General features: G+C 34.3%; 1 protein-coding gene across 5 annotated transcripts; it reads left to right on the forward strand.

Moving 5' to 3' along the window:
* Positions 1-16,852: 16,852 nt before the first annotated feature.
* PPM1B (protein phosphatase, Mg2+/Mn2+ dependent 1B) lies at positions 16,853-94,984 on the forward strand. Of its 5 annotated transcripts, none has more exons than XM_031950419.1 (6): positions 16,853-17,434; positions 67,626-68,485; positions 77,323-77,440; positions 79,069-79,180; positions 79,910-79,967; positions 91,003-92,098. In XM_031950419.1, exons 2-6 carry the CDS (start codon positions 67,640-67,642, stop codon positions 91,306-91,308), a joined length of 1,440 nt encoding a protein of 479 aa, XP_031806279.1. In that variant the 5' UTR covers positions 16,853-17,434; positions 67,626-67,639; the 3' UTR covers positions 91,309-92,098. The 5 variants fall into 5 exon arrangements, with proteins under 5 accessions (XP_031806279.1, XP_031806278.1, XP_031806277.1 ...); XM_031950418.1 differs by lacking the exon at positions 16,853-17,434 and adding an exon at positions 17,914-18,122; XM_031950417.1 differs by lacking the exon at positions 16,853-17,434 and adding an exon at positions 18,112-18,228.
* Positions 94,985-144,179: the final 49,195 nt, after the last annotated feature.

Raw genomic sequence — 144,179 nt, forward strand, 5'->3', positions numbered from 1 at the left:
TCTATCCATCTATCTTTCTTTTCTTTCTTTTTCTTTGTTTCTTTCTTTGTTTCTTTGTTGTTTCGTTGTTTCGTTGTTTCTTTGTTTCTTTGTTTCTTTCTTTCTTTCTTTCTTCCTTCCTTCCTTCCTTCCTTCCTTCCTTCCTTCCTTCCTTCCTTCCTTCCTTCCTTCCTTCTTTCCTTCCTTCCTTCCTCCCTCCCTCCCTTCCTTCCTTCCTTCCTTCCTTCCTTCCTTCTTCCTTCCTTCCTTCCTTCTTCCTTCCTCCCTTCCTTCCTTCCTTTCTTTCTTTCTTCCTTCCTCCCTCCCTCCCTCCCTCCTCCCCCCTCCTTTCCTTCCTTCCTTCCTTCCTTCCTTTCTTTCTTTCTTTCCTTTCTTCCTTTCTTCCTTTCTTCCTTTCTTCCTTTCTTCCTTTCTTCCTTTCTTCCTTTCTTCCTTTCTTCCTTTCTTCCTTTCTTCCTTTCTTCCTTTCTTCCTTTCTTCCTTTCTTCCTTTCTTCCTTTCTTCCTTTCTTCCTTTCTTCCTTTCTTCCTTTCTTCCTTTCTTCCTTTCTTCCTTTCTTCCTTTCTTCCTTTCTTCCTTTCTTCCTTTCTTCCTTTCTTCCTTTCTTCCTTTCTTCCTTTCTTCCTTTCTTCCTTTCTTCCTTTCTTCCTTTCTTCCTTTCTTCCTTTCTTCCTTTCTTCCTTTCTTCCTTTCTTCCTTTCTTCCTTTCTTCCTTTCTTCCTTTCTTCCTTTCTTCCTTTCTTCTTCTTTCTTTCTTTCTTTCTTCCTTTCTTCCTTTCTTCCTTTCTTCCTTTCTTCCTTTCTTCCTTTCTTCCTTTCTTCCTTTCTTCCTTTCTTCCTTTCTTTCTTTTTCTTTCTCCCCATCTCTCTGTCTGCCTGTCTTCTTCCTCCCCTTTGAGCTGGCCGCGGTAACTTCCTCCAGGACAGACTCATTTTTCCCTTTTTCACCTTGGTACCTGCAGCTCTTGGTGCCGGAACCCTGCACCAAGCAGTAGGTGATTAGTGAATGTCAGCTCCCTCAGTGCCCTTCAGGGCACGCTCCTTCCAAAACAGAAACCAGGAGGGATCTTAGATACTCATGATTCAGAAGTCCCGTGCTCGCCAGAAGTGGCTCTCACAAGACTTCGTCACTGTTGGGTCTCTAATGGCAGATGCGCGTGTGTAGGAGGGGAGGAGAGGTTGGCTGGAGGGGGAGGGGGAGACTGGAGACGGAATGGGAACCGGGTCACAGCCCTACCCGGGCAGTCTCTGTTTTCATTCCACTCTCCCTCCCAGGCCCCTCCCCCCCAAACTGCCCGGCCGCTCCAGTTGTCGGTCCGGCCGAAGCTCCCTGTCGGACCTCTCCCTCCAGCCTCAGGACGAGCCCCGGGGGCTCCCCAGAGCTGGGCACTGTGCCGGCACTGACTCTGAGCGTTCCCCCGGGACCACAAGAACCGTCTCTCCGTAACCGCTACCTAAGCTTTCCCGTCGCCTAGATGACAGGTCCTAGGCCGGTCCCCCGGACACATCACCAGCTCCCTGAGGCTTCTCCCAAACACCTCTGAGGAACTGCAAACGCTTGCCGCTCACCTTCCCCTTAGCAAGCGCTGGGGGAACCGTCACTCTCAGCCCCATTAAAACTTTGCCTCTCCGCACATCCCTTTTCTGACACCTGACCTCCCTCGCTTCTGAAGGTCCTGGGAAAGATGCGTGGGGCTAATATGGCATACCCTCGGCTCTTGCTGGGCCGGTGGCTCTACCCAAGAAAATGGCTTATCTGAGATTGCTTTTTAATCCAATCAGTCAACAAGTATTTTTGTTTGTTTTTCTTTACTTTTTCTTTTTTTTTTTTTAGCTTTTACTTAAAAAAATTATCTTTAATTAATTAATTAATGCATAGTTTTCAACATTCATCTTTGGAAAACTTTGTGTTCCAAATTTTTTCTTCCTCCCTTTCCCCCTCACCCCTAGAGAGCAAGTCATCCAATATATGTTAAACTTGTGCAATTCTTCTATACATATTTCCACACTTATCTGTATAAGAAAAATCAGATGAGAATGGAAAACAAAAAGAGAAAGAAAACAAAAAGCAAGCAAACAACAACAAAAGTGAAAATATTATGTTGTGATTCATACTCAGTCCCCAAAGTCTCTCCCTGGATTCAGATGGCTCTCTCCATTACAAGTCTATTGGAATGGCCTGAATCTCTTCATCGTTGAAAAGAACCAAGTCCATCAGAATTGGTCATCACATAATCTTCAACAAGTGTTTATTGAGCTCCTATTATTCAGCTAGGTAGCCAATAGACAGGGTCCCTTTGTCCTGGAATCAGTTCCAATATAGCATCAGATACTTACTAGCTGTGTGATCCTGGGTAAGTCACTTAATTCTGTTTGCCTCAGTTTCCTTATCTGTAAAATGAACTGGAGAAGAAAATGGTAAATCACTCCATGTTTTTGTCAAGAAAACCTCAAATGGGATCAAGAAGAATCAAACATCAGTCAACAACAGCAACTATACACTTCCCAATAACTGTACTAGGCCTGTGTGTGTGTGTGTGTGTGTGTGTATATGTATATATACACATATGCATTCACATATACATGTGTGACTGTACATGTGTGTATACATGTATATAAGTACATGTAGATATATATAGACTGTATATTTGGCCATTGTTTCCCCTATTAAAGAGTAAGCTCCTTGAAGACAGGTTCTGATTTTTGCCTTTCTTTTTCCTCATTATTGTGATTAGTTAATGTGAGATTTAATGAGATGATATTTGTAAAGTACTTAGCACAGTGACTGTCATATAATAGGTACTGTATTAATGCAGGTTATTATTATCATTAATTTTTATCCCCAGTATTTAACAGTTCCTGGCACAAAGTGGGCAATTAATTAATGGTCACTGACCAACTACTGGAAAGGTAATTGCATCTTTCTCTAACACAATGGGCTTATGCCTTCATCCTGGGGTACTACCTTCAGTACTAGTGTAATTTTAGCACCCCAGTTCCCTTTAACTAAGTAACATGGATCAGCTGTTAGAAAGGAGTGTTTATTTCAAAGATATAGCAAGAACAGAAGTACAAACATTTCCTTTCACCTGGGTCCCTGGGAAGAGTAGACTCAAATTAAATGGTAGTTTCTATATAACATACACTCCACCAAGTTCACTTCCAAATGAGAGGATAATCACCAAATGAGCTTCATCTGAGCTACTGCGAGGCTGAAATGAGTATTCTGCAGGGCCCCAGTGAGGGTCTGGCTATCTGCACTACCCAACATGGGAACTCTGCTCCTGGACCTCCTGATCCTGCTCTTGACCCTTAAAAACTTATAAGGTCATATCTAGCACCATTAAACAATTAGAGAATAGGCTGGATAAATTAAGATATGTTAATATATTATTGATATTATATGCAATATAATATTAATATAGAACATAAATATATAAATTATATAATATTAGTAATAATATTAAGATATGTTAATATAATGTAATGCTATAATGTTGTCAAAGACGAGAAATATGAAGCCATCCTCACATTATGCAGTGCACACTCTGCGTGCTGGAAACTCATGTGGGAGAAGGCTGATGGGACACATTCTGAAATAGTATAATGATGAATGAGGGAAGGACTCTCCTCTGTGACTCAGAGTATTCAGAATTATTCTATTTCTTTCTTCAAGTGGGAAAGAAAAGCCATTTGACTGGTGATGGACCCAGAACTAGTGTGCATACCAATATAGAGGAAGTATGCTCCAGTTTGGGGGAATGTTTTCTACTTTAGGTCTTACTATGTCTTTTCAATAAATATCCCTTTGTTAAAATGAGTTGGGACATTAACCACTGGGTCAGTTGATCATATGAGTTATTTAGTAACTGATATTTGGGAAAACACAAAGGAATGAAGGCTTAGGCTGATAGCATCATTGTTTCTCAGGATGACCCCCCAGAGTCTTGCAAGGGAGATAGAACTAGCTAGCCCACTGATAGCATTTTTGGTCCTTATGGATACCTCTACAGTCCTGGGAGAGATAGATAGATAGCCAACTTTGTGAGAACCTGACTCATCAATGCAAGTGGAAGCTGATATAGAGTCCCTCAAAGACCTATATAAGCTACACAAGGAAATATAGGGAATTTTTTACATAGTGATACAAGGTGAGATCAGCAAAACCAAAATTATATGAGCACTGAATATAACTTTTACAAAAAGAAAAAGAAAGGTACAGGTGGCAAAACTGTAGACACACACATATACACACACATCTGAACAATGAGGCTACTTCCAGATGCTCTTGTTCTATAACTAAAGTGGGGCAATCAACACTTTGCTTTAGGGTATCCAATTTAGAAGTGTGCTAAATGCCTTTGTAGCCCCACATCATGGTAGAAACAACAGTTTAAAAAGCATTAACTTTTGTTTTTTAAAAGTAGCTTAAGTAAGAAGCTACCAGATGGGTTAATTCTTCTTTCTATATTTCCTTACTATTTCCAGCCACCACTTTAATCGAGGAATCCAATTTGAGTAACTCTGCCCCAAACACAGATTGTGATACCTGAGCAAAGCAAGACTTCCTAGCTCTCCTCCTACATATCTATCAAGTATTTATACAAATATGCTTTTTCTTTTACTTTAATCTCACAATGATGAGAGGCAGAAAGAAAATCTGTAATGGGACACACCTGTGTCTTTCCTTTCCTTTAGAACTTTTCATCAGGTTCTAAACTCTTGACAATCAATCTTTGTGGAATTGAGTCTAAATGCTAACTGGTTCATAGAAATGACTAATTAATTTTATATACTCAAACCAAATTCCTTAGTTTTTAATCATTTGTCAGTATTATAATATCTATAATTAAAATTAAGCTTGTCAGTTTTTCCATATGCTCTGTAATATTTCTGATCATCAGTACAATTATCACATGAACATTTGTTGAAAGGCAAAAGTTTTATGTAATACCTCTGAATTAATAACTGATTCTGGGATTTGCCTATGCACATCCATCCTGCTTGTGCTTTTCTCTGGTTCCTTCTGCTTCTTGTCTAGGTCTTCCTAACCTATTTTTCTCCTAGGCCTGAAGCAACTAACTTTTGAGGATATGGGTTAAGTGGGCTGTGAGAGGAGTTACCTCATGATTATCATGATGTAGGAAGTGATTAAATATGGTTGCATAATGCAATAGAATTGCCTTTAGATACTCTGTAAGGAATTTCTGGCCAAAGAAGAAATAGAGAACATTATGAAATGCAAAATGGATAATTTTGATTCTATCAAGTTTAAAAAGGTTTGTACAAACAAAATCAATGCAACCAAGATTAGAAGGGAAGCCAAAAACTGGAGGAAAAAATTATATCCAAGGGCTCTGGTAAAGGGCTCATTTCTAAAATATATAGAGAATCGACTCAAATTTATAATAATAGAGGCCACTCTCCAATGGACAAATTATCAAAGGGTATAAATGATTTTCAGCTAAAGAAATTAAAACCATTTTTAGTCATGAAAAAATGCTCAAAGTCAATATTGGTTAGAGAAATACAAATTAAGAAACAGACATATCACTACATACCTCTCAATCAAAGACAACAGGAAAAGATGATGGTAAATATTGGAGGGAATGTGAGAAAGCTGAAATATTAATATCTTGTTGGTAGAATTGTGAACTGATCCAACCATTCTGGAGAGCAATTTGGAATTATGTCCAAAGGGCATACCTTTGATCCATCAGTCTCACTACTGGATCTGTATCTCAAAGAGATCATAGAAAAGGGAAAAGGACTCACATGAACAAAAATGTTTGTAGCAACCTTTTTTTATAGTGTCAAGGAACTGGAAATTGAACGGATGCCCATCAGTTGGAGAATGACTGAATAAGTTATGGTATATGAATGTTATGGAATATTATTGCTGTATAAGAAACGATCAGCAGGATGATTTCAGAAAGGCCTAGAGACACTTACCTAAACTGATGCTAAGTGAAGTGAGTAGAACCAAGAGAACATTGTACAGAGCAATAACAAGATTATAAAATGATCAATTCTGATGGATATGGCTCTTTTCAACAATGAGGTGATTCAGACCAGTTCCAATAGACTTGTGATGTGGAGAGAGCCATCTGTATCCAGAGAGAAGACTGGGGGGATTGAATGTGGATCACAACATAGTATTTTCACTTTTTTTGTTATTGTTTGTTTGCTTTTTTTCCCTCTTCTTTCTCATTTTTTCCCTTTTTAATCTGATCTGATTTTTCTTGTGCAGCATGATGAATGTGGAAATATGTGTAGAAGAATTGCAAGTTTAACCTATATTGGATTATTTACTTGCTGTCTAGGGGAGAGGGATCAGGGAAGGGAAGGAGAAAAATTTGGACACAAGGTTTCACAAAGATGAATGATGAACACTATCTTTGCATGTATTTTGAAAATAAAAAGCTGTTATTTTTTATCCTTTCCGTTCTCCATAGTTTAGCCCAACTAGCCTTTTCGCTCTTTCTCATAAGCCATACTCAATCTTCCATCTATATGCCTTTGTACTACTCACTCTTGCCTGGAATATTTTTCCTCCTCACATCTAGCTCATAGAATCTCTTACTTCCTTTGTACTAACTTTTATTTTAAAAAAAAATCCTTTCCTAATCCCTTCAACTTAACAGTTCTTCCCTAAACAATCTTGTATTTGTGTTTAGGTGGATGCACAACTCTGAAATACCTTGGGTATCCTGCCATCCACTTCTCACCTATGGCTCTAAAAAACTGTAACATGCAGTAGCAGCAACCCAGTAAAACCATCTTAGCAGACAGGTTAAAGGTAACCAGCAGGTCTGAAACCCATCTGGTCCATTACCAATCATTTTCCTTTGCCCTGCCACTAGACTTTAACGACTCTGGAAGAGAGAATGAAGATGAGTTTGTACATATTCTGCCTCACTTAAATTCAATTCATGTACAAGTCAAGAAATCACCTCTCATCTACTATTTTATCCCAATATTGTGATGTCACTAGTCCTTTTCAAAAACAAACGATGTACAATGTTTATTTTTAAGTTTGTATAACCCCCTTTCTACAGGGAACTGGGGGAGTTGGGCAGTTGTGGGGCAAACATAGGCAACAGTCAATTCTTTTATAATTATTATTATTATAGCTTTTTATTTACAAAACATATGCATGGGTAATTTTTCAACATTGACCCTTGCAAAACTTTCTGTTCTAACTTTTCTCCTCCTTCTCCCCACCCTCTCCCCTAGATGGCAGGGGATACATGTTAAATATGCTAAAGTATATGTTAAATCCGATATATGTATACATATTTATACAATTATCTTGCTGCATAACGAAAATCGGATCTAGAAAGAAAGAAAAAACCTGAGAAGGAAAACAAAAATGCAAGCAAACAACAGAAAAAGTGGAAGTGTATGTTGTGGTCCATCCTCATTTCCCATAGTTCCCTCTCTGATTCTTCTTTACTGAACAATTGGAAATGGTTTGAATCATCTCATTGTTGAAGAGAGCCACATCCATCAGAATTAATCATCATATAGTATTGTTGTTGAGGTATATAATGATCTCCTGGTTCTGCTCATTTCACTTAGCTTCAATTCATATAAGTCTCTCCAAGCCTTTCTGAAATCATCCTGAAGGTCATTTCTTATAGAACAATAATATTCCATAACATTCATATACCACAATTTATTCAGCCATTCTAAGAGTCAATTCTTTAACCATTTTTCAGGTTCCCTTGGCTTGGGGAAGGGGATGAAGCATATGGAGGAAGGAACATTACAGAAGGAAGGCTTGTTCATGAAACTACAGCAGCAGAGAATTCTTACTACTATATGGAGAGAACGGGCCAAGTTCCAACCATCTTGTAATTTTGTGGTGATAGGCAATGGGGAGCAGAAGTCAGTGGGGTTGTTTAGGACATAGCTGAGTAAGAATGGGACAGGATGTGGAGATGGTCAGTAATCTGGGACAGAGATGATGGGTCTGAGGTCAAATTTTTCCCCACCTTCATCCCCGCTTTCTGCTGCTCCCAAGAAAACAGAAAGCCAAAACTGGCCTAAATAAATCTCTGTTATTAAAGACTGTGGTTAACTGTTAAGCTTTGTGGACTAGCACTTAGGATAAAGTGTTGAGGGGGCTGATTGGGAAAGACTCACAAAGGAGAGATTTAAAATTGCTGCATCTGTCAGAGCAAGATCTCTAGCTGGGGATTTTGTAACCAAAGGGCAGAAAATAAGTCATTTATTTTAACATCTTCCCTGGGCAGAGAAAACATTGTACAGGCTTTTCTAGGCATTATAACGAGTAAAGAACATTGCTAAAGTAGTCAAGTGAGTTAGGGGGGTTATGCTTCTTTGCTGTGGCTGATTTGAAAGGAAACCAGCTCAAAAAGGGAGGTGGGAAAGGGATGGTCAAGGAGAAAGTCATGCCCCAAGGAAGGAGTGACTTTTGGGGTATATTAGTTCAAACAAAGCAGTGTTTTCTTCCTATAAGCCTCATAAACATGCTTTTTAAAAAAATCAATTTGGAGGGTATTTTTGGTTTTACATCTATATTTCTACCAGTGATTCAAATCAATTAGGTTTTTGCAACAGTCCAGATGAGAGGTCATAAAGGCCTGAAGTTGGGTGGTAGTTTTGTCAATGGAGAAGAAAGGATGTATAGAGCAATGCTTTGAAGTTCAATAGTTCATTAGTGTGCTCATCTTCCAACAACTGCTCCAATATTTACCATTTTCCTCTTTGTCAATCTTATATATATGTGATGAAATGTCAGAGTTATCATTTGTATTTCTCTCATTCCTAGTGATTTGAAGCATCTTTTATATAGATGTTGACAGTTGCATTTCTTCTCTTGTAAACTTCCTGTTCATATCCTTTGACCACTTGTCAATTGAGGAATGCTTCTTGTTCTTACATATTTGTATCAATTCCCTATACATCTTAGACATCAGATCTCTATCAGAGATATATACAGTACTATGTTCCATTACTTTATGCTGTATTCTTTCATGGTATCCCCATTTGAAAGTAATTCTTCCTTCTTCCAATTAACAGCATTTTATATCTGTCAGTACACTTCTATAATATACTTTTTTATTATTGTTTTATGTATATATATCCTATATTCTCTTCTGTAACTTGGCAAGCATTTCATTCTACTCTATATCTCTTGAAACTCCTTCTCAGCCAAAAGCAGTTCTCTCTATCCAAGTTTACTAACTCATAGAGGGGTTGTAATCTGTGTCAGTGAAGGGAATACTTAGACCCACAAAATTCTAATATTAAAGTAAGACAACAAGCCCAAATTTGAAAATAAGGAAGTGACAAAGTAGAGTTGGAAGTATGAGAAAATATCTACTTTGTGCCAATGTCCTCCCTATTTTCTTAAAATTGCTAGTGGAAAACTTTGTTAAGCACATGTGACTAGAATTAAGGGTTATAATCAAACAAAACTTTCAAGAAACTTGAGTGTTAGAGCACATTTAGAGATACAATCATTGTTAGTTGAATAATATTTAGGCATAATAGTGAGTTCATCTAAAAGTTAAAATGATCTTTTTACATTCAAACAAGTACTTACTAACTATCTATAACGTGGCAGGCATTATGCTCCATGCTAGAGATACAACTACATAGATAAAATAATCTCTCTTCTAGGAGAGTTCACATTCTTATTAAAGAAGACTATACATAGGATTTTGTGAATGCTCTGATCAGAAATAAACATGAATATACAGATTAACATAGAGAATAAATATAAATGAACATAAAATATAAGTTTGAGAAGGAGGACATCTAGTAATAAGGAAGGGATCAGGAAAGCTTCTTGTAGAAGGTAGTATGCTTAGATGCTAACAAGCAGAAGTAAGGATAAAATATATTCTAGGTTGAGGGAGGAGGGAACAGTATTCAGTAAAAACACCCCAAGACAGGAAATGGTGTTTTATATGAGTAACAGAGAAAAGACCATTTGGGTTGGACTTCAGAGGGAAGAAGGGGTACTGGAAAGATAGACTGGAGTCAGCTTGTGAGGAACTTTACAAGCTAAACCAAAGCTAAAAATTGGAAAATGGGTAGATGCCCATCAATTGGGGAATGGCTAAATAAATTGTGGCATATGAAAGTAATGGTTTGTATTATAAATATAAAAAAAGATGAACAAGCTGATTTTAGAAAGTCCTGGAAAGATTTACATGAACTGATGCTAAGTGAAACAAGCAGAACCAGGAATACATTGTACACAATAACAGCAAGATCGTGTGACGATCCACTATGAACGACTTGGCTCTTCTCAATGATTCAGTCATCTAAGGCAATTATAATAGATTTTGGATAGAAAATGCCATCTGCATCCAGAAAGGAAACTACAGAGACTGAATGTAAATCAATATGTTAGGTTCACTTCTTTTTTTCTGTTTTTTTTTTCTCTTGTGGTTTTTCCCTTTTGTTCTGATTTTTCTTTCCCAACATGATTCATAAAGAAATGCATGTTAAAAAGTTAATATACATATATAACCAGGAAAAAAACAGTAAAATTCAATTAAAATAAAAGCTAAACTGAGTTTATATTTGATGCTAGAAGAATTAAGAATCCACTAGAATTGTTTGTGACTTGGCAAAAGCATGGAAGATGAACTGAAATGGGGAGAGATTTTTAAGTAGGGGGCAGGCTCAGAAAACTAGTGCTATAATCTAGGGAAAAATGATAGGAGTCTGAGTTAAGTTGGTGGCTATGTAGGTAGAGAGAAGGGGTTGAATGTGAGAGATATTGTAGAGGTTTAAAGGTTAAGATTTGTCAATTGACTGGATAGATAGGATGAGGGAGAGAGCCAAATGGACATTTCTGAAGTGAAAGAAAGAAAAGAAGGTTGGCCATGAAGGTGCCTTTGGAGGACTCCAGAATGAATATCCCAAGGGAACGCAACCCTTTCCATTATTCTTCAAGAGGTTACTCAAAAGTTAGCTTTTCTAAGAACTGAAAAAACTAATTTCATTAATTTTTCTTCATCCGAAGGCTTGGTTTACATATAGGTCAGATGGGCTAAGGAGTATGATTTTGTTGAATGTAGTTTTTATTGCATCATGATCTGAAAAGAAAGCATTTACTATTTCTGCTTTCTTGCATTTAATTTTGAGGTCTTTATGTCCTAATATATGGTCAATTTTTGAATAGGTTCCATGAACTGCTGAGAAGAAAGTATATTCCCTTCTATCTCCATTCAATTTTCTCCAAAGATCCAACATACATAACTTTTCTAATATTCTATTTACTTCTTTAATTTCTTTCTTATTTGTTTTGGGGTTTGATTTGTCTAATTTTGAGAGTGCAAGGTTGAGATCTCCTACTATTACAGTTTTGTTGTCTATTTCTTCTTGCAACTCTCTTAACTTCTCTAAGGAGTATGATTTTAAAAAAAGCTACTGCCCAATAAAAACTTCTGTTCCCTTAAACAGACGTCTCTCTAGTAACACTTAGTACTATGTGAATACCATATAATAATTATAGAATATTACAGCTGGAGAGGATTGTAAAAATGATCGTGCCTGTGACATTTATGATCTTTATGATCTTGGACAAGCTATGTAATTGCTTTGTACCTCAATTTCCTCATCTGAAAAATGAAGGGATTAAACTAGATCACCTCTGAGGTCTTTTCTAGTTCTAGTTGTATGATCCCTTATGATGTAGCCTAATCTCTTCATATAAAAATGTCTTGACAAAGCCCTGTGAAAAAAATTATCAAAACATTTCTGAACAGTACCATTCCATCACACCCAATAAATGTGTTCCTAAAACAAAAACAAATTATTAAACAAGATCAATTAGACCTAGGGTCTAGAGTCCAAAATGGATGCAATATTTTATACTTACAGACTCCAGACAGACTCTCCAGCCCCTTCATATTATTGATAAAGAAATAGAGAAGTGACTTAGCCAGGATCACAATCTAATGAGAGATTTATGATGCAGAATCATACCGTTTCAGAACTAGAAATGACGTAGAAGTCATATAGTCTAATCTTTCCTGCCTATAACACCTCATCATCTGATTTCATTTAGAAGATCTCCAGTCCACAAAGAGTTCATTATCTCTGGGGAATTCCATTCCATTTTTGAATGGCTCTGTTAGGAAATTTTTGTATTATAGTAAGCCAAAACCCAACTCTATAACTTCGAGGGTGTTCCAACTGAACCCAAGACATTCTGACCACTCATTTAGTGATCTTTCCTTTAGACTCTGGGGAAACCCAGGGACATGATTAGAAAGGCAAAACTGAAGCACAATTAGGAATTAGGGTATGGTTATCAGGACTGAGGGAGAGAAAGGGCAAGGTTAGGACACTAAACCTAAGGCACAGTTAGAGGGAAAAAGCTCTAAGTAATGTACAAAAATGCTAGATTAGGAATCAGGAAGACCTGGGTATCAACCCTGCCTCTGATAGCTACTAACTAGGTTTGTAAATCTAAGTGGGTTACTTTGACCTTCCATGCCTTAGTTTCTCTGTAAAATGGAGATAATGACACCTACCTCATAGGACTGTGAGGATCAAATGAGGTTATCTATGTAAAGTACTTTATAAACTTTTAAGAACTCTATAAATATGAACTTATTATTAGGCTGGGGTGGGGGGGAGGAAGAGCAAGTTTACAGGTTGGTTCTTACTCTCACTTAGTTTTGCCACAGAGGATCAGTAGTTTGGAGTGAACACTTGGAATATTTGTCCAGAAAGCAGTGGGTGTCAGACAAAGGAGGTGTATTCAGAATTGTATTCTGAAAAGAGTGGGTGTTATACAGGGGAGGTATATTCAAAGCTGGTCCCTGAAGATTGTGCATGGATATTCAATGGGAGTAGTTTTGTAGATAGCTGTTCCTTGAAAGGAGTGTAATGTTAGAAAGGAAAGGTATAGGAATTTGATAAATTTTTATTGACTGTCAAATCAAATTTATTAAACACCTACCATGTGTTAGATATTGTGATAAGAGATGGGGATCCAAAGAAAGATAAAAAACCAGTCCTTACTCTCAAGGAGCTCATAGTCAAATGGCATGTTTTAAATTTTAAACATGCAAACAATTATGTGCAAGTTAGATTTATACAGGATAAATTGGTGATAATCTCAGAAAAAGCACTGATATTAAGGAGGACTGGGGAGGACTTCTTGTAGAAGATAGGAATTTAACTAGGAAAATCAGGAGGCAGCGGTGAGGAGGGAGGGTTTAGGTGTGGGTTGGGAAAATGTCTGCATGGATATATTCTGGGAGGAATGGTCTGTTAGGCAATTGAGCCATCTCTCTGAGCCTCATACTAAAGCAAACATAATTATTGTTGTAATGCTTCCTCAGAGTTTTGTTGAGAGAAAAGCACTTTGTAAACTGTAAAATACTGGACAAATGGGAACTCATTATGAATCTATTTTAATCTCAAACAATGAGGACATTGTCTCTATAGGCAAAAGTCAGGAAAATAGGCAACATTCATCTTTTTCAGCAGATAGCAGTACTCAAAGCTAGGCTTTGGGAGATTGGCAGAATAAAGAAAAGTAGTCAACATTTATATAGCACTTTAAAGTTAGCAGTGGACTTTATAAAGGTCTCATTTAATCTGGACAACAGTCCTATAGGTTTTTATAGTTATTCTTTCATTTTTAAACGAGCCATTCTTTGTGATCCCATTCGGGGTTTTCTTGGCAGAATTACTGCAATGGTTTGCCATTTTGTTCTCCTGCTCCTTTTATAATGAGGAAACTGAGGCAAACAGAGTTAAGTGACTTGCCCACTATCATACAGTATGTTAAGTTGGATCTGAACTCATTTTGCCATGACTCCAGCGGGAGATATTCTATCCACTGTGCTACTTAGCTGATTATCCCATCTCACAGATAAGGAAGCTAAGCAAGGTTAATTAAGTAACTTGCCTACAGTTGTAGCTAGTAATTGCCTAAAGTGGAATTTGAAATTAGGTCTTACGGGCTCTGGATTCAGTGTTTTATTATCTGTTTTGACAGCTAGGAATTCACATTGAGACAAGAATGACACTTGTATTTGCATTTTAAAAAGGGGTAGTATTTGTCAAAACAAATCATGGTTCTTCCACATCCCAGTTCCTCAAGTGCTTTATGCTTCCAAGTGACCTCTTTCAACTTCCTGTCATCTTACTCCTTTCCCACTCCAAACTGCCATTCCTTTATTATAGATTACACCATCCCATAGGTATCGTTCTTAGGTCACTATATATTTAAATGGTGGAGGATGTAGAGGAGATATTCTCTAAAACTAAGCCTAGGTAGCTAAACAGGAAGCACCATGCTTACCAGAATAGACCATGGGCATTCAAATTGAATTACATGCATTTCTAGAGTGAATTCCTGGTCTGATGCCTCCATATCTTGCAGATATTTCCCATTCCTAACTTCAGGCTTTCCCTAATGTGGCCCTGACTTTAGTCCCTGGCTCTTATTTGGGCAAATCTTTAGGTGTGATGAAAGTAATGAAAGCAAAGCCCTGCATCTATTGGCTGATACACACCAAGCAAGAAATTGGTCTGTTTAAACTGTGAGTCATGCATCTTTGGCCTTAGGCTGTTCTGATGGACTTGACTGGCCTTTCTCATCCCTCCTCCCACTCCCTCTTTAGTCTTCCAGGTAGTAAAAGATATGGACTTAATTTTGTACTATGTAGTATTTTACATTCATGCACTCACCGACCTCCTTTTTACATTTTCCAGTAGAATCCACTAAGGCTCAGTAAAAAATTTTTCCAACATTCCAATAGTGGAGAAGATCTTTTACAATTCAGACATATCATTTTGGGGTGGGAGGAGAGAAAAGAAGTCAACTGTGGTGATCTCTTCTTTATTCCCTTTCTAACAAACAAGATGTAAGAAAGGGGATAGGGATATATTATGTCTGGCACGGATGATTAGATTGGTGTAAGGACAGTCATTTACTTTCTAGCTTTCACAAGCAGGACCCTCACACTTTTTTTATACTATATTCAAAAACTTTTTATTGTGATTTCTGAGATACAGTGCTAATTAAGGGCTGGCAAAGTAAGTGAAAAGACAAAAAAAAAAGGGGGGGGTGGGTGGGAACGAAAGACTCTCAAGCATTTTACAGTCGGGAAGACAATATGCAAACAACCATATATACCCACAAGAAATACACAGACTAACCTGGGAGGGCATTGTACAGGGAAGGTACTAATTAGCACTGGGGTCAACTGGAAAATGTTTTTTTTTTTTCCTCCAAAGATCTTTATTTTCAAAACACATATGCATAGATAGTTTTCAACATTCACCCTTGCAAAACTTTGTGTCCAAATTTTTTCTCACCCTCTCTCACTCCTTCCCCTAGGCAGCAAGTAATCCAATATATATTACATATACAATCCTTCCAAACATATTTCCACATTTATCATGGTGCACAAGAAAAATCAGATCAAAAAGGAAAAAAAAAATTAAGCAAACGAAATATAGGCAAACAAGAAAACAAAAGTGAAACTTCAGTCCTCTCTCTGGCAGACGGCTCTCTTCACCATAAGACCGCTGGAACTGGCCTGAATCACCTCGTTGTTGCAAAGAGCTCCTAGGAAACGTTTCTTGCAGAAGGTGAAGAGTTTAGCTGGGATTTGAGGAAAGCTAGATAAGCCAGGAGGTGGAGAAGGAGAGTGAGCACTCCAACTGTGGAGGACACGGCTAGTATGTTAGTACAGGTTAGCACCTCTAACTTCAGTAAATTCTTAGAGGAAGGATGAGATTTAGTCCTAGGAAGGTGCTCCGATCGCCTTAGTTTATAGATGGAGAAGCGCACTCAGTTCTGAACGCCTTAAGCCTGGGGTGCGATGGAAAGAGCAGGAGTCTCGAGAATCTGGTGGGATGGATTCCTGTCCTTGACTCCGTCACTAACTAAAGAGCAATGTCATCTTGGGCTGATCGATTAACTTCGGGGCTTTTTTCTTCCTGGTTTCAATGCAACAACCCCTTTGAGGAGGAGTTGCCCCACGGAGGACCGGGCGACAAAGTTACTAGCTAGCTTTATCTCGCGATTCAAAGGTTAGACTTTTTCTTAAAGACCCCATCCCTCTGGCTCTCATCCCAGACCCAGTTATGATCATCCATCTATCGCACACTCTGGGGGAGGAGGGAGCTCTTTATTTGTAGGAAAGTTATAGAACAAAAACTACTAGCTTTCGAGTCTCAGCTAAAACATCCCCCACAAGACTCTCAGTCCCGCTAAATCCTACTGCCTTTCCTCCATGGGGTTTCATTGATGCTGCACACAGCTTGTTGGTGCACAGTTGTTCACTGGTTGGCTCCCCCACTACCGTTAAGGCAGTCTGTTCGTTCTCCCTGCTACACAGTAGGTACTTAATAAACGCTAGCGAATTGGCTGTTCGTACTCGATTTCTAACTTTTTAAACCCCCCACTACACAGCGAGTTCCTCGGGGGCTAAGGTCTATCTTTTCTCTTCCTTTGCATCGCCAGCCTTTGATGGAACACCCGGCACACAGTCGGTGCTTAATAAATGCTTGCTGACTGACTACTGAAACGTATGGTGCTGAATAAAGAGCTGGCATGGAAAAACAACCACAAAAGTCTCCTCTCCTAACTCAGGAGTTGCAGAGCAAAGGACCTGAGACGGTCACAGAAAGGTACTCAAACTCTCCACACTTCCCCAATTTCCCTCTCTCTTTCCCCCGCTCTCCTCCCGGCTGGGTATTCCGCTCTCTGGTTCTGATTGGCCGGCGATGATTTCATTGTCAAGGAACATCCGGGTCTCCTCTCCTCTCCCCACCCCCACCACCGTAGGTTATCCTGTCCTCCGCGCTTCCGACCCGTCCCGCGACCGCCCCACCCCGTAGGACGAAGCAAAACAACCGCCTTTCCCTTGATCTCTTCTCCGTCCCGTTCGCCTCCTCCCGACTCGCCTCCCACGCCCCAGAGGGGCGTCTTTGTCCTCCAATAAGGAACGAGGAAGACTTTCTTCACCAATCAGAATTCAACGCTTGCAATTCGGGGCGGTGTTGGGCCTCTGAAGCCCAAACCTGGGTGGTCTGTTGGTTCCTTCTTGGAGCTTCCTTGTACGCAGGGTTTAGAGGTCGGGAACAGCAGGGAAACCTCTTCATAGGGACGCACCGGAGGTAGATAGGGACTCTGCCTTTGATTGATAGGGGAGTCCTGCCAATCGCGTTTCCGAGATCTCCCCGCCTTTTGCGCTCCCATTTAAAAAAAAGCCGGTGTGACGGACTTGGAAATTGGCATAGTGATGGACAACTAGAGAAAGCCAATGACGTGAAGGTTCGAGCCACTATTTGGACCAATAGAAAAAGGGAATAGTTAGGGTCAGGCTCAGCAAGGAGGCCAAGCATATGGGCGGTGTTTGATTGACAGCTCCCTTGACTTATGATCAAGTAGGCCACCGACGCCAATGAAGAGAAGGTATTGCTGAGTCTGGTTAAGCATGAAGCAAATCGCTTTAAGAGGTTGGGTCTTATTTAGTGGGAGGTGTTTGATGGACATATATATTGTCCAATTGAGAAAGGCCGTTGATGCCCAATGGGAGATTTGGAACAGAGGCGAGGCTGTGGAGGCGGGGGAAACGAAATGCGGAGTCACAAGAGAGAGCCCAACTGGACAAAAGATCAATGACCGACAGGCCACTCAGCGAACGGGCTTCCGTGACAGGGCGCGTGGCTTTCTAATGGGCGGGGGTTAGGGGCGGGGCCCACGGAGGGGCGGAGAGGAACGCGGACTTGGGGAGGAGGGGGGCCATCATCGCAGAAGGAGCCGAGTTGCTGCTGCTACTGCTGCTGCTCAATGGCGGAGAAGCCGCCCGGGTTCTGACCGACTCGTCCCCCGTTGGCAGTTGCGGGGGAGTTTCCTGCCGGCGCGGCTGGAGTCTCTGTTTCCCAGGGGTCGGTGGTTGGAAGATGCCCCAGAGAGACGAGGCCGCGACGGAGGAGGCGGCGGCGGCGGCGGCGGCGGCGGCAGCAGCAGCGACGGCGCTGAGGTGGAGGGAAGGAGGCAGCGGCGGCGGCGGCGTGAAGGGCCCGACGGTGTAAACAGCCCTTGAGGCGGCGGCGGCCGAGGCCGAGGCCGGGGAGAGGAGGAAGCAGCGGCGGCGAGGGTCCGCGCCTCCGTTGGGATCCCGGGGTTAAGTGCGGTGGGGGTGGGGGGGAACTCTGCGCGGGGTCGGAGCGAGACCCGAGGGACCTCTCCGTCCTCCCGCCTAGGTAAGCGTCGCCCGTTGCCTTGGGCGAGGGGGGGAGAGAGGCTCCGGGGGGAGTGACGGCCGAGGTGCCCCTCCTCGGTGGCCCTTTTCGGGTGCTTAATCAACCCTTCCCTTCCCCCATCTCGCCGGGAGTCCGGGACGCCAGGCCCGACTCTTGGGTAGGCCTCTGCCCTGGCCCTTTCCTCGGCCTTGGCCCGGGGTTGAAAGCGATGGATGCGTTTCAGAGGTCAGCTCCTAGCGGCGGAGCAACCAACGTGGTTAAATAATCCGCTTCTTGCTCCTTGTTGCTCCTCGGTCTGGAAGCGGCTTCCTCTTTCTTTCCTGGGGGGGAGTGGGGTGGGGGTGGATGGGGTCCGCACCCCTGCCCTTTCCCTGGGCCTTAAACCGTCCCTTTGCTGTCTCCTTTGCACGCACCTCTCCCCCGACTCCTTCACCCCTTCCCCTTCTCTCCCCTTCGTGATTTCCTTCCCACTTCTCGGCAGACCTTTCTTTCTCATGTGGTCATTGCTCCCGACTATTACTTTAAGCCATATCCTTTATTTTCTTTAAATGGCTGCTTTTATGTTTTCTCTTTCATTCTTCTCTTCCCTTTTGTCGTCCAGATCTAATTATTTGTCTCTTGTGTCGCCATTCATCTAAGAAAAAAAAAGAAAGAAAGAAAATGAAAGCTTTAAGTGGAATCTCGTGTCTAAAAGACTGATTTTAGACCCAGTGTGGCTCTGGCTTCATCACCCAAAATATTGTCAGCGGCCCACCTTATTTGTAGCTTTTCTGTTATTGTCTCTCATTCTTCCAGTATTCACTAAGAGTTAAAGGAGATGCTATGGACACTTGGCTATGTAAAAGGGTTGGATGAGGACTAAACATAGTTGATTCTTAAGTCATGAAGTCACTCCTTTACATGTAGTTTTTAAAAAGTCCGGTCTTTGCTCTTGTGTGACAATACGTACTCTTGAAGCATCAACAACTTCTCATTGATTTAGAGCTTAGTGTCCTAAAATCGGCAGCCTCAGGAAAACTTTTACTTGGAGAAAAATGCACAATTTAGAAATTGTTTTAGAATGGCAATTATAGACTTCTTTATAATAAGCACCACGTGCTTAGATATCAAAATAAAGTTGGCAGGCTATCATCCTAAATTGGTTCTTTAGGAATTGAATCTTAGTGATACATATTTATTTTGAATTTTATTGTTAAACCAAAGTACCTTTTGTGTAGATTTGTAGAAGGATGAATAAATGTCACCTTATGTCCTAGGGAATAAAGAATTGTCACCCAAAGTAAATTTTAATAGACAGTGCCATTTCATTTATTTTTTTATGTTATACAATAGTCAAGTTTCTATAGTTGGCCCACTTTTAAATAGAACATTTCTAAATAATGAGGCAAGTTATTCTAGTTTTTTATATTTGCCTCACAGTAGTACAGGCTTCATTTTTTTTTTTTTTTTAATTATTGTAACAAGGACAGTAAAGTGTTCACAGTACAATTCTTCTAAATAGTATTTCGCAAACCTAGTGATCAGTGTTAGGAGTTTGTCTTTTAAAATATATGTATTTTTTAGTTGTAGGAATGTACAATTGTAAATGTAGGAAACTCCTAATAGTTCTGATTGGAATCTAGCCTGTAATTTATAGTTTGAGAGTTGCTCAAAGTGGCAGTTAGTATCACAGGCTAGATTTGAACCCTGATCTTTCTGATGGATTTAAGTGTGGATATGTGTTTGTATTTAGAGAGATTTATCTATAGTTATATTTATATCTTTTATTTCACATTGACACTAAATTTTCAGCTATTGATGGCTTTTTCCTTTAGGAATGTTTCAGGTTTTTTGTTTTTTTTTTTAACCCCTTGATTTAAGGACCTCCTTATTTTACAAATGAGAAAGTGTGGCTTAGAGATATTAAGTGATTTATTTGAGGTCACCTTTCTATTAGGTATAACATACATGGAAATTTAAATCTAGTTCCTCTAGCTGAAAATATATTGGTCTTTTCATTCTCTAATTTTTTTCCCCTTTCTCTTGTTTTTTTTCCCTTTTTTGTGGAGGTTTATTTTGCTATATCTTTATTCATATCACTGTTTCTGCAACAGCCATTTAGTATTGCAATACCAGTATGGTGCAATTTCAGTTTTTTTTTTCTTGCATGTTTGTTAAGATTTCCTCAATTCTTTGTGTGTCCTCTTAATTGTTTTTGTGGTGAACTCACTTAGCATTAGGTTAAAAATGATCAACAAATCACTCAACTTTTTCCTGTGTTGAATAATTAAAGTATTCATAATAATGAATGTTATACCATTTTAGGTTGTTGTAGAATAAAATACATATACTCAGTAATTATCATAATTTCCAATCCCTTGAGACTGATTTGAAGGGATAATGTGGTGGTTTATTTAAAATGGTCAAGATTTCCTAGAAGAGCAGGTTTATAACTTGACCAGGTCAGAGCCAACTATTCTTGTTGAAAAATTTAAATATTTACTATAATGGAAAAATTGAAGTTGCTTAACATCTTGAAAATGGGGTCTGTTGATCTTACCTGGAATATATAATACCTGGAAGCCTGAGATTTACCATATTCCTCAGTGCTGCTAGGGTTCTAATTAAGAACTGGTTGGATAATTAGATGAGCATAGTTGTCAAATAGTAGCATCTCTAAAAATGTTTTAAGTTAGCTTCTTATAAAATGGCATTGTTAAATATAAACATGTCTTTGGTAAATTACTTTTCTAACTGATAACTATGTTTAGCCTTTTCTCATATGAAGGCATTTATACTGAGTTTATTTAATGCATGGTTACAGATAAGGGATTACTACAATTTTAGTTGTCAGTAAGATAGAAGCCACGATTTATCCTTTGAGATGCTTAGTGTTCAAAAGTTAATTTTGTTAAGTCACCTAGCATAAATGTTAACCAAAGAATAAATTTATTAGCTTAATGTATGGTGATTAAAAATTTGAAATAAAGAATTAAAAATGTGTATTTTGTCCATGAAAAGAATTCGAATAATTGTTAGTACTAAGTATCACTTACAGGCACATACACTTTTTGATATTGTTGAACCCCCAATTTTAGTATAATAATAAGAGAAATTTGAGATACTTATTACAAATTTGTATAGCTTTTTTCCCCCCAGTATTTAAAAATAGTAGAATTGCAAACTTGTTGACTGAGGATTCCCCGGGAAGTGGTATTGTTAAACTTTTTTTCATTTATTTACATACTTGAAATATTTTCTTTATTGAAAATTTGTTTTAAAATCTGAAATCATGCTGGCCACTGTTAAGATCACTTATAGTTTTATAGGAAAATGTAATTTAAAAAAAAATTTTTAATATCAAATGAATTGGAATAAATAACTGGGCACATTTTATATAGAGAGTAATGACTAGATTGACTAGATGGAACAAGCTAATAATAGCCCTTAGAGCAGGGCTTTTTAAACTTTTTTCCACTCATATCTTTTTGCCTGAGAAATTTTTACAAAGCCCAGGTTATATAAGTATATAAAATAGGTATATAAATCAAACATTTGCTGATAAGAAACCATAATTTTATGACCCCCACATTTAGTTACATAACCCCATATGGGGTCTTGGCCCATAGTTTAAGCAGCTTTACCTTAGAGCCAGGTGGATAGCTCTTGAAGTTATTACTACCCTGGAAGTGTGAAGGCAGGGTAGGGTATGCTTTGCTTCCTGGTTGCTTCCTGTCTCTGTCCCTCCTGGGACAGGATTTCTTTATCCTTCTCTTTCTTCATCTTGAAAATTCGTGCTGGTTTGGATAATCTTGAAGGTCACTTCAATATTTTTTGACCTGAACTAATCCAAAAAAGATTGGGGGGGAGGGATAGCTGGAGAAAGAGTAGTCAATAATTCACTCTTATTTATAATGAATATTTCATTTATTATTTCATTTATTTCTCTTAAGTTGATACTTATGTCATAGAATTTATTGTTTAAAAATAAACATGGTTAGAGATTGTTGAGGTTAAATACTCTTCTGAATGGCATAATGGATTATCTATGGCAATTGATGTATAGTTTGAGTCCTTTTTTCCAAAGTTTATAATTTCATTTTAAACTTTCAATACTATTATTATTTTTATTGGAATAGGAAAAGCATTTCAGCATGTTGCTCTCCTTTCCTCTTGAAACTTCATTTGTAAGTACATGAGAATTATTTTGACTTGTTTTAGTGCTGTGATTAAATAAAAAAGCTTTTTGATAATTTTAAGATTTTAACCCATAAGCTTTATTATAATCAATAATTCTGTTTAGTATATATATATATAATATATATATATATATTTTCAAGCTATATTGAAAAGTAAATGACAGGGTTTTTTTTGTTTTGTTTTGTTTTGTTTTGTGTTTTGTTTTGTTTTGTTTTGTTTTGTTTTGTTTGCTGAGGCAATGGGGTTAAGTGACTTGCCCAGGGTAACAAAGTTAGGAATGTTAAATGTCTGAAATCATATTTGAACTCGGGTCCTCCTGACTTCAGGGCTGGTGCTCTATCCACTGCACCACCAAGCTGCCCCATGACAGGTTTTTATGTTAGTATTAATGTGATAACATTTGGAGAAGTTTCTAGCTTTTTAAAAAATAGTCAATGATTTATTCATTTTCAGTGCTTTATTTTCAAGCTTTTAAAAACCGTCTATTAAAATGTGTGTTTTAGTGCATTTTAACTTTTCTGTCCATCTCGTTGCTGTTTTTCATAAAATTTCCACGGAACAATCTTCATTAACACAGAAAGCTCCTGTAGAGTTCAATACAGCATTTAGGTCGTCCATTTCTAATTCTTCTCTTTTGCTATATGTGATGCTGCTACTTTTCTATTCCTGCTTGATCTTGGTGGTATCTTTAATGCTATTTCTTGTATATAAGTTATCATTAGTCATATCCTATAGACTACTTAAATTTACCAAATCAAGTGGAAAGAGCAGTAATTCTGGAATCAAAAGATTTGATTTCAGGCGTTACATCTAATTATTAAACCTATGTGACACTAGTCAACCCATTTTACCTCTGTGGGCCTCAGTTTTCTCATCTATAAAAAAAGGAATTAGGTTTCTTCCATCTCTAAATTTATGACCCTGTCTATAACTGTGTCAACCGAGTGCTCACTGGGGTCATCTGCAGTTTTGATCTTTTGAGATAGGGTACTTGAAGATTCACAGCCTATAACTTCACCAGGAGAATATTAGTGTTAAAAGATGGTCACCAACAAGTAGTTTGAAATTAATGAAAGCAGTGTTTGGACTGTTACTATGTTTCTGAAATCAGTTCCCTTTAAGTTAGTGGGTACTTACTTAGTCTCTGTTATGCCAGACTGTGTAAAAGAAGTGGTGGCAATACAAAGAAAGGCAGAAACAACATGTTTGGAACAACATGCAAGCAACTATACATACACACATAGGATTTTAAATTGGAAATAATCCTTCTGGGCCTTCTGAATTATTATTCCATCTTGAGTACACGAGGTATTATTAATATTGATGGATAGATCATGCTAAAGAAAGCACAGAAATATTCTCAAGAAAAATTTTCTTTGACTTTTAAAATATTCATTACTAACTTGTAGTGGTCATATCTAAAGTGTTAGAACTCTGCTTATCATTGAACACTTCTATAGCTTTTGCAACAAAAGCATTGTTAATTTTTGAAATAATAACTTCATAAATAGAATGCAAATGTGAGGACTTTTGTTAGATTTTGCAAGTCATGTTGAATTAATGTCTAAAGTATTAACTTAGCTTACATTAATACCTAATAAGATTTATTATCAGATACTGAAAATTGGTTCATTTGTTTTTAAAATGTTACCTCAAAGTTAAGTAGTTTGAATTGATTATGGAACCAAGGAGCTATGACTTTAAAAGTGATCTAGCAAAACATTCATTTTGATGTATATGTGTTAATAAGTTAGAAATTTTTCATTTCTAATTGGGAGATTTTATTATTTATAGTGGGAAGGGATGGGGAGGTTCTTTTTTTAAAAAAAATTTGGTCTTTAAATTAACTTTAAAACATGAAGGCTAGTGCTTTGAGGAAAAAGATTGATTAAAAATGATTGGTGGATGAAGACCTTTGTGAAAATTCTGAAATGGAACTTTAGAGGCCTCTGAACGGATTTAAATATTGATGATTCTGGGTTATATGTGTGATTTCAAATTAAATACAAAAGGAAGTATTTGGAAGTCCAAATTATTAATAACTATATTGGCTTCCTACCCTCTTTCTTTTTCCTCATTACAAATGATCTTTTTGACCTAGTTGTTGATTTGATTAAAACTCTAGGCACTAAGATTTAAAAGAAGAGGAGAAAAATTGCCTAAATTGGAATTGGCAACTGAAGTGGTAAGCATTGAGAAAGGAAGGCCTGTGCAGATGCAAAATCCCTAAGGGTTAGGGAGGGTGGTGAGTATATCTATTGGAAAGAGGTGATTTGCTCTACAGGTTTACTTGGTACCCACCACTAGATGGTACTTTGATCCTAGCTTGGTTGATCTATGTGTGACTTAGTTTCCCAGGTTCTGTGGGGATGTTTGTAGGATTATGTTTGATGGTAATATTCCTTATGTTTTCATATGCGAGCATGACTGAAAATATTGTGTAAACATTACATATAATATTTTTTGATTTCTGGTGATATTTGCTACTCTTTAATTGCTTCAGATTCTTTTATTGTTTGACATTCTATCTCTGCTTTGCCACATTAAGATTACTTTGTGTCACTTCTTTTTAATGTCTTTTGACTTTTTAAATTTCTTAGTTATCTCAGCTTTATCATACAATAGTTACTTAGGTATCTGGCTCTCTTAACTGTCTTCTTGAAACTTTCTTGGCAAAACAGTTGGCCACAAGTATTGCAAGTATTAAGTTGTTCATGAGATCTTCAGTTTTTAAGGTTTAAAGTCAGCTAGGTGGTATGGTGGTTTCAGGAAGACCTAAATTTAAATTTGGCCTTAGACATGACCCTACATTAGTCATTTCACTGTTATCTATCTCAGTTTTCTCATCTGTAAAATGAGAATAGTAGTGTCTAGCTCCATAGTATTTTGTGAAGATAAAATGAGATATTTTAAAGCATCTTGCAAATCGTAGTGTTCTCTAAATTCCAGCTAGCTAATGTTAACATATTTTAAATTTGGAGTGCCTTTCCAAAGTTGTACATGGAATAGCTAGAGGCCATTTCCCATTTTGTTTTCACTTGGGAATCACTGATCTACAAGATGAGAATCATATATTTAATATGGTAAACTTGATCAAAGTAGTGATTTGGGCATGCTTCTTTTACATATCAAGGCAGGCCAGCTTGGGCTATTAAAATAATTTTATAAGAATAATAATGTACAGTAGCTATATTAGTGAAATGGGAGACATGACTTATTTCCTTTAAAATGAGCAATTTAAAAAAAAATTCTTCATGGGAAAGGAAGAATCCTTAAGTTTATTTTATTGATTTTCATTGTTCATTTTGACATCATTTATCTAACATTTGTCTACATGTACCAGAACCTAAAATTTTAATACCTCTCCCCATTTTTATTTGATTTTTATAAATCTTACCATTTTAAACTTTATTCTTTTTGCATCTTGATTTTTGTTTTTATAAAACTATGGAGACATACACTAATATACAAATTCTGTTTCTTAAATATATGGTATGATAGTAGGATCATACTTTTATGATGTTTGGATTAATATGTTAAGTTTTTTTATTTTTTGCTGCCTTATGAAATTTTATGCTTTAGTCTAAAATATTGATGTAACTGAACACAACGTTTTTTGACTGAAGAATATTTGATTCACATGGAATTCTGTATTCTGAAAATGTTGGAGTTGGATTAGGGAAATAATTAGGAAAAAAGAATTATTCAGGTAGTCTTACACTAATTTTGGTGAATATTATTTCTTTAATTTATGAATTGAATCCTCTTTCAGGTAGCAGGCCTGAGTCAGTAGAAGTTATAATTTGTGTCACTATCTTTGGCCTACTGCCGTGCTTCCTTGTTTTTGTCTCCATGTCTATTTCATCATTTTTAGTTAAGCTAAGTGGGACTATGAAGGTGGATGGCAGCATTGTTTTCTTTTGATTATTGCTTTTATTTTCAAGACTGTTAAAGAGGAAGGAATGAAAAATATAGGAATCTGCAATTACTAATGGAGAAGATTGGAAATAGGTAGTTTAGAATCTTGAAGGAAGGGAAAGAATATAAAAATTGCAAAGACAATTTGAAATGAATTTTGTAAACGGCTAGATAGAAGGGATGGAGAGAATCTTGGTTTAAAAGTTTAGGGGCTGTTCAGTGCTTTCCTACTGTATTGGGAACTTTTTACAACTTGTTATACTATAGAAACATTTTTGGTTCTCAAAAGAAGAAAAAAAAAGTGACTTTATAAAGAGAGAATTTGTTTCTAAGCCTTGACAGGAGAATTAAGAAATGTGAAGTGCTTCTTGGTTGTTATATCTACCTTTATAGTTGTGTCAGAACAAATTTTGGAGGTAGATGAAAATATTTTATTTAGTAGCTTTTGCATCACATGTTCGTTATGTTTGTTTTGTTAGTGGCGATTTGAACTTTACAATAAAAATAAGCATACACATCAGTATTAGTTGCATTCATCAAAGAACTTATATACTGTTTAGAGCATATGTTCAATGATATAAAATTTTGAAGCATATTTTACTTGCAGGCATTTGAAATTATGCTCAACAAAGTTAAATAGAAAGACCTTGCACTTACGGTAAGTTATATTTTTACAAAAAGCTTTTTATGTTTTATAATTCAGTTCTACAAATGCTTGTTGGATAACTACTATGTGCAGTCAAAACAAAAATGAAAAACCTTTACTAGAGAAAATGTATGTGTGTAAGTGTGTGTATGTATGTTTTATACATATTAATTTGTGTGTCAGACTTATTCCTGGTACAGAGCATTCTCTCAAATCTGAAATATTGTCCCTTTTAACCTCTGCCTTACTGTCAAGGCACAATTCAGATGGGTCCCAGTATCAGGCTCTTTTTGATCCACTCAGTTCCAGGTCCAACACAACACATAGAACCAGACTATCAGAGAGAGAAGAGAGTTTGAAAACTTAATGAGATTGTCAGGTGAATTTTTCAAGATGAGAAAGAGAGAAATTGGGTATTTTTGCAGACAGTGGAGGAAGAGCCAGCACAAGATGAGAGAGGCTATGTTTGAGCCAATAAGTTCCTCCAGGTTGAAGTTTATTGAAGCTTTATTTGAGTTTATTGAAGTTAGCTTTGGCAAGATTGTTCACCTTTTCATCATAGAATGGGGGATGATGAGAGTTTTGAGTAGTAGAAAGGGGAAGAATTGATAGCCTATCCTAGCAAAGTGTTGGAAGTAGAGTGCTGGGCCTGAAGTCAGGAAGACTTGAGTTCAAATGTGCCTCAAATGCTTATTAGCTGTGCCTTTGGGAAAGTTCACTATTTGCCTTAGTTTCCTCATCTGCAAAATAGAGATAATAATGGCTTCTACCTCCCAGGCACTACATAAATAAGTGCTAGCTATTGTTATTATCAAAAAATAGATGACGTTCATTTTGCAGAAAGAAGATACTGCATATGAAGTTTGAGAAGAAATACTAAAGTTTGGAGATGCTTTTATGGAAAGTGAATAGGATCATTCAGGAAAGACTAAAATGACTAGTCTGAGTGTGAAGTGTTACTTGAGATTCGAACATAAATTTTCAGAGAAAGTGGTCAATATGGTTTTATGATATACTCACTTGTGTATGTGTATACACACACACACACACACAGAGATCAGAATTCTTCCTGTTTTATTTGACAAATGAAGTGAGGGGCAAAATTAACTTCTTCACAGTTGTGCAATTAAAGAAGTTTCCTAGAAATTTTGGTCGGGGATTTGGAGAACTTTAGTGACTTGATGAAATGAAATTTCTCAAGGTAATATCTAGTATATTGCCTCTTTAAAACTATATTTCTTTGTAGAAAGCTAAAGAACAAGTTGTTGGTCTTATTTTTAGAAAATTACTTCCTTGAGCTGCTGTCTCATGAGGAAGTAATAGCATCTTTCTTGCAGGAATCTCTGCTTTACAAATACGACCTCAAGCAGAGAATAGAAACAGATTACTTGTGCTGAATTTTCTGTTCTTTGCTGTTTTACCATTTGATTTCCTTACTGGGTTTAGAAATTAAATAATAGTTTCAACTTCAAGTCTTCCATATTGCCTCATGAGAATGCTCCAAACACAATCGGCACCCTCACTATCTTTTGCTTTTATCAGTCACTTAAAGTAATTGTTTTAGTTATACTTAGTTATATACTATATCCATTTAATGATTTTCTTTTTATATGCATATCAGAAGTTCCTATATACATATATGTGTGTATACACACATGTACACACATCTCTAAGCAAGTGTTAGCATTGAAAATAATTGCCTTGCTCAGAACAAGTTTTGGAGCCTTTTTAGCATTGAATGGTATTTTTTTTTAAGCAAGTACAAGAAGAAAAGCTTTGTTATTTATTCATGGCATTCTCCCTTTGGTTCCTTTTTTCTCCTCCTCTCCCATTTATTCCCGTTTCCTGCACCTTTCCTCTCCAAGGTATTCCCCAGCAGTATTTTATTGGTATTTGGTTCCAAGAGATCCTGAGGGTATGGTCTGAGGATACCATGTGACCAGACGAAGAGTCCAAGAAAGCTTTATACAGGGAACTTATCAGGAAGCAGAGGCTTATAAAATCATTTGTTTGCTATTGTCTTCTATACATGCCATAAGTAGGTGTGACTGGTTAGGCACCACAAATACCAGGGGTGAATTGATAGAGACCTACTCAGACTCGATTGTCTCTTAATATTATAATATTTATTGTCTGTAGTGTAATGCATCTATTAGATCTCAAATTTCTCCTTGGAGAAATGATCATTTCAGAACGTATTTTAAGTCGAAGTTTCTTTATCTATAGTTTCAGACTTCTTTGTTGATAATGAGATTTTTTTTTGTTCTCCAAACCTGTAGGTCTCTTTCCCCCTTTGCTTTTGACAGAGAGCACTTGCCAGTACTTGTGTCCCTAAGGTTTTCCATTTTCTTTCTCAAGTTTTCATAATCATTGTGATCAAATGACTCACTAGAAGCAGAATAGTTACCCAGTCTAACCAGTCTTGATAGAAATTGTTAAAATAGATGCATAACCTGGGAGATGGTGGGCCTCTATTATCATTTTAACATTTCCTTTAGCAAAGAGTCATCAGCTTCTGCCATTAATCTCTTTTCTGAAGCTTATTAAATGCACTCTTAGATGACATTGTACATGGTTTTACATTATCACCACGACCACTATGATCCCTTGGAGGATAAACATTTTGTTCCTTCTTAAAGATTTAGGCCATTTTAATTTTAGGAAGACTCCCACTTTTTTTTTTTTTTTTTTTTTTTTTAAAGCTTCAAGTGTTTTGTGATCTGTTCTTCCATTCAATCAAAGCATTAAATTGCTATATGCCAAGCTCTGTTCAGTCTCTGGGAATACAAGTATAAAGAATGAAACAAATTTCATTTGCATGTACACATATAAATATAATGTGAATAAATAAAAATAAATACATACAGTTTAGAGAAGCAGAGCACTAGAAATTAAAGGGACTCTTGGAGAGAATAATGTTGAAACTGTCTTCAAGGAAGAAAAGGCCTTAGGCAAAGGTAGGGATTGTGTATGCATTCCAGTCATGAGAACAGAAATATGGAAATGAGAGTTGGCAGTGTTTTTGTATGTAGATCTTTTAAAAGCTAAATTGAAGAGTTTGATTTTGGTCCTAGAGGTAGTAAAGCGTCAAAGTTGATTGAGTAGGGGAGTGACCTGGTTTAAGGAAGTTAATTTGATAGTAAGTAATGTATATTGTAAAAATTGGAAAGAAACTTGCAGGAAAGCCAATTAGGAGATTGTTAAAATGATGGTGATAAAGGCCTATGATAATTAACTTAAGATTCAATAGAAAAAAGAGTTGGATAACAGAAATGTGAAGGGAGAAACACTGGTTGGATATATAGGCTAAAAGAGAGTGAGGATTTGAGAAAGTTTCTCAGAAGATTGGAAGATGATAACTGACACAGAGTTGCAAAGATTTGGAAAGAGGAAGATTTGGGTAGCCATATTATAAAAGATTGATGAGTGATTGACAAGAGAAATGGAGGTGGGGGTAGTGGTAGCTTTTTCAAGGAGTTTGGCTGAGAGAGGATTCAGAGAGAAGTACTGAAGTTTTTAAAGATGGAGAAGACACAGGTACCTTTGAAGGTAAATAGGAAAGGATTGTAGATTGAAGGAGAAAAGGGATGATTGAGAATACCATCTGCTGGGAGAGTTGGATTGTAAATGGGCTAACCTTAACAAGGGCCCTTTCTTTGTCAGAGCCTGGGGAAGGGAGGAAGGAATGGAGGGTGATGTCAGACGATTTGAGATGAAGAAAATGGATGTTTTAAAGTTGTTTTGAGATGAAGAGAATAGAAGAAGAGGTCACATAGTTTTATTTTCTAATTAAAGGTCTTCCACTGAAAGAGAGGAATTGATTAGAGGAAAGTGTGGTAAGCTTGAAGAAGGAAGAAAATGTTTGAAATACCTTCTATGGAGAGTGAAATAAGGAGTTAGGAAGAAAAATAAATGACTGTCTTGCTTGCATTGAAAATCCATTCAGGAGACCCATATGAATTTATAACAAGGAAAAGTTGTGAGACTTTCTCCAGCTGTGTTTCATAACTTCAGTGGAAGAAACTGATGTTGAGAAGGATGCAGGGTTGAAGTTTGGCAAGAAATGAGCAAGGATAAGTTAAGGAGACAAGGGATCAGAAGACATAGAACAGTGTAGAATTAATTGACTGGCAACTATTCTACTAAAATGCTCTTAAAAATAATCCACACCTTTAGCAAAGTTGAAGGATACAAAATAAACCCACATAAGTCATCAGCATTCTTATATATCACTAACAAAATCCAACAGTTACAAAGATACAAAGGGAAATTCCATTTAAAATAACTACTGATAGTATAAAATATTTAGGAATCTTCCAAGGGAAAATCAGGAACTATATGAGCAAAACTATAAAACATTTAACACACAAATAAAGTCAGATCTAACAAATTGGAAAAATATTAAATGCTCTGGGATAGAGCGAGCAAATATAATGAAGATGACAATAATATCTAAACTCCTTTATTTATTTAGCGCTATACCAATCAGACTCCCAAAAAACTATTTTAATGACCTAGAAAAAATAACAACAAAGTTCATATGGAAAAACAAAAGAATTTCAAGGGAACTAATGAAAAAAAAATCAAATGAAAGTAGCCTAGCTGTACCAGATCTAAAATTATATTATAAAGTAGTGGTTACCAAAAACATTTGGTATTGGCTAAGGAATAGACTAGTTGATCAGTGGAACAGATTAGGTTTAAAGGACAAAACAGTCAATAACTTTAATAATCTAGTGTTTGACAAACTCAAAGACCCAGCTTTTGGGGTAAGAACTCACTGTTTGACAAAAACTGCTGGGAAAATTGGAAACTAGTATGGCAGAAATTAGGCATTGACCCACACTTAACACCATACACCAAGATAAGGTCAAAATGGGTTCATGACCTATGCATAAAGAATGAGATTATAAATAAATTAGAAGAACATAGGATAGTTTATCTGTCAGACCTGTGGAAGAAGGAATTTAGGACCAAAAAAGAATTGGAGATCATTATTGATCACAAAATAGAAAATTTTGATTATATCAATTTGAGAAGGTTTTGTACAAACAAAATTAATGCAGACGAGATTAGAAGGGAAGCAATAAATTGGGAAAACATTATTACAGTCAAAGGTTCTGATAAAGTCCTCATTTCCAAAATATATAGAGAACTGACCCAATAAGAAAGCCATTCTCCAATTGAGAATATCAAAGGATATGAACAAACGATTCTCAGACAAAGAAATTGAAACTATTTCTAGCCATATGAAAAGGTGCTCCAACTCATTATTAATTAGAGAAATGCAAAAAAAGATAACTGAGATACCACTACACACCTGTCAGATTGGCTAGAATGACAGGGAAAGATAATGCGGAATTTTGGAGGGGATGTGGGAAAACTGGGACACTGATACATTGTTGGTGGAATTGTGAATACATCCAGCCATCCTGGAGAATGATTTGGAACTATGCTCAAAAACTGCATACCCTTTGACCCTGCAGTGTTACTATTGGGTTTATATCCCAAAGAGATCGTAAAGAAGGGAAAGGGACGTGTATGTGCAAAAATGTTTGTGGCAGCCCTCTTTGTAGTAGCCAGAAACTGGAAACTGAGTGGATGCCCATCAATTGGAGAATGGCTGACTTAATTGTGGTATATGAATATTATTGTTCTGTAAGAAATGACTTAACAGGATGATTTCAGAAAGGCCTGGAGAGACTTACACAAACTGATGCTGAGTGAAATGAGCAGGACCAGGAGATCATTATATACTTCAACAAAAATACTATAGGATCATCAGTTCTGATGGACTTGACCCTTTTCAACAATGAGAGGTTCCAAATCAGTTCCAATAGAGCAGTAATGAACTGAACCAGCTATACCCAGTGAAAGAACTCTGGGAAATGAGTATGAACCACTACATAGAATTCCCAATCCCTTTATTTTTGTCCACCTGCATTTTTCATTTCCTTCACTAGCTAATGTACAGTATTTCAAAGGCCGATTATTTTTGTACAGCAAAATAACTATATGGACATGTATACATATATTTTATTTAACATATACTTTAACATATTTAACATGTATTGGTCAACCTGCCATCTGGGGGAGCAGGTGGAGGGAAGGAGGGGAAAAATTGGAACAAAAGGTTTGGCAATTGTCAATGCTGAAAAATTACCCATGCATATATCTTTTATCTAATTCTGAGAGTGCAAGGTTGAGATCTCCCACTATTATAGTTTTGCTATTTCTTCTTGCAGCTCTCTTAATTTCTCTTTTAAGAATTTAGATGCTACACCACTTGGTGCATATATGTTTAATATTGATATTGCTTTATTATTTATGCTACCCTTTAGCAAGATATAGTGCTCTTCCTTATCTCTTTTAATTAGATCAATTTTTGTTTTTGCTTGATCTGAGATCAGGATGGCTACCCCTGCTTTTTTGACTTCACCTGAAGCATAGTAGATTTTGCTCCATCCTTTTACCTTTATAGTAGATTTTGCTCCATCCTTTTACCTTTATAGTAGATTTTGCTCCATCCTTTTACCTTTATTCTGCATATAGCTCCCTGCTTCAGGTGTTTCCTGTAAACAACATATTGTAGGATTCTGGCTTTTAATCCATTCTGCTAATCGCTTCCTCTTTATGGGGGAGTTTACCCCGTTCACACTTATGGTTAAAATTACCAATTCTGTATTACTTGCCATCTTGTTAACCCCTATTTATGCTTTTCTCCCTTCTTTCCCCCTTCCCCCCCTTCCCAGTATTAAACTTGTGAGCACCACTTGCTTCTCACAGACCTCGCTTTTTAGTATCCCTCCTCCCCACCTTAGAGTTCCTCCCCCATCTTACTCCTTTCCCTCACAGTTTCTGTATTCCCTTCTTCTTAGCTTATTCCTTCCCTTTTCACTTTTCCCTTCTCACTTTTCAATGGGAGAAGTTTCACCATATATTGAATATGTCTAAAATTTTTTCTCTTACAGTCAATTCTTATGGCAGTAAAATACCCACTATATTCATCCCGCTCCATTCTTTCTCTCAGATATAATAGGTTTCCTTTGCCTCTTTGTGAGATATAGTACCCCCCCCCCTTTACCCTTTTTCTGATACAATGTCCTTTCCACCTCTGATTTCTAGAACAAGGTATACATGTATTTTTTATACATCTTTACAGCAGAAATATAGTTCCCAAGATTTCTTTTTACCTTTTTAGGTTTTCTTGAGTTAGAACTTTTTTGCAGATCAAACTTCTTGTTAAGTTCTGTTTTTTTTCACCAAAAATAGGTGAAATTCACTTATTTCTTTAATGACCATCTTCTTCCCTGGAAAAAGATGCTCATTCTGGCTGGGTAAGTTATTTTTGGTTGCATACCGAGTTCCTTAGCCTTTCGGAATATCATATTCCAGGCCCTTCGATCTTTTAATGTGGATGCTGCTAGATCTTGGGTGATCCTTATTGTGGCTCCTTTATATTTGAATTGGGTTTTTCTAGCTGCTTGGAGTATTTTTTCCTTTGAGGGTTCTGGCATTTGGCCACTATATTTCTTGGTGTTTTGATTTTAGGATCCCTTTCAGTGGGTGAATCCTTTCAATGCCTATTTTACCCTCTGTTTCTATGACATCTGGGCAGTTCTCTTTGATAATTTCCTAGAAAATAGTGTCCAGGCTCTTTTTTTCATCGTATTTTTCTGGGAGTCCAATGATTTTCAGATTGTCTCTCCTAGACCTGTTTTCCAGGTCTGTTGTTTTCCCCAGAAGGTATTTCACATTTTTCTCCATTGTTTGGTTTTTTTGGTCTTGCTTGACTGATTCTTCTTGTCTCCTCGAGTCATTCAATTCCATTTGTTCTATTATTTTCAATGAAGTGTTTTCTTCACTCACTTTTTAAATATCTTTTTCTAATTGTCCAATTTGTTCTATGGAATGTTTTTCCATTTTGCCAATTTTATTCTTTAGAGAGCTATTTTCTGTTTCCAGTTCACTAATCCTATTTTTCAAGGATTTGTTTTCTTTATCCACTCTGTCTTTAAATGAGTGGAATGACTTCTCCATTCTTTCTTGCCAAGCCTCCCTCTCCTTTTCCCATTTTTCTTCTAGCTCTCTTGTGAAAGCCTTTTTAATTTCTTCTATGAGATTCATCTGTGCTGAGGAACAGATGATCTCCTCCTGTGGGGATTCACCTGGAGACAGTCTGTTTTTAGTCTCCTCAGGGTTTAGAGTCTGTTCTGTCTGTATAAAAGCTGTCAATCGTTAAAGTCCTTTTTAACTTTTTGCTCATTTTGTCAGAGAAGAATCAGAGACAAACTAGCAAAGAAAAAAAAAAGGAAAAAAACCCCAAATGGAATCTGCTTTTTTGGGGGAGGGGCTGGGTGGCGTTACCGAGCTTCCTCTACAGACTGCGGGGGCAGCAGTGAGGCACTAGCAGGACTGTGCTGCGCCTGCCCTCTGAGAGCGTGCTGAGACGCTGTGGGGGAGGGGTGGCCGGTCTCAAGGAACTACAGCTGTTTGGGGTTGTATTCTTTACCCCCGGTGTTTTTAGCTTCTCTGCTGGGCTACTGACTTGCTGCCAGGGCAAAGTATCCAATCCTGTAGTGAAGCTCTCCCTGCAGAGACAGCTGAGATCACACCCCAACCCGCTCCGGTCTGCTCAGCTGTGAGCTGCCTGCCTAGCTCCTGCTGCTGCTGCCCTCAGTCTGTGCCCGATCTAAAACTGTCCCACCCTCGAGCAAAAACAGACCTTTCCTGGGGATTCTCAAGGATGTCTTCTCTTGGTAACTGATTGTGGGTTTTTTTTTCAGTCAGGCATTAATTCAGAGGCTTGTAATGAGTTGGATTCTGAGAGAAAATGCGGAGCTTACACAGCTGTGTGCCTCCTCACTGCCATCTTGGCCGGAAGTCCATGCATATATGTTGTAAATAAAAAGCTATAATTAAAAAAAAAAAGTAGGGACAGATGGAATGAAAGGAGATTGTAGTCAGATTGGAGCAGTAGGGAGAGATGGACTGAAAAAAGGTTATAGTCAAGAAAATATTTTCTAACTAGAGAAGTGGAATTCTTAGGCATTGAGACTTAGCGTATGACTATTTTTGCGTGTGGGACTAAAGGATAAGTATGTATGGGACTTAATAGAATGTGCTTCATAAAGAAGTGAGAATGATGAGTAGGTGGTTGGGAAGAGAAATTGGTGTTCTCTTCTTCTAAAATATAATGGTTTCCTCTGGGAGCAGGTTTCTCGGGGAGGTTTTCTGGAGGCAGCCTTAGTGTATCAGTTCAGATCAATAATCACGTCAAATGCAGCCAGTTGCTTAAAGTTCAAATCTTTTATTGTGCCCTTCAATATAGCCCGGTTAGTTTTCTTAGAGATCTCTCTCCCTCTTTGGTTCCAAGAGCTCTTGCCGCTAATCTTTTGCCTCTGCCAGCTTCAGCTTCTCTTCTTCCAAATATCTCCAGCCAGCACCAAGGTGAAAGTTGGAATGAATGTGCCTTGCCTCCGAGAGAGTGGACTTGAGTGGAATTGAGTGGACTTCAAAAAAGGAAAGATTTCTGAATAATAAAGATGAAGATTTAGAAATGACACTGCTATTCTTCCTCTCCAACTCTTGTCCTGTCTATTCCTCCCCTCCCCATAATATTTTCTTTTCTTTTTTCTTTTACTTTTTTATTATTATTACAGCTTTTTATTTACAAATTATATTCATGGATAATTTTACAGCATTGACAATTGCCAAACCTTTTGTTCCAATTTTTCCCCTCCTTTCCCCCATCCCCTCCCCCCCATGGCAGGTTGACCAATATATGTTAAGTGTGTTAAAGTATAAATTAAATACAATATAAGCATGCATGTCCTAACAGTTATTATATTTTCTTTATATCATACTCATATTATTTTATCTCACCTCAGGCTTAGAGTTCCTTCCCCTCCCCCCCCCCCCCCCAATATCCTTTTTCCTTGCTTTCTTTTTTCCTTCTTTCTCTTTCCCTCCTTTTTTTTCCTCCCTCTCACATGGAACACCTTGTGTATGTTGGTCAAAGAATACTTCTCTAGATCTCCTAAAGTCTTGCCTGGAGGCTTATTGCAGTCTTTTAGAAAGACATCTACCTACATAGTTGTCACTTGTCACTCATAAAAGAAAGAATCTTGCATATGAAGTACATAAATTTAGTGTAAATTTGTTGCTGGTGTTATTCTTTGATATTAATAGGAAAGTTGATGCATAGAGCCGATTTGAGTGGATATTTAGGAATTCTTAGGTGATGAGGTCTAAGTCATATATGAACATGTAAGGGAGATTTGGGAATCATCAGCTAGAAAGTAGTAACAGCTATGGGATTGGAGGTGTTACCAAAGAAGAAAATTTACAGATACAAACTGACTTTGTGTGGAAGTTCTTGGAAGAGAAGAAAGTGAAGGTTTGATATAATAGAACAAGAGTCCTGGGGACCAACATACAGTAAAAAGGGGAGGAGAGTTTACTTAGTGATGGCAGAATGGTGCAGTGTACTGATTTGATTTTGTTCTACTCTGTGCTCACTCGTAATCAGTAAGATCTAAGTTTTTAGTTTTCTGAGTAGTGAAGATATGTTTGCACCTATTGTTGTAACCAGCTTTGTGTATTTGAGATTGGTTAGCTTACAGATTCAGTAGTCTGTCTATGGGAATTGAAGCTAGAACTGTCCTGTATTGTGTTATAATTTTGTTCTCAACAAATGCATGATATGTAGATAAAGATTACTGATGTCTAGTCTGGCAGACCCACAAAATTTTCCATGCAAAGATAATATAGGAAATGTAATTATTTTACGAAACCTTTGCTGTCTAATTATTCTATTACATTTTTTTGGTGGTGCCTGGCAGCATTTTGGGGAATTCTTGGGGTGTTCAAACTGCTGGAAGTCTGAAGATTTGAGTGCTAACTCTTTTTATATTTTGGTAAAATAGCTTTTGGGATTTGAATGAAGCATTTTTTCTAGTTTTTATTCTTGTCATGGTTAAATTGCAGTTTCTCTCAAAATATTCCAAGTCTTAAGATTTGGTAAAGCACAACTGTGGTTATGGTTAAAAATGAATGTACTGTAGAAACAAACACTTAAGTAATATGTGCAGAGCAGTGGCACAGTGGATCAAGTGCCAGGTCTAGAATCAGGAGTTCAAACATGACCTCAGACACTTGCTAGCTATGTGACCCTGGGCAAGTCATTTAGTCCTGTTTGCCTCACTTCCCTCTTCTGGAAATGATCTTAAGAAGAAAATGTAAAACATTCCAGTGTCTCCACTGGAAACTCCAAAATGAGGTCACGAAGAGTTAGACGTGACTTACTGATTAAGCCTCAACAAGGATCATCGAGCACATCTGTAAGTTTTGGTTTCTTGGTAGTTGTTTTGAGTGGAATATAAACCATGATATGGGGCTGACTACATATAATGGTGTGGGTGAGTTTTTACTTGTAAGGATTTGCTTAGTCCCAAGGCATAGGGCCAGATAACACTCCCTCTGCATGGCAGGGGTATCTGTCATGTGGTTGGCTGTTCTTAGAGTGAGAAATGGAGGTGGGAAGCTGTAAAAGAATGGTAGAGGTGGTGCAATGGATGGAGCACTGACTCTGGAATCAGGAAGACCTGAGTTCAAATCCTAACTCAGACACATAATTGTTACTAGCTCTGTGACCCACCAAACACATACCTCATAAGGCAGTTGAGTTAGTGGTGAGTGATAATGTTGAGCTTGAAAGTTTTTTGCAATCATTTGCTAATGATTCAGATCAATAATTTGAAACATTTGGATATAGGAAGAAAGGAGCAAGCATATCTTAAGTGCCTTATATATGTGAGCCACTACACTCATTTAATCCCTTCAACTGCTTTATGAGGTATGTGTTATTAATGAATCCCCATTTCACACTGAGGCAGACAGTGTTTAAGTGACTTACTCAAGGTCACACAGTTGGTAACTACCTGGGACTACATTTAAACTCGGGTCATTCCAATTCCCTCCTCTGTGCTTTGTCTACTGTTCCACTTAGCTCTGAAGACATAGAAAGTGATTTCCTGTATGTATATTTTATGGTGGGTTTGCTAATTAATATGTTCACACTTGAAAAGGAGATGAGTAGGAATTATTAGGTTTGGGTTTATATATAATATTAACATTAATTAGCTATATTTAGCTCAGTGTTTAATGTTTTAACTTCTTGTTAAATATATATATATATATATACATACATACACACACACATGATGGAATCTGGCTAATTCCTTATTCCAGTTATTTACTGTCCCAAAGAAATGATTATTAATATTTTTATGTATATGAAAAGTTTCTTATTAGTATCCTCCTTGGGGTAATAAAATACTGTTTTAACAGATTTTTGATGTATCCAAAGATGTTTTAATAAATGTTCTCCTTGGAGGAAATGAAGAAGGGAAAGGGATTAGACATTTATATCATATCTACTATGTGACAGGTGTTCTGCCAAGTGCTTTACAAATATTAACTGGTTATAATCTCTGAGTAAAAGAGGATTAGATAAATTAATATTATTTGCATAATTCAAGTTACCTTCCAACTACTGATTGAATTAGTTGTCGTCGCACAACCTATATGGGAACATGTGACCACAACCCCTCTTAGCACTGATGGTGTTAACATCTTTTGCCATCGTTGCTAATTTGTAGGGTTTGAGGTGAAATTTCTATTGGTGATTTGGAACATTCTTTTATATTGTTATTAATAATGTGCAGTTCATTTGAGAATTGTTTGTCCTTTGGCCACTTATCTCTTGGATATCTCTTGGATGGCTTTGGTCAGATGCATAGATTTTGGTCTATAATATGTGTGTTAATTGTTCATATAGCTTGGATATCAAACCCATATCAATTTATTAAAACAAAATTTTTTTTTTCATCTCACCACTTCCCTTCTTATCCTAGGTACATTTTGTCCAGAAGCCTTTCAGATTGATGTAATTAAAATGTTCTATTTTATCTTTTATAATTGCTTCTAATCTTTGTTTAGTTAAGAATACATCTACTCATAGTTTTTAAGAGATAATTTTTAGTTTTTCTAAGTAGTTCTTCATAATACTTTCTCAATTCTCTTAGTCGTCTTATTCTCAAGGGAGAAACAAACAATGGAACTTGAATCCAGTGTTTGATAAACTAGAAAACAGAAATTACATAGGAAAGAACTTCCTATTTGGGAGAACTGGAAAATAATTCAGGAAAAAATAGGCTTTAGACTAACACCTTTCACAATATTCCACAATGTGTAATTTTTTTTTCCCAATAGTATTTTATTTTTCCAGATACATGTAAAGATCAGTTTTCAGGATTCGTTTTGTAAGACTTTGTGTCCCAAATTTTTCTCCCTCCCTCTTCTTTCAAGACAACAGACAATTTGACAGATTATATTATATCCTTTTAAATATATTTCTATATTAATTAGTATGCATTGTATTATTTAAAATTTGTTTTGAATTCTTTCTTCAACCCCTCCCCCACCCATTGGAAAGACAAGAAATATGACATCCATTTTATATATATGTGAATATGCAAAACACATTTCTACATTAGCTATGTTGTAGGGAGTAAGAAAAGCACGCACAAAAAAAGTGTTAATAATCTGCATTCAAGAAATCATCAGTTTTCTGGAGGTGGTGGATCCTTTGTTATTGCTGTGGCTCATGGTATTGATTAAAGCTAAATCTTCCATAGTAGTTTGGTGTTACTATTCCTGATAACAATGTTTACCTTATTCTATTCAATTTATTTTGTATCAGTAAGTCATTTTAAGTTTTTCTGAAATCATCCCCTTCCTTTTTTTCTTGCAGCACAATAGTATTCCATTACTAGTGCATTACTTTCTCTATTTTTCTGCTTACTCTTCAGCATTTATTTTCCTTTCTATCATATTAGTCAGTTTAATAAATGTTGAGGTAGTTAATTTATAGTTCTCTATTAATGATTGAGCCTTTTATAAAAAGTATGACTTGATAGTTTTGATTTTTTTCCTCTAAAAACTTCCTGTTCATATTCTTTGACCATTTAGTAATTGGGGAATGGCACTTATTTTCACAAATTTGGCCGAGTTCCTGATATAGTTGAGAAAGGACACCCTTATCAGAGAAAATTGGTCTTAAAAATCCCTCCCTTCCCCTGTACCCCAGTTTCCTGTTTTTCTTGGCTACACAATATACTCTAAATGGATGTCTTTATTATTAATATTTTATGAAGCATAAGGCCACATGATAAAAGAATACTAGATTTGAAATCAGGATTGTTTCTCTGTCCATAAAATGGAACTAATATTTGTATTAGCTATGCGATAGAATCATTGTAAGAAATACACTTTAGATTTTTACCTTCTGGTCAGTTCTTAAGTCATGTTTATATAGAAGGGCAGCATAATTTAATGGAAATTAGAGCTCAATTTGGATTCAAGTTCTGCCTGTGATAATATTTATTGAGTATGTGACCATGACCAGTCACCTGATCATTTTGACTTGGTTGCCCTATTTATAAAATGGAGATAATACTTCATTGGTGTGTTATGAGGCCTAATGAAATAATCTATATAAAACACATTGTAAAATCAGTACTTGAAAGTAATAATTTTGTATTTTTTTTTTTACAAAGATTTTCAGAGAATATGGCCTATGATAGAATTCAGTTGCTAACTAAAGTTGATTTAAAATCAAATCAGTTAAAACATTTATTCTTCATAGTTACTAGATGACTATCATTTTAATTTTTAGATATCTATCATACATTTTTGTTATGGGCCAGAACTTGAAATAAGGTGCTAGCTAAGTCAGTGGAATTGATAGAGACAATGGTTATTTAGCATGGTACTTAACAGTTCTCTAGTACAGTATATGTACTTAATACTTACTACAGTTCTACAAGATTCATACCTTTAAGAAAGAATATATAAGCTAGGAGCCTCAACCAGGATTCAGTCAGGGAGATTCAGAAGTCAGAGCTCAAGCTCTCGGTACTAAGACTTCAAGGCCTCTAAGAAAGCTAACTACGAAAGGAGACAAGACTTGGAAAGAGACAATAAAGGATTTGGACTTTAATACCTGGCTGCATTTGGAGTGATTACTGAATTGAAACTAAGGCTGCCTCCAAAGACTCCAAGGAAACCCCAACAAGAGAGTATTATATTTTAAAGAGAATATTAAACATTTTGAGGTAGTTTGAATGGTAGTGGGTTTTTTTGAATATCCGTCATCTCCATAGTCAATTTAGGCGAGTCTTTTTCTGAGTGTGAGAAGGACATTTTACTTGCTTTGTAAGTAAAAGAATATATTTGTAGTCCTAAACTATAAACACTTGGATTTGTCCAGTAAGCATCTAGGTTGTGTGTTCTGGATATTTTTCATTTTAATATAGTAATTTTGTGGTATTTATTCATTTTATAAATGTTTAATATAGCTTAATTAAACTTGTTTCAGACAAGTCAATATTGGGAAAGAAAATTTAGTTATACTAACTTAAATTTTTTTTTTCTTATTTTGTTTTTTTATACTAGAAAAGTACTTCTCCTCTGCTTTGCTGATTTTTCTTCTTTCCTCTGATTATTGGTTTGCACTGGCAACAGTTTTATTAGGATTAGAAGGTATTTGTGATTACTATAGGATTTGAGATAGTCTGTCTCTTCCTGTTCCTTTCCTGATCCTATTATTTGTTATAGCTGGAATAATCTGTTGTGGAACTATAAGCTCAGGGATAAAATCCCTACTCCCAGCTCTGACAGTTATGTGTATACCACTATTTTCTTAGGTAGAGATGTATATAGGCAATACAGGAACCACTTACAGAGTGATCATATATAATTGAAAAAGCTTTAATTTGTCATTTGCATTGAGTAAATTTATGACTTTCTACATTCCTTAAGTTACAGAATCTCTTAAAAAAACTATTGATCAGATTTGATAGGCTTATTTTCATATGCCAGATAGAATATTAAATTCCCTGGTGCTTTAATTGAAGTCCTGTAATTAAATTCTCAACTACTTATTGCGTTATCCTGTGCATTTTTAATTCGTATAATTTCTTTGACAACCTCTAGCTAGTTGAAATATTCATTCTCAAGTGCTCCTGCCTCCTTTTCGTGCACTACAAACTTATTTGTTTAAGAGAATGTTAAAATGTTAGGTAACTTTAACATTAGACAAAAGGTAAAACATAATTAGAAAGATAAACCTGCTACAAAAAGCCATGTGATATAATCTGAAAACAGTTTATATAGATATAACTGACATAAGCCTACTGTTTCTAAGACTGGATATATTGTTTCTCCATTAATGAGGAAAATAAAAGATATAGATTCAGACTGATTCTTTTACTTTGGCTGAAAGATATTTTCAGGGGTTACTAAATTTCTGGCAGTTAATATGTGGTCTAGTCTGATTAGTCCACACAACAAGAGATCAAGGCTCAGAAAGTGAGTTGGCCCAGAATCCTGCAAAATTAATTCATAATATCATTGAATGCTGAAGCCATCCTAGGCACTCCCTTCAGTCGACCTGATCTATATCTTGACACAGAATCCACATGGCTCCAGAGGAGAGAAATGAGACTGGTGACTTTGCACAGTCCTGCTTCATTTAAATCCAATTCATTTGCAAGTTATCTTCATCTTCACTGTCATTTTCCTGATGTCAATGTTCTCTTTGAGAACAACAACAAACAATAACTTAATAAATGTTTGTTGGAATTTTCATTGAATTGATGTATCATTTTTTGGACAGAGTGGTAAATCTCCATTGCAGGAGGAATTAGAAGTTCACTACAATTATAAGTGCTTTGTATTTACTACAAATGAAATTTAAATTATTGTAAAAGTAACTTTCATAATACAGATTAATAACCCTATCCTTCCCTAATCCTCCTTTTGGTTTTTAGAAGAATGAAGAAAAATTCTGATTTTCTTGGTTGTATTGCAGTAAAGAGGGTGCACTATATCTGTTGGTTTTGCTCAAGTACTTCCTCTTTATTAGGGGAAGGGGTTCATAAGAACTTGCTTACTGGAAAATTCCAATAATGTAAAAAGCATAAATAAAACTTTTTTTCCCTTTAACATTGCATCAGAAGTAAAATACAACAAGAAAAATCAGAATTGCTTTTTTAAAAGTGTTTCATTTTTATTCTGAATTCCTCAAATAATTTTTGCAGAAATTAAATTGGTTTTTGTTTACAGATAAGTTTAAATGAATGATCTGCCATTTATATGCAAGTGTTAGACCTGGCGTCTGTTAAAACAGAAGTGACATTGTTTTTGGCAAAACAGTTTCTTTTCTGCATATGTATTTACATGGTATTTTCACGCTCCATAAATTGAGCAGAATCAGTTACATACTACAAATTCTACTAGATTTACTAGAATATATCACCTACTAGATACATTTATTATTAGAACAAAATTATAATTACACAATATTGGCCAGGTGGGAAAATGGTATATTTTATTCTTCAGTTTGAGTCTATCATCTCTGAGAAGTGGGGATAGCTTGCCCTAATCATTAAGTTTTTGGTATCAGTGAAGAAATCAATAAACAATTATTAAATGTCTGCTGGAACAGAGATTCTGGGCACTATAGTAAGCACTGGGTACACAAAGATTAATCTTTACTTTCAAGGGGTTTGCAGTTTAATGAGAGATAACATGCAAAAAGCTATATATAAAAAAGTATTAAATTGGAGGTAATCAGCAAGAGGAATATAGAAGCATTGAGGTGGATCTGGAAGACTTTTAATGTAGAAGATGACATTTTAGCTTGGCCTTGAAGGAAACAGGATGTGGAGATGAGAGAGTTTTAGGAGTGAGGCACAACCAGTGAAGATGCCTAGAGTTGAGATATAGAATGTGTTGTGTGAGCAACAGTGCTGAAACTAATATCTCTGAACCACAGAATATATGGAAAGAAATAATAAAAGCATGTGAAGCAATCAGGTTTTGGAAGTCTTTTAAATGCAAAAAAGAGAGGTTTGGTTTTGGTTTCTTAAATTTGATTCTGGAGAATATTGTAGTTTATTGAATGCTAAGTGGTAAGAGTGGTAAGACTTACGCTTTAGGAATATCATTTTGACAATTGAGGGCAGGAATTGGATTACAGAAGAGAGCTGAAGCTGAGACACCATTAGACTGTTGCAGAAGTCCAAACATGAGGTGGTGATAGACTCTGGACTAGGGTAATGCCAGGGGCATATACAGAGCTGTTAGGAGGGTAGAAGTAGTAGACTTTGGTAACAGACTTGCTATCAGGAATGAAAATAACTATGATACTATCAAAGAGTGATAGGGAAGAAGTAAGAAGAAGTGAGAAAAAACTCCAGTGGACTCGGGAGGGGTGAAATTAAAAGTCTATTTTATTATACAACTGCAGGAGTGGGTGTCGTATAGAATAGGTACATTTGGAGAGAAAAAGCAGTTTTTACTCTGTAGGCAAGTCCCTCTTCTGTTTTTCCCATTGGCAAGGCACTACAGAGGTTACAACCTATCTGGAGTGCCTAATCCCTCCTTATGAGTGTGAATCTCTGTACTCCTGATTACATCATTACATCTTCTCTTGATGCTCACCTTATTTGGACTTGGGTCAGGCCTTCCCGTGATTCCCTATTGGTTGGGTACTACAAAGGTACAGCATATCTGGAGAGTCTTAATTCATCCTTGTGAGTCTTCACTTCTCATTACTTTATTACATCTTTCCCTAATTTGAGTGTAAGTCCTTTATTACATCTTCCCTTTTCATTTGAAAATCTTCACCTTTCTATGTCTCCAATCTTGATTAGATTTTCCTAGGTTTGTGTTAACCTAACCTCCATTTCTTAGGTTTCAATTTCATTTTTCTGATTTAAGTTTCCTACCTGTGGAAACTAAACCCTCACCCAATTCTCATAGAAGTTAGGGAGGAAAAAGGAGTATTTGTGGAGAGTAGATGAGTTCAGTTTTGACAGACTGAGATTAAAGTGTCTGAGATACTTAATTAAACATATCAAAAAGGCAGTTAGAATAAGAGACTGGAGGTCAGAAGAGAGATTTGTGTTAGATTGTAAATTGTAAATCCAAGAATCATCCACATAGAGATGATAAATTCAGACCATGATAACTGAGATTACCAAGTGAAATAGTACTGGAGAAGTTAGAAGAATGTGACCCCAGACAAAACTTTGGGCAACCAGTTAGTGGTATGATGTGGATAAAGATTGAGCAAAGTAAACTGAGAAGGAGCATTTAGACTAGTAGGAGGGGCAGTATGAAAATCAAGAATCGGGAAGTTCTTGGAGTTTTTAAAAGGGTGATGGACCTGTGTTGAAAGCAGTTGGTCCTTTGGAATTGTTAAGAGGTAATTGCTAACATTGAAAAGGACAGTTCTTTTGAAAGACTAGGTCTCAAACTGGGATGTAGTAGGAAGTAAGATGAGTAATTGATTTTAAACAGCCTCTTCTGGGAATTTAGCCCCTAGGGGGGAGGGAAGTTAGATTATAACTGAAGGAAATGGACTGTTGAAATGAGGATTGGGTGTGGGGGATGGATTGGCTTTTTGGGAAGCAGCCTGTAGAAAGGGGGAATTTGAAGATTTGGGAAAATGGATAATTGTACTCCTGTAATTGGGGTGGAATGTGCATAATATATAGATAGGACTTGCTTTGATGGGGAGAATAGCTTTTTTGGGGGGGGGAGAGTTCTTAGCAACTTTATTTTTTATAATTATAACTTTTTATTGACAGAACCCATGCCTGGCCAATGTTTTACAATATTACCCCTTGCACTCACTTCTGTTCCCACTTTTCCCCTCCCTCCCTCCACCTCCTCCCCCAGATGGCAAGCAGTTCTATACGTGTTAAATATGTCACAGTATATCCTAGATAAAATATATGTGTGCAGAACCGAACAGTTCTCTTGTTGCACAGGAAGAATTGGATTCAGAAGGTAAAAACCTGGGAAGAAAAACAAAAATGCAAACAGTTTACATTCATTTCTCAGTTTTGTTTCTTTGGGTGTAGCTGTTTCTGTCCATCGATGATCAATTCAAACCGAGTTAGATCTTCTCTTTGTCAAAGAAATCCACTTCCTTCAGAATACATCTTCATACAGTATCGTTGTTGAATTATATAATCTCCTGGTTCTCATTTCCCTCAGCATCAGTTCATGTAAGTTTCTCCAAGCCTCTCTGTATTCATCCTGCTGATCATTTCTTACAGAACAATAATATTCCATAACATTCATATGCCACAATTTATTCAGCCATTCTCCAATTGATGGGATCCATTCATTTTCCAGTTTCTAGCCACTACACAAAGGGCTGCCACAAACATTTTGGCACATATAGGTCCCTTTCCCTTTAGTATCTCTTTGGGGTATAAGCCCAGTAGTATAGCTATCTTTTCTTGAAAGAAAGGGGTTAAGAAGTTAGTAGTAGAAGGCATTAGAATAATATGAGATGAAGAGAAGAAACTCAAAATATGAGACAATGTTCTGAGATGAGGAAGGTAAAGGGAACTCTTGAAAAGAGTCAATTTCATTGAAATGTGAATCAAGAGGAAGGTTAAGTATTACAGTGAGCCTCTCATCCTCATACTTCAGAAACATATAGAAAACAGACCAGACTGAATCCTGATAGGGAAGTCAAGAAAAATTTTCCTTAAATCATTTTTCCAGGGGCAGGGAGACAAATAAACCTGCAGACATTGGAGATGTAGTTTGGTCAAAAGTGTCATGTGCCCAGGAAGAGGTTAAGGGTACTAAGGCAAGAGTACATCCCAGATCCATATTGCAGCACCTCCAGATACCTAGGGTATCTTAGTGGGGAAAGGGAAGGGAAAATAGGTTAGAGGAAATTATCTCACATGAACCAGATAATTATTCAAATAGGGAATATATTGGAGAACAGGAATCTCACTCTGATTTGAATAGTCCAAGGAAGGGAAAACATACATACAGGTACAGAAAATACATTTGACTCAAAGAAAAATAGGAAGAAAAGATTTTTTTAAAGAGTAGTTTAAGGGAGGGATTAGTTACAAACAAAATAACTCTTAAGGGTATGCAAAAATATACCTGCTTTTTCTGATCTCAAAGAATGGGAATCTGAGGAAATGCTAAAATTATTGGCTGAAAAAGATGTGGTGTATAAATGTGATATATTGTGCGTAAAGATATAATGAAATGTGAAAAAGCCTTGGAAGATTTATAAGAATTGATGCAGAGTAAATTCAGTAGAACCAGGAGAACAATTTATACAATGGCAACAATATGATTTTGAAATTTTGAAAGAATTAGGGATGGATTCTGATCCATTTAATCATGACCAATCATGATTCCAGAGCACAGAATGAGACACATTTTAGGGGGAAATATCCTATGTGGAGGTTTATTTTGTTTGGCTATAAATAATTGTAACCAGGGTTTTCAGTTTCTTTTATTCTCCTTTGGGGGAGGAAAAAGGCAAATTTTGTTGATTGGGGAGGAAATGAGACAGGGTTCTTAGCTAAGGGGTGGGTGAAAGGAAGTCATTGAAGGTTCAGTAAAAGGGTTTGGGAAAACTTGCATGGAATGGGATAGTGTATCATTTAGGGGAGGTGTAAAAGGATTGTCTTGCCACAGTGAAAGCCCAGTAGAGATGTAATATAAATGAGTAGTGCATCCAAACAGTATAGTTTATATGTTAATAGTTCTCTGGCTTTGTTCAGTAGCACATGTGTAGAAGTTAAGTCAGTGAATGGCAGGAGTAATAAAGGCTGAGCCAAACTGATTTGCCAAGGGTAGGGAAGTAAAGAGAGATTAACTAGAACTTTTAGCCTGGGAAAGATCTAAAAAGTCAGGGAATTAAAAGTCATAGTGAATATGAAGAATGGGAATTGATGTAAGGCAGGAGAGGGTTTGATTCAAAGATTTGGAAAATCAAATTGATCAGATACAGAATTTGAGTTCAGTGACCATGGAAAAATCAAATTGGTTCTTGTATTGATCAGAGCTCTTAAGCCTTTTAAAATTATTTTCTTTTACAGTGTTGTTATAAATTGTTCTCTTGTTTCTGCTTACTTCATTGTACATGAATTCATGTTCATATTCCCATATTTCTCTTGATAATTGTCCCTTAGGGGTGAGCCTGACATAGGCCCGTTTTTATTAGTCAAATGAGGCAGTCTTGGGCATTGAACAGTTAACAAAGTTTAACCAGTCTTAAGATAGAAGCATTGTTCAACTAGATTATACAATACTTAGAAGTGCTCCTTTGTTTATGGTTGTTGGGTTGATTCAGTCCTGTCTTATTTTCTGTGACTCCATTTGGCATTTTCTCTATCAAGATATGATGGTTTGCTTTTTCATTCTTCGGCTCATTTTATAGATGAAGAAACTAAGGCAAAGATGATTAAGTGACTTTCCAGGACCACACAAGTGCTTTGTGCCTAAGCCTAGATTTGAACTCATGAAAATGAGTCTTCTTGACTCCAGACCAAGCAGTCAGTCCTAGTTGCCCTGTCAGTGGAAATTAAGTGTGAAAGGGCACTTAAATGACTATGAAGCCAAGGCAGTACTATTAGAGACTGCCAAGAAGCTGTATCAAGTTTAAAACTTTGCCCTATTCTTGCCAAGTAAAAGCTTTTCTCCTTTTAAGTTGAACCTAAGCTGGGGGGAACAGGGGGCTGATGAAAGGAACAACCTGATAGATACTGGTACAATCACCTATTCCTTTTATCATTTTATTGCATAATAATACTCCATTACATATGCACGTCAATATTTGTTTACTCCTTCCTCAGTTAATGGGTAGCCCTTTAGATATAAATTCTTTGCTGTAACAAAAGGAGTTGCCATATTTTTATATATCCTTTTGTTTATTTTGGAGTGTGGTCCTAATAATGCTTTTTTTCCATCAAAAGGTATGAACAGTTTACTTAATGTTGAGGTTCCAAATTTCACTGAATGTCTGTAGTACATCACTCACTGCATTAGTGCATAATGCATTGGTTACCCATTTTATAGAAAGTCCTGACAATTGTCTTTTCCTTTTTGTCACTATTGCCAATTTGATGGGTATGAGGTAAAACCTCAAAGTTTTGTTTTTTTGGTTTTTTTTTTAATTGTGTAACTGGATAGCTTATATTTCTTCCTGCTTATTTCCTTTGATCTGTTTGTTTTGAGAGGTAGCTCTTTTCTTATTATTATACTTTGAATCAATTCCTTATATATCTTTCTCACCCTACATAGTTTATCACTTTTCAAATCTTATAGTTTGTATCTCGATTTCTCAGTTCACACAGCTTCAACCTTATGATCATGGATTGTATATTTTAGAGCTGACATTAGAAGCCCTTTCCTGTTTTTTTTTAAATAGATGATTAGGGTTACTCTGTAGAGACAAGGTGATTTGCATATTGTCACAGCTGCTAAATGGTAGAGCCAAGATTGGAATTGAGGGCCTCAAATTATAAATTCTATAGGCTTTATTATATAACTTCTAGACCTCCTAGATTACAACCCCACACCTTCTTTTTTCCTTAGCTTTCACTTTGTTGCTAAGTGATTTCCTTTAGCATAGATTTGAATAGAGATTAGAATAGGCAAGACCTGAGTTGAATAAAGCTTTTGACTCAATTAGGTATGTGATCCTAGGCAAGGTCACTTAACTTATTTACTGCCTTATTTTCCTCTACTGAAAAGTAGGAATCTGTATAACCCCTACTGGATTCCAGGGTTTTTGTGAGGTTCAAATAAAATAATTGTAAATCACTTAACATAGTGCTTGGTACTTAAAAGGCAGTTAGTATATACTTATTCCCTCACTTTCACTTCTTGTCACTCCTTATCAATCAACTCCAGAGGCTCCCTTTTGTCTCTAGGATAGTAAATATAAACTGTTCGTCTTAGGGGTGGCAAATGGGAACTCCTTTATTTGACTTCTAGAACCTGGTCCCAGCCTTTTTTTTTTTTTTTTTTTTTGTTATTTGTTAGCTATTTCACCTCATCCCACATATATAATTTTCTGTGATTTAGTTAAATTGGGCTTCCTCTTTGTTCATGACACATGACATGCCATCTCTCAGCTTCTGCATCTCCTTTGTACTTAACTTTCCTCCGAATCTGGAATGCACTTAGTCCTTCTCTATCTCATAGAATTTCCCCTCCTTTAAATCCAAATTCAAATATCACCTTCAAGTTGAAGCCTTTTATTATAGTTCATTTGTTAGTCTGGAGTTCAAATACAGCTTGTGATATGTGTGTCCTAGCTATGTGACCCTCAAAATGTTACTTCGCCTTTTAATATTTCTAGGCAATTCTCAAGACTAAATTGCTGAGGTGTTGACCTAAATTTGTAGAGGAAGTTTCTCATCCAGAATCTTGTTGAGATTAGAGACTGTCTTTACATTTGTACTTGTATCCCTTGCTTAGTACAGTGCTTGGCACATGGTGAGGGCTTAATGCTTTTTTTTATTAACTTTGTTCTTTCTTAATATTTATTCTGTTTGTGAGACATATTTATCTTTCTATCAAACTCTATATATTTATATCCCCAGTGTCTAGTACATTGCTTGGTGCCTAGTGCCTGCTAATTGATGGATTAGTAAGGCCATTGTTATAGAACACACACATAGAAAGGGAACTGGATCTTATGTGTGTCTACACTATATTGCTTTAGATTTACAACTGTAAGAGACTGTAGGGCAGGGGTCCTCAAACTACTGCGCGGGCCAGATGCAGCAGCTGAGGACGATTATCCCCCTCACCCAGGGACATGAAGTTTCTTTATTTAAAGGCCTACAAAACAAAAGTTTTTGTTTTTACTATAGTTCGGCCCTCCAACAGTCTGAGGGACAGTAAAGTGGCCCCCTATTTAAAAAGTTTGAGGACTCCTGCTTTAGGGGATCTAAACATTTAGGCCATCTAACTCTTACATTTTATAAATGAAGAAATTGAGAGAGAGAAGATTAAGTGACTTGACCCAAGATCTTTAAACGTGGGCCCTCTGACATTACTTTTTCCAGGAGTAGATGGTAAAATTATTTAAAACAGAATCCACATGTTTAGTTGAAGAATCCATAATGTTTAGTTGAAGGTTACAGTTTTTGGCGAGTAATTGGTCAAAGGTTTTCCGAATTTAATTTTCTTGAGACTACTGTTGAATATTTTGAATCTTTAACAATTAGTTTCAATTGTTTGAAATAATTTGTATAAATTTAGGCTTAACAGATTGAATTTCCATAAATAACTTTTGGATTATGTAGTATTAATACTTTGCCAGCATCTTTTTTTTTCCTTCTATGTTTAGCAAATTATTTCAGAACTAGTAGTGTTAAAATGGTTTTTATACCAGTGACGACTACAAAAGCAGATTGAAAACAAAATAGAAAACCCCACACCTTGTGTTTGTTGGTTCTTATCTAATTCTGAATGACTTGAATTTTTTTTTTCTTATAGTTGGTTGACTTGTTATAAATCCATATGTCATCCAGATTTTTTAAGTAGAAATGTTGCTTGACATGGAGATGATTTTAAGATTAACCTTAAGACTCATAACTAAAGATGGTTTATCTACATACTATTACTTAGGAAACAAACCTCCTCTGTCAGTAGTTTTTTGACCTTGGGGAATCTACTTAATTTGCCTAAGCCAGTATTTCCCAAATTGTTAAAAGGTAGTATTTATGTATAGCTAAATTGTGACGATTAAATGAGAGAGTATAGGTTATTCATGTGTATAATGTTTTTATAAATGCCCAGATGTACTGGTATTCAGGGATAGTATCTCTGCTATTAGGGCTACTGAATTTTCAGAACTGCTTTCCATTTTTGGTCACTCTCTTGTGGCTCTAAAAAGCTGTAACCACACCCAGGTAAACCCTTTTGACAGAATGGCTAAACCAAGTTGAAGGCAACTCTTGATCCTCCTAATCTGTAACCCTTTTACCTTACTGTATTTTAATTGTGGTTTGGAACTGAGATGGATTCTTTTTTATTATTATTATAAAATTATAAAAAAGATAGAATGATGTGTGCCTATGGAGCTTATCTCACAGAAAGAGTTCAAGTTTCCCCTGCCTGTTCGACCCAGCTCTCCACTGCTTGTTCTCTTTAATTGTATTCACAATTCAACCTTCCTCTTATCCCTCTTCCACACTCCCCAACCTTCACAATGTCCCCTTCTAGAATTACCCACCCCTTTCATTGTACTCTGAGGAATATTTACACCATAGACATCAAACTTATTTTTTTGTTTTTAACCTTTTCCTTTTTCCCTCTTTTCATCTTCTGACTCTCACTAAAACCTGGCTTCTTTTGGATAACACAGGTTTTTTGGTCTTCCTTCCCAGCACTGGCTACACTTTCACTTGAGATTCATTGATTGAAGTGGGGCAGTTGGACTATCCCTTGCTCCTTATTGTCACTTCCAGGTTCTCCCTCTACCATTTTCACTTTGGTAGCTTTCTTTGAGCATCTTATTCTCTCAGCTTCTCAATTTACCTCCCACCACCTGCTGTCTTCACTCCTACAAATACATACTTACAAATACATGAAGCTGGGAAAAATTATGAAATTGGCCGATAAAGTCCATTACAAATTTATTTTATATAACTTCAACTGGGTCCACAGCATTGTAATGCAATTCTTTAATGCTGAGAATTAAATTCATTCTCCCTCTTGCCACAGCAGCTCTTTCCCTCCACAAGCCTTCCATGGTTCCCCTTCCTCATATTCTACTGAAAAAAATTGAGGCCTTTCACTGTGAATTTTCTCTTCCCTTCTTTAATCTAACTTCGATCAGATGTTTTATATCATTATCTTCTCCTTTCCAGCCAATTCCTCTTTGTGCACAGGTAATCCCATTTCACCCCTTCTTCAGTGGATTGCTCCTCTATTCACTACTTTATTTTTTTCAGTCTTTACCATTCCACTGGCAGCTTGTCCACTGCCTACAGAGATAGTGTATTTTCCCCATCCTCTAAAAGCCCTAAATGTGAACTTTCCATCCCTGCCAGCTATTATCGAGTATCTCTTCGTTGTTCCTAACCCTCCTTAAGAAGTCTGCCCTCATTTGATACTTGCAATTTATTTCCTTTTACTGTCTTTTAAAGTCTCTACAATCTTTTCAATGTTTCTTAATTGACAAATTTAGCAGCTTTTTTCAGTCCTCATTCTTCATCTTTCTGAAGCCTTTGACACTATCAATCACTTTTCTTCTTGCTACCCATTTCTCTTTAGGGTTTTGTGATACTACTGCCATCCCTCAGGTTTTTTTTTTTTTTTTTTTTTTTTTTTTGCTGGATTGGTCCAAGTCTATTGGTGTGCCACAGGGCTCTTGGGCATTCTTCTCTTTTCCTTTTATATTACATTTTGTGATTTCATCCTGTCCTGTCGATTTAATTATCATCTTCTCTAATCTTATTCTGCACCAACTTCCCTGCCCACTTTCAGTTTCACATTAACAGTGGCTATTGGACGTCTAAATTTGGGTGTTCTGTAGACATCTTAAACCAAATTGTCCAAAACTGAACTCATTTCCCCCCCTCAACCCTTACCTTTCCCTTTCCTGTCCAAGTCTCTAAATATTCCAATACATCCTCCCTTCTGCTGTCAAAGATCTTTTCATAAACTTCTCTCTTAATACCTTTTACCTACATCTTCATTCATGGCACTGAGCGACCTTGCTATTCCTAAAACAAAAGTTTGTCTTCTGAGCCTGAGTATTTTTTACTAGCCGTTTCCTGTACCTGGAATGCTCTTCCTCCAACTCCATCTCTTAAACCTCCCTGGGATCCTTCAAACCCCAGCCAAAATCCTACCTTCTATAGAAAGTTCTTCTCATGATTCTTAATCTAGTGATTTCTAAGTTTTCTAATTGGAAGAGTTTTTAGAGTCTTTGGCTAGCCATTGCGTGAATGAGCCAATGAATGTTACAGACAGATAGACACTGAGTCATACACTCTCTTCATGTGACTTAGAAAGTATGGATGACACCAGGAAAGCTTACAAAATTATTTTAGCTTATAGGCTGATAGATTTGGTAAATAGAAAAGGGTACGTTTTTAGCAAAAGGAAAAGGGTGTTTAAAATTATTATAGACTTTTTGCATGGTCCATTTAATTTACATCAGAAAAAAGGAGACTATCAGTCAGTTAATTCACATTTGTTAAGCTCTTGCTGGATAGTGTTTTGCTAGCTAGAAGAAAGAGGTGAATGAGTTCCAGGAACTAGACTGAGTCTACCAGTTTTCTTTTGTAACCCTAGTGTAGTGATTGGGGAAGGGAGATACTAGAGGAGACTCATTTATATTCATTTGTAACTATAGCACAAAATATTCTTTTTGGTTGTTCTCTTAAATATCCACTTTCCACCCTATCTCATTATCTGTACATTGTTGTTTGCATATTGTCTCCCTTTGTTTACCACAACATCTGACAACCTGGTAAGCACTTAATATTAATTAACCTCTTAGTGCCTGTAAACAACTTTTAAAGGCAACTTGTTTAAAGTATAGATCTGATTTGATATTAGAAAAGGTTCCCACCAAGACCTCCTTATACCTGTGAAATCAGCTATCTTAATGAGGAAAAATTTAATTGATGAAAAAATGAGGAGAATATTTTTTCAATATATTTAAATTTAATATTTTTTGAAATGACAGTTTTGTAGTGCTATAACTATAAAAAGAATCAGTTTAGAGCACCTCTTTTGTTTCATTATTTACCTTTTTATAAAAGATAAATTATGAATCATATTTCTAGTAAACTACACAAAAAACTAAATGTAAACATACAAGTTTGGAGGCTTTATGAGTAATTTGTTTGCATCTTTGAAAATAGGATCTTAAAAACACCTTTTTATCCAGAGTACTTTGCTGTTCAGGGTTTTAAAAATTAATTTTTAAATACTATAATAACTTTTGAGTTTAATTGTCATGTGCCTTCCCTATCCAACATAACCCTTTCTTATAACAAGAAAAAGAATTAAGCAAAAGTGCCACAGGATCTGCATCTGATAGCTTAACATTTTGCAACTGTAATCTTATGATCTCTCTCTGAGAGAAATATATGTGTACTTACTACTATATAATCAAAGAGACAATTGGTTTGATCTTTCTTCTCTTTTCCATATTATTTATCATCTTTGTAATTTGAGCAATGTTATTCATGTTATATACTTTTTAAAAATTTATAGCCAAAACTTTTTTTCATTAGATACAATGTGTAAAGAAAACCTTTCATTTTCTCTTAGGCAGATATGATTCCGTCTTAGCACATGTATGCTATGAAAAGAGCATTATTAGACTTAGGACTTTATTTTATAATTATTATTTTTTTTTTTGCCATTGCTGACTTCTCTTTCTATTACTAAGTAAATATTGTTTCAGTATTAATTTTTTATTAATATCATTTCCCAATTGGATGTAAAAGCAATTTTTAAATATTTTGATTTTTTAAAAAAAAAATGAATTCCATATTCTTTCCTCCTTTCCCTTTCTCTCTCCCCTCATTTCAAAGGCAAGAATTAGAGATTATACATGTGCCATCTTGCAATTGATATTTTCATATTGGTCATATTGTGAAAGAAAATAGAAAAAAAAACCTTAAGAAAAATAAATTTTAAAAAGTTTGCTTTGATTTGCATCTAGACTCCATCAATTCTTTCTCTGGAAATGCATATCATTTTTTTTTTTTTTTCCAGAAAGCCCTTCAGAGTTAATTTAAATCATTGTATTGCAGAGAATAGCCATGACATTTACAATTGATGATTGTACAATATTGCTGATACTGTGAATAATATTCTCCTGGGTTCAATATGTTCATTTTAAATTTGCATCAGTTCATGTAAATTTTTGAAGTTTTTTTCTGTTTATCTTTTCTTCTAGCACAATAGTATTCTATTACAATCATATATTACACCTTGGTCACTCACTCCGTAGTTGATGGGCATCTTCTCAATTTCCAGTGTTTGTCACCCCAGAAATAGCTAATAAAATTTTTTTTTTTTGTAAATGTAGATCCTTTTCATTAAAAAAAATCTCTTTTAAATAGAAACCTAGTAGTATTATTATTGGGTCAAAAGCTTTGCAGTTTTATAATTTCATTTTTTTTTTTTTTTTAATGTTCCCCATATAGGATAAGGGATCCAGGACCAGAGATATAAAGATAAGACAGCCCCAGTCTTCCAGAAAATTTTAACTGGGAGCAAGTGCAGAGGATAGATAAAACAAGTAGACTGATAAATTTTAAGTACATGCATTCAAAGTAACAGAGACAGAGACAGAGTGCTGTAATGAAAGGAATGGGGGAGGGAATCAAGAGAAGGGCCTTGTGCCAGAAGTTGCATCTGAGCTATGTTTGAAAGAAGATCAGGCTTCTAAGAGTAGAAGTGAGGAAGGAATCTATTTTCATGTATGTGAGAATAGTTTATTCAAAGTCACCAAGTGGAGACATGGAATATCATATATGGAGAATAGCTAGCAGGGTAGTTTGCAATGGACAGTCTGTGAAAGGATGTAACGAGATAAAATGGGACAGTCAAGTGGTAGCAGATTGTGGAAGCTTTCAGATGCCATACTGATAATATATTAATATTTAATACATATTAATATATTATTTTTCCTGGGGATAGTAGGAAACCACTAAAGATTTTTGAGTGATGGAGAGATGATATGGTCAGAGCCATGTTTTAGAAATATAAGTTTGTTAGTGATATGAAGGATGGATGAGTAAAGGTAAATTGGAATCAGGAAGATCAGTTGCAGTTGTGTAGATTAGAGGCTATAAGGTAAGTGAAAAGGTGATAATATGGAGGATATCAGATAATATAGAGGATAGCAAGATTTGGCATCTGATTTGAATATAGGGTTGAAGGAAGAGGGTTGGAATAATAAGAGGATGTTTCTAAAGTTGCAAACCTAAGGTATTCTCAGGATCATAGTGCTTTCAATAGAAACGGTGAAATTGGGAGAAGGAATGTATTTCAGGGAAGATAATGAATTTTTATTTTGGACCTGTTGAGTTTGATATGCCTATAGAACATTCAGATGGAAATGTGTAGTTGTCAGTGTGGTAATTTGGGGCTAACATCCAGGAGATAGATAAGCATTGAATGTATTGTTTGGCAAATACTTGCATGACAGATGATGATTGTACCCAGGGAATTTGATGAGATCAGTAACAAGAGAATTTAGAGAAGCAGTTTATAGCTCAGGAGATTGAGGAGTGTTTAGAGAGATAGAACTACCTAAAGAAAAGTGTCATGTAATACAAAGAGGGAGAAAATGGTCTAGGTTAAAGAGTTCATCATCATTGTTAGAACATGCAGAGTGGCCGAGTAGGAGGCCTTATTGGATTTAGCATTTAAAGAAATGGGGGGAAACGTTAGAGAGAGCTGTTTTAGTTGAGTATGGAGTAAGAAGCTATATTTTGAAAGAGTTGAATTGTGAGTGATTGGCAAAATGATAAAAACTGAATTTAGATGGCTCTTGCCTATGAAAAGGATAAAAGACAGTAGTAGGGGTCTACTAAAAGACAGAGGGGTCTGGTGGCAAGGTGGCAAGGTCTTTAACCAGTCTGTTTGACTGAGGCAATGGCCATTCATTCCATACTTACCTCTAACCAAAAGCCTTTTAACAATTTGAAGAAAATAGATAAGAGGCAAAGTATGGTCTCATGTACTTGGTTTAAAACAAAACAAAATAACACACACAATCTGGAAGGGGAAAAAACACGATCAATGGCTATTTACATTCACTGTTCAATAAAGATTTGAGCAAAGTCTCAAAGAATGGGTGATGGTAAAATGTGGAGATTTTGTTTAGTCTAGTTAGATATTGAAGCATTTTTAAAGTTGTAAGGGATTTCAATAGACCTGAGAGACCACTTGATTTAGCATTTCTCACTTAGTATTAGAAAGCAAATTCATTTTTCTTACTTGGTTTGATCTTTTTTACTTTTGAGGTTTTTTTGTAGGCTTTGTTCTATTATGTAAACTGTTATATTAAAATAAATAAAATTTTGTTTATTTTGGGAAGATGTTTATAGATTTATAATCTGTTTTTCTTTAATTTCTTATAGAACTTTTAATGGTTTTTGCTCTTTAGCTTCTGCTTCTAGACATTGCCATTTTGATCCAAAATAATGTATTTTGCATTCTCCTAGTTGAATAGATTCAAATTTACATTTCTGTCATATAATAGAGTTGGTAGGAACTTTACCGATCATCTAGTACAGTCTCCCATCTAATGCAGGAATCCCTTTAACAGCATCTCTGACACAAATGGCCAAGCCTTCTGCTTAAACACTTTCTGTAATAGGTAGCTTAGTTATTGAATGAGCTTGATCTGTTTGTTTTTACACAGCTGTAGTCTCTGAAGCTTCATAGGATTTCTATACCCCTTTGCCATGACAGCCATTCAAATATTTGAAAACAAATATCACGTTTTTTCTTTCACTGGCTAAGCATCTTCCCAGTGCTTTCAGCTCTGCCTATTAATGTTATAGTTTGCAGGCATCACTCTAATTCCCTTATTGATTGCATAATATCTTATTGTCCTTAAAATCCTGAACCTAACTCATTACTCCAAACATGATTTGACCAGTGCCTGAATTTCAGTACTTGTTTTAGTAGCCGATTGTTACTGTTGCCTCATTCTTTTTCAGGTCATTAAAAAATAATTTCTATTTGCTTTTTTGTTACGTTTTTCTTTTCTTTTTTTTGATCAGGGACACCTGCTACTACCACAATTGAATTTCCCACATGTAGGAAAATCTCATTAGTCAACCTCATTGTTTTCTATAATCATATTTTGCTTTTGACATTTATAATCTGTTCTGGGAAGATATTTTCCTTTTTAGATTTTTAATGAGATAGTATAAGCTCATCATTTTGCACTTTTTCAGTGTAATATTGCAGCTAATTAAATCTGACTACTAGATTAAGAATTTATATTGTGGAATTTGTATAAAATGTGATTTCTTTAGGTCTTTGGATATCGTGTGTTAAATAACTGACTTTTACCAAGAAAAAATCATTACTAAAATGGTTTTTCAGTAATTAATTCTAGTGAACAAAAATAGCAGATCATAGCATGATGTATTTTGTTCATTTTGCCACTGTAACATTTGGTTATAATTTCAATCCAGGATTTTAAAATGTATCATTTTAAGTAATGTGATAAGACCATCAACATATTTCCTTCTATGCTGCATTTTTCTGGAAAGGGAGTTTGGGGCCATTATTACTATCACACACTAACCAAGATTATCTTTATAACTTTAATAGTATAATGGTGTTTCTTAGTGATGATTAAGGATCAGTATTGTTTCACTTAAATATCAGAGCTTTGATTATAGTACAGTCATACTTTTTTTTTTTTTTTAAAATAGTAGGAACACATGCACTTTGCAATTGGAAACTTTGGCATAGTAGTCTCCTTCAACACTGACTTAAAAAGAATAGCCATACCATATGGGTTTATTTTTTTCCACAGAAAACCAAATTAACCTTTAAGGGTTTTTTTTTGTTTGTTTGTTTGTTTTTGTTTTTTAATCTCGTGGGTATTGCCACATTAATGATATTGAGGCATGTGATATTTCTGTTTGCAGCTGTGGAGAACAAAGATATTGATAGACACAAGTTTTTTAAACAGATTTTTCCAAAAAAGTTGCTATCATTTTGAAGGAATAATTCTATGCTTATTTTGAACATTCTTTATTTGAAAAGCTGTATTATACTTTTTTGGTTTGATATTAAATTATTAATAAGCACATATATTTTCTTCAAATTGTTAAAAGGCTTTTGGTTAGAGGTAAGTATGGAATCAGGTTGGTAAAATTTTTAAAATTTAGAGGGGATGTTTCTATTGAATGGAAGGGTGGTATGAAAACATTTATCAAGTAGGATAAGTTTTCAAACTTTTGAAATAAAATAATATTATTTAGGGATGAGCTTCAAAGATTATACCAATTTAGGTTAATTTTTTTTTGTTTTAATGAAAGAGTATTGATGTAGATCCTTGTGTGAGATATAATTATTTCAGAATTAGGTTACCTCTACCGAAAACTACTTTGAAATGTGCCCTCCTATTTCTCTAAACACATTCTGATTTCTTCTAAGCAAGTTATCTTACAACTTCTTTTACCTTTCTCCTCTACTATTCCAGGTAGCTACTTGTTCCATATGTATGTATCCACAAATTAGAATGAGTGGGTTGTTGTATGTAGCCATAAATTAGACAGAGTGGGATATTGAAATAGACATGATCTCTGAGCATGTTGCTGTTTCTAATGGATTAATATTATTTGAAGTTTCATTTTATTAGTAAACTTCATTGTCTTTTAAAAACTAGTAAAATTTTTTTAACCTTCAGTTTAAGCTTCACAGTTTCTTACATTGAAAATAAGTCCCTAAAATAACATAGAAAATTGTATTAATTTTAATATTTATTCTACTTGTAATATTGTTTAGGTTTAAAGTAACAAAGTGCTGCTTTTTCTTTCACATACTAATACTTAATCTTTGGTAATTTAAGAGTTCTAGATTCTATAGTTGGTTGTACAGATGGTTAAAAAAAAATCAAACTCATAAAACTTTACCTACCCATGTTAAATGCCAGAAATCTAATCTAGGCATTCATTTGACACTTGTAAATTGTAATATATGAAGTTCCATAGTTAAATAAAAGTGTAAAATTATGTTTTGAGTTTTAAAAATTAAATCTGTCTTAATGAATTTCATTGACTTGCTGAATAATTCTTTTTTTTAAAGACATCTTAATATTTAAAATTATGATGACAAAACTTTTTGGAAAATATTTGGAAAATACTTTTAAGCTTGATAAAAGGATTATTTATTGATTTAAAGAACATGATCTAATAATAAAACTTAATGTCAGATAAACTGTTTAGCGATTTTAGATGCTAAGTTTTTGGGGTAATTCAAGTAGTAAAGATAACATTTCCTATTCTAATGTATGAGTTAGTGAACAGATATTTTAAGTGCTTATATGCCAGGTGCTAGGAATGTAAAGGGGAAATAAAAAACGGTCCTTATCTTCAAGAAGTTTACATTATCTAAAGCATGGGTCCTCAAACTTTTTAAATAGGGCCCAGTTCACTGTCCCTCAGACTGTTGGAGGGCCTGACTATAGTAAAAACAAAAACTTTGTTTTGTGGGCCTTTAAAGAAATTTCATAGCCCTGGGTGAGGGGGATAAACGTCCTCAGCTGCCGCATTTGGCCGGCAGGCCATAGTTTGAGGACCCCTGAATTCTAAGGGAAAACAAGATGCATTAAAAAAGTAAATGTAAAGCAAGTAAAAGATAGCAAAAATTTTTATATAGAACTTGATAAGGCCCTCTGAATATATTCAACATATATTTTGGTCCTGTGTAACTTTTGTGCACAGATAAGGTCAAAATTGGCAAGATGGTTAAAAAACAAAATTTGGAAAATGTGGATTAGTAATAAGGAAGGAGGTCAAAAATTTGGAGACTATACAATGAATAAGAATTGAGAGGTTGATGCTGGATTTGGCAAACATTGAATTGATATCACACACAAGATGCCATTCTTGAATAATTTGTTTATATATTTAGGTCTCTGATTTGTTCAAAGGTCAAGATTAATACCCAGTTCAGGGATAATAAAATAATAAAAAGATATGTCTTGCAATTAAATAGTTTCAGTCTCTTGAAAAAAAAAGAAATGAGAAATAACAATGTTTGCAGTGATTGCACATAGACATTTAATCATTATAAATCAATTGTTATAAGGAGGAGATCCCAGTTGAGCCTAAAAAAAAAAAAAATCATCTTTGTAAACACATGATTTACTTCATAAATTAGAGTGGCATGACAGCCAAAGATATTGCAGGTTTAGAATACAATTTGTATGTATAAAAAATAATATGACGACAGAAGATTATGAATAATATATTTTCATAAAACAAAAGAAATGGTAGATAAAATTAGTTTAAAGATAGCTAAGTAATGTCATGATGAGAGCATTTAAAGATCAATTAGAAAAAGTATAGGAAAGATCAATTAGGATCAAAAAGATCAATTAGGAAAAAGTATACCCACTTTTAATAAAATATGGTTTTTTAACCATAAAGCAAAAAAGCATGATTGGACTATAAATGTGCTTACAGAGGAGATAGGCATGGCATTAAAGAAAGGAAAGGTGGAAAAATTAGTCGATTAAACAAAATTTAAATAAAGGAAGTTTTGTTAAAGCCAACCAATTGTAAAGGTGTTAAGAAATTGATTTACAGGGATCTGAAGGAGGGGAAAATACTAAAGGAACAGAAAGTCATGGAGTGTATTAATAGCAAAAAAAAAAAAAAAAAGGCAATTAAGGGAATATCGACCACTGACTTATTTGTAAACTTTCTATGTTTAGAAATTTTTTATGAATATACATGCATCAGAAGCATCTTTGATATTTTTAGAGAACTTTTTGTAAGCTGTATACCATTGTAGCTCATACATCTACATAATTGATTGAAATTGATTGGAAGATGTGGAAATCCCCAAACACATACATACATTCACATACTATATTGTTAACAAAATATAAAAAGACATTTCATTTAGTGGAGGAAAAAAAATGCATCTTAAAGACTCTGTTGGTGTTTTCTATGCATACATCAGGATTATGCAACTCTCTGAAAGATGTGATTACAGGGACGACCACCAAGCAACCACAACCCAACAACCTTATTTCAGTACCTTCTCAATCAATTAGCAAGTATAAAATGCCTGTTGTTTGCCAGATACTATGCTAATGTGAGAGGAATATAAGGATAAAAATAAAATGCTTTCTGTTCTGACGGGGAAGGCAAATACATATAAAACATTATAGTTAAATCTAAGATAGTTTAGGAGGGAGAGCATTAGTAGTTGGGCACAGGAGGAGGTTATGAAAAGCTTCTTGCTGATGCGTGAGCTACATCTTGAAATAAGTAGTACTGTGTGAGGTAGAGAGAAGGTCTAGAGTACAGCCAGTAAGTGCAAACACATTGGAGGTGAGAGATAGTGCCATATGAATGAGAGATAGTGTCATTGTGAGAAAATCAGAGTTCAGAAAGAGAGTAATAATCAGTGAAGATGAAGTTGGAGAAATGGTTCTGCCAGATTGTGTAAAGTTTTAGGCTAAATAGAGGAATTTATATTTTATCTTAGAGGCAATAGGAAACTACTAGAGTAGGGCAGTCATGTGGTCAGGTATGCACTTAAGGAAGATCATTTATTAGCAACATGGAGAATGGACTATAGCTTTGAAGGTAGGAAGACCACATGAAAGATGAGAGCCTGAACTTAAATGACATATGTAAGTGGAGAAAAGAGGCATATGTGAGAGATTTTATGAAGCAAAAGAAGAAACTGGTTGACTTTCTGGGATGAGGGAGGAAAGATTAAGAGATAATGGTAAGCTTATGAATCTGTGACACTGGAAGGATATTGGTACCCTGCATTGACATAGGGAAGTTTGAAAGAGCGTTTAGGGAAAAACTGTGGGGAGTTCTGTTTTGGGCATAATGAATTTGAGATGTTCTTATTACATTTAGTATGAAATTTATAAAAGACTTGAAGTAAGGGGAGGTTTTAAATAGCTTTTTTTGAAAGTGAGCTAGGGAGTTAGAGAACAATAAAATTATCCCTGTATAATGTGAATGTAATGTGCCCAGTAAATAGAGTTGTGAGCAGTGTCTCACATCTCACATTCATCAGCCGCTAGTATGGAGAAATGGAAATAGATGTATACGTAATCCAAATTGGTGTAGAGCAGGGCTTCCTAAGTATATAAGTATGTAAAATGGGTAATCAAACCAAACATTTACTTATAATAAATAGTAATTTCATGACCTCTGCATTCAGTTATGAGACCCCGTATGGAGTCACAACCCATAATTTAAGAAAGTCGTATTTAGAGAACAATGGTAATAGAACAAAAAGGTAAAAGGGATATGGGGAGCTGAGTATTTTGAAAAGAACAATTCTCTTACTTTACACATATTGCTTCCATTAATTTAGCAGCTTAAGATTCCAATTTTTTTGGCTACTATATTTTAAAATAAATCTTCCAGACGTTTTTTCTTGTGAACTATTCTGTAGCTACTCTTTTATACTTTTTTTGCAGATCCCCCCCCCCCCCCCCCCCCCCCCCCCCCCCCCCCTTCCAATTCAATGTAGTATGGGAAGTCTAATGCGAAAGAAATGTTTTCTTTTCAGATTTAGGCCATTGTAATCTGTTGGTCTTTTTGGATCCTAGTGCTATCAAAGCTTTCCAGCTTTGTATGAAATTTATGACCTCCTCCCCAATTGACATCAATTCAGTAGTCACTAGTTATTTAGTCAAATTCTGAATTTACCTAAGTACTATCTATGCCAAATCCTTTTATTTTCCCTATGACTAAATAGATTTTGGGGGTGACTTGGTGAAATCTAAGTATTGTGATGATAGTGATGATGAGCTAAGGTCATTCCCATGATCTGCTATTACTTTAATGTGCCACCGAGTCTATGATCTTATTGATGTACATCAGTGGTGTCAGGCTGAAATAGAAATGGGTGCCATTAGCCAGAAAATGAATTTTGTGGACCATTTTTGAATTTTGAAATTATTTTAATCCATTTTACTTATTTTGTTAAATATTTCCCATTTACATTTTAATTTGGTTTGGTCTACATTCAAGTATGTTGTGGATTGTATGTTGTAGGTGGTCCAGAGATAGTATTTGACTATTTGAACCATGCCTATACCTGTTTAATAGACCCAGCTGGCATAATTCATTATTTTTTTAAATGAAGTTTTGCTGATTCTGTAATCATGATTTCTCTCTTTAAATGCCTTTGGTTTTCTGTTAAAGGGTGCTAAATTGTTCTTAGTGTTATTGTCAGTAGCGGATTTTTTTTTTTTTAATACTTGCAAAAAACTGAATCAATAGAAGAGAAAAATAAATAAGTAGAAATTTTGTTTTTTGGTCTTATATATTCTGCTTTGAAAATTTTTAAGTTACTTGTAAATAGGATTAATGTTTTCATTAGACATTTTATGTTGCATGTGTTTGGCTCCTATTTCATTCATTTGCATTTCAGTTTTAGCTTTTGGTTATATGTTAAAATTTTCCATAGTTAAATTTCACTAGCATAAAAGTTAATTTTAAAAGCTTATCTTAGTTATATTACCCTGAACAAGTTGCTTAACCGTATGTTTTAGAGCAGTTGCAAGTATGCATTGGTAGAGTATTTCTTCACTGGGAGTTCATTATACAGGTGAAATAATAGATTTGGACCAGAATTTAGCCAATTTTTTTTTTTTCAGAAACATATTTTTGACTTAGTCTTCAGTGTATTAAAAAGGCACGAATTTAAAACTTTTACCATTTTTTTCCTTGCTAATTTTGATGGTTATGAAGTAGCACCTTAAAATTGTTCTAATTTCCATTTCCCTTGTTATCAATAGGTTGGAATATTTAAAAGAGTGATTGATTAAAATTAGTGAGAAAGCACCATATTGACTGTCTCATCATGAGCAAGTTACTTAACTTGCTGATGCTCTCTAGGCACCATTCTAAGATTATAAATTTCAGACATGGTACCAGTTTATATTGGTACTAGGAACTTTTTCATCTAGGAAACCACAGGACTCAGGCCATATCCCCTTCCTTACAATTTATCCATTTATGGAAATAATCTGTATTTATTACATACATGTATTACATGTGTGTAAATTATCTGTTTATTTTTTGACCATTTTCCAATGGTGATTTAATTCCATTAATTATATAAAGTGATTAGTGATTTTTCAGTGTTGCAACTTTAAGATTTCTAAGATTTAATACCTACAAAAGAACATAGATATTTTAAGCCTGTTAAAACCATTGCTAGGTAGATATGACAAAGCTGTGATTGAAAGTGGCTGAGTGAGAAGATTATATAACCATTCTTGGGAACATGTATCCATGTTTGAGAGGGAAATTTTGGATAATTTAACTTTGAGGACAAAATTCAATATCTGAATACAGTGTTCATTAGGGTTTTGATTGAATTTTTTTTCTTCCCTTCAATTAATTTTTGTGATTTGGCTTGTAATTTTGAATGAATACTAATCAATATATTATACACAAAACACAAACTATGTATTCTCACCTTTTGGAATGGCATTATGCTTCCTTCAGGCTCTTCCTTGTACACTGCCTTCATCTCTGAAATTTACCCTGTCAAAAACAAAATCTTGATATAAGACAAGCAATGTCCCTAGTTATTTTATATTGTTTTTTTTTTTTTTTTTTTTTTGTGGTTTTTTAAGCTTCTAATCAGTTTTGGAAAACTTTATTTTTATGACTGAGTAGATTTGATCTTTATTCAAATTTTTCTGTTTACCTTTTCTTTCCTCAATCCTATGTTAGTGGTTTCAAAGTATTGCTGCGGGAGCCAACATTACAGAGGTCTTTAATATAGATAGATAGATGGATGGATGGAAGGATGTATTGGTTCAATTTAGTAAATGTGTTTATACTTCATTAAAAAATTGAGTCTTATGTATTATTGTGTAATAAGTGGAGATTGTGTTAATATCTTTAAAAAGAAGCAGAATGTAATTAACGATTTGAATCACTCTGTGTGTGTGTGTCTATCTCTATTTTTTTCTTTTTAAATTGAAACCACCTATCCTTTCTTTTCCCCCCAGATTCAGTACTAAACATGGGTGCATTTTTGGATAAACCCAAAACTGAGAAACACAATGCTCACGGTGCTGGGAATGGTTTGCGTTACGGCCTAAGCAGCATGCAAGGATGGAGAGTAGAAATGGAAGATGCTCACACAGCGGTTGTAGGTATTCCTCATGGCTTGGACAACTGGTCATTTTTTGCTGTTTATGATGGTCATGCTGGATCTCGAGTGGCAAATTATTGCTCAACACACTTATTAGAACATATTACTAATAATGAAGATTTTAGGGCAGCAGAAAAACCTGGATCTGCTCTTGAACCTTCAGTGGAAAATGTTAAGAGCGGAATCAGAACTGGCTTCTTGAAAATTGATGAATACATGCGTAACTTTTCAGATCTCAGAAATGGAATGGACAGGAGTGGCTCAACTGCAGTAGGAGTTATGATTTCACCTGAACATGTCTACTTTATCAACTGTGGAGATTCACGTGCTGTCCTTTTTAGGAGTGGACAAGTCTGCTTTTCAACCCAGGATCACAAACCTTGCAATCCAAGGGAGAAGGAGAGAATCCAAAATGCAGGAGGCAGTGTAATGATACAGCGTGTTAATGGTTCATTAGCAGTTTCTCGAGCTCTGGGGGACTATGATTACAAGTGTGTGGATGGCAAGGGCCCTACAGAACAACTTGTTTCTCCAGAGCCTGAGGTTTATGAAATTTTAAGAGCAGAAGAGGATGAATTTATCATCTTGGCTTGTGATGGGATCTGGGATGTTATGAGCAATGAGGAGCTCTGTGAATTTGTTAAATCTAGGCTTGAGGTATCTGATGACCTGGAAAAAGTGTGCAATTGGGTTGTGGACACTTGTTTACATAAGGTATGTAAATTTGCTACTAATGAATTGTTATTTTGGGTTTGAAATGGCATATTAGAGAGCAACGAGGGTTGTCTAATCAGTAAAATTTAGAGCAAAGATCTGAGATTAAAGATTGCAGTGAGAAAGATGTTTTTCCCAAAGTCTCCTGTTAACTACAATTGATATTGTACTGTATTTCTATAAATTTCTACATGGCAGTGGGTGATGGGGATTTCATAAAGCTCCCTCAATTTAATGTAATTGTTGGTGGGAATAATTTTAACTTGAATTTAAAGTTTTTACAAGTTGGTTTGTTTTAAGGGTGTTTTTCTGACGTTGTCACACCTCTTTTGTAGGTTCTGATTCCAAATCAGATAATCAACTAGCATTTATTAAGCACCTAATATATGTTCCAGGCACTGGGTTAAATATTGGAGATAAGAGGCAAAAAAAATAAAATAAAACTACCTTTCAAGGAGCAGTTAATGAGGGAGAATATGCGAACATATGTGTATAAATAGGATATAAGCAAGTTAATTCGGAGATGACCTCAGAAGAAAGGCATTTAAATTAAAGAGAATTGGGGTCAAAGGGAGGAGAAGGATGGGTCTTTAGCTGAAACTTGAAAGAAGCCAGGAAAGCCAGGATAGAGAGAAAAGAAGGCAAGGTCTCCAGCCAAGGAGGAGAAGCTAATGAAAACACTGGACATTGGGAGATGGGTTGTCTTGTTGAAGAAATAGCAAGGAAACCAGTATTCCTGAATTGCAGAGTACATGGAGAGGAGTAAGGTATAAAAAGATAGGGAGGGGCCAAATTGGAAAGGGCTTGAAAAACCAAATAAGGGATTTTATATTTAATCCTGGAAAGTGATATCTTGGGAGGTTTTTGAAAGGGGACTGGGCAGTGATATATGATCATATGATATCATCATATATGACGATATATGATATATATGATATATGATGATGACATATGATCAGGTCTTCACTATAGGAAATGACCTGAGAATGGCAGCTATTAATTAATTATTAGGTGAATTCCAATTGCTTTGCTTTGTTTTATTTTGATTTGATATTGGTTCTCTTAATTTTTTCTTTTAATTATTGTTCATTCTAAAAGGTGTGGTTTTTTGAGTTTTTTAAAAGCTTATTTATGTATTTGTCACCAAATCTTAATTTTAATTTCTTCACTCTTAAGTAGATTTATCTTGGTGACATTTTTTATGTTGCAGGTCATAACTTACCCAGGTCTTTTCGAAAAAACTCAATTTATTGAAGGACAGATTATTTCTGTCTTATTCTAAAGAAAATGTTTTTCTATTTTAGTGTTCTAATCCAAGAGTCTTTAAAATATTATTATGGGAAGCTTTTCTTATTTTTTCTGTGATAGATAATTGGGTTTATTATTTTTAATTCAGGTCTTTTTCTGGAAGTGGTATCATTTTATTTTGGCTTTTTAATTAATCCAGTGATGTGATTCTCAGTTCTTTTTTCTAGTACATTTTTTTCCCTAACTAGGTAGAGTGAGAATTATTTGACTTTTTTTTTCTTTTTTGTAGTAAAATGAATAAAATTAGTGTTCAGCTTTTTTTAGAAATCCAGATTATAGTTGAAACTTGACAATCTTTTTTTTTTTTTTTTTTTTTTTTTCCCAGTGTAAAGTTTTAGTTTCTTATTTTGGAGCTACTGAAGTCTATTATTGAATAGAGGATCATTATAAAAATGAGAATGGAGTTCCATGACTTTGGAATATACTTTTGTTTTTATATACACAAAACAACACACACACACACACACATATATATTTGTATATTGTTTGTGTGTGTGTATATAATTTATATAGTGGAGCTTGTGTTAATGAATATACATACATACACACAATATACATATATGTGTGTATATTGTATGTGTATATATGTATATATATAGTGCAAAATTTTTCTGTAGATTGTTTCTTTATAGATTATAGAATTTTTGACCCAGCCAGAGAACTTCCTTTTAGGGCTCCTGTGTTCTTAGGGTGTCTGAATATTTTGTTTTCCTTGATATCTTCTTTCTATTTACAGAACTCTTGGCCTGAAGTCCTGACTCCACTTTTGCCTACTTTCTTTCTATTTTAAAAAATTTGAATCTTCATTTGTAATTGATCTTTATTTCTGCATGTTGTATTTTAAATTGTTATGATATCAAACTCTACGATATTTTTGTGGCTCAGTATTTGATTCTTTTGGTAACTTTTCTATTTTCTAATTTATTCTATGATGGTTTGGTGTCTTGTTTGGTTCAGTGCCAGAGTTCTGCATTGTCTCTTTGATCTGAGCTGACCATCTATAGAGTATTTTTTGTTTGATTGTTGTTGGTTAGAATTTAAACTTTAGATCTATTATAACCTGAAATAATTATAGAAAACAATTCAGTGAAAAATCATAACTTGAAGTATAATAATTCCCTTACAAAACTTGTTTGTTTTAAAACTACCTTTGGAGAAGGAAATTGTGCGGTCTTAGATTTCTGAAACTTATGTAGCTGCTGTAGTCTAAAAAGCCTATATCCAGAAATATCTTCCTAAGAGATGGGAGAGCATACTCATTTTCCCTGGAGGTAAAAATATCCATGCACTGGATTATCTGCTTTGTCTCAGGAGCCTGTGTTAATTTTTATTTATATCTTTATGCCTCATAATATTTATATGTAAATTATGTGGCTTTATGTTAATCACTTCCCCTACCCCCATTCACTATATAAGAAATCTTGTCATTGTGGCCAAAGAAAATTTTAGTGAATGTGTCTTTAAAAAAAAGAATTCATCTTGTACACAGGTGTATTTAAAAGGGTCACTGCATTGAACTCTGAAGGAATTTTTTTTTGAAATGTCCTTATTTGCAGTTTAGAGTTAGGTTAAATTATGTGGGAAATTACTGAGGGGGGGAAAGAAGGGAGGAATGACATTTTGAGCCTAGATGATTGGTATAATGGAGTATCACTTCACCCACTCCTACCCTAGGAAGAAAAAAAACTTTTTGGGAATTTTTTTTCTCCCCATGTTTGTCTCCCTCTTTCCCCAAATATTAGTTTGGGAGGGGAACTTTGGCATGGGGTTGGCAATATAGACATTTCATTCCTAGAGAAGTCAGCAGAAAAATAATTGGTTGTTTTGAGAAAGTGAATCTTTTTAGTTTAATGTAAGACTTTGTTATGTAGTTTTGGTTTTTGGAATGAAAATAAGTTACTTTATAATATTTTGACATTATTGTAGAGGAATATAGATGTTACTACAATTCACAATTCTCATACTCCATACTTTACACTAAATAAGCATTTAATAGGATAGAGACTGGACTTGTGATTTCATTGGCACAGGGAAAACCAGATTATGATCTTTTAATGTAGTCTGATACCTTTGAAAAATATAGTCTTAGGAACTAGTTTAAATGACTTGCCTCTGGTCATCCATAGATGCGTGCACGCGCGCGCGCGCGCACACACACACACATACATATACCTATACATACACACACAGTATTTAACAGAATTTAACAGTTTTGTAAAGCCAGATTTTTATATATTGTGTTCCTACATTTTCACATCTAGGTTAGGCCCTTTATCACTCTTGCCTAGACTAATTTTGATAGCATTATTACCTCAGGCCTCTTGCTCTAATAAATACTGGTTGATTGCTCTCCAGTTTAGGAACTATGTGCAAGATTTGGTGTGTACATATAAATGAATAATAAATACTAGGTAACCAGAGAAAGAATAGTAGCAGATCTTGGGGATCAGGAAAAGGTTCTTAGAGAATATAGTGTTTGAGCTCAGTTTTGAAGGAGGCATCTCTGGCATAGGCACAGAGGTGAGAAATGGATGTGATAGCATGTTCTCCAATTGGCTCTTTGACTATAAATTTTGGAAGTGCAGTCTTTTTGCATCAATAAAGATAGTTCTTAAATTGGAAAGATGAAAATCACATGTTTCAAATGTAATTAAAAATTGCTAGTACTTATAGATAGAACCCGTCAAAAATAATGCTACTTAAGGTAGGATATAGCTGTGAGAACCTGGACTTGTAAGATATTTGCCTTATGGAATAATGTCTTCATTAAGCCAACCACTTGGGGGAGGGGGTTATTCATGCTAATTGAAGAATACAAATAATTGCTGAAGACCATTGGTATTTCTAAAATATTATATTATTCAGTTGTTTCAACATATTTTTATTACCCGGATATAACTGGTTTTTCATTTTCCCCACACACTATTTGCTGTAGACACATTGAAATTGCCAAAAAGAGAAGGACCAGAAACAAGACATCAATAATTGATACTTCATCTTCATCCCTGAATCATTTTGGAAATTCACTTTCTTTAGAAGCAGTACTCTCTGTAATTTTATTCGTCTCTGTATTGGTTTGTCTAGAGGCAAAGACCATTGAATCCCTATATGGAGGTGCAGAGGTTAGTTATTAGGTAACCAGACAACAAGCATTTATGTTTTTATAGTGTGTCAGAGTCTTGGAATGCAAATAAAGGAAGATAGCACATGAATGGAAGCTGAAAATAAGTGAGGGAAAGGAAGGTATCTTGTGTGGAGCATTATTGAGAAGACTGGATTGCAGCCTAGTGAGAATTGAAGAGAAAATGGCTTGTGCACCCTCCTTAAAATGGTAGTTCAGTCAAAAGGAGGGCTGCAGAAGGCTGAGAGGACTTCTAAGATGCGAAAGAACTGAGATGATCCTCCAGGATTTCTGAGGAATAGTTCAGGCATAATCAATGATGTGAACCTAATAAATCTGAAGCATTTGCCTCATTGAAGTATTTTGCGTTAGGTTGTAAAAGCATTGCTGTCTTGATTTTACAGATGAGGAAGCCAAGAGACAAAACTGTGAATTGACTTGCCAAAATTCATATAGCTAATGAGTTGCAGATATAACATTTATACTTGGCTCTTCTATGTTCAAAGGATGACTACTTTTCTTGCTGCACAATAATTGTCCCCAAAATTGTAATGATTACATGTATAACGGTATGAGAGGTTACTCACCACCTATATATTATTAAACATTAGGTGAAAAATGCATTTAGCTAATCCCCCTCCTTGAGAAATATTTTTTAATTTTTTTTCATGAAGTTCTTATGACTTCAGCATTTTTCTTGCTCATTAACTGACAACCTATTCTTGACTTAAAATTTGTGATCAGGAAATTATAAACTATGAAGGCAATATGATTAACTTCTTTGAATTAAATGAAGAGTACTTTAGTTTTGATCAGCAAGCTTTTAATTAATTTAATTCAAATAACTGTTAATTTGATAGGAACTTAGAAAATGCAAATAGTATATTCAAATGTTTGTTACAGTCATGAAACTTAAGTATTTGGCGAAGTACAAAATATAAAGTTGTAATTAATAGAGAATTAGAAGTACAGGTAAATGTAAAAGTAGAGCATATGAATGAATGTTTATTTCTGGTAAGCAATAGTCTTTTCTATCTTCTGATTCTTTGTTTATGGTTGAAAGAAATGCCTTGTAATTACTTTTATATTCTCTAAGAGCAGGAATGCTTGTGGATTTTTGGCTGCCTCATCATGTAGCTAGCTCTTTTAGCTCATGTTTATATCTCCTTGACTTTAGAACATATTACAAAGAAGCTATAAGAGTATGTTTTTAGCATGATATTAACTTTTGGATTCTTGTATATTTAACGCATGTAGGATAGATGAATGGAATATAATAAAACAAGAGGTATATGCACTAATTCCATCTAGAATGTCACTTTTTTACAGTCAGTCTTACCTATCTAGCTTATATCATCCTAATGTTTTTTGTTTCTTTTTGGTTAATGAATAAACAGTCAGAAAGATAAATATCTGAGTCAACCTTTTTTTTTTTTTTTTTTTTTTGGTATTTCTGTAGTAATTGCTAGTTGCCCTAAAGCTTGTTTCTCCTATTCTTAGATTAGATTTTGGGGGATACTTTCATAAATTTTGCCTTGAAATTTTTTATTTGAAAACCTTGTAGGTTTTATAGTTATTCTTTGTCACAGAAAGGAAAGTTAAAATATCACACTTGGTTGATTATAAAAAAATTACAATTAGCTGGATCTGCCATCTTTGTGACCTTGGACAAGTCATTTTCTTCTTCCTTCTTTCCTTCCTTCCCTCCTTCCCTCCCTCCTTCCTTCCTTCCTTCTTACTTCAGCTTCACTTGTAAAATACTGTTCTCTAATATCCTTTATAAATAGAAATCTACTTATATTTCTAGTCACAGAATCTGAAATGGCAAGGATTGCAGAGATCACAATAGAAGAAACCTCAGATGATTTAATACAATTCTTTCTCTCTCTCCCCTCCCCCCACCCCCAAAATGAGAACATTCAGGCCCAGAGAGTTGAAAAGTCAAAGACTACTATAACAAATACTTAACTTAGGATATATTAAACTACCTCCTCCAGTTTTAAGAACTCTTCTCCCTGTACTTTGTTTCCTCCCCATAATGTCACCTTTTCCAAGAATCCCCTTTACCCTCCATTTCAGACAAGAAGTTGTTGATTTTCTGTTTAAGTTCTGTTGACGAAGAAAAAGCTAAGACAGTTAGTTGCACTTGGAGAGATGGCTTTTAACTCTTTGGAAGTTGGATTTTTTTTGGTCTGGCCAGTTAAATTATCTAGAAATTTGTTCCCTTATAGCTTTGATTTTATGTTCTTAGTTGTACCCCCTGTGTGCGGCAAGGTAAAATTTATTATTTTCTATAAAACATCATTTTTGTATTGGTTTCAAGATCTGTATCACCAAATTTTCCCTTTTAAATCTTCTCTGAACCGATCAAGTTCAGTATCCTTAATGGGTACTATTTATCTTAAAACAGATTACAAAAAGTTGAGGAGTGGGTAGATGATAAAGCAATGGATACCCTACAGTATCATGCCTTTCAGAAATGTGGCAGTAGTAGGGAGAGGAAATAAATGACTTAAAGAGACAACCAAATTTGGGGAAGATTAAAATATTTTTTTATTTAAAAAGGATTCCTGAAATTAGCTGTTTCTAAAACCAGTTGCTTAAAAAAAATAAGATTAAAAAATTTTCAGATAATCCTATTTCATTGTAATCAAATTTGAGGAACCTTACCAGATTAGTTCAGCATTCCTCATTAGGAAGCTAAAATCGGGAAATCTCTATGTAATATTGTCTCCCCAACTACATACAAGAAAGCTGATTTCTCCTACCCTTCTTTGAATTTGTTTGGCTGAGAGATCTAATCTGAGGTAGCGCTAAAGTTACCTTGGATTTGAATAGGTACAAATGCCATCACTCTTCTTCCTTAAACAAAGATCCCTACCATCATAACCCCTACCTTCACATCCATTATAGCACATAAAAGATTAAAAGGAGATGCCACTTTGTTCTGTATACTTTGCAATAAAAACTTTTTTTATTTATAGAAGCTTTTGTGTATGTGTTACACATTTGAGGAATATGAATTAGTATAGCAGCAGCCCTATTATAAATCTTGTTTAACTGATAAAAAAAAAAAAGTAAAGCACATGGTTGAAACCTTTAATTTGGATATTAGTACTTATCTTAACTCTTAAGAGAGTTCATTCTAGAGTTATGCATGAACCTATAACTATAAGGACTTTACAATCTTTGGAGACCTGAACATTTGAGTACTTATAACAAACAGACTGAATATTTAGTTTCTGCCCTGCAAATATTTTTATTCACTTTAACTGCTCCCTAATATTTTACAAAAACTTTAAGCTTGCTATATATAATGTTAGAAATGAGATTCCAAAAATATTTGGCTTTTAAATTCTTAGTCTTCAGTACATGAAATAGCTGGCACAAAATGTATTTTTTAAAAAAGATTCATTTTAAAGTGAATTTTCTCTCTTGTGGCCGATTGCTATGTATTGGGAAGAGATATAGGACTGATTTTTCTTTACACACTTGAGTATTTATTAATTAATATTGTTTATGATAAAATACTTCTACAATGAGCTTGAAGTCTAACTCCATTTATCCAAGTGGTAGTAATCTGGCTATAGTTTTGGCTCTCTTGTGTGCTTTAGTGAACCCTTAAAAGTTCTGCCCTTTTTGCCTTTATGCTTTGATTTACCTTCTTGATTGTCCTGCTATTATTTATTCCTTCAACACAGTTCAACAGAGCATAATTATGATGAACACTGGTTGTGATCTACCATTTATGTACCCCCTCCCCCAAATGCTTTATCTACCTCTTCCCCTTTGGTGTTTATGGAGCATAGTCTTACAATTGATAGAATATAGCATCTAGAATATAGCATCTAGAATATAGCACTAGAATGATGGGGCAGTGGAAAAGATTTTCTGGAGAATATGGGATTATAGCTGGGACTTAAAGGAAAGCCAGTAGGCAGAGATGAGGAAGGAGAGCATTCCAGGCACGGGGGCAGTCAGTGAAAAATGCCAGTTTGAGAGTCGATATATGCTTTTCAAGGAATAGCAAGGAGGTTAATCAAACCTCCTTGTGTGGAGGTGGCAGGTATAAGATGACAAGTTAAGAAGGATGCCAAGCAGGTTTTATGTTTAAATTTTTATGGTAGATGAGAAAGATTAAGGAGTCAAGGATGCCAACTAGGTTTTGAGCTAGCCATGCACAAAAATCAAATGAATTTAAGGGTACAGATGTATACCTGGATACCATAGATCATTTTTCAGGTTGTCACCCAATGTAAAGTTATAGTTTACTTAACTGTTCAGGAAGAAAATATATCTGTGAAGTTCCACATATGATATTTTAAAGCACATGCTTACAAACTGTTAAAAAAAAAAAAAAAACCCAAAAAACCAAACTCATCTAATTTTCCCCTTCTTTAATATACAGGGAAGTCGAGATAACATGAGTATTGTGCTAGTTTGTTTTTCAAATGCTCCTAAGGTCTCAGATGAGGCAGTGAAAAAAGATTCAGACTTGGATAAGCACTTGGAATCACGGGTTGAAGGTAAGAAAACTACTCTGGAAAGGGCGGGAAGGGAGAATTGTCTCTGCTTTTAAAACAAAGTGATTGGAGTTGGATATTGGGAAGAAATTTATCCAAGTAGAAAGTTTAAAAAAAAAAATAAACAACTTTTTTTTGGCTTGTCAGTGTTTGGCCAAGTACTTTAAAAAATTATATTTTCTAAATGGCAAGGTGGTGAATTTATTATTTCAAAATAATAATGATTTCTTGTCCTAATCATTAGCAACTATTACCTACTTTGTTTTCATCAATGGAATTGTATCAGCTTAAATTTTAAAAGTTTTATTATTTTTTGTTATATTTTTATTCAAGTTCATTGCCAAAAAGAATATGAAAAAGTGTTTCCTTCATCATGTTGATTGTGTAATTTTTATGCTGACCTTGTTAATAGTACATATCTTGTAATAGACTTATAACTAATTTTTGGATACCTCTGTGTATTAAAATGTATAATGCAGGTGTGAGATTAGGGCAAACAGTTTTTCTTATAAAGTCTTTATGTACATTTTCATTTATTTTAAAATGACTCTTCTCAAAATTTATATGTTCCCCACTAAAAGCTGCCCAACTTTCTTTTTAATGAATGCTCCTCATTCTCTCTGCCAAGTAGTACCTAGTACCTACTCCTCACAGCTTGAATTCTTTTCTGACATGCTAGTCCCTTTAATCCCTTTGCATCATTTAAATTGTTGTTCATACTTTATATGTCTAGTTTTACATTTTGATTCCCACAACTTTTAATGCAGGAAATATACTTGACTGGTTCAGAATAAAATGGATAAGATAAATAAAATGATAAATAAGATATTATCTGTGAAGTACTTTGGAGGGAAAAGCTAAAAATATTACATAGATACATGAAAGGCATCACTATAGCTAAGTTAAACTATTTTCAAAGATTTAGTTATAAAAATAGTCCACATTTCTATTGACAAAGTACTTCAAAATATGCTTTTTTTTGTCCATGAAAATGCCTACTTAATATTTTTAAGATAAACAACTATTTTTAAAATTTACACAACGTATATAACTCCAAACACACACTTATTAGAATATTATTTTATAATATTCTATATTACATTCATATGATTTCTTTTTAGTAGGTTATAGTCATTTAAGGTGTATATTACGTTTCTAACTATGTTCTTTAGGAATATTTTTTCCTTAACAATTTAAAAAGGAATATTTTAAAAGAACTTGGCAGTAAAATTGTCTAGTTTTCTTGATGTTTTAATGTTGAAAGATACAGACAAATATTTAAATATCTTATCCAAGTGGATTACCTTTGTCTGATATAAAGTTCTTGGGAATTAGGATACCAATTAGCTTTGTAATTTTATAAATAAAATTTGAAGCGTTTAAATTTTAGCAATTTGTATTTTTATCTTGAAATTAATTTCAGTATAGAAAGAAAATCATTTCTTATATGCAAACAAGTGAAAATTTCAAAGGGTATTAAACATATGCACCAAGGCTTTAATTATTACTCTTTTTAAAAATGAATGCCTTTTGACAAAACAAGGTATCAATGTGTGGTTTTGTTTCTGTTTTTTGTTTTTTACTTCCTCATGATCATTTTATCAATTTAAGTGGTGTTTGTTTGCATGCAGAAATTATGGAGAAGTCTGGTGAGGAAGGAATGCCTGATCTTGCCCATATCATGCGCATATTGTCTGCAGAAAATATCCCTAATTTACCTCCAGGGGGAGGTCTTGCTGGCAAGTAAGTAAAAGAAAAATAGTTAATATTTTATAGTTAATAGTTCATCTTACTCTTCAGAGTTTGCAAAGCACTTTACATTTATCTCATTTGATTTTCATGATAATCCAGTGAGGTAAAAACCAATTATTAACTTGCATGTGATAGTTGAGGAAACTGAGTCTTGGTCATAGTAAAAAAGTGAATGCTAGTATGAGGAGATTCTGTGCCCAAGTCTGTCCTTACTCGTGTTTCCAGCAGATCCATCCCCCTATGCTTTGATTCTCCAAATTTGGTTGGGCTTCAACCAGGGGCTTCATTTAATGAAATCTATTTAAAGAGCTTTGCAAGCCATAAAGCACTATCTAAAAAGAAAAGTTCATTGTCTTTTACTGGTTTATCTGCAATCCTTAAAGAACTACTACATAAAAGTTGGAAAAGGATTATTTTGTTAGAAACTACTTGAAAACTGTCTTAAATATTCTTCTAACCATTCTTAATGGACCTTTCTATTCCAAGAGGCAAGATCCTTTAAAGGAACAGGGTGTAGGCCCTTTGAGTAAAGTAATGAAAAATATATTTTGTAGGATAATTCAAGATATTCATCAGGTTCTAGGAACTCGAATTCTTATAGCATTAATTTAGGGTCTGGATCTGAATCTGGCTGGATATAGCACAAAACTAAAGCTGTTTTAATTTACTGATTGATTTATTTTAAAATATTTTCAATAAAGTTATTTCTTCATATTTTAGGCGCTATATTATTGAGGCTGTTTATAATAGACTAAATCCACATAGAGAGAATGATGGGGTAAGTTTTTGTTTTATAAGCTTTAAAAGTAATTTTATAATACGGTAAATTTAATATAGCTAGAATATATGTAGTAAAATTTAGATGTGATAATGTTTCATTTCATTCATAACACTAGAAATCACTTGTCATTTAGTTCTGTTTGTACAAAAGAATATGTAGTGCCTGCCTTTGGAAAAATTCAGTTATAATATAGATTATTTTTCTGTTAAAAGTTTTATCACTTAAAAAATGTTTTATGAATTGATTTAAACTTAAATCACTAGAGTTAAAAGTACCTCTTGGATTAAAAATTATCTATCTTTAAAATAGTTTTTATGTTTATTGTAAACTTACTCAAATATTTCATCTCCTTTCATTTCCCTTCCCCAATTCTATCCCTTTATTTTATATAGGGAATATACTGTCTCTCCTTGTCCCTTGGCAGTAGGCTATTATTAGCACTAAGTAGTAGATTTAAAGTTTTTTTTTTTCCTGAGACCAGATAAGCTTTTCTATATACCCATCCAGATGAATACTTGAAAATAATTCTTAGAGAAATCGTGCAGCAAGCTCTTAAGTGAATGGGCAAATCTGAATTGAATTATTATACTATGAATTGAAAGATCATGTCCTTTCCTCTATAATCTCTTATTAATGGTCTTTTGAGATTCTGATGAACATTTCAGCTAGTCATCAAAGTATACACAGTCATATCAACTCCAGAGAATTTTTAGTGCTCCAAATTTTTAAATTTTATTTCGCTTCCCAAATGAAAGCTTATTTACACATAGCATGTATAAAGCTCTACTTATCCCAAAACAAATAACTTGGGTTTTAAAAGTTTACTTGGAAAGCTGAGTAGGAAACCATAAAGCTCAGTAGAAAAACTATCATTATTCATATATCTTTATTGTCATCCGGCCATAAGAATCTTGGTTAAATTGTTGGTAGAAGCTGTTATTTTCAAAGCAGAATTATTATATAATTCCTCTGCTATTTTAGCAGCAAACATTCTTTTAGGAAAATATAAATACATGTGGTACTTATGAGTTGTAAAGATGTTGAAGATCCTGAATTACACTATCAATACAGAGATGTAAGAACTTCCAATACATTTAAATAGGATATAAAGGGAGGGAAGGAGGGGGGGGGGGAGAGAGAGAGAGAGAGATCGTGTGTGTGTGTGTGTGTGTGTGTGTGTGTGTGTGTGTGTGTGTGTGCTCACATTGTATGCTTCTTGAGGTCAGGAATTATGTCAAAAATGTGTATGTTGGAGTATTTAATCTGACAAATATGAGAAGACTTTACTGTTTAAGCAATTATCAAACTTAATGGGACTTGAGATGATCTCATCCTAGACAATACTGATGGAAAGGTAGAATAGAATTTAGAATTCAAGTAGTCTAATCTCCTCATTTTATGGATGAAACTAGGACCTTTAGCAGGACATGTGGCTAACGATACAGTGAGACAGGTATTAAGTGGCAAAGCTTGAAATTGTTGGGGTGCACAGCAAGCAATTTATAGTTGTATAAGACTGAAAATTGTGATAAATGTTTTTATTTTAGTCACCCAACAGTGAGATAGACATTCTGACAAAAAGGTTGTTTGGTGAAGAAGGGATGATGTGCAAAATTTTTTTTTTTTTAAACCTATGAACATTTTCTTTTAAATATATTATTCTTGTATATACATACATACATAAACACACACACCTATATATGTATATAAATATATAAACTGGAGTACACGTATAACTTCCTCATATATAATCCTTATACAGCATTTGGGGTATTTTTCTTAAAACTTTGTTGAAGTATTATTGCCTAGTAGATCCATTTAAAGATTTAAGTTTTTTAAAATAAACCCTTCTGATGCTTGTATATCTTAATTTCTTGATCATGGTCTAAACCTTTCAAACTTTAAAACAAAATCTTATCCTGCTGAATTGAAAGAGCAGATATTCAATTCAACATAAGCTTATTAAGTACCTAATAAATACAAAGCACAAATAATTTTCAGATACTTCCTCAAGTTCAGAAATTTTTTTTTTTTTTTTTGACTTGGTGTGAATATGTTCCCTCCGGGGGGAGCCTTTATTAAGAGTTTTCATGTTGTAGCTATGACTGAAAATAATGAATTGCTTAGTAGCCAACTTTCAGACGATAAAAGCCAGCATCTGCTGGAAGCCTTTCCAGTTTAGTATAAAGTCTGTCAGAGTCTGTGCTTTCAGAAATTCCCAGTTCTATCCAAGCTACAGTATAGTTTTTGAATAGGACTTGAGTAGAGGAATTAAGTTTGAAAATAAAGGTAAAATGTGAAAGGGAAAGCCAGGAAGGATATAATTTAATAAAATAGATTTTTTAGTAAAGTAAGGGTTATAAGTTGTATAAGTGCAAAATGTTGCACTGATCAGTGCAAAATGTTGAAAGTCATAGAGAGGTTTCCTCTGTGTTGACTAGGATCCTTTTATAGGAATTATGAACAGTCATGAATAAGAATTGCAGAAAATGTTGCCTGTATTATAATAGGAATATCCTACTTAAATAAGATTTCTCTAATGGATAGGTGAAATTTTAACCACATCTAACAATTCACTAATAACTAATTTGCTAAACCTAATTCAATCATTTATCAAAGAAAGATTTTATTTTCTCCTTGTGTAAGACACTACTTAAGAACTCAGCTTCTTAAACTGTGGGTTGCAACCCCATATAAAGTCGGTTGCAAAATTGATTGATTAGCTTAAGTGTTTGATTTGTGTATACCTCTTTTATATACTATAATATCTGGAGTCATGTAAATAATTTCTAAGGTGAAAAAGGGTTGTGAATTGGAAAAGTTTAAGAAGCCCTGCTATAGAAAATTTAAAAAGATTCAGACATGGGTCTTATTCTTAGGGAGCCATAGCTTTTAAGCTTATTTTTACTTCATTATGTATATATATATATAGTTTAAGTATATTTTAGTTAATTAAGTGTTATTCTCAGATAACTTGTTATACATAGTATCAACATATTGGAGACAAGAAAGTTAGGTACTTAGAAGGCTGAATAGTATTTATTATTAAAGAATAATTCTTATTTGATTACCTTCCTGTTACCTTTATTTAGGTAAGGAGGGGGTGTGTTGGGGGGTGTTTGTGTGCATGAGTGCATGTGCTCCTTTTTAAATATTTGTAAAATAGCAAGGGAATTTTGTGAGAGCCAACTTTGAATTGCTTTTTTTTATTTTTTGCTTTTCTTAAGAGCAGTAACAGTTTTATATTGAACCATATTTACATGCTCTACTGTGTAACTATTTAAAATCACTGTATTTTCTGATATTAAAATAGATCATGGGATATAATCTTATCAGATTACATTCCTTTAATTTATAACTTAAGAATCTCTTAAGAGGTTTTTTAAAAAGTACTTCTAGATGATAGTTACTTTAGTGTAGAGACTAATATTCCCATAAAAACAAGTGTTGTTGCCCATATTTATGAAAAATGCACAATAGTTGTATGAGTTAAGAAAAAAATAACCTTCAAGGAGTTTCCAGTTTTAATTAGATAAGGTTCAGTTATTGTTGTTTCTGACTTTTGGTGACCTTATTTTGGATTTTCTTGGCACAGATATTAGAGTGGTATTCACTATTTCCTTCTGTAGGTCATTTTATAGATGAGGAAACTGAGGCAAACAGGGTTAAATTATTTGCTCAGTGTCACACAGGTATTAAATGTCTGAGGTCTAGATTTGAACTCGGGAGGATAAGTTTTCTTGATTTAAGACCTGGTTCTTACATCAACCACTTAGCCGTCTTAGTTAAATAAAGTAGTAAGATATAAAAGGCTAAATAACAGTTTAATACACTAGAAGAAATATCAAAAGGCAAAATATGATTAATCTTTAGTTGAATTTAAAAGACTTGATAAAGGTCATTTCAAAGTATAGATCTTTTAGTCATGGATAAAAAAGTAGATTTTTTAACTGCCATATAAAGGAGATAATATTCAGATGAATGCAGAGAAGGGGGGATAATTTCCAAATCGGTGCAGTTACAAAAGAGTGAAGGCAGAAAAACTTTAGACATGTTTTGGATCAATTTAATAAACTCATTTTTCTGAAAGGTTTAGAAAATAGTGAAAGACCAGTTATATTGGGGTCTGGCAATAAGGAAGTTTTGAATATTAGAATGAGAATTTTGGACCTTTTCATAATGATAGCATGGAGCTATTGAAGTTTGGTTTTTTTTTGTTCTTTAGTTTTTTATGTGAAGATTTAGGAAGGTCAGAAAAAAAAAAAATCACCAAAAAGAAATCAGTTGTGAGTCTGATAATCTAGTCTAATGGTAAAAAGAACCTGATAGTGAAAATAGAAATATTAAAAGTGAGAAAAATAGCATAGAAAGATTCAACCTTATTTGGCCATCTGATATTTTGTAGAAGGGGAGGAAAGCAATATTGAGTCATAGTATATAGAAAAAATTTGAAACTATTGAGTAATATGCACTTTAATGTATTTAATCTTTAACTTTTAGATTTATTTCAGAGCCTGACTTATTCTGTGCTTTAAAAAATAATTACAGGGAAGAAGCCAAATTAAACAAAAAATTCACCTGATTTTTTTATCTACATTTTTCTCTAATTAGAAATGTAGATCTATTTACCATATCTTTTAAATTGGCATTCTTTTTTTGAATAAAGAACACAAATTTAGTTTAAAGGAGAGTTTTCTAACTTCACTGTGATTAATTCTGTATATTTTTACTGTTTAGTATATCCTTTTACAAGAATGTGAGATTGGGAAATTTCACATCATAAATAGAATCACAGAATATTAGTTTCCATGTTCATTCCCCTCACTTAAGAATTAAAGATATCCTCCCTCCCCCTTATCTATTTTTCCTCAGTAGCATTCTGTCTTTCCAAATACATATAAAGATAGTTTTCAACATTAATTTTGTAAGATTTTGTGTTCCAAGTTTTTCTACTTTCTTCCCTTTCCGTTCTTCCCTTTCCTTCTCGCTTCACCCCCCTCCCCCCAGTCTCTGATACAGCAAGCAATCTGATATGCGTTATGTACAATCATTTTATACATATTTCCGTATTTATCATATTGTACTAAAAAAAAGAAAAAAAACAGACCAAAAGGGAAAATCCATGAGAAAGAAAAAGTAAAGAAACAAAAAGATGAAAATAGTATGCTGTGATCCATATTCAGTCTCCATAGTTCTCTCTCTGGATGTGAATGACATTCGTCATATAATCTTACTGTTACTGTGTACAAAGTTCTCTTAGTTTTACTCATTTCACTAGGCATCAGCTCGTGTAAATCTTTCCAGGATTTTCTGAAGGCAGCCTGCATTTATACATTTCTTATAGAACAGTACTATTCCATTACCTTCATATGCCATAACTTATCCAGCTATTCTCCAACTGATGGGCCTCTGCTCAATTTCCAAAGGAATTGAAGAGATTAAAATAAATTTTAAAATAATTTTTGTAAAAATTTAAAATCATATCCATTAACCAATTTACATTCATAGATGAAAGTATAGTAAAAAGAATATGAATTTGGAATCAGAGGATAGGTCTAAGCTCATATATGGGCTCTGCTACTTTTTAACCCCTATGACTTTGGTCAAGTTCTCTTCCATAGAATGAAGCATTTGGACTATTTGGACTATCAAGGTGCCTTCCTGCCAACCTCATAACAACCCTGTAGTTATTGTATTGCCTCATCCTGTATATAGTAGTGCCCTGTCAGCCTTGGATCACTCCTATTGTTTACTGCTGTTAAGTCTCATATAAGAGCTACTGAATTTTCTTTAAAGGTGGAGAAAGTAATACAACCATTCTGAATGGGTATACTATATTATTTGTTATACAATTTCAAGTGGACCCTTAGTGCTGCTAGGCAGTGTTTCTCTACCTCCAATTTGCCATCCCACTTTACACAGTGGCTCTTCATCTTTCAGTTATGGTTCTCTTTTTCTCTACCCTCATTATTCCACCAAAACTGCTGCTCAACTCCCAGTCCCTGGGAGCCCCTTAGGCTCAGATCCTTGGACTCCTATCCCCACTACCTCAATTTTTTGCCAAGGGTGGTCAATTTCTTCTTTGTAATAAATCTTGAATAAATCTTCCCTCATATATATCACATATAAAATTTTTTGTTTGGTTTTCCAAGCCCTTTATAACATAGCCTGCCCTTTATAACATATAGCCTTCTTTTAACCTTTCTCCCTGATTCAAACTCTTCAGTCCAATGACACTGGCTTCCTTACTTTTACTCAGGCAACATACTTCACAGCTCTGAGCGTATTGTTTGGATATCCCCTATGCCTTTCCTGCTCTTGCAGAGGGGCTTGCTTCACATTTCATTTAGAATCTAATTTTCTGCAGGAAGTTTTTCCTTACTACTATTAATTCTAGCTCCTATCCTATAGTCATTTCTTATTTTTCCTACATTGATAGCTTGTTTGTTATTTTCCCCATTTGATGAGAGTTCCTTGAGGACATTGTTTAATGAATTCTGTTACTGACTACATTTGGATTCTTGGCAGAAATACTGTAATATGCCATTCCCTTCTGCAATTCCTTTTACAGAGTCTTGAGGTGAACAGGATCGAGTGATTTGCCCAGGGTCACACAGCTAGGAAGTGTCTGAAGCCAGATTTGAACTCAGAAAAATGAGCCTAGGTTCTATTCACTCTATCTCTCTTAAGGCTGTCCTTCCTTGAGGGCAGGGCCTGCCTTTTTAGGAACCATTTGTATTTTGTATTCCTGGCACTTAACACTGCCTGGAAAAGAGTAGTACTTAATAAATAGTTAATTACTAAACTATAACTTAAGTGGTAAGGATACTGTTTTTTTCTTTCAAAATCTAGGAAATGGTACAAGTGACTTGCTCAGGGAGGGTCACATAGCTTACGAGTAAGTGATTCTAACAGTATTTTTTCAGTATTCTTTCACTGAATTATCACTATTAAAAGAATCTTAGTATTATACTACACGGGCTTCTTTTACTTTTTAGCTTTTTATTATCTCTAATCCTTTTGAGACATTGAAATCATATATATTTATTGACTGCTATTTTAAAGTTTCTGTCAGCTTGATTTCCATTTAGGTGTAAATGTGATTTCATCAGGAGGAAAGACCTATTAAAAAATCATGAAATTTTTCCAGCTTCTCTTTTCTACCTTCTGTGCCTATTAATATTTGATTCCTGAGCCTGACTTTTAAGTAAATTTGAGAAATTTGAGAAATATTAAAACATAAAAAAATAACAAATTTGGGAAAAGCCAGTAACCAATCTGTAGCCTTTTTCTTTTAATGGTATAGCTGTAGATGTTCTTGAGTTAGAAAACAATATAGAATTATGAAAAGAGCACTAGTCTGTGAACCTCAAGACCTATATTCAAGTTGCTATTCCAGTAACCAACTACTAGTCATGATGTCATAGGATCTGAGGGAAAGAACTCTATTCTATTCATGTTTGAAACCTATAATGAGGAAACTCCAGAGCTGTCATTGCATTTCAGCAGCTATTCTGCAGTAGTATGTCTGATAGTCTCAATGAGATGTGATCCTTGAATCCAGGTCTTCCTGATTCCAAGACCACTGTCATACTCTTAGGAAGGAACATTTGAGAAGATCTGTGAGCTGTAGTATTTGTACACTTCAAAGCACCTTCTTTCAGTTTGACAAATCTTTACTAAAAGATGTACCAGATTTGGAATCAGAATCTGGGCTTTAGTCCTGGTCCTTCTGTTACAGTCATCAGCTCATTTACCTTCTCTACACCTCCATATCCTTATCTGTAAGATGAGGAGATTGGATTAAAATTATTCTGTTTCTTCCAGCTTTAATTTGATACAGTGATATGATATATAGATTATAAAAGGTCCAGAGCATTATATATATATATATATATATATATATATATATATATAATTTTTTTATATATATAAACATATCCAGGATGCAACCTCAGGTCTTCTGACTCCAAATATCACCATGGACAAGTGATTTTCCCATGTTGGGCCTTCATTTCTTCATCTATGAAATAAGGGAATTAGTCTCTCTGTGGCTGCTGAGTATTATTAGACTAATTATTTCTAAAATCATAGGCTACCTTCTAAACTTTTGAGAACAAATACCAAACTATATGACTAAATCATACACATTTGTAGAGAAAATTTAAACAGCTCACAAGGGGCGAGTAGTGGTAAGAGGTGAGTTTCATCAAATTCAAGTAGCAATCATTAAATACCTTCTTTTATAGGGTACTGTGACCCAAGTACACTCAGGCCTCAAAAAGCTTGTATTCTACACTGGAACTGTGCATACTAGATACATAGTGATGTGAGGAAAAAGAGAGCATGTACAACTACTTGTACAACAAGCATGTACAACATGCTTGTACAACTTTTTTAAACTGGTAGAGAATCACCTAGTAGTTCTGTTCATTCATTCACATCTCCATCTATTTGAAGTGAGTGGGAAAGAATGATAGTGAAAGCAGACTGTAGAATTGGGAAAATCCTAAAATTTAGGAAGGTACATTCCTTAGATATTGTAGGCACTCAATCCCAAAAGAAATTGACAGAACTTCAGAACATGTGGTAATTTTCAGTTTTGGTGAGGGTTCAGAAAAAATTTCAAATAAAAAATTCCAGAATTGGAAAGGATTTTGTTTTCTCTCTCTCTCTCTCTCTCTCTCACACACACACACACACACACACACACACACACACACATATATATAATGTCTTTTTTTGTAATGCATTTTTATGCTGTAAGGTCCACGCCCTTTAGTCTTTATGGGAGGTTTCAGATGTTATTTTAATATAACCCTTCTCTCTGTGCCCCTTTCCCTATTTTAGATAAATTGTGTAAAGTCAGCAGAAAGATTAGCAGTTCATTTCTACAGAGTAACATAATTTTTTCCCAAAATATTATCTTGAAGCTTTTGAGCCAAGTTAGGTTTTAGAAGAGAAATGGGCTGCTTTTCCAGCCCATGCTTATAGTTAGTATTTATTTGCACTTTAGCTACTTCTGGCCTAAAGAATTAGTTCTTTAGGATTTAAAATTAGGATTTTAAAATTGAATATTTTGGAAATAATTTTGCATGAATATAAATGCTTTGATTTATACTGTTTCTAATCATTATAATAATGAACTCTAATCAGATTCATAACCTCAATCAAATCAGTAGAAATTGGGGATAAGAATTTTGTTTTCCTGGAAAAACATTTAGAAGAAGGAACGTTGAGCTTCCAGGGCCCTGGCTTCTATCAGTCATGCCTTAGAAGAGATAGAGAAACCTGTGAGCTGCTCTGAAAGGTCAGAAGTATTGTTGTAAATACAAAACTAGGCACTATGTTAAATTTAATCAGATCCTTATATTTATATTTTCATTTGGCTGAAGTGTAATCAGGTCACTAATTCTTCATAAATAGCAGTTTTCCTATTAAAAAATTAGAATTCATTAGATCCCCCTCCCCCCACAATACATTTTGTTATTTTGATTCCTTCAAAGATCCACAATTTCTTTGATTTGGGTATTCCTACTACCACTGTAAAGTCCCTTAATTACCCATGACTAAAAAATTCATCATATGTTGCCCAAGCCTCTTCATAGTTAGCTAGGTTTATTCCTGGGAGACCAAAAAATCCCATATACTTGTCTTTTTATTCAAATCGTTTCTAGCTTTTTGGGGACAGGAAAGGAAGACATTTCATTTTAAATTAAAAAACACACACACACCCCTAAATTTTTCTATACTTGACATTCCTAAAAAAATTGATAAACAGCTATTATAAATAAAAATCTAAATATGCAAAAAATGTAGTAGGTTGGAAGATAAAAAGTTTTAAAAGATAAAGAATAAAAACATAAAAGAAAAAGCTTGTTAGTACAATGTCATTTTTTTTTTTTTTTTTTTTTTTTTTTTTTGGTAAACATATGATGGTCCACTATTCATTGACTCTTGTAAGGTAAATATTAAGGTTAATTATGTTGTGTTTGGTAAAATGTGTTGCTCTTATTGCAGAAATGCAGATCATCTTTCTCCTTTATAAAAGGTTTATATCAGGTTATCTTATATCGAATATCCTTTGTTTGATAATCTCTAGAGAACTTGAGGTAGATTTTGAGTAGAAGGTAATTAGAGACTGTACAATAGTGTCTAAAGTTTAATAGGAGGTAAAATTCAAGTGGTTAATGGTTTGGCTTAACATTTAAAAATCATTTATATTAATATCCCAAGCTTGGTTTAAGAATAAAAGTAAATTTTTATAATTTTTTTCCCAAATCTTTAAGTAACCAACCAAGTCCTGTTTTGAATAATTAATTTATATACAGTTTTCTAACTTGCCTATTTTTAAAGCAAATTCATTTGGTTAATACTTTTATGTTCTTTTGCAAGGCTTTAAAACATTATCATATGAAATTTAATTTTTTGGTTTTGTGAAAAATTATTTTGTTAATTTTTGGATGGGATCTCTTTCAAATTCCCATAATACCAAAGGCATCTTTTTTTTGGGGGGGGGGGGGAGAAGGTTTATTAATAGGAATACTTATTTCTCCGATGATTTTATATATATATATATATATATATATATAAATAAATACCATAAGACCATTTGCTAGATTTTACAGCAGGGTATGCTGTAAAACATAAGTAATGTAACTTAAGTAAAGTATATATTGTATATATACAATTAGATTATTAAAACATTCTTGAAGAAAAGTATTCTTTCAGAATTTTATTTCAGAAATTTAAAATAATTTCTAATAAAATATAGCATGAAAGAATATAAAGGTGTATCTATTCTCTAAAAATAACATTTGAATACTGCATATTTAATAGATGATAAAGCATGGGATTTTTTATATGTACATGGTCAGACTCCTTAGATTTTGTTTACTTAATAAAGTGGTCTTATGCTTAGACAATACACTTCATGATAGAGAAATGAGTGTTTTTGCTATAGTATGTTATGTTATATGTTAAATTATCCTAGTTTGTCTACTGACACTGGGGTCTTGAATCTTAAAAAAAGGCCCCCGATGATGCTGAGGAAAGTGGATCACAGGGAAAATTGGTGGAAGCTCTCAGGCAAATGAGAATTAATCATAGGGGAAACTACCGACAACTTCTGGAAGAGATGCTGACTAGTTACAGGCTAGCTAAAGTACAGGGAGAAGAAAGCGCTGCTGAATCAGCTGCTGGAGCTACTTCTTCGAACAATGATGCTGGAGACCCAGTGACAATGCTGGAACCCCATACTGAAACAAAAAGTGATCTTGATGAATTAGAACATTCTAATGAAGATTCAGGGACACAGATGAGCGATTCACGCATATGAATTCTCTCTTTTTGTTAATATGTTTATGGTCTTTGATTTGACTTTTTTGCCTAGCTAGTATAATGTATGCATTTGTGTATCAGTTTGTTATGTGAATCTTGGAAAACTAGTTTTATTTGTACAGTCTTATTTTTTAAGAAGGCCTTTTTTGCATATACTTTTTATCAGATAATTAATTCAGAGTTTACTATAGTACTTTAAATTTAATAAAATTATATATCCTGTTTCATTATAGGGTGTGCCTGAAATCAGGTCACCAATTGAAGTCAGTAGTTTGTTGTTTTTTGTTTTTTGTTTTCCTGTTTGTTTCTTTCTTAAAATTGGATTACACCAGATGAGTTCCATCTGTTTCATTAAACTGAGACTAATTTCTGTTGTGGACAGGTCCATTGTTAATACAGAACTTTTATTGTTTTACATTGTTTTACATAGTGAACTCAAAAGTTTTATAATTTTGCCATTTGTTTAGCATTAGTTATTAAAGAAAGGCTGATGGTGGCCTGTAATTCTTTCTTGGAATGCTCTCTGACATGTTGTTTGAAATTGTATTTATTTTAAAGCACTATAGTTTTATTTTTAGAACTTGTGAGAGATTGAATGTTTCTTTTGACTTTGTGTATTCTCTATAAAACAAATATAGTTTTTAGAAAAAGTGTACTATTCCTGAAACTGTGGTTTGTAGTTTCTGTATAGATGATATCTGTACAACAAAATGTATATGAAACTGTTTAGTATGGAAAAAAGTTTGTGTTTAAGATTTCCCCCCAATAAAGCATGAAATGTGGAATAATTTATGCATGCTGTAATTTTTTAAAATGAATTTTAAAGATTACAGTTATAAAGTCCATCTGTATGCTTAGAAACCTAATCCAAACCAGAAATTTCTTAAAATGCAAGCAAATCTTTTATACAAAGCTTTGATCTTTTTTAAGTTTCGGGGAAAAAAAACATGTATGAAAATATAAAATTTTATTTCATCCATATACTTTTTAAAAATAGCTACTTTAATAAAAATATTCATCTTTTAAAAATAATAAAACAATAATTTTCTGTTTTCTATGTTAGGAATACTTTTAAAGCCATATTTGTTTTGTTTTTATTATAATTTATTTTCAAATAAAATAGCTATTGATTACTCAAGCAGAAATGATTTTCATTTTTCCCCTGATGACTGTGAAATTCTATTTAAATAAAAAAATATATATTTCCGACTCAGTTAAGAAGAACTTTTTGTTTTTCTGAAAGTATTTGTGGATCTTAAGTTATTTTAAGTGGAATGGAAGTGGCAGCAATACTCATCGGTATATCTAGCTTTCTGCCATTTCCAAAAGAATTTTTGAAGTGTAATACAATATTGATTTGGAATTTTTTAAAAAGGCTTAAGATAGTGGGAATGGAAATGACCTCTGTATAAAAGCAGCTTTTCAATAGAAGGTACTTTCATTTGTATAATTTTTGTTTTCCTTTTTAAACTTTTGAAATTCAGTCCATTGTGAGAAAAATATAGGTAAATAATATTAATATTCTTCCTTTTCTCTTCCTGTAGGGTGCTGGAGATCTAGAAGACCCATGGTAGCCTTACAAATCTACTAAAATGCTTTTGATTCTGAAAATTGGGGGAAAAACTTTTAATCACAGTTTTCTTCAATACCAGGGAATAATTCTGGTGGATTTCCAACATTTTGTGAAATGAGCAGAAAATTATCAGAATTTTCCATCATATGTTCATTTTTGTGTTTTCTGATATTGCCACTCTTAGCATTGCCTATACTACAGTATTTTTGCCAACCTCAGGCATACTGATTACATCTGTATTGAACTTGATTACTAGAAACCAATGGAGTGATTCTACCATAAATCAATAAACTATCATAAATCAATAAATGTGCCTGAGGTGCATGGGATTATAGTTGTACTCTGAAGATACATTCTGATTTTTATTTTAACAAAACTCACAACATATAAGCATGTAAGAGTACAAATAATCGTCTGAGATGCTACTTATTTCACTTTACCAAGTTGGAAAGCTTTTGAGGCTCTGTGGCTTGGAATGTCAGTTGGGCAATATGCTATAGGATGTGTATTTATTAGTGTTGTTATTTTTATTTTTATTTTTATTTTTCAGTTTTACCTGTAATACCAGACTGGGTTCTCCAACAGTGTCCAAATTGTGATGTTGCCTTGCTTCAAGATAAGTGTATTTGGCAATAATAAGATGATTTTAGGCATCAAAATTCCTTCAGAATTTTACCCATGTGCACAACACATCCTTAACTTCTAACTTCAGAAGTCTTCTTAAACCAAACTGATTTAACTTATAATTAGTTGCAATTTGCTTTGACATCTCACTGCTTCAGTTTTTTATTATGAAAATTTGCCTTTATAATGTAAATTGTGATTTTTTTTTTGTTCTAAATGTGGTTTTTCTATAGTTTGATTTTTCAGCTTAAGATAAAAACAGAAGTTTTATGTAAAATTGGTATTTTTATTTTGCATTATTTTCAGAACTCAGAATATCACTTTGAGATTACTATAAATACAGTTAAAATTATCTATTTTAGATCTAAGAAAATATTACAGAGGTATTTTCATGGGTTCCGTGACCTTTCATTTTATAAACAGTGGGCATGGTACAGAGTGGCTGTCATGTAAGGTACTTGAAGATTCTTAGTTTAATTCTATTTTTGCAATAACATTAATTTTCTGAATTCTTTTGAGTTGTGCATGTATTAAGCCCAGTTAATGCTGAACATGAAGAGTATTTATCTAAAAGAAGCTATTGGGTAGGGAAAGCAATGAATGTATCCATCTGTATATGATTTACATGATGTGGATGCCTTGTAAACATTTTCCTATTTGTTTAAACTGTGTTTCAGCGAGGATGTTATTGCCCTTGTGTGTAGTTTAAGCTAATGAGTCATCAACTGGTTTTGTGTGAAATGGAATTCATGGTATTTTCTGTAACTTTTTCCCTAAGCTGTGTCTGTACAGTGACACATTTGCCTACAGCCAGCTTTTCTAATCATCCAATTTCATTGTGCATATGATTTTTTTTTTTTTTTTTTGTCTATAGACAATTATTGCCACAGTATATTTTATTTATTCATTAGATTTTAGCCTTGTAAGTTAAAAGTGTTTTAAATAATGTTAACCGGGTTTGGGGGTTGTTAAAAGATAGGGAATGAAGAATGCAAAATGGTTTATTGTTCAGACTGTCCACTCTGATCCAACCCTGTACTGATGATAGTACCTCCCAGTATGATATTGTGATGTTTCATACAATGCAGTGAACATAACCAACTTGTTATCTTCAATAAAGGATTGATAAAAACAGTGTGATATGTTGCTATTTTGTATAAGGCATTTTTATAATTAATATGTTTAGAGTATATTATTTTAAATTATAAAACTTGCAATATATACAACTTACTGTAAAATGATAGAAGATCATACAGGTTAAAAGTATTTCAAGAAAGAAATTTTCAGAAAATGCATAGAGTAATACTAATTAAAAACCATATTACTCTTAAAAATAGGATTGTACCAAAATATCTAACTTTAATTTTTATCCACCTTTCCAGGGGGATGGTCAGAGTGAAATCAATTCTTATAACTTCAGAGGTTTAAAAAATTAAAAAAAAAAAAAAAAGAAACGAACAGGTCTCCATATTCAACAGTAAGTTATTAACAGAAATAACCTAGTTCCTTTTCAACACCTTAATGCTATTCTAATTTGTTGACCATATTTAAGATTTCTATAAGATAATAGCTTCATGGTTTAACATAGATTTGATCTCTTGGGACATTGTGATATTGAAAGTTTTTTTTTTTTTTTTTTAATATTACAAATTTCCTCCAGATTAAAGAAGTTAGAATGTAAATGAGATAAACTCACACATAATTTGAGATTACAAATAACATTCTATACCCAAATCCATATCAATTTGCTATAATCTGCTCAGTGAAGTACTTTCTATAGATATGTATTTTTTTGCGTGTGTGATGAAGTCTTTTTCTGAATTCTATCATTTTCCTCAAATTCCAAATACTACAGTTTTAACAATGGGGCAAAAATCAAGGTTGACTAAAAAGGAGAAAATTAATTTGAAACTTTGACCTTTTTTTCTGTACTGTTATTTAGTACTAGAACTTTTGCCTGAATTTGCTGGTACCCTTTGATTTGAAATATTTGTAGAGTCTAGCTTTTAATCAGAATTGGGAGGAAGGGGTGGTAAGAGGAAAGTAATAGGTGGTATTTTTTTGATTGGGGACCCATTATTTTTGTCAACAAAAATTTAGAACCTTTTAAAAAACCCCAAAATACACGATCATTAGTCATGAGTTGAAACTATAGGCTTTTTAACTGTAAGTCTTGAGTGTTTGGTGCATATTTATAGCCAAGAATTCTTTATAATCTTTTCTTGTACCTTTCCAAATATTTCTTGTTGCTTTTCACTTATTAGTAAGCTGAGTTTAATGCCCTCATACTGCCTTGTCTTATTTACTTAGATTCTTGAAAAAAAAAATTTTTTTAAAGAACCTCTAGCAAAGTCTAAAAGCAGGATAAAGACTTATTATTGAAATGAAACAATAGCAGGCCTGTTTAAAATGTCTATTTTCTCAGGTCATTTTTGTGATTTTGAATTAATGGTAAAGATATTATCTAACCAGGAGTTCCAGATACTTAAAATCATTATTGTGCTAGCTTTTACAATTTTATATATATTTTATATATATATAATTCAAATTTATTGACATCATGTAAAATATTTCACCTTAGGAGCTGAGTTGCCAACAACAATAATAACTATTCTCATGCTGTGTTCTCCTTAATTTTCAAAAGTGGTGCTTTGAACTTTCTCAGTATGGTGTTATTGCAACTGTATGTGCCTTGACTTTTCTGCCAATAATATAACTTTTACCATCTGGCTAAATTAAATTTTTTTTTTTAAATTTCTAATCATATCAATTTGACTTGAATTAGAAATTAGATTGATTTATTAATAAATCAGGATAATTTTCTTAGGCCAATCTACATGTGTTCATCCATCTCTAAAACATTGCAACTCACTCTTAGAGCAAAATAGAATGTTACAAAATTGCTTACCTTATTTTGTGATCATATATATTGGTCATTGTATTTATTTGAAGTAGAAGTCTCCTGAATTTTTTTTTTAGGTGCTGAAAAATTCATCTAGCTTTGATAATTTTTGTTCAACAATAACAATGCAATAAGTGCTTGCTCTCTGCTAATTGCTAAAGAAACAAAGGCAAAATTCAGCCCTTGCTCTCCAGGGACTTGGAGTCTAGTTGGGAAGACAACAAATAGCTGTGTACAAAAAAAGACTCTATGGTGTAAATTGACATAATTAACAGAGAGGAAGCAAATTAAAAGGGTTGTGCAATCCTTTTGTAAAAAGTAGGATTTTTAACTAGGACTTAAACAAAGGCATTATGAGAAGGGAGGACATTGTTAGTTATGGGAGACAAGTTGGTGAAAATTCCAGAGTCAGGAGTTGAATTGTCTGTTGAGTTTGACTAAGGATCTCAGGCACTTTAGAAAGTGAGTGGAGAGTGGATGAAATTGGAAAGAGATTCAGAAAGGTAAATCAAAGCCAGTTATTGCCTTAGTTCAAGCATGAGGTGGTAAGAGTCCTCCCAAGAATGGTGGCAGTAACAGATAGAGGAAAGCTGTTACAGGCCTTAGTTACAGATTGGATAGATGGTGGGGTCAATTGAAGAGTCAAGGAAGACACCTAGCATGTGAACTTGGGCATATATTTGAAATCAATGTCTCCCGAGTTCCCTTTATTTAGGTATTAAAGGCTCATCTGACTTTCAAATTGAGGGAGTTTAATTTAATAGTTTTTGTCAGCTATCTAGTGTTTATCTAGTAGGAAGGTTTGTTGACTGTAGAAAGAACATTCAGATGTTATTGTAAGTTTAAAGAAACCACCTCTAGTAAGTTATTACAGATTTGCATTAAGAAAACTTTTGTTTTCAAAATAACTTATATATACCACATTCATTCAATCAAAAAATTGATAAGCTGTGTACTTTTTAGGTTTTTCTGCCTATGTCCTTGTATTTGTGATTTAAGTAGTTTACAGTGTCTAAAGTAAAGCACAGTGCTTTGAACGTAAGCCATTAATATGTTTGTTCAGTGGAATTGAATGAAAAAAATCGATAAAATGCTTTCACTACTTGCAATGTTATACAGTTCACCCTATCATTTTGGTTCTGTTTCTTCCCCTCCGCCTTCCTTATCTTCTTATTTACTTAGATTCTTGAAAAAAATTTTTTTAAAGAACCTCAGGCAAAGTCATTTGTAACATAAGGTCATTTATAACATGACAACTGCAAACTGACAGCTTTCTTTTTTGTCATAGCTTCTTCAAATTTCCATTATTTCCTCTCTTTAACTATCTTGCCCAGGTCACTTGTCCTCAGGAACCTAGTCTCTGTTCGTTGTTCAATTTATCTGTAGCCGGTTTCTACTCTCTTTACTACTGTTTACTACTATTTCATTAGTCGGCTTGCTGTTTTGTGTTTTCTCTTGAACTTTTATTGACTGTGGACACTTGTTCCATAATCTAGATAAACCAGGATCATAAATTATGAGCTAGACTTCTTAAAAATAATCTAGTCTGATGTTCTCATCTTACAGATGAGCAAACAGATTTAATGATGTGAAGCAACCTGCCTATGGTCATACAACTAGTAAGTACCAAAGCTAAAAGTTGGGCTCAGCTTATCATTCAGATTATCATTTTTTTTTAACTAAGCAAAAACTTGATCCCTCTCTTTAAGAAGCACATATTTCCAACTGCAGAGACAAAATGCAAATAATTATGAACACACAGTAAAATGCAGCGTAGATGTCTTTGAAGGAAGAACAGAAGGGAGGAAGTTGGGAAAGGCCTCCTATAGAAAACTAATGCTTTCTGTTGTATTAGGCTTTCTCCATGTATTAAATTTCCTGATTCTTTCTTTGCCAGCTAAATTAGTGTTTCCTAAAAGAACTTTGGTAATATTGCTATAAATTCATTCTTGTTCATCCTGCCACCTAGTGGTAGCAGCAATACAGACACACGTTCACAGAGATAGACACCATCAAAAACACAAAGAACACTATATAGTTTTTCCCCAGGAATACACTTTGTTTACAAGTGTACAAGATCAGAAGACATAAGCATACCCACAGGGAGCAAAATGCCAAGAGAAAAGGTTCCACCCTTGGAAAGCCTGATAGTCAAAAGAGTTAGATATTAGATAATATGGGTTTTAATCTCCGTTCTTTTCCTTGTGTGAAATTGTGCAAATCCTTTTATCTTTCTGATTTCATATTCTGTTCTATGAAATAAGAAGGTTGAAATGCAATATAATTTTAGTTCTTGTTATTCTTAATTGTATAATTCTTAAAAGTAAGTTTCTTCTAGCTCCAAAACAATAATCTGTGATTCAGAGGCAATTTAGCTTTTATATATAAGTAGATGATCCCTTTATAGCAAATAGATCATTACATAGAAAATGTGTATTTAACAGATATGTTCCTAGTAGAAAGGCATTATGGTATAAAGCATTGGTCCTCAAACTTTTTAAATAGGGGGCCAGTTCACTGTCCCTCAGACTGTTGGAGGGGTGGACTATAGTAAAAACAAAAACTTTGGGTCTTTAAATAAAGAAACTTCTTAACCCTGAGTGAGGGCAATAAACGTCCTTAGCTGCCATATCTGGCCCACGGGCCGTAGTTCCTGGTATAAAGTGTCAAACATGCAGCCTACTCTGTTCCCAAGTGTGGCCTGAAACAGGAAAAAAAATGTAATACAGAAAGTTTTATTATACATATTCTGTTAACAGGACATTTTAAACTAAGTTAGATTGCAGAAATTTCTACATATTAGCAGCCTTCATTTGGATAGAGAGAGTTAGGAATGACAGAGTCAGGAAAACCTGGTATTAATGTCTCCCTTTAACAGATATTGACTCTGTGAACCTTGGTGATCACTTAAGCTCTCAGTGCACTCAGTAAATGTTATGAGCCCCTGAATTGTAGAAGAGAAATAGGTATGTATTGCTAAAGGATTTCTTCACTTGGAACTAAACCAGGAGAAATAACAGATCTCACTAAATCAGCATTCTATTATAGTAGTTATAATTCTTTCAGAAATCTATGCAAGGATTTTGATTCCTATCCCATTAGTGTAATGTAACATCTCTTATACCAGATATATTTGAGTGTTGTTTGTATATATATATCAGTTTTTTCCCCAGCAATAATATTTTACTTTTCAAATTACATGAGTTATGTTGAAAAACATGATTTTTGAAAAAATATATAATATATACTTATAACTTTTTATTGACAGTACATATGCATGAGTATTTTTTATATTATTATCCCTTGCACTCTCACTTCTTTTGCGATTTTTCCCTTCCCTCCCTCTACCCCCTTCCTTAGATGGTAAGCAATCTTATACATGTTAAAAAATGTTATAGTATATCCTAGATACAATATATGTGTGTAGAACTGAACAATTCTCTTGTTGCACAGGAAGAATTGGATTTAGAAGGTAAAAATAACCTGGGAAGAAAAAAAAATGCAAACAGTTTATACTCATTTCCAGTGTTCCTTCTTTGGGTGTAGCTGATTCTGTCCATCATTGATCAATTGGAACTGAATTAGATCTTCTCTTTGTCAAAGATATCTACTTCCATCCATACAGTAATGTTCTTGAAGTGTATAATGATCTCCGGGTTCTGCTCATTTCACTCAGAATCGGTTCATGGAAGTCTCTCCAAGCCACTCTGTATTCATTCTGCTGGATATTTCTTACAGAACAATAATATTCCATAACATTCATATACCACAATTTACTCAACCATTCTCTAATTGATGGGCATCCATTCATTTTCCAGTTTCTAGCCACTACAAACAGGGCTGCCACAAACATTTGGCACATACAGGTCTCTTTTCCTTCTTTACTATTTCTTTGGGGTATAAGACCAGTAGTAGCACTGTTGGAGCAAAGGGTATCTACATACCATAAGTTTGATAACATTTTTGGGCATAATTCCAGATTGCTTTCCAGAATAGTTGGATTCATTCACAACTCCACCAACAATGCATCAATGTTCCAGTTTTTTCCCACATCCTCTCCAACATTCATCATTATTTTTTTCTATCATCTTAGCCAATCTGAAAGGTGTGTAGTGGTATCTGAGTTGTCTTAATTTTTCAGCATTACTTCCAAATTTTCTCCCTCCCTTATCTCTCCCCTTCTGAAGACAGCAAACAATTTAATATAGTTTATACAAGCACAATCATTTAAAATCATTACATATTTGTTGTGTTGTGAAAGAAAAGTGAGAATAAAAGGGAAAAAACTCTCCCCTCCCACCCCAAAAAAGGTGAAAATGGCGTGCTTTGACCTGTATTCAGTTTTCATAGTTGTCTCTCTGGATGCAGATGACATTTTCCTTTCCAAGTCTATTGGAATTGTCTTAGAACATTGTGAGAAGTTTATCATAGTTGATCATCACATCTTGCTGTTAATTGTATGCACTGTTCTCCTGGTTCTGCTCACTTCACTCAGCTTCAGTTATGAATTGGGTTTTTTTAATCCTTCTGTTTGATTATCAAGTGTCAACTACTTTTCAGTTCCCTTCATGTTTCCCTTATATATTCTTTCCTTCTTAAACATTTTCAGTTTGCAATTCTTGGTCGATATTGAAATAAAACAAATATACAGCAAAATATTCAGTAACTAAATGGAAAAAAGAAAGTTCACAAAATTTTGAGACGTTTTGAGCATGAAACCATATACATAGTCCCTTTCTCCAAGTATAGTTATTAGTTTTATAAGTATATTAGACTACATTAGTATATAAGTATAGTCTTAGTTTTATACCCCAGAAGTTTCCAATATTTTTTGAATTTGGTAGTTTCCCAAGACATTGAAATATGTTCCATTTCATGTATGCGTTTTTGGGATGTGAGAGATGAGGCAATTGGGGTTAAATATCTTGCCCAGCGTCTCACAGCTAGTATGTATAAAGTATCTGAAGTCATATTTGAACTCAAGTTCTCCTAACTCCAGAATTGGTGCCATATCTACTGTGCCACCTGGCTGTGTCCCCATGTGTACTTTTTTTTTTTTTTTAACTTTTTGTGACTTGTGACATGGTACGTGGTTGCGTTGCAGTATTCAGTGTCCTTTCAGAAATTTCTATAATTCTGTAACAATTCTGTCTATTAACAAAGTTTGCTGTTCTCTAATTGGGGCAAAACCACTAGAAATAAAAAATATCCCAAATATATTTTGGGGGGGTTATATTTTACATTCTCATGAGAATGCCAGTATCTTAGAAGCTCAGCTTAACTTCTGACAACTGTTTTGATGTAGTCTTGAATGAAAAAGTAAGTTTAATTAGTACAAATCATAATTTTCTAATCTTAATTCTATTACATATATAATATATATAATGTATTAGTCAATATTATATTATCTTTCCTGTGACAAGCTTTTTTTTCTTTATGGTAGTCCATAGATGTCTTTTTGCTATATTTTCAATCTCAAGGAGCCTTTGCTTCATTTAGAAGAATAACAGATTTTGTACCTGCTGTGTCCTTTGGAAGATCTTTGCTCATTTTCAGAGGAATAATTAATTCATTAGTAATTAGTAATTGTTGCAAGAATTTGTTGTTTCAGCAAAAAAAAAAAAAAATTTCATTTTTGATGGTACTTTTGCTACTTTTGATGCTAGTCTGAGTGATTTGTTTCATTGTGGGCTTTAATTATTCTTGATACACATTATTCTCCAAACCAATAGTATGGTGCCTAGCACATAACAAATACTTAATAAACAAATGCTTGTTGATTTGGCCTGTAACTGCTGCATTATCTCCCTTGTCATTATATGCTCCTTAAGATTTACAACTTATCACAACAAAGGGCAATAATTTAACATGAGTGTGGCGGGAAATTGAGCATTCAACTGTTTGTTTGCTAGCTAAAGGTAAGGAAATATGTTCAATCTGGTTTCATCTAGCTAAAGTCAACCTGATGTAATTTTATGCCCATTGCAGATATAAAATTATTTCAGAATTATTGCTCATTTCAAGTAATTCACACATCCTTGAATTTACCTCACAATGTTGTATTGAGACTTAGATGAGCTAAGATAATATATACTTAACACTTGTAAACTGTAAAATCCATATTGATGTTAAGAAAATAGTTTCTCAATTCACTCATTTCAAATCTGGATCAACTTAATTCTATATAGGCAATGTCCATCAAAAATATGTATATTGATGCATTGCCTCCATTTCCACCCAAATGGCTATCATGGTCCACATAATAAGATATTTTTTCCTCTATTTGATTTTTTCCTGCGTGGATTGTTAGGTCAAATTTATGAATCATTGATCTCATTTGGGAAGCTTTGCAGTATTTGGTCTTTGTAGTGGTAAGGATATCATTTGTAAATAAAAATTTGGAGGACCTAATCATTGTAGAAAAATCTCTGTGTTAATAGACTTTATGCTGGTGAAAATGACATGCCAATTTTATTTTTCGATATTACTTATTTACCATACCATGATATTGCAAAATACAGTCTCCCTGTTTTATATCTAAATACTTAAAATCACAGTATTTTTAAACAAAGTTAATTTTTTAGTAATTGTATTAAAATATTAGAGAAGAGTCTTTTGCTTTACTAAATTAATCACCTTTTGATAGGCATAGTGTGAGGGTCTTGTATTCTGTGCACTTTTTTGATAAAATTCATGACTATAAACGTGATATTCTATAAGAGCATTGTTTGTGAAAACATACCTTCAATACATGTGCAGATATTGCCCTCACAAAATTTTGTAGGGATGGGCAATTTAGACTAGTCATAAATAAAGGGCCAGTTGTCATGTATAAATGGGCTCTAATTTTTTTCCCCTTCCTAGCCATTTGGTATCCTGCAATTTAATGCAGCCTAGTAGTTTTTCCCATCTTTGTCTTCTTCAGGGTCAGTTCTACTCCCTTGATGTGCACCATTTTGGACCCTATATTGTAGAACCAGTATTATAGACAGTCTATTATCGAGCTTTTGATAATAGATCTTTTCCCTTATTCAGGGTTTGTTTTTTTGTCCTACTTTAATTCTTAAATAATCTGTCATTTAATCCATTTTCCCAGTTTTTATCATCAACTATCATCTAGTTTCTTTTTGCATGACAGATATTTTTCATTTGTTGTTTTAGAGCTATAGAGACTAAAAGCATCACTTAGATCAATTGATCCCTCTTGTTCCACACAGGAGAAAACAGATTCATGGAGGGGAAGTGACTTCCCAGTGTCACAGAGGTCAAAGATAGTATTTGAAATTAGGTCTGGGACCCAATAGTGAAGAAACATTGATCTTTGGTCCAAGAAAGATGGCTGAACATAAGCAACTGATTGTAGAAGTGACTACTATCAGTCCTCCTCTTTGTTAAATAATAACTATCAATATAATTACATAATGTTTAGTAATTACTATGTATATCGCCTTCTGCCTAAGACTTGTATATAATCTTAAGAAGTCTTTGGGCTTCTTGTCTCAGCTCCTGAGACAAATAGGCAGGTATCTTGTCCAAGATTACCCAACTATTAAGTTAGTGTGAGTATTAAGTTAGATCAAATATCCTGTGAAATTGATATTAATTATTTTCTTTGATTGCATGATAAAAACCAATGATCTGTTTCAAGAAGAACTTTTGAGCTAACTTTTATTTACAAGTCCTTTTGTCTTCTGATTTCACAATAAAAATTGTCACTATTAATAGGATTTAGATTACCAATCTAAATTACATTAGATTAGCAGTGACTATGTCACTCTTTATTGACATTGTTGGTTCCCTTTCCTGTTTTCTTGTTGCTATCAAGTTTAAGTATATATTTGATATCTAAGCTATATATTTATGTGTCCAGCACAAGTTGTACACATAAACATTTAATAAATGCATGTTGAATGAATGATAGGTATATTTTTCTTGAATTCATGATATTTATTGTTAGAGTAATCCTGATAAGTGATTTTTCATTTTTTCAAATAAAATTTCATTGGTATTTGTACTGTGACTTTTCAAAAGGATGGCATATAGATAATTAGAGACAAGTATTATTTTTCTGATTTTATGATAAAGAATATAAATTATAATTAAAAAAAAACCCCAACAGCTAACATTCAGTGTTTCATACCCTTTTTTTTTCCTACATTATCTATAAAAGAACTCGGGAAGAAAGGGGGAGTAATCTCATATTTCTTTTTTAGGCCCAGCTTGGTCTTTCGGTATACATTGTATTTGTTTTCTTGATTCCATTTCACTTTACATGGGTTCATGTAAGTCTTCCATTCTTTTCCATATTCATTATTTCTTGCAGCAGGATAATAACAATTTTTTTTTTTTTTTTTTTTTGCCATGATATGTTTTAACTTCCCCAATCAGTGGGTATATACATTATTTCCAGTTATTTGCTGCTACGAATTTTTCAGTATGTTTAGAGCCTTTCTTTCATTGATTTTTTTTTTTTTATGATAAATACCTAGCAGTGAAAAAAGTCTTTTCAATGAAACGGTATGGATATTAGCCTCTTTACATAATTCTAAATTGTTTTTGAGAATGCTTGGTCCAATCTAAACCTTGAAAAAACTTTTTCATTTATAAGTTGATGGTTGAGAAAAAATTGTGGCTGGATAATTATGCTATATTGGAATGTTTGCTGAAAATAAGTTGGGAAATGATAATCCTATGATATTTCTTTCCTATTGGTTCCATAGAATCCTTATGTACTTCATATTGAGATTTACTAGTGATAATTTTTGGTTTTATGTTTAAAGTGTTGAGGTTTGCTAATCAGTGATTCAGTTGTTGAAAATTATTTATACTGACTTTCTCAGAAAATTAACTTCTTTAAACAGATGGTTTACTTCCATTTTGGTTATCTTTTAAGCTATAGTTATGTTTCAAACTGCTAGATATCTTAGCATATCTAAAAACAAATTTTTCTTTTCTAAAATTAACTATTTTCCTTCTCCCTACTTCTATATGGCATCATCATTTTTCTAGACTCACAAGATTGAAATCCTGAATCCCTTAACTTTTTCTTATTCTCTTTACATAGTCAGTAACTAAATTCTATCAAATTATTTGTATTTACAAATATGTTCCTTTCCACCCCTAATTTATTCAATAATACTCAGTATCTTAATTATCTAATTTCTATTTATTCCACAAGGCCTTAGTTAAGTCTTAGTTTTTCCATGAAATCTTCCTCGATAACCTGTAAAAAGTGATTAATTTTCCCTTCATCTGAAAAGATAAGATAATCCTGCAAGCAAAGACCAATGAACTTGATTTGGGTTTCTAGCAAATTATAGAATTTATTTTTTTTAAATTTATTTTTTAAAAGATTGTTAGTGAACACCCAGAAGAAAAAAAACAAAAACAAAAACATGGCTGCATTAAGAACAAGTCATTTTAGACATTTTTAAAAAGAATTAATAGATTGGTTTATTGGAATTATTATAGATAACATTGTAGCTTGAGTTTAGCCAAGCATTTGATTAAAAAAAAAGTTTTGTGGAAAAAATAGAAGTGTGTTATATAGTAGTACAATTAGATGGATTTAGAACTGCTAAAGAATAATGGGTTTTAAGACTTTGTTAACTTGGAAAAAATCTCTAGTGAAGTCCTTTGCTATCAAACCATTTTTATCAATAACTTGGATAAAGGCATAGATGGCATGCTTATCAGATTAGGACATATGATACAAAGCTGAGATAATAGGATTCCCTCTAAAAATCACAATGGACTAGATTTATTAGACCAAAGGTAATAAGAAATTTTAATACAATTTAGTAAAAGTAAAGTCTTATACTTGAAGGTGTTTTTTTTCCCTTAATCATTTTGAAAGATAAGGAAGCATGCTGCATGATGATTTGTCTGAAAAAGATCTAATGACCTATTTGAATTTAATAAGATAATCAAAAAAGCAATTTTATTTAAAAGGTAGTATGGAGAAACTTTGTTTCCAGTAAGAGGGAAAGTTCTGCCCACCCTAGTAAAGCAGCTTCTGGAAAATTCTAATAATAGATTCTGGATGGATGCTTTCATAAAGCCAACTAGGACAATGCTTTTCTTTTTTGCTGAGGCAATTTGGGATTAAGTGACTTGCCCAGGGTCACACAGCTACAAAGTGTTAAATGTCTAAGGCCAGATTTGAACTCGGGTTTCCTGATTTCAGGACTGGTACTCTATCCACTGCACCACCTAGCTGCCCTGACAATACTTTTTAATTAGGACAGCAGTGACTAACAGTGTCACATAGCCAGTTGTTACAAATAACTTCCCTTTCCTGAGCATTGGTGTAACGCATACCACTTGGCACTCATTCCACTAGCCAAGTTCAGATAGAGACATTGTATTAAAGTCTGCCTTGGATATGTAAAGTGTTACGTCAGTTCCCTGTCACCTTCAGGGGGGACCATGCCTGTCACAAGGAAGCATGTTAAGAACTGCTCTGTTTTCTCTGGAGGGCAAAACTAAGATTAATCAGTGAATGCAAGTTGCATCTAAAAGGTAAATTTAAGTTTTAGATAAGAAAAGACTTAACACTTTAGATGTACACAAAAATGAAATTCTTTGAGTAAAGACTCAATTACTTGAGTAATTATTTGCAGGATTATAACTAGGGCTCTTTTTTGGATTTAAATAGAGGTTCCTTCAAAGTTTGAAATTTTGTGATTCTTTGGAACAGCTCTTAGAAAAAGATGTAGATTTAGAGCTAGGAGCAAGATTAGCTGTGTCTTCTCTAAGAGAGGAAACCAGAACGGGTAGGCAACAAGTACTAGTGGTGGGAGTCGACCATTGCTCTTTAACACTGTGCAGTGTGGGGTCCCACAGGCTGGTCCACAATCTTGATTTTACAGATACCATTCAATAAAATGGACATTAACATTGCTGGTATTTTGGGGACACTTTTTCTAGCCTGCTTATTGCTCCAGAAAACTAATCGGAGGGATTCTTGCCATGAAAATTGATTATTTGGTTATTTGAGGGGGGAGAGAACTAATAGAAAAGAAAAAGAAATGTGGCCACAACAGATGTTCCACTTAAGGCATTAGAGACGGTCTGAGAAAATGTGTGGTGGTAGAAAGTAGTTTAGGAAATAACAAATGGACTGGAATACAGGGTATATAAAGGGTACCAAGATATACCAGGAAGCAAGGCAAGAGAGGTAGACTGGAGCCAGTTTGTGAATAATAATTCCAAGCCAAGAAAATTGTATTTGTCTTTGAAGATTTTTGAGCTGGAGAATGAAGTGATATTTGTACCTTAGGAATTTTGTTTTGGCAGATGTTTTGGAGGAATTATGGAGAAACTAGAAGAGAGACCAATTAGCAAATGATTTTAATTGGCAAGAGGTAATAACTAAAGTAGGATGATTTAGTATGAGTGACATGAAAGGAGTGGGAGTGAGGCATCCACACAGATTCTAGAACAACTGATTTGATATGGAGGGTAAAATATCACTCATATAAAACAGGAGATTGACAAGATAGTGGTCCCTTCAACAAAAATGAGAAAACAATTTAACGTTTGGGAGTTCATGAGATTATCCAGACAAAGGGTTCTGGTATAGCAAGAAAAGAGAAACAGATTCTAGACACACCTTATGAGGCACAATTATTAGCTATGACAAGGGTGGGGATTCAGTAAAGGAGACCTGTAGGCATAGGGGGTGATCAAAGAGAGAGGATTGTCACATATCTAGGAAGAATGAAAATGTGTCTGGCAGGAAGGCATGGTAAGAGAAAACTAGAATTGAGCTGGACCTGAAAGGATGATCAAGCTATAGAAGGAAAAGGAGGACAGCATCCTAGACAGGGACAAAATGAGTAAAGAAATTATATCCTTGTTTAACAGAAGGAGTCACTCATCTATTATTAGCCTTTTTCAAGCTTTCGGACCCTTTGATCATTCTTTTCTTTTTTGATAGTCTTTTTAATCACAACTTTTAGGGATGGTATTTTTGTAGACTTTTAAGATTTTTATTTCAGGTCCTTCATTGCCATGAATAGTCTTATAGGTATTCTGTAAGGGTAAGAATATAATCATGAAGTCTCTAGGAAATGACTATTATTAAAGGAAAGTCCATCATAACTTAGTATTGTCCTATGTCTTTATATGATAGTATCTAATATTTACATAGTGTTTAAAGTTTATGTATGGTATACTTCCCTAACAGCAACTATGTACTGTAAGTACAAACATTATTACTTTACATATCGGGAGATCATGATCACACAACTGGCAGCATAGAGTTGCTGAATTTAACATCAAACGACTTGGATTTTTCCATTTTCTACATTAAGCAAATCACCTTATATCTCCAGATTTGCCTCCAGAATTGAGGCAAATACATAAGAAATTGAATAGGTATTTCTGAAGAAAAAAATAAGAGTATATCAGTAACTAAATGTTCAGAATCTGCATAATAAGAGAATGAAAATTAAAACAATACTTTGTTTCTATTTCACATGTATCATATTGGTGAAATGGTATAAAGTGGCACAGAGGACAGTCACCCTAATATACTCTTATTGGAGCTATGAATTGGTCCAGATATTGTGGAAAGTGATTTAAAACTGTGTCCCCCAAATTGGTGAATTGATCATATCCTGTTGTCACAGCACTAGGTACATATCCCAAAGAGGTCAAAGAAAGGAGGAAAAAGAATCATTAGAAAAAATCATAATCTTACTTAAAAAGAAAAATTGGCTAAGAATTGGAAACTGAGTGCCCACGAATTATGGAATGGTTAAACAAATTGCATATAAATATACAAAATGACAAATTGACAGATTCAGGGAAGATTGGAAGGACTTAAAATGAATGGATTCAGCTTGAAGTAAGAACAGAACATACAATGGTTACTACACTAAAAGAAAACGGCTGGAAAAACTCTTAACCACACTCTCAACACTCAACTCTCAACACCTTAACCAATCCATTCTACAGAAGAGAGAAGTATGAGTGAAAGGATGTTCGGCAAGAAGCAGAGGAGCAGAGCAGTGTCTCTCCAACCATGTTGGAGTTGAGGTATCCAAAATGCAAACTCTATTAGTAAAGATAGAGTATTTCATATCCAACTCCTTTTTTTCTGTTGTCCATAAAAGGAAACATTCATGTTTCTTGACATTTGTCTACTTTTTGTAACAATAAAAAAGAAAGAAATTTTGATACCTTCAGTCTTCAGTCTTCACATCTATAAGACAAGAGGGTTGCATGGTCCTTCTGCCTCTTAATCAATGATCTAAGTGATACAAGTTTTGAACTTATATATCCTCATTCCAGTAGTATACTTTAAATTTTTTTTTTTAATTTATTTTTGATACCTTTGCCTTATTATCATCTACATTTCCCCCACTGTTCCTCCCTCTTACTTCTTTCCGGGGAGCCATTCTATAATAATTTTTTAAATGATAAAAAAATTTCACAGTAATAAGTCATGATACATTACTAAACAAAGTAGTATATGCTCTGATTAAATTTTTTTTGTTATTGTTTTTTGCCTTAAAATATGTTGTGATATGGGAACCACCTTCCCGTGGCTGCTGGAGGTCTAACTCCGACCTGTAGAATGAATCTCTTCATGTGAGAGGATGATGATAATGATAACAAGCGGATTGAGAGGGAGTTGTTGTTCTCTGACTTCTCCACTTAGAGATAGTTAGTTACATTCTCTGACCTCTCCACTTAGAGATAGTTAGTTACATTCTCTGACCTCTCTCATCTTCCCTCTGCCGTTATTTCATTCCCAGTCCACAAGCAACACCTGTGTTTTAGCAAAGGCTGCCCTGCAACTCTTTCAGATGTTATGATCCACAGCTGTGGAGACTCTCGGAGAATTGACCTGCCCCTTCTCTTAGGCATAGTCCTTAACAAAAATATATCAACCTTTTTGCCCCAAGTTTTATTTTTCCTGTCTTTTTTACCTTGGTGATCTCGTAGGGACTGTGATTTCTAGATCCTTATTGGTGCTATTTTTTAATATCTTGGCAGTCTCTAAGGCCTAGGAGGTAAGAACAATAATGCCCAAGGAAAGACAGGTTTTAAAGCCCTGTGATTCTCAAGTAAGTATTCAAGTACTGAATTTAGAAGCAATAAGATATCCATATTCCTATGTGGCCTCAGCCACATGTTTTTGACTTAATGTTACAGTGTAAAATAAGATTAAAATAAGCATAAATCCTTTTGCATAAATTTTAGTTATTTTGTAATTAGAAAATTTCTTGTGGGGTCAATTTTTTGAGGGTGAATTCAAAATGACAATAGGAAGCAGGAAAAAAAAAAAAAGGTAAATCCTTACACCCTTACCCTACACACAAAACTTCTAAACAGATCCAAAAAAAAAATCAGATTGAATACTGATTAGGACTCCCACTAAAAATTGCCATCATTTGTCCAGACTAAGTTAACTGAGGAAAACAAAAAGATCTGTGAAAACTGTAGAACATAGTGTGTTATCAAGAACCAGAGTATTCCAGTGCCAGTGGACTGAGAGAACAGGCTTCAATGTGACCTATAATGAAGCACCAGGACCTTTTTCAAAAGAGTGCAGAAACTGGTGCCAACTGTCACTTTTGTTGCCACCCAGTTCTGGATCTTAGGCTCAAGGCAGGTTAAGGAGGGTAGACAGTAGTTGCAGGCCCTACACTACTGACCAAGAAGCAGATCCAGAAGAGCATCACTCTAGCACCAAAAATAGAGCAGGATTTGGAGTAGAAAACCAAGTAGCTGAAACTACTGGAATTTCAAAGGAGGCAAATGTTTCTTGGACCTAAACTCAGGATGGGAACTTAGATTAGGCTTGATTTGCAGCAGACTACTGAAGTAGCACTGAAAGTTTGTAAGTCCTTAGTTAGTCTGAACTATTCCTGACCACAAGCCTCAGTATTCCAAGAAAGCAGTGGCAGAACCAGGCTAGATAATTTCCTCCAAAAGTGCAGTCTAGTTCTAATTGAAGATTGAAATCAGGAAATGGGCTGGAAGAATGAGCTCACACACACAGAGTTTCCTATTTTTAAAAGCTACTAGGGTGACAGGGATATACCATCCCAGAAAAAGGGAATGCAAAGCCTCAGAAAAATACAAGACTAAATTTTATTGTTTTATAAATGAGAGCACTAGAGGAAAAGATGAAACCTATGATAGAGTTGCAAAGGGAGTTTAGAGCTTAGCAGATGGGGTACAAAACACTCCCGAGTAGCAGACTCCCTGAAAATTAAAATGGGCCAAATAGAAGCTAATTATTAAGATTAGAAATTGAAAAAACTAAATCAAAAGACCAGGGGTGGAGATGGGGGCAAGGTAAAGTATCTTAAAGCTAAAACAACCAACCTTGAAAACCAAGAAAGAGAGCCTAGACATCTTATTTGAAGAAATCATAAAATTTCCCAGAATTAGTATGCAGAGTAGAAATAAAGAATCCATCATTCACTTCCTAAAAGGCCCCCAAATAAAAACTTTAGGAACCTCATAGCCAAAATCCAGAGCTCCTGGAGGAAAAAGTAAAACCAAACAAACACACACACACACACACACACCCCAACCCAAACTTATGCAAGCAGGCAGAAAGAATGTAAGTATCAAGGAAATAAGGTCACACCCTGTTCAGCAGAAACCACCATCAAGAAGCAAGGAGTTTGCAGTGCAGTATGTCAGAAGGCAAAGGATAGGTATATCATCAAGAATATTCTACCCAGAAAATCTACTGGGAGAAAATGAACTTTAATAAAATGGAGAATTTTCTGGCATAACTGAAAAAAAAAAACAGATTAGCATACAAATTTTGAAGTTCAAACCTATGAGTCAAATATAGGTAAACAGAAACAAGTAATCATAAGGATCTAAATAGGGATAAATAGTTTATATTCTACCATGGGATGTCCCATCTGAATTCTGTTCACATCAGAGGTCATAGAAGGAATTATGTAGATGGAAAATGTGGCAGTGGTTCATGGTTTTTAGCAGGAGCCTCTAAACTGGCTACTGGGCCAAATATGACCTGCCTGTTTTTGCATGAAGCCAAAACATTTTGAACATTTTAAGACAAAACTTTTTATATAAAAATCATTCTTAGCTTGTAGATCATATAAAAATAGCTGGCTAGATTTGGCCCACCAGCCATTGTTTGCTAGTCTCTGATGTCTGGAGAATAATGGAAAAGTAAGGAAAGAAAAATTATGGGGAAAGGGAGAAGCTGAAAATTAGTGAAAATTGTTTCACATAGGTTAAGTGCACAAGTAGAAATTCAAATAGAATTTCACATAGGTTAAGTGCACAAGTAGAAATTCAAATAAGAACGAGTGGAGAGGGAAGAAGGCTGACTGACACTTTAATCTCTCATCTGAAGTCAAGGGAGGAAGTAATGTGCACACCAGAGAGCATTGACCTCGGAAATAGATTTTATTCAATATGGAAACAGGAGAGAAAGTGGAGGAGAAATTAAGAGGGCTCTTGGCCAGTCATGTTTGATGTTTTGTATCCCATTTGGGGTTTTCTTGGCAAGGATACTGTTGTGGTTTGCTTTTTTTCTTTTTCAGCTCATTTTATAGATGAGGAAACGAGGCAAACAGAATGAAGTGACTTGGCCAGTGTCGTCATAACTGGTATCTGAGAACATGTTTTATTTCAGGTCTTCTTGACTCTAGGCTCAGCACTCGATCTATAGCACCATCTAGAGGGTAGATTAAAGGATAGAATAATCTTTAATAATGCATTCTAACTACCTATAAACATATTCCATGTTGTTCTTGCTGTAACAAAGAATTGGAAAAAGGGGTTCCACATCAGTTGGTGAATGATGGAACAATATATTGTATATAAATGTGATGAAATATGTTATAAGAAACTACCTAAGTGATGATATCAGAACGCTGGAAAGATCTATGAACTGTTACAGAGTGAAGTGAGTAAAAGCTCTAGAACACTATATTTATACAGTGACAAAAATATTGTAAAGTCAAACCATTTTGAAAAACTCAGGAACTCTGATCAGCATCATGACCAACTATGATTCTTGAGGATTGATGCTGAAAAATGCTACTCACCTCTTGATGGAAAGGTTAAAGACACAAAAATGCAAAATAGCATTTTAAAAGACATGGCTAATATGAAAATTTGTTTTACTTGACTTTGCATGTTTGTAACAAAGATTTTGGGTTTTTTTTTTCCATGATGGGAGAGAATAAAAAAGGAAAACAGATTTTTGTTCGTTATCTAAAAATAAAATTTATTTTAAAAAATTTGATATTATTTTGAAATTATTATGTATTTCATGTTTTCTGCCTCTAGCTTTATTGCCTTCTTTTATTTGGTTGTGCATAGTACATTAGTTTAAACATAAATCAGATTTGTGGCAGTTAAGTCCACATTTCATATTCTTCCTCTTAATTATTTTTGTAATCCTGTCACCATGTTTTTAGTGCCAGATGTAAAATTCTGCCCCCTTAAAACTTTATTTTTAACCAAACACTTTGATATTCTGGATGATTGTTCTTATTCCATTATTTGCAAAGTAGCAAATATGTTAGTTTTAAAATTTGATCTTTCCAGCTACCTGTTAACTCTGTATCATTCAGAATTTACTTCTATTTATCATGTATCATTCAAAATTATCTCAAGTCTCTTGCCTACTTTTTTGCTAATTGATAAAATTAGATGTTTAATTGGATTCTTAACACTTGGAAAATTATAAAATGTCATGATACTATGTATCATTTTTTTCACATTTTAAGTTTATTTGCCTTAAAGATAAACCTCAAACTTAATTCTGCATCTCTGACCTCTCCATCCATATATCTCTGACCAGCTCTCACATAATGTAAATTTTTTTATTAACTTTGCTATTAACATCCCCATACCAAATGTCCTCAAAGAATAGAAAAAGGGCTTACTTATTGAAGGTCAGTCAAAAACATCAGACTGAATGAAATCGGAAAATTGACAATGTTTAGATGTTGTATTACATATTGAATCATCCTTTGTACCTTTCTAATAAGTTATATTTTACTGTATTTTTTATCCATTTCAAATTATAATTCCTTGTGGGTATTGATTGTTTTACATAATAAACTAATTCTCCAAGTATGCATTAGTATTTTATACATATTGAGCACATCTAATTATTTTCAATCTGCCTTTTTTCCTCTTCTTTTCCAAGTCACATCCAATCTACAATCAGATATATGATTCTTACTTTGCAGTATTTTTCACATTTGATCCCAGTAATTTATCAGTTTAAATGTGTATCACCTAAAAATGTTCTTTGCATATAGTAGGAACATAGTAAGTCTATAAAGAATGAATGGCCCCATATCCTTTGACCTAACAATCCCATTACTAGTCATGAATCCCCAGAGATTTTTTTTTTAAAAGAAAATGACTCGTGTATAAAATTATTTATAGTAGCTTCTAAGGCGAAGAACTGGAAATCCAAGGGAAATTGTGGTATGTGATGATGATCGAATATTATTATTCTATGGGAAATGATGAACAGGATGCTCTCAGAAAAGCCTACAAAGTCCTGTATAAACTCAAGCAAAATGAAAGATATTGTATTCAAAGTCATAGCAATGTTGTCAGGAAGATCAATTGTGAATGACTGCTATTCTCAGCAATACAATGATCTACAACTACTCTGAAAGACTGATGAAAAATATTATCCATATTCAGAGGAAGAACTGATTGTGTCTGAATACAATAATGAAGTATACTTTAAAAAAAAACTTTTTGAGGGGGGAGAGAGCTATGTTTTCTTTCATAACATGACTTATGAAAATGTTTTGCACAACTTCACTTGTGCCTTTTTAATTTGTTTGGAGTAGGAAGGAAGGGAGAAAATAGAACTAAAAAGTTTTAAAATAAATATAAAAATTGTTTTAAATGTAACTGAGGAAAATAAATCTCTCCCTCCCCTTCCTCCCCTCTCTCTCTTTTTGCTGAGGCAATTGGGTTAAGTGAGTTGCCTGAAATCACACAGCTAGGAAGTGTTAATTATCTGAGGTCAGATTTGAATTCGGGTACTCCTGATTTCAGGGTTGGTGCTCTATCCACTGTACCACCTAGCTGCCCCAGAAAATAAAAGTATCAAATAAAAAAATACTGATTAAAAAAAATGTTTCAGGTCCTAATTGACTTACTAGTGGGTAATGCCTGGGTTGATGGTTTGGCACTTTTTGTCTCTTATATTATATGTTAATACAATAGATTCATGTGCAATATCATCTTTGAATATATTCATAGAGTGTAATGTACCATATTTGTTTTATGACATTCTCTGTCTCTAAATCTAGTGTTCTTCATCTTTCATCATTCAGCAACTGGCTGGTAATTTATGATATTTGGAGAGTTGTACAATGACAAGATGAAGTGATTTATCTATTGCCCTGCCTGAGTCAGAGGTAGGAGTAAAAGGGAAAGGTGAAAGAAAAAGAAACATTTTTGTAGCACCTACTGTGTGCCAGGGGACTGGTAAGCATAGATATCTCACTGGATGCATCTTCCTGAGTCCAAGGCTTCTCCACCATAAGAAGCTTTGATAATTAGACAGTTAAATTTATTAATGCATTTAACAAGATTTTAAAAATATTTATCTTGGCCATTTGGGGTAGTTGTGGAATTTGAGAATCTACTCTAATTACATGTGGAGAAGCAGTATCTTTGTGAAAAATTTACTTCATCTAGCTTTTGTCTATAACATTGAGATTTCTCAACACTTTACTTCCTATTGACTTTTGAGACCAGTGCTTTGTTCATTATTCCCAGTGCCTTTTTCTCTCCATTTCTATTCATGCAGGTAAGATATAAATTTCCCCTCTGCTTTTACATTTTCTCCCTCAGCCAATATTTGTGTGACAAAATATCTCAGACTTGATCTCTGTCATTGGTTTAAACGTAGTAAAGATAATTGAAGATTTGAATATCTGTGGATATTCTGTTGGCATATCTACATGTCCAGAAGGGAACTTAACTTACTTGAGATGGTGTCTTCCTTTTGAATTTCCTCTTGTTGGCAGTAGCACCACCAGTAAGTCACCTATGATCACCTGTAACAAGGTTTCAAAATTATTCCTCTGCCACAGTCACCAGAAAACTAAGGAATTTAATAAGTGCAACATCACAAACCCAACTACCAATGTGCTATTCAGAGTAATTTTCTGACATAAAATAGTCAGCCACACTGTAATAAAGTAATAGGAAACTATCAACTATCAAATATCAAGATATTCTCACTGTCTTGGGTCGCTTCTTCCCTCAAGCCCAAAGAAGTTAAATTACTTGATCATGGTCACACAACTAGGAAAGGGAAGAACAAACCTAGTCCTCAAGTTCAAATCCAGCATTCTTTCCACTGTACGATGCTGCTTTTTCTCTAAATTGAAGACATTCTTATTGGGATAGGAAGGGGAGAAGCAGTATTTTTGAGCCAGTGCAACTTCAAGTCATTAAAAATGAAATTCTTGCCTTTAAAATCTAATGGTAATAGAAGCCAGTAGCATTTTATTGTTGCTTTGATTGAATCCAGGTCAAGAATATACAAAGCTCAGACCAAGGGTACAGCCATAGGACTTTGCCCTGGATCACACCCCTTGAGAACATTGAAAGCTTTCAGATTCCAATGTTCTTCAAATCCTGGATAATAACGATATTCAGTGCCACAAGTAAGTAGCAATAAGACTGTCCCAGAACTTTCAGAAGCATAGCAAATCCCACCTGTATCATCAAGTTTGAAGTCTGGAAATGGGTTAGAAGAAAGGGAGGGGAAACAAAAAAGAACCTTATCATGGCAGGGATATTAGAGAAATCCATGCAGAAAAAGGGAATAAGTTCAAAACATGTACCAGCAATGCCTCAGAGAAAAACTGAACAGAAATTCTTGTAAGGAATGAAAGGGACCTCAGAGGTTATCTAATTCAACCCCTTGATTTTGTAGATGAGAATCATGAAGTTATCATTAGCAACATGCCATAGCTGTCATAACCACGATGTCTATTACCTTTTGTTTTAGTTGTAGTACTAATTTTTCTGAGGTTTGGGACTACATGTTTATGGCATGTAAAATCACCAGAAGAATATTGATATTAAGGAAGTGAAGTTTTGCAACAGTAAATAGAACAGGAGAAAGGGAAGGGTGGAAAACCCAGCTTCTTAAGACCCTTGTGTAGAATCTTATAGCTGAATGTAAAGGTGGTAAAAAGTTGATTTATCAGTAAATATTTCATTTGTGTATCTTTTTCATATACCTGTATACCCAGGGTTGTGTTAGAAATTTCTTGGGCAAAAAGGGTTCTCAAATGGAAATGAATCCTTGGGCTAAGAGAAGGGAAGGGTGTTATAAGGATGGTGAATTAACGAATGCTGTGATCAGAGGTGGTGCCAAAATGGTGGAGTAGAGGGAGCATTATAGCTAATCTCTTGCAGCATTCTTCTTCAAACAACTTTAAAATACTGAGCCAAATAAAATTCTGGAATTACATAACCAGCAAAAGATTGGGGCGAGACAATTTTCCTGCCGTATGAAACCGTAAAGAGAGATCTTATTCGCTGAGGGGGCTGCTGGAGGTACAGCATGTTCACAGCACCAGCCATGGATCTTGGAAGTGGTGGCAGATATGCTACCAATAGTAGCTGGTAAAAAGTATCACAAGGGATCCCTGTGCTGGACATAGAACCAGCCACTATTTGTGCTTTACTCACTTCTGGATTGCAGTTCCAGGATGGAGAACATTTAACACTTGCACTCACAAGGGAGCTGAGGCCTTTTCTGGGCAAAGACTAGAATGCAGACTTAGGAGTGCAGTGACAATACCTTTCCCTGAATCATGTCACCTTAGAAGTGTGGAAAACATACAATCCCCTAGAACTAGTAGTGAAAACAGTGGGACAAAAAAAAGCCTGAGTTTGGGACGGTAACCATCCCTACAAAAAGGGAAGCAGGTTCAAATTCAACATAAAAGTTAAAAATCAAGAAATAGATTGGAAAGATAAGTATTAAGGGAAAAAAAAACCTGACCATAAAGAAATTGACATGGTGTCAGGGAAACTCAAGACACAAACTCAGAAGATGGTGATATCTATAAGTAAAACCTCAAAAGAAAAAATGCAAAATGGACATAAATTCAAAAATTCCTAAAGAGCCAAAGTAGTAGAAGAAAAATTGGGAGAGAACTATGCAAGAAAATTTTGAAAAAACATTTTGTTAAAAAGTTACAAAATGTTGCAGAAAAAAATTTAAAAATACAATGGGCTGAATGGTAGAAAAGGTACAAAACCTCACTGAAGAAAATTCTTTAGAAATTGGTCATGTGAAAGCTTAACAACTCCATGAATGAAATAAAGGAACAATAAAATTCAAAAGAATCAAAAAAGAAAATGGTTGTCAGAAAAACAAATGAAAATTTTAAAAATGACTTAGAAAGCAGATAAAGGAGAGATCCTTTAAGAATTATTGGGTTACCTGAATGCATGTCAGAGATGAGAGGGGAAGGGAGGAAGAGCCTATTTAATTTCGAGAAATTAAAAAAAATTATAAAGAAAAATATATCTTAGAACCAGAGCGTAAAATTGAAAGAAATCTACCAATCAACTCATGAAAGACATCCCAAAATGAAAACCCAGGAGTATTCCAGTAAAACTGCAATACTTCCAGATTAAGAGAGAAATGCAACTAGGAAGCAACTGGTTCAAATATCATGGAATCATAGTTGGATCACACAAATTTTAGCAGATATTATAAAAGGAGCAGAAGGCTTGCAATTATATTCTGAAAGGCGAAGGAAAATAGGGTTGCAACCAAGAATAACCTATTTAGCAAAATTGAGTATAATCCTTTTCCCCCAGAGGGAAAAGGGAAGGACATGTATATTTAATGAAATAGAGAATTTCCAGGTATTTCTGATTAAAAAGACCAAAGCTGATTAGAAAAATTGACTTTCAAATTCAAGACTCAAAAGAAACATAAGGAAAACAAAAGAGCAATCATAAGGAACTTAATAAAAATCAAACATTCCCAGATAGGAAGAGAATAAATATGACTCCTAAAAACTTTATCATTAGGGCAGGTAGAGTCTGTAAAAAGAGCATCAATGTGAATTTTAAAAGGATCTTGGGGAAAAAAATGGAAGGCCGAGAAAGAGGGAATACTGACAAAAGAAAGAAGGGAGAGGAAGTATGGGGGAAATTATCTCACATAAAAGGACAAACCTGGAAGACTTTTTACAATAGAAGGGAAAATGGGAGGAGGGAGCAATCAATGCTTAAGCTTCTTGTAGTTCACAGGGAAGAATATATGTACACACTTAGATATGGAAATTTATCTTACCCAAAAGAAAGGACAGATTAATGAATTGGCCATGGAATTAAAACTACGAGAACATTAAAACCCTAATTGCTAAAATGAAATCCTGAAAATCAAAGGAGAAATTAGTAAAATTGAAAAGAAAAAATCCATTTAGCAAAACTAAGCTACTTTTATGAATAAAAGCAATGAAATAATTGAGCCATTGCTTTACTTGATTTAAAAAGGAAAAAAATAAATTACAAATGTCAAAAAATGAGAAGGATGATTGCACATCAATGAAGATGAAACAAAGTATTCTTTGGAGTTCTTTTGCTCAATTGTATGGCATTAAAACTAAGAAAAAACTAAATGAAATGAATGAATATTTGCAAAACTATAAGTTGCCCTAAAGAAGAAATAGAATATTTAAGTAACTTGATCTTAGAAAAAGAAATTTAACAAGCCATGAATGAGCTCCCTAAGAAAAATCCCCAGGATCAAAGGGATTTATGAATTCTATGAAATATTAAAAAAACTCAAGTCTTTCAATACTATAAGAACTGAAGACATACTTGCTCATGGGTAAATTGAAACCAATATAATAAAAAGTCTACCTATATTAATGTCTTATTCAATCCTATACCAGTTAAGCTATCAAACAATCATTGTGTATAGCTAAAAGAAAAACTTATCCTGAAAAATAAAAAAATTAAGTATTGAATCAATGCAAAGAAGGAAAGTGATCTAGCAGTATCAGTTTCAAATTATATTACAAAGCAGTAATCATCACAAATCACAAAACAATTTAGTACTGGATAAGAAATAGAATGGTTGGTCACTAGAATAGATTAAGTATACGATAACAAATAAACACAGTAATCTAATGCTTTATAAACTCAAAGATCCAATTTTTGTGGAGCAAGAATTTCCTTTTTAATAACAGTTGGGGAAACTAGAAAGCAATCTGGCAGAAACTAACTAGACATAGACCAACATCTCACAACATATACCACATGTATGTGACCTAGACATGAAGGGTGACATAGGTAAGTTCATTTGATATAGCGCTTCATTTCTCTAATATAGAGGGAATGGAGCCCAATTTATAAAAATAGCCATTTCAGAGAATATGAATAGACAGTTTTTGGAAGAAGATCCCAAAGCTATGACTAGTTACATGAAAAAAAAAAATACTCCAAATCATTAACAAGAAATGCAAGATCAAATAAACTATAGGCTAAATGTGCAATTCTTCTAAAGTTATTTCCATATTCATCATGCTGCGAAAAAAAACAGATCAAAATGAAAAAAAAAAAAACCAAGTAAACAATAAATATGAAAATACTATGCTTTGATGTACAGTCTTCATAGTTCTCTCTCTCTCCTGATGTGGATGGTTTTCCATCACAAGAATTTTGGAATTGCCTTGAATCACCTCACTTTTGAAAAGAGCCAAGTCCATCGCAGTAGTTCACATAATCTTGTTACTGGGTACAATGTTCTCTTGGTTCTGCTTGCTTCACTTGGCATCAGTTCATGAAAATCTTTCCAGCCTTTTCTGAAAACAGCTTGTTTCTTGGTGGATCAAAGGATATATACAATTTTATAGCCCTTTGGGCATAGTTCCAAGTTATTCTTCGGAATGGTTGGGTCATTTCACGACTTCACCAACAATGCATTAGTGTTCCAGTTTCCTCATACCCCTCCAATATTCATTACTATTTTTTCCTGTCACCTTAACTAATCTGAGAGGTGTGACATGTACTTCAGAATTGTATTACTTTGCATAGTGAATTAGACCATTTTATCATATGATTAGAAATGGCTTTAAATTAATTCTTCTGCAGAAAATTGTTCATATCTTTGGACCATTTATCAATTGGGGAATGGCTTGTCCCATAAATTTGAGTCAATTCTCTATATATTTTAGAAATAAGGCCTTACTCAGAAACATTGGCTGTAGTTAGTTCCTCATCCTATCCCTGCAGCTTTCTGTTTCCCTTCTAATCTTGGCTGTTTTGGTTTTGTTTGTACAAAAATTTTTAAATGTAATGTAATCAAATCCACTTTACATTTCATAATGTTCTCTAGTTCTTTGGCCATAAATTCCTTCCTTCTCCACAGATTTGAGAGGCACACTATCTCTTGTTCTCTTAATTTACTTATAATATTTCCATTTATGTCTAAATCATGAAACCATTTTGACCTGATCTTGGTATAGGGTGTTAGATGTTAGTCAATGCTTAGTTTCTGCCATATTATTTTCCAATTTTCCCAGCCATTTTTGTTAAATGATGAGTTTTTATTCCAGAAACTGGTGTTTGGGAGTTTATGAAACATTAGGTTACTATAGTCAATAATTTGTGTTTTGTGAACCTAACCTATTCCACTAATCCACATCTCTATTTCTTAACCAGTACCAAATGGTTTTGATGACCATTGCTTTATAACATAGTTTTAGATCTGCTACAGCTAGCACACCTTCTTTTACATTTTTTAATAATTCCCTTGAAATTCTTGATCTTTTTGTTCTTCCAGATGAATTTTGTTATTATTTTTTCTAGTTGTATAACATAATTTCTTGGTAGTTTGATTGGTGTGGCATTGAATAAATAGATTAATTTAGATAGATTTGTCATTTTTTATTAGCTCAGCCTACCCATGAGCACTTGCAATATAGCAAGTTATTTCAAGTTATTTATATTTAATTTTACTTGTGTGAAAAGTGTTTTGTAATTGTATTCATATAGTAACTTTGTTTTGGCAGGTAGACATCCAAATATATTATCTACAATTATTTTAAATGAAATTTCTCTCTCCATCTCTTGCTGCTGGGTTTTGTTGGTAAGATATGGAAATGCTGATGATTTATGGTTTCTATCCTGCAACTTTGTTAAAGTTATTAATTGTTTCTAGTAGTTTTTTTAGTTGATTCTCTAGGTATAATTAAAGTATACCATCATATCATCTGCCATGAGAGGTACTTCTGTTTCCTTATTACCTTATGGTAGCTCTTTTTATGGTGACAAAAAATTAGAAAGTGAAGGCATGTTCTTCTTGATTTTCATGATGTTGCTTCTTTCTAGAACTCCTGCTTGTCTGCCCACTTCTTCAAATGTCTTTTGTTGGTTCTTCATCCATATTGCTTCCACTAATTTCAAGTGACCCCCAAGGTCCTTTCTTAAGCCTTTTTCTCTTCTGTATTATTTTGCTTGGTAATATCACTAGCTTCAATGGATTCTAGCTATCATCTCTATGCAAATGATTCTTAGTTATTTATCCAGCCCAAACATTTGCCCTGACTTCCTTCCTTGAATTTCAAACTGGATTCTCCCAAAAATCCTGTTGGATATTTGATTGGATGTCTTAAAATAGATGTCCCTTAGACATCTTAAAATCAATGTGTCCAAAAGTGCATTCATTGTCTCCTCCAAACCCCAAATCCTCCCTTATTCCTTTTGCTGTTGAGGACATGATTATCCTTTTAGTCACACAAACTTACCATGTGTATGTCGTCTCTGACTTTTCATTCTCAGCTTCCATATCAAATCTGTTGCCAGTCTTGTCAGTTCTACTTGTGCCTGTATAGTGTCATTTTTCTTCTCTGACATTGCTAACATGCTAATACAGGCCTTCATCACTTCCACATGAATTATTGCATTAGCAGTAATGGTTGATCTCCTTCCCTCAGCTCTGTTTCCCATTTGAACCCATTTTCCACTCAGCTTTTAAAGTGATCTTCCTAAAGTACAAATCTGATCATGTCTTTTCTTAGTAAAGCCAGTGGCTTCCTATTGCCTCTAGAATCAAACATAAAATCCTAAATTTGGTTTTTAAAGCCCTTGGGAATTAATTTATTTCATTCATTAAAGTCCTGGTACATTTCCTTATACTTTATACCTGTCCCCGTACTATATGATCAATTGCCATTTACTGTTCCTCACATGTGACCTTCTTTTCCTATTGTAGACATTTTCAATAACTTTCCCACATGGTGAGAAAACTCTTCCTATTCACTTCTATTTCCTAGCTTCCTTCAAAACAGTTAAAATTTCGCTTTCTAAAAGATGCATTTCCCTGCCCACTTTTTTTTTTTTTTTTTTTTTTTTGGCTGAGGCAATTGAGATTAAGTGACTTGCCTAGGGTCACACTGCCAAGAACTATTAAGTATCTGAGATCATATTTGAACTCAAGTCCTCTTGACTTCAGGGCTGGTGTTCTATCCACTGTGCCACCTAACTGATTCTTCCCTGTCCACTCTTAATGCTAGTGTCTTCCCTCTGAGATTTTCTACAATTTACTCTTTATATTTTTTGCATGTTATATACCCCATTATATGATGGACTTCTTGAAATTAGAGAATGTTTTGTGCTTTTCTTTGTATCTCTAGTGCTTAGCAGTTTCTAGCACTTATAAATACTTCATAAATGCTTTCTTGATTTATTGACAAAATCTTCCAATTTGTGGAAGTGTCCTAAAAGTGTACTAAACCTTATCCTGTCCAATTCCCTTTTTCTTTTTCTTTTTGCCTATTTTGTTTCCTTTCATTCTTTTACTTTTTTAAAAAATCAAATCTTTATTGATGTTTTCTATTTCTTGCATTATCACAGTTATCCCAAATTTCCCTTCCCCTATCCTTCCTATAGGGCTATCTCAAATAATGAAAAGTATTTTTCGAGAGGGAAAAAAATGAACACCATTGATTGATACATTGAAAAAGTCTGAAAGCATGTGCAGCGTATAACACTTATAGTCCTCCTAATTCCACAAAGGAGTGAATCAGATGTGGTGTTCTCTTCTTTTTTACAATATAGATGATGGTTCTCTGGGAGCAGGTTTCTTGGGGAGGTTTTCTGGAGGCAGTCTTAGTTTCGTTTCAGCGTAATAATCACTTCAAATACAGCCAGCTGATAAAATCCAAACGTTTATTTTTTCCTTCCAAGTCTTGTCTCTTTCCTTGGGCCTGATTAGCTTTCCCGACTCCTGGCAATCTTCCGAAGTAACTAACTCACTGAAGCTCTAAGAGCTTCTTATATATGATCTCTTAAAGGTGTGAACACAAAGGTTGACTCCTCTGAGAGAGTGGGATTGTGAGTTTCTGACTTGTGAATCTCCCGAACTTGTGAACTCCAATGTGTGACCTCTAATGGCAAACTCTTAAAGGTGCAAACCCAAGCACAAGAGCATTGCTTCCATCAATTCCACTTAGTACCTTGTTTCAAGTTCTGGCCCATAACATCTCCTTGTAGGATCAGATCTATCATACTAAACCATACTAAATTAGATAATCATTGTCTCTATCAATTCTAATGACGACACTTTGTAAGGATTCCAACAATTAGGTCCTCTCATTTTATTTCATTCAAGTTCTACTTAATAAGTTTGTTACATTAACTTTTAATTTTTTGATATGAAGTTGTCCTTCCCATTTTTATTGTTGTTACTGTATATATTGCTTTTCTGGTTCTGCTTGCTCACATCTTTGTCGTGTGTGTGTGTATAATATGTATGCCATAATTTCTTACAGCACATTAATATTCCATTACATTAACATACTACAGTTTGCTTAACCATTCTCCAGTTGATGGATATCTACTTGATTTCCAATTCTTTGCTCACACAAAAGGTGTTATAAATATTTCTAGATGGGGACTTTCTTCTTGTTGATAACATCCTTTGAGTATGACCCCAGTATGGAACCTTTGGTTCAAACAGTATGGATATTTTATTTGTATAATGGTGTACAAGGATGACTAGGACTCTGGTGTGAGGGCTTGCAAAGGCTGCTCATTCACTTTTTGTGCCTACCTGGTATTCAACTCACTTGTAGCTCCAAGAAGCCTTAGTATGTGCAGCAACCACCCTACAGTGAGCCATCTTGGCATGTGGGCTCACCCAGGTCGAGTATAACAACAGGCCTAAAGCCCCTTGGTAAGTTAGAGGATTATTTAAGCTCTAAAGACTTATTCTGCCACTGTAATATTTTAAATTAGAACAAGGAAAATTCAACTATTCATCTAGCAACTTGACAAGCAGAACTGCTTTGAAATGAAAGTAAAATTATATACTAAAATAAGTGTTACGAAGTAGAATTCAAAATTTCATTTGCAGTCCTATTTGGGGGGGATGTTTTGATTTATATATGAAACTTTCTTTATGTTGTTTAAACTCAGAAATAAATGAATAATATAATTTTCTTATAAGACTTAGCCTGGTGGAATGGGCAGAAAAGAAAAAAATTTCCCCAGTAGCCATACAGATAGTTGAAGCAAATATGGTGAAGTGCTTAGAGCTTGCTCAGACATCAAAGACAGCAAGGTCCTCTACTGCCTTTAGGCCATTGCCATTTGTCTGGCCATGGGACTTCGATGACTTTGGAAGAGAAAGGGAGGCTGATGGCCTTGTGCAATGCTGCCTTACTGAAATCCAATTGATACATGAGTCAAGATATCATCCTGTGATGTCAGTGGTCCTCTTCAAAAATGAAGGACAAGCAATCTCTATTTCATAGCTCTGCCAGCAATTCTTTAGTGTACTTGTCATTCCACAAAACCTTCAACATTAATTATCGCCATTTTTAATAATTTTTGCCAATTTTCAGGAAGTGAGGTAAAACCTTGGGGTAGTTTTGACTTGCATTTCTCATATAATTTGTTATTTGGGGCATTCTTTCATGTAGTTTTGATTATTTTGCTTCTTTTGAGAACAGTTTGTTCATATTCTTTGACTACCTTAATAGATCTATCTATCTACATATCTATCTATATATTGTTGTTTCCCTCTAGATACTTTAAATATCTTTAAAAGATATGTTTTTCTGGGACATTGATGCATTGTTGGTAGAGTTGTGAATTAATCCAACCATTCTGGAGAGTAGTTTGGAACTATGCTTAAAAAATTATCAAACTGTGCATACCCTTTGATCCAGCAGTGTTACTACTGGGCTTATATCCCAAAGAATCATAAAGAAGGGAAAGGGACCTGTATGTGCACGAATGTTTGTGGCAGCCCTCTTTGTAGTGGCTAGAAACTGGAAACTGAGTGGATGCCCATCAGTTGGAGAATGGCTGAAATAAATTGTGGTATATGAATATTATGGAATATTATTGTTCTGTAAGAAATGACTAACAGGATGATTTCAGAAAGGCCTGGAGAGACTTACACAAACTGATGCTGAGTGAAATGAGCAGGGCCAGGAGATCATTATATACTTCAACAACAATACTAGATGATGACCAGTTCTGATGGACCTGGCCATCCTCAGCAAGGAGATCAACCAAATCATTTCCAATGGAGCAGTAATGAACTGAACCAGCTACGCCCAGCGAAAGAAGTCTGGGAGATGACTAAAAACCATTACATTGAATTCCCTATCCCTATATTTATGCCCACTTGCATTTTTGATTTCCTTCACAAGCTAATTGTACAATATTTCAGAGTCTGATTCTTTTTGTACAGCAAAATAACGGTTTGGTCATGTATACTTATTGTGTATCTAATTTATATTTTAATATATTTAACATCTACTAGTCATCCTGCCATCTGGGGGAGAAGATGGGGGGTAAGAGGTGAAAAATTAGAACAAGAGGTTTGGCAATTGTTAATGCTGTAAAGTTACCCATACATATAACCTGTAAATAAAAGGCTATTAAATAAAAAAAATAAGAAAAAAAAAGAAGATATGTTTTTGTTTAACTTTTTTTTTTTTTTTTTTTTTTTTTGCTGAGGCAAATGGAATTAAATGACTTGCCCAGGGTCACACAGCTAGGAAGTGTTAAGTGTCTGAGGTCACATTTGAACTAAGGTCCTCCTGACTTCAGGGCTGATGCTCTATCCACTGCACCACCTAGCTGCCCCCTGTTTAATTGTCTTCATTATCAAACTCTTATCAAAGAAATTTGATAGAAAGATTTTTTTTATCATTTGACCACTTCCTTTCTTAGCCTAGACTATTAAGGTTTATTTAATAGAAGTTATCTGTTTTACCTTTTGTAATTATGTTGATCTCTTTTTTAATTTAGAATCCATCTACTCATAAGTGTGAGAGACATGATTTTCTTCTTTTCAATTAAAAAATGATCTTAAATAGTAGGGTCAAAGTATATTGTAAATGATAATAAGGTGTTGGAATAAACCTAATTTCTCATTTTCCCTAGAGTTTTTATCAAATAAAGATTTTTTTCCCCAGGTAATTTCTGTTTTCCACTTTTATCAAACACCATATTATTGAATTCTGTTGTTTCAGATTTCCCCTTGTGTGTATTTCATTGATCTCTCTCTCTCTCTTTTTAACCAATACCAGATAGTTTTGATGACTGCTGCTTTATGATATAGTTTGCAGTTTTTCTTTTTCCTTATTTCATAATTTCCCCTGACTTTCTAGATCTTTTGTTTTCCAAATGAATGTTATTTTTATCAAGTTTCATAAAGTATTCCCTTGGTAATTTGATTTAATAAAAGTACAAATTAATTTTGATATTATTGTTATTTTTATTATGTTGTCATCCCCTCGCCATAAATAATAAATACCCCTCCAGCTATTTAAGTTGTTCTTTATTTCTTTACTTTGTAATTGAATATATACAAATCTATTGTTTGCTTTAGGTGGTTAATCCCCAAATAGTTTATTAATTTTATAGTTATTTGGAATAGGATTTCTATTTCTATAATTGCTTTGTGTTTTTTGTTAATAATATGTAGAAATGGTATAGATTTTTGAAGATTTATTGTGTATACTTCAACTTTGAAGCTATTTTCTCAATAAATACTTTGGTGATTCTTTAGAATTTTCACATATACCATCATATTATCAGCAAATAGAGGTCATTTTATTTCTCCTTTACTTATCTTCATGTTTTAGTTCTTCCTCTTTTTTGCTCTTGCTAACATTTCCAGAACTATATCATATAATAGTGGGGAGAACATCCTTGCTTCACTGTCATATTTACTGGGAAAGGTTCCCATTGATATAATGTTTGCTTCCGATTTAATTTTATTAAAGTTTTTTTTTATGTACGAAGCATATGCATGGGTAATTTATCCAGCACTGACCGTTGCAAAACCTTTTGTTCCAAAATTTCTCCTCCTTCCCTCACCCCCTCCCCTAGCTGTCAGGCAGTTCAGTACATGTTAAATATGTTGAAATACATTTAAATCCAATATATGTATACATATTTATAGTTATCTTTCTGCACAAGAAAAATCAGTACAAGAAGGAAGAAAAAGAAAAACTGAGAAAGAAAATAAAATGCAAGCAAATAACAACAGAGAGAGTGAGAATGTTATGTTGTGGTCCCTACTCAGTTCCCACACTTCTCTCTCTGGGTGTAGATGGGTCTCTTCATCACTGAACAAGTGGAACTGGTTTGAATCCTTTCATTGTTGAAGTGAGCCACGTCCATCAGAATTGATCATTGTACAGTCTTCTTGTTGCTGTATATAATGATCTCCTGGTTCTGTTCATTTCACTTAGCATCAGTTCATGCTCCAAGCTTCTCTGAAATCATTCTGCTGGTCATTTCTTAGATAACAATAGTATTCCATAACACCCATATACCATAGTTTATTCAGCCATTCTCCAATTGATGGGCATCCACTCAGCATCTAGTTTCTTTTCACTATAAAAAGTGCTGCCACAAACATTTTTGCACATGTGGGTCCCTTTCCCTCCTTTAAAATCTCTTTGAGATCAAAGAGATTATAAAGAAGGGAAAGGGACCTGTATGTGCACGAATGTTTGTGGCAGCCCTTTTTGTAGTGGCTAGAAACTGGAAACTGAATGGATGTCCATCAGTTGGGGAATGGCTGAATAAATTGTGGTATATGAAAATTATGGAATATTACTGTTCTGTAAGAAATGACCAACAGGATGATTTCAGAAAGGCCTGGAGAGACTTACACGAACTGATGCTGAGTGAAATGAGCAGGACCAGGAGATCATTATATACTTCAACAACAATACTAGATGATGACCAGTTCTGATGGATCAGGCCATCCTCAGCAACGAGATCAACCAAATCATTTCTAATGGAGCAGTAATGAACTGAACTAGCTATACCCAGAAAAAGAACTCTGGGAGATGACTAAAAACCATTACATTGAATTCCCAATCCCTATATTTATGCACACATGCATTTTTAATTTCCTTCACAAGCTAATTGTACAATAATTCAGAGTCTGATTCTTTTTGTACAGCAAAATAATGTTTTGTCATGTATACTTATTGTGTATCTAAGTTATATTTTAATATATTTAACATCTACTGGTCATCCTGCCATTTAGGGGAGGGGGTGGGGGGGTAAGAGGTGAAAAATTGGAACAAGAGGTTTGGCAATTGTTAATGCTGTAAAGTTACCCATGTATATATCCTGTAAATAAAAGGCTATTAAATAAAAAAAAGAAGAAAAAGAAAAAAAAATAAAAAAAAAATAAAAAAAATAAAATCTCTTTGGGATATAGGCCCAGTAGAAACACTGCTGGGTCAAAGAGAATACACAGTTTGGTAACTTTTTGAGCATAGTTCCAAATTGCTCTTCAGAATGGTTGGATCCACCAACAATGTATCAGTGTCCCAGTTTTCCTACATCCCCTCCAACATTTGTCATTACTTTTTCTTGTCTTCTTAGCCAATCTTTCAAGTGTGGAGTGGTACCTCAAAGTTGTCTTAATTTGCATTTCTCTGATCAGTAGTGATTTGGAGCACCTTTTCATGGGACTACGTTCAGTTTCTTCATCTAAAAATTGTCTGTTCATTCTTTGACCATTTATCGATTGGAGAATGACTTGAACTACTATAAATTTGAGTCAGTTCTCTATATATTTTAGAAATGAGGCCTTTAACAGAATCTTTGAATGTAAAAATGTTTTCCCATTTTATTGATTCCCTTCTAATCTTATCTGCATTAATTTTGTTTGTACTAAAACTTTTTAAATTAATATGATCAAAATTATCTATTTTGTGTTCAATAAAGATCTCTAGTTCTTCTATGGTCACAGATTCCTTCTTCTTCCACAAATCTGAGAGGTAAACTATCCTATGTTCTTCTAATTTGTTTATAATATTGTTCTTTATGTCCATGAACCCATTTCGACCTTATCTTGGTATATATGGTGTTAGGTGTGAGTCAGTGCCTAGTTTCTGCCAGACTAGTTTCCAATTTTCCCAGCAGTTTTTGTCAAATACTAGATTGCTATAGTCACTGTCTGTTTCATTCTGTGAATCTAACCTATTCCACTGATCAAATTCTCTATTTCTTAGCTAGTATCAAATGGTTTTGATGACTGCTGCTTTATAATATAGTCTTAGATCTGGTACAGTGAGGCTACCTTCATTTGTTTTTCTCTTTCATTAATTCCTTTGAAATTCTTGACCTTTTGTTTTTTCAGATGAATTTTGTTGTTATTTTTTTCTAAATCAGTAAAATAGTTTCTTGGGAGTTTGATTGGTATAGCACTAAATAAATAGATTCATTTAGGGAGTATTGTCATCCTGATTTTAGTTATTTGACCTAACTACAAGCATTTGATATTTTTCCAATTGCTTAGATTTGACTTTATTTGTGTGGAAAGTGTTTTGTAGTTTTGCTAATATAGTTCCTGACTTTCTGTTGGCAGATAGATTCCCCAATATTTTATACTATCAACAGTTATTTTAAATGGAATTTCTTTTTGTATCTCTTGCTATTGGATTTTGTTAGTGATGTATAAGAATCCTTAGAATTTATATGGATTTATTTTGTATCCTGCAACTTTGCTGAAGTTGTGGATTGCTTCTACCAGTTTTTTAGTTTATTCTCTAAGGTTCTCTAAGTATACCATCATATCATCTTCAAAGAGTGATAATTTGGTTTCCTCAGTGCCTACTCTAATTCCTTTAATCTCTTTTTCTTCTCTTACTGCCAAAGCTAGCATTTCTAATACAATATTGAATAGTAATGGTGATAGTGGGCAAGCTTGTTTCACCCCTGATCTTATTGGGAGTGATTCTAGTTTATCCCCATTACATATGATGCTTGCTGATGGTTTTAAATAGATGCTGCTGACTGTTTTAAGGAAAAGTTCATTTTTTAAATTATGTTTTTATTAGAAATGAGTGTTGGATTTTATCACATGCCTTTTCTGCATCCATTGAGATAATCATATGTTTTTTGTTAATTTGGTTATTGATATAGTCAATTATGTTAATAGTTTTCCTAATATTGAACCAGCCCTTTATTCCTGGTATAAACACTACTTGGTCATGGTGTATTATGCTTGGGATGATTTTCTGTAATCTCTTTACTAATATTTTATTTAAGATTTTTGCATAAATATTCATTAGGGAGATTGGTCTATAATTTTCTTTCTCTGTTTTCATCCTACCTGGTTTAGGTATTAGTACCATGTCTGTGTCATAAAAGGAATTTGGTAGGAGTCCTTCATTCCCTGTTTTTTCAAATAGTTTATATAGTATTGGAGTTAATTGTTCTTTAAATGTCTGGTAGAATTCACATGTAAATCCATCTGGTCCTGGGGATTTTTTCTTAAGGAGTTGATTAGTAGCTTGTTCTATTTCTTTTTCTAAAATGGAACTATTTAAGTAATTTATTTCCTCTTCTATTAATCTGGGCAGTCTATATTTTTGTATGTATTCCTCCATTTCACTTAGGTTGTCAAATTTATTGGCATAAAGTTGGGCAAAGTAACTTCTAATTATTGCTCTAATTTCTTCTTCATTGGTGGATAGTACTCCCATTTCATTTTTGAGACTAACAATTTGATTTTCCTCTTTCCTTTTTCTAATCAAATCAACTAAAAGTTTATCTATTTTGTTGGTTTTTTCATAAAACCAACTCTTAGTTTTATTTATTAATTCAATAGTTTTTTTAGTTTCAATTTTATTGATCTCTTCTTTTATTTTTAGAATTTCAAGTTTGGTATTTGACTGGGGGATTTTAATTTGTTCTTTTCTAGCTTTTTTAGTTGCAAGCCCAATTCATTGATCTTCTCTTTCTCTATTTTATGCAAGAAAGCATCTAAAGATTTAAAATTTCCCCTTATTATCACTTTGGCTACATCCCACAAATTTTGGTATGTTGTCTCATTATTGTTATTCTCTTCGATGAAATTATTGATTGTTTCTATGATTTGTTGTTTCACCCATTCATTCTTTAGGATGAGATTATTTAGTTTCCAATTTCTTTTTGATCTATTTTCCCCTGGCCTTTTATTGAATGTAATTTTTATTGCATTGTGATCTGAAAAAAAATGCATTTACTATTTCTGCCTTTCTGTTTTTGATTTTGAGGTCCTTATGTCCTAATATATGGTCAAATTTTGTATAGGTTCCATGAGCTGCCAAGAAGAAAGTGTGCTCCTTTCTGTCTCCATTTAATTTTCTCCAAAGATCTATCATATCTAGTTCTTCTAGTATTCTATTTACCTCTTTAACTTTCTTCTTATTTATTTTGTGGTTTGATTTATCTAGTTCTGAGAGAGCAAGGTTGAGATCTCCCACCATTATAGTTTTGCTGTTTATTTCTTCTTGCAACTCTCTTAACTTCTCCTTTAGGAATTTAGATGCTATACCACTTGGTGCATATGTGTTTAACACTGATATTGTTTCATTATCTATGGTACCCTTTAGCAATATATAGTTTCCTTTCTTATCTCTTTTAATTAGATCAATTTTTGCTTTTGCTTGATCTGAGATCAGGATGGCTACCCCTGCTTTATTTTACTTCACCTGAAGCATAATAGATTCTTCTCCAGCCTTTTACCTTTACTCTGTATGTATTGCTCTGCTTTAAATGTGTTTCTTGTAAACAACATATTGTAGGATTCTGGCTTTTAATCCACTCTTCTATCTGCTTACATTTTATGGGAGAGTTTACCCCATTTACATTTACAGTTAAAATAACTAATTCTGTTTTTCCTGCCATCTTATTAACCCCAAATTATACTTTTCTCTTTCCTTTTCCTCTTTCTCCTCCACCCCCCCGTATTTTACTTATGAGCATTACTTGCCTCAAGCAGTTCTCCCCCTTTAGAGATCCTCCCCCTTTCTTATGTCTTTCCCCTACTATTTCTGTTTCCCCTTCTATTTATCTTACTCCTTCCCTTTTCCCCTTTCCTCTCCCATTTTTCTATAAGGTGAAAGATGTTTCTCAGTGAAACTAAATATATCTAATATTCTTTCTTTGAGCCAAATCTGATGAGAGTAATATTCACACAATATTCGTCACCCTCCCTTCTTTGTCTCTTCCTGAGATATAATTTGCCTCATTTTACTTCTACCTCTCCCCCCTTTTTTTCTGTTACAATCCCCTTTCCACATTGAATTTCTTTTTTATATTATAACAGTAAAATCAGATTATATATGTATTCTTTATGTATACCCATAACAGAAATACAGTTTTCAAGAGTTTTTTTTTTTTCTTTTTACTTTTTTTTATGCTTTTCTTGAGTTCTATATTTGATGGGTCAAATTTTTTGTTTAGCTCTGGTCTTTTCATCAAAAATAAATGGAGTTCACCAGTTTCATTGAATGTTCATCTTCATCCCTGAAAGAACATGTTCAGTTTTGTAGGGTAATTTATTCTTGGCTGTATTCCAAATTCCTTTGCCTTTTGGATTATCAGATTCCAGGTCTTTCAGTTCTTTAAAATGGAAGCTGCTAAGTTCTGAGGAATCCTTTTGTGGCTCCTCGGTATTTGAATTGTTTCTTTCTGACTGATTGTAATATTTTTTCCTTGGTCTGATAGTTCTGAAATTTAGTCACGATATTCCTTGGGGTTTTAATTTTTGGGGTCTCTTTTAGGACATGTTTGGTGAATTTTTTCAATGGTCATTTTACCTTTTTATTCTATGATATCCAGGCAGTTCTCTTTGATGATTTCCTGAAAAAATAGTGTCAAGCCCCTTTTTTTCACCATCTATTTCAGGGAGTCCAATAATCCTTAGATTGTCTCTCCTAGATATGTTTTCGATGTCAGTTCTTTTCCCAGTTAGATAATTTACTTTTCTTCCCTATGTTTTCATTTTTTTGTTTTTGTTTGACTATTCTTGTTGTCTCATTGAGTCATTCATTTCCATTTGTTCAGTTCTGAATTTTAGTGAATTATTTTCTTCATTTTTTTAAAACTTTTTTTTGTATTTGTCCAATTGAATTTTTAAATGAGTTGTTTTGTTCTATGGAACATTTTCTTTTTTTGTTCTGTTGGCCAGAATGTTTGAGTTTATTTCTTATATTGGTCTGTTGATTATGGTTACTTATAGAATTCAGTTTTTTCTTTATTAATTGTTTTATTTTTCTGGTTATACATGTATATTAACTTTTAAAATACACATTTCTTTAATTATGTTGGAAGAAAAAAATCAGAACAAAAAGGAAAAACCACAAGAGAAAAAAAAACAGAAAAAAGAAGTGAACATAGAATGTTTTGATTTACATTCAATCTCTATGGTTCTCTTTCAGGATGCAGATGGCATTTTCTGTACAAAATTTACTGGGATTGCCTTGGGTCACTGAACCACTGAGAAGAACCAAGTCTATCATAGTTGATCATCACACAGTCTTGCTGTTATTGTGTACAATGTATTCCTGGTTCTGCTTGTTTCACCAGCATTAATTCATGTAAAATTTTCCAGACCTTTCTAATATCAGCTTGTTCATCATTTTTTTGTGGAACAGTAATATTCCATTATCCTCATATGCCACAAGTTATTCAACCATTCCCCAATTGATGGGCATCTACTAATCTTCCAATTCTTTGCTACCAAACATTTACTTTTCAAACATTTTAATTTAAAGTTTTGAGTTTCAAATTCTACCCTCACTATTCCCTGTTCCCTTAGATGGTAAGCAATCAGTTATAGATTATACATTTGCAATCATGTAAAACATTTAAATATTATTCATTTTGTACAAGAAGACTTGAATAAAAGAAAAAAAGGTGAAAAATAGCCTGTATTCAGTCTGTAAAAATAGTGTATATTCAGTCAATATCAATTATCTATAATTTACTTATTTTTAAAGCTTTTTATTTTCAAAACAGATACAGTTCTCAACATTCATCTTTGCAAAACCTTGTGTCCCTAATTTTTTTCTCTCCTTCTTCCCCCACCTCCTTCCTTAGACAGCACGTAATTCACTATATATTAAACATGCACAATTCTTCTATACATATTTCCACATTTATCATGATGCACAAAAAAAATCAGGTCAAAAAGGGAAAAAAATGAGAAAGGAAAAAAAGCAAGTAAACAACTACTAAAAGAGTGAAAATACTATGAAAATACTATTGAGTCCCTACAATCCTCTTTCTGGATGTAGATGGCTCTCTCCATCACTGGCCTGAATTATCTTATTGCTGAAGAGAATCACATCCATCAGAGCTGATCATCACATAATCTTGTTATTGCTGTATACAATGTTTTCTTGGTTCTACTCACTTCACTTAGCTTCAGTTCATGTAAGTCTCTCCAGGCCTTTCTGAAAACACCTGCTGATTATTTCTTGTAGAACAATAATATTCCATAACATTCATATACCATGACCTATTCAGCCATTCTCCAACTGATGGGCATCCACTCAGTTTCCAATTCCTTGCCACTATAAAAAGAAATGCTACAAACATTTTTGCACATGGGGGTCCTTTTTATCATTTACTTTAAAAAATAATTTAAAAGGTTGTCCTATTCCTACTGGTTCTATTCTCCTCAACTTGATTCCCTCTTCTTTCTTGTTAGCCCATTCCTTCTGGAGTTTTGCTCATTTTGCTCATTCATTCCTTTTTCTCTCCTGCTTCAGGTTATATAATCTTCCCTTCTTTCCCTCTCTTTATTAGTTAAATAGATTTCCCCTTCCTCTCCTCTCTGTCAACTAGTTGTGGTCATTAGTCTTATTTTAAAAAAGAATTTCTTTCCAAAAAGGATTTCTCTTATTCTCTTTATTATCTAATCTTATCTGCTCTAGATTCTTGTTCTGTGCTTCATGAATACAATAAATATCTATAATATCTGAATGCTATAATTATCTAATCTCTGTATTCCTTATGGAATTAAAATTTCCAAGACATAGTCATTCTACGGTCTCCCTTCTTGTCAGATTTAGCCTTTGCTTTATAGAGAACTGTGGATTCCCCCTTTCCACTGAACCTCTCTCCCAGAACAATGACAGTTAAATTTAGGTCATAAAGAACATTGCTCTACTGTAGGGCTCTCCACTACCTTAGCACTGATTATGCAGCCTATCCTGATCTGTGTCCTTTGAAGGTTATTTTTTAAAAATCCCTATTTACTTCAAAATCTCCTTTCATCTGTAATCTATCAAGTGCCACTTTGCCCAAGAATTCCAATTCTACCTCTACTAAAGCAAGACAAATAGACTTTTCAAATACCAAATGCTCTCACCCGTACCCATCATTAAGGTCCCCATTTCTCTTCACCTATAAAAGCTCTTATCAGTAGAATCCCTTCTAATCACCAAAACAAAGACTCCTTCCTTCCTTCTTCTCTTGGTAAGCCATCCCTCCTTTTTCTCATGCCCTTATAGGCTCTTCTCTTACTGAGACCACAAAGGGATACCTTCCTCCCATTTCTAGCCCTCAATTCAATCTATTATTTTCTTATTTTCATTCTTTGGTAACACATCATTACCAAGGTCATAAATTAGGCTCTCCTAATTCTCATTTCTCAGGAATATCATGTTGTGGTTCGATATCCTATATTCCACAGAGTTCTCCATATCACCAAATGTTAGATTGTTTTCTTTTGTTTTTCAGTATTTATTAATAAATTCCTAAACTTGTTTACTGAATCCAGAAGCCATATTTCCTCCTCTTGTTACTGTTTCCTTTGTAGTTTATTTGCTTATATTCAAGGCATTTGAACATTTGACATATTTTCATCCTGTACTTTAAGGTTACCCTCAATTTTTTTCTTTTTTTTTCTATTACTTTCTGATTCTGTCCCCTCTGATGATGGTTTTCTTTGGGTCTAGATCTCAAAGCATCTTAGCCTCTTTCTGCACTGGGCAATTCATGGCTCAACAGCTCAGCTCTCTGCTTCAAATGACTTTTGAGTGGACAGAATTAGCTTTGGCTGGATGCTGAGTTCTTTCCCTAAGATTTAGAACAGTGCTGCACAGAGCCCTCACCCCTCCACCCCACAACATCACAGTGTTCTCCGATTTCTGTCATGTCTACTCTATTCCTTGGTTTTCTGACCCAGCACTGACACTTCAGAAAGTTGCCATGCTAGTGCCACAAGATTATCTCCTCTGGTATCAATAGTTCATAGCTTTGTAGCTCAAGTGCTACGGGATTGTCTATTAGGGGACTGACTATCAGAGTTAACCCCAGCAAACTTCCAAATCCTGGAGCTGTGCTCTCCAGAAATTAAAGAGAGAGAGGGGACTGATGCATGGGGTTTAGTTTTGTTACAAGCCCGTATATTGAATCCTTGGGTTTGTTAGGACAACCTGTTTGCTGGTACCATGAGGGACAGGGGAGGGATGCTGAGTTTTTTTTTTTTTTTTTTTTTAAATCTTAGTTTGGATTCTGAGAATCCAAAGCCACAAGACCTCTAAAGCTGATTTATCTTTAGCACACAATCTCTTTTAGAGAGGCTTCAGTTAGAGAAAACAAGTAGGTCCTCCATCATGTAGATCCAATCACTCAGAAATCCCCACTCCTGTAATCTTAACTGGCTTGAAAATAGAGTTTAGATAGTGAGATTTTTTTTTTTTTAGGAATGTTCTTAATTTGTACTTCTTAATTTAAAATGGAGGAATGAATACTGATTGTTTTACATTTCTTTAGTTAAAAACAAATGACCAAATTACTCTACTTGATAGATAAAAGTTATTCTTTGGGTTACAGGCATTTGCTTTTTCTTTTCTTTCCTTTTTACAAAATAATCCACCTTAAATGAAGATTATCTTAATTTTTGTCATTTCCACCAGGTGTCAGTCTTGTGTATGATCATCACATATTAGTTATGGGAAGTCTGTATAGCTTGAGAAACTTCTCAAACCCAGAAAACTACTATAACAACAACAAAAGAAAGATAATCAAAATTTGAAAGAAAATATATTGTGAAGGCAGAGGGGAACTGTTATAATTTCCTTAAGCAATTTTTTTCTTGATTATGTGATAAACACTAGTAACTTCTTTGTACTGCATTTATTTATAATCTATGGACTCTCATAGTGAAAGGAAGTCTTAATTTTTCTAAGTCAACACTTAAGTGTACCATTCAATTAAATAGTTATTGTATGTTTCTTGTGTAGAATAATCATTGTGTCTTCTACTGAGACAGTGTTATGTTAAAGCATTTACCCCCAAATGATATGCAAAAATTGAAATGTATGTTCAGACTTACCGATTAATATAAAAGATAATAACTCTGTAACATGAAATATGACTACATCATTTAGTATGTTTGATTCATACTAATAATTTCACGTTCTCATTCTCTGTATAGATTTTTAGAAATAGGAGAATCAGTATATAAGTTAGTAGTTAATGTTTTTTTCAGTCACCTTATTTTGGCATTAATAAGGTTTGGATTTTTTTTTTTTTTTTTTACCTTTTACCTTTAATATCTTCCCCTCTAAAAATCTCTTGCAAATCTATCCCTCAGCTTCCTAATAATTGTGTTTCCTCCCTCTCCCTCTGCCCTTTTTTCTCCCTCTCCCTTTCCTTCTTCCTCTTCCTCTCCCTCTTCCTTTTTCCTCCCTCTCTCCATGAGGGGATTGGGATGAACTGACTTGCCCACACAGGGAGCTTATTGTTAAGTGTCTGAGGCTGCATTTCAACTCAGGTACTCCTTACTCCAGGATCACTGTTCTATCCATTGCACTGTGTAGCTACCCCACTAATTGTGTGTCTTGCTAAGATTTCTCTCCCCTTTACTCTTCTCTATATGTTGTATGTGAGACAATACTTTTCTTAATTATTAAGCATACTTATTTATTATTATTTAATATTATTATTTTAATATTATTATTATTATTTATTATATTAATTATTAAGAACACTTTGGAGTTTATGATCTAAATTAATGTTGCTTCTTCCTATCTTTCCAGTCTTCTTTTACTTTGTTCTCCCTATGACTCTGTCCTTCTTGTTCTTTATGTAGTTTACTCCATCTAAACTTTGTGTGCCCCTTTACTGACTATTTCTCATGCCTGAAATATACTGTCTCTTCACCTCTGACTCCTGCTTCTTTTACGATTCAGCTCAAATCCCATTTTTCCAAGTGAACTGGCCTTTCTAACCAACCATCCAACCAATAGTAACTTTATTCTGAGATTACCTTCCATTTGTACTGTATCTTGTTAATTTATTCTTGTTTTCATGTTTTCTCCTGCCCTAGAATGCGAACTCATTAAGGGTAAGGATTGTATTTTTTTTCCTTTCTTTGTGCTTCATGTCCCTAAGTGACATATCTGACAATGGTAAATATTCAATAAATGCTTGTGTGTTTATTAATTATGTTAATTATTATTATTAACAATTTGGTCCCCTTCTTCTGGGATGATGGTGACAAAACAATAGAAAAGCAGGTAGGAGGTGAGGCAATCAGAGAAACTTCTTTTTTTTTAATAGCTTTTTATTTACAAGTTATATGCGTGGGTAATTTTACAGCATTGACAATTGCCAACCTTTTGTTCCAGTTTTTCCTCTCCTTCCCCCCATCCCCTCCCCTAGATGGCTGGATGACCAATACATGTTAATATATATTAAAGTATAAATTAAATAAAAAATAAGTAAACATGTCCAAACCATTATTTTGCTGTCCAAAAAGAATCAGACTCTGAAATATTGTATAATTAGCCTGTGAAGGAAATCAAAAAATGCAGGCCGACAAAAATATAAGGATTGGGAATTCAATGTAATGGTTCTTAGTCATCTCCCAGGGTTCTTTCGCTGGGTGTAGCTGGTTCAGTTCATTACTGCTCCATAAGAACTGATTTGGTTCATCTCATTGCTGAAGATGGCCAGGCCCATCAGAATTGATCATCATATAGTATTGTTGTTGAAGTATATAATGATCTCCTGGCCTGAGAGCAACTTCTTGATTTGCTTTTGTGATAACTTCATCCTCCAAAAAGTAGAAAAACTGAAAAGGGGAAAGTTTAATCGGAATGTTATCCTCATTAAGAGGGAGGGACTGGTTGCTATGGTGAAAATGATGGGTACCATAGGGGAATAGTGGCCACCCTCCCCTATAATGAATAAAGAGTATTCTCCTGTAATGAAGAAAGAGTAAATCCACGCATAGGCTGACATCTGACATCCCTTTGATTTTGGAAAAAGTTGTAGTTCTCTAAAGGGATCCATGTACTGCAAACTTATATGCTTTTTTCAGTTTTTAAAATGCATTTAAAAATGCATTAGTCTTAATAAGCATGGCATGATGGAGTTGGAGTCCAGCTTTCTACATATATATCAATGATGATCTAAAAAGAGCTGCAGATCAAATTATCGATTAAATTATGAAATTATGGGGAGTATCATTTGGTTTTATCAATCTCAGTATTACTCTTCTCTCCCTGCCCTTCCTTGACTACTCCCCTACAAAAACTTAAAATGATCAGTCAAACACAAATTGTAGATGTCTTGTTAGGAGACTCTAAGCAGGGAAGCCGGCAAGTGCTCTAGTGAATATGTGGGAAGTCCACAATGGAGATCACTGAAACTTTATAGCACTTTGAGCCCTTACCACCAGAGAAAGTGAAAGTCAGTGGCAGGAACCTAAGAAATCAAGGTCAGAAATTCTGATCATTCCTTTCAAGAATTTGGGAAGAGAAGAGGCTTTTCACTGCCCCAGCAAATTGGTACCTGAAGCTAGAAATACAAGCAAATAGAACTCAACTATGAAGAAATAGAACTTACTACTTTACCCAGAAGAATAAAGTAACTCCACAACAAGGTAAGCAGAGCCTCAGAGAGGGAAATTAGCTGACTTTTCGAACTAGAAGAAATGAACAAGAGAATGTTTTTTAATTGAAAAAATAGGGATTATATATAAGGTGTTCACTATCAAAAAGAGCTGACCCAGAAAATAGATATAGGAGAACCAATTTGAGAACATTGGGTTCCTGAAAAGCAAAACCAAAGCAAAATCACGAATGGCATATTTTAAAAATAATAAATGAAAATTGCCCAAACTTATTAAACCAGAAAGCAAAGTAAAAGTAAACTGTCAAATGGGGCAGAGCAATGAAGCTGTTTCAGTCGTGAACCTAGCTCTGGGCCTGTAGTTATGAAGATCTTAATTCAAATATGACCTGAAACATTTGTAGCTGTGTTACCCTGGACAAGTCACTTAACTCTATTTGCCTCAGCTTCCTCATCTGTACAAGGATCTATAGAAGGAAATAATGCTTGGAGAAAGAATGGCCCCCCGCCCACTCTCTGTGCAAGTCCTGATGTGTTGTATAGGAAATGACGATTTTGGTGGGTGGAAGAGAGGCTGGGGGAGATTGTGGACTGAGTTCGGTTCTGGTGGCTGCTGGTCTCATGGCTTCTGGTCTGGCTAACTTCTTGACTCAGTTCCCTTTTACTTTTGATCCCCTTCTACCTCCGATTCTTCTTCATCTGTGCTGAGAATAAAAGATTGAAGATTTTCCCCTAACCTGAATTCCTGAATCCAGCTGATTTTAAAATATGCAGTCTTCATATTAACCCACACAATTACATCAGTTACTGAAAAAAAACAAACAAACAAACAAACAAAACCCGACAACATTCAAAACTCATTTCTCTTAAAATGTCTAGGAATCACTGGAATAAATGGACTTTTTCTTAATATGGTAAGTAATCCAAGAGCCAACATATGTAATGAAAAAGGCCAGAGCCTGTCAGTCAGTGAGCATTTTTAAGCATTTACTATGGGTCAAATCTTACTATAAACATATTCATTATCATCATCTACAATTTGATATAATTCTAGAAATACTAATAATAGTAATACAACAAGAAAAAAAAATCAAAGGAATAAACACTGAAAAAGAGGAAACACATATAATGGTTTATTTAGAGAACCTCAAAGAATCAAATAAAAATTAATGGAAACAGTTATCAATTTTAATAAAATTGCATAGTATAGTATGTATCTACATATTTTTGTATATTACAGACCCAAGAAGAAATGATAGAGAAGTTCCATTTAAAATAGTAGAATGTATAAAATACTTAGGAATATATGTAACAGGTTATACAAAGAACTATATGAATATAATTATAAAACTCACTTTATAGAAATAAAGATAAACAAGTAATTTTAAGAATATTGATTATTCAATGAATGAAATGAACTCTCCCATAAAATGGAAGCAGATAGCAGACTGGATTAAAAGCCAGAATCCTACAATATGTTGTTTATAAGAAACACATTTAAAGCATAATGATATATAGAGAGAGTGAAGGTAAAGAGCTGGAACAGAATCTATTATGCTTCAAGGGAAGAAAAAAAAAAGCAGGGGTAGCCATCCTGATCTCAGATCAAATAAAAGCAAAAATAGACCTAATTAAAAGAGATAAGGAAGGAAACTATATTTTAATAAAGGGTACTATAGATAATGAAGCAATATCAATGCTAAACATATATGCACCAAGTGGTATAACATGCAAATTTCTAGAGGAGAAGTTAAGAAGATGCAAGAAGAAATAGACAGCAAAACTATACTAATGGGGGATCTCAACTTTGCTCTCTCAGAACTAGATAAATCAAACCACAAAATAAATAAGAAAAAAGTTAAGGAGGTAAATAAAATGTTAGAAAAGTTAGGTATGATAGATCTTTGGAGAAAATTGAATGGAGACAGAAAGGAGTTTATTTTTTTCCTCAGCAGTTCATGGAACTTACAAAAATTGACCATGTGTTAGGGGCCTAAAAACCTCAAAATCAAATGCAGAAAGGCAGAAATAGTAAATATTTTTTTTTTAGATAATGATGCAAAAAAAATTGCTTACAATATAAGGCCAGGAGAATATGGACCAAAAGTTAATTGGAAATTAAATAATCTAATCCTAAAGATTGAACGGGTGAAACAGCAAATCATAGACACAATAATTTCATCCAAAACAATGACAATAATGAGACATCATACGAAAATTTGTGGGATACAGCCAAAGTGGTCATAAGGGGAAATTTTATATCTTTAGATGCTTACTTGCATAAAATAGAGAAAGAGAAGATCAATTAATTGGGCTTACAACTAAAAAAAAAAGTAGAAAAAAAAACAAATTAAAAACCCTCAAATACAAAATTTGAAATTCTGAAAATAAAAGGGGAGATTAATAATAAAATTGAAAATAAGAAAACTATTGAATTAATACAACTAAGAGTTGGTTTTATGAACAAAATAACAAAATAGATAAACCTTTAATTTGATTAGAAAAAGGAAAAAGGAAAATCAGATTGTTAGACTCAAAAATGAAAAGGGAGAACTTTCCACCAATGAAGAGTAAATTAGAGCAATAATGTAGGAGT

Source organism: Sarcophilus harrisii, chromosome 2 (assembly GCF_902635505.1).
Source record: "Sarcophilus harrisii chromosome 2, mSarHar1.11, whole genome shotgun sequence".
Lineage (NCBI taxonomy): Eukaryota > Metazoa > Chordata > Mammalia > Dasyuromorphia > Dasyuridae > Sarcophilus > Sarcophilus harrisii.

Excerpts from the sequence above, each read along its gene's own strand:
- PPM1B (XM_031950419.1), top strand. The coding sequence starts at position 67,640 with ATGGGTGCATTTTTGGATAAACCCAAAACTGAGAAACACAATGCTCAC. Across the intron at positions 68,486-77,322 it reads TGGACACTTGTTTACATAAG|GGAAGTCGAGATAACATGAG; the intron begins GTATGTAAATTT and ends TTTAATATACAG. Across the intron at positions 79,181-79,909 it reads GGGGGAGGTCTTGCTGGCAA|GCGCTATATTATTGAGGCTG; the intron begins GTAAGTAAAAGA and ends TTCATATTTTAG.